At 37.4% G+C, this 138,153-nt stretch overlaps 7 protein-coding genes and 1 long non-coding RNA gene across 9 annotated transcripts in view; all 8 read left to right on the forward strand.

The window, feature by feature from the left end:
* Nucleotides 1–3,529: 3,529 nt before the first annotated feature.
* Nucleotides 3,530–8,135, forward strand: LOC311286410 (uncharacterized protein). The gene is made up of 9 exons (XM_084402623.1): nt 3,530–3,639; nt 5,785–5,970; nt 6,048–6,161; nt 6,239–6,352; nt 6,430–6,543; nt 6,621–6,734; nt 6,812–6,928; nt 7,006–7,119; nt 7,197–8,135. Exons 2-9 carry the CDS (start codon nt 5,786–5,788, stop codon nt 7,312–7,314), a joined length of 990 nt encoding a protein of 329 aa, XP_084258749.1. The 5' UTR covers nt 3,530–3,639; nt 5,785; the 3' UTR covers nt 7,315–8,135.
* A 2,479-nt stretch (nt 8,136–10,614) lies between these two features.
* Nucleotides 10,615–16,806, forward strand: LOC311286338 (protein NLRC3-like). Its single transcript, XM_084402508.1, has 5 exons — nt 10,615–12,491; nt 12,601–12,774; nt 12,858–13,031; nt 16,020–16,066; nt 16,206–16,806. Exons 1-5 carry the CDS (start codon nt 10,630–10,632, stop codon nt 16,733–16,735), a joined length of 2,787 nt encoding a protein of 928 aa, XP_084258634.1. The 5' UTR covers nt 10,615–10,629; the 3' UTR covers nt 16,736–16,806.
* Nucleotides 16,807–23,646: 6,840 nt separating this feature from the next.
* On the forward strand, nt 23,647–96,933 carry LOC311279859 (uncharacterized protein). Its single transcript, XM_084391634.1, has 16 exons — nt 23,647–23,703; nt 23,811–23,996; nt 30,857–32,701; nt 32,875–33,045; nt 33,151–33,324; nt 34,015–34,061; nt 34,155–34,670; nt 43,095–43,131; nt 45,678–45,965; nt 46,601–46,711; nt 66,355–68,172; nt 68,360–68,533; nt 71,456–71,629; nt 93,769–93,942; nt 95,660–95,706; nt 95,797–96,933. The coding sequence occupies exons 2-16, from the start codon at nt 23,857–23,859 to the stop codon at nt 96,342–96,344; spliced, it is 6,264 nt and encodes a 2,087-aa protein (XP_084247760.1). The 5' UTR covers nt 23,647–23,703; nt 23,811–23,856; the 3' UTR covers nt 96,345–96,933.
* On the forward strand, nt 46,762–50,396 carry LOC311286337 (NLR family CARD domain-containing protein 3-like). The gene is made up of 5 exons (XM_084402507.1): nt 46,762–48,436; nt 48,625–48,798; nt 48,906–49,079; nt 49,733–49,779; nt 49,864–50,396. Exons 1-5 carry the CDS (start codon nt 46,839–46,841, stop codon nt 50,385–50,387), a joined length of 2,517 nt encoding a protein of 838 aa, XP_084258633.1. The 5' UTR covers nt 46,762–46,838; the 3' UTR covers nt 50,388–50,396.
* Nucleotides 78,157–88,788, forward strand: LOC311286342 (NLR family CARD domain-containing protein 3-like). Its single transcript, XM_084402512.1, has 6 exons — nt 78,157–78,288; nt 81,253–81,348; nt 86,015–86,152; nt 86,260–86,367; nt 86,471–86,581; nt 86,686–88,788. Exons 3-6 carry the CDS (start codon nt 86,067–86,069, stop codon nt 88,628–88,630), a joined length of 2,250 nt encoding a protein of 749 aa, XP_084258638.1. The 5' UTR covers nt 78,157–78,288; nt 81,253–81,348; nt 86,015–86,066; the 3' UTR covers nt 88,631–88,788.
* Nucleotides 96,934–99,461: 2,528 nt separating the features above from the next.
* On the forward strand, nt 99,462–108,123 carry LOC311286322 (protein NLRC3-like). Its single transcript, XM_084402480.1, has 8 exons — nt 99,462–99,530; nt 100,378–100,557; nt 102,855–103,034; nt 103,491–105,359; nt 105,506–105,679; nt 106,196–106,369; nt 106,933–106,979; nt 107,061–108,123. The coding sequence occupies exons 2-8, from the start codon at nt 100,421–100,423 to the stop codon at nt 107,594–107,596; spliced, it is 3,117 nt and encodes a 1,038-aa protein (XP_084258606.1). The 5' UTR covers nt 99,462–99,530; nt 100,378–100,420; the 3' UTR covers nt 107,597–108,123.
* A 1,840-nt stretch (nt 108,124–109,963) lies between these two features.
* LOC311286457 lies at nt 109,964–112,909 on the forward strand. Its single transcript, XR_014626557.1, has 2 exons — nt 109,964–110,246; nt 111,865–112,909. It is a non-coding gene; the product is annotated as an uncharacterized lncRNA (long non-coding RNA).
* A 10,644-nt stretch (nt 112,910–123,553) lies between these two features.
* LOC311286307 (adhesion G protein-coupled receptor L1) overlaps nt 123,554–138,153 on the forward strand; it is a 53,831-nt gene continuing 39,231 nt past the window's right edge. For both annotated transcript variants that reach the window (XM_084402446.1, XM_084402447.1), the window contains exon 1: nt 123,554–124,887. The gene's annotated coding sequence lies outside the window, so the exon portion shown is untranslated. The remainder of the gene's footprint in view (nt 124,888–138,153) is intronic.

The raw sequence follows: 138,153 nt of genomic DNA on the forward strand, positions 1-138,153 counted from the left end.
CTTGTAGGCGTAACGTTTAGTTTAGACGACAGTAATTATAATTCTGTTTATACAAAAACAATAGCCGTCTTCACTGGCTGATTAGACATGTAGTGTGTGTGTTTTAGAGACTGATTGAAACTAAACAGAAATCACAATAAGATGCAGATATGCAGAATAACCTGAGAACATGTGCTGTTACTGTGTGGAAGCTTTTGTTCTTCAGCAAAAAGATGCGCTAAACTTGAAAACGCCATAGAGAACATAAACCAGCAATACTTGTCAATTGGAGATCTTAAAGATTATTTTAGACAAACACATTTTAGCACTCAACATTACAATAAAATAGATCCTCTATTCATTTAAATTTCTTTTTAAACATGTACAGCCAAGCAACCCAGCTAATATTTCATGGTGAGGCGAATGTGGGCATGATAGAGGCTGTATATATGTAGGGTTAGGTATCGTTTGGGTTTTTATTATACCGGTGCCAAATGGATACTTTTAAAACCTAAAAGTAAACGGAGCCTGATCCGATACTTTAACAAAAGAAGAGCCACAAACCGATGGTTGATGACATTAAAGAATTTAAAAAATCTTTAAATTGAACAATATATTAAAAGTTCAAAGTATATATATATAACACTTAATAACAGTTACAGTACTAATACTTGTTAGCTATGTCATCAACTACGTGATATTCTGATTCTCAAATATGTGGATGTGAATGTGTTTTGTCGTTTAAAAAGCTTTATAATGATCATATTAGCTGATCTATAAGCGCGATGGGCCGCCGCCATGTTAGTTTGCGCTGCAGTTCAGAGAATCGGATCTGTCGGATTTACAACACGTCAGTTCATCCACTTCTCCCAAACTACATGAAAGTAAGTGGCAGGCGAAGTGTGAGAAGAATAGAGTAAACTTTACAACTACCTACACAATGTGTATCTGAAATGAATAAATATTGTTATTGCCGCTTTCATAGACATCAGTGTGTATTTTACAAACTAAAAATGTATTGTTTTGCTATTATGTGTGTTTAAATGTCTGAACTTGAACTTCTAATCACACCGATATGATTGTACGAGTTAAATGGCAGCGAAATGATGCACCAAATTTGCGTTCTGATTCAGTCCGGTACATATCGGTCATTATATAGGTGCCATATTGGCACTGGGTTTCGGTACCCAACCCTACAGTATATGGGCCCTACCATGGGTTTAGATAGGACCAACATAAGACCCATATCTCAAGCCCATATCCTGCATACATAAACAGAATCTCAGGGGAAAACTACAAACATTGAAACCCAAATAAACAGCAGCCAGAAAATGACTGCACACTTGATTACTCACCTAAACCTTAATATAGCCTAACAATGAATCCTGTGTGCATATTTATGTGTTTATAAATGGTTTGGGGGAATTGCAGCCCTAATTTATCATGGCACTAAAATGTACTGAAATACAAGTTAAAAAGATGAGTGTTGAACTGTGTGTCTGATCTGGTGTTTAAAGAGTTTCGTCATCTGCAAACAGAAGTCCAGAGTCTGACTGTGGGGTTGTGTGAGTTTGTGTGTGTGATCACATGGGCAGGACACGGTCAAATTATCTAACCAATCATCACCTCATCCCAACCATCTGTCAACAATCAGTAATCAACATGTGTACCCATTCAGCAAAATGAGTGGAGGCCTATATATATATATATATATATATATATATATATATATATACACACAGTCGACTCACTGATGTTCCTCAACAGTTTTCAGCATCCCTCCACCACCCCGTCTCCTCACACTCGCCTGTTTTCTTTCCTAACCAGAAATATGAGGGAGTACTCTGGGTTCGGGCCAAAATACAGAGCTTTGAGCCCTCTCCTCAGACAGCACGTCAAGTACGCTTACTTCTTCACTCTATCTGATTATTTGTAAGTGTGAACTCGTGAATGCATTTTTGGCGCTCTTTAATGTGGCATGACCATAGACTTTAAAAAAAGATGGACGACGCACATTCACTCTCTTCCATTGTAGAAAAGTGAATCCGCCAATGTCCCAATATGGCTCTGACATCTTGGAGCCCGAGTCTGCGCAGTAGTGAGCGTGAAGTGGATCCGCAGTATCAAGACCCTGCCATAACTCCCGCAGAAACGGTTAGGACAGTTTACTGGAGAACAAATTAGATGTCAGTGTGAAATAAAAAGTTATGGAAACCTAGAAATTAAAGTTAAAGCTCCATTATCCTCCCGAAAAATGTCCGATAGTCTCTCAGTGACTACTTCGCTCAGAAAAGCTGTCAATCTCAGCTGTCAATCATGATGTCATACCCCTGTTTTAATAGCATCAAAAAACTCTATAAAAACAAACTTATTTTAAAAACAAACACTTGAACTTGCATCAGCGTAATATAAACTACCTAAAATGACAGAAACCATCTTTGGAAAAAATGTATTGTTTAGTTCGTCTCACGTCCCATTTGATTACATGGAGAGGGAGGGGTTTATGAGCTTTTTGTTTTTGTGAACGTTTTTGTGAAGCACGTTTTGTGAAGCAATTTTAAAATATAATATAATATACCAAAATCATGCCTCATGTGTCAAATATGGAAAGACGTCACAGCTTGTAAACAACATGTCACGTAACGTTACATTTACCTAAGAAAAGCTGAAAAATGTACACTAGTATTTTGTATAAGCACTACGTTACATATTAATAATAATAATTGCATTTTACAATTGCATACTAATCACTCAGTTGTTAATTTTAAGCATAGTTTTTATTTTAATAATAATGTAGGCTACCAGCTGACAGGGTTCCCTGTATATACATCCCTGTTTACAGTATTAGTTGAGAGATTTTTTTTTTTCTTGAGAAAAATGTAAGGGATGGTTCAGAGTAAAATCAACCTAGGGCCCTTTGCACCATGACCTCGAGCCAAACACCCCCCCCAGAAGGCTTTTTCCCTTGGTCGAACATTATTAAAGTTAGAGCTTATTTCGAGATATCAGCCGTACGGCTTAGTGCAGGCGCTAATGGATCCAATCTCGTAATTTACCCCACTAATAATGCCCAGAATGGTACCAAACTACTACAGTTGTACAAATAGGTTCTGTACTCATAAAACAAGGCATTGGAAAGTTTATAAGTACATCAGGAGTTTATTTAAATAACACTTGCCTGACGGCTCATGCTACTGTGTGAACCACCTGAACCATCCCCATACACTGTTTACTTTAGCAATCTTTGTTTCATTGCAATGCCAATTGTGACCGTTGAAAAATGGGAAAAAAAAACCAACAACAAAAAAACACTTCTTGTCTTTTTGCCCCAAGTTGCCAGTAACCAAGGAGTCTTGTATCATCCATAAGTAATGTAATCAAACACATACAGTGCTATTTGGTTGCTATTAATCAAACTAATTCTGAATAGCTTGTGATTTGCTCCAAGCCACATTGTTGTTTCTGTGCAGGGTTATGGCATGCAGTTTTCTTTCTTTTTTTAAACAAACAAACTACTTCATGAAACTCCTCCTTGAATTGTGAATAAAGCAGGTCTAACAAGTAGAACAGCTAAAGCTGAAAAGAAAACCATACTGGAGCTTTTCATCGGCAAGGAAACAGGATGAAATATCTACATTGACTAGCAGGATCGTTTTCATGGTAAGTATATGTTTAAACTACACCACTTAGACAGTTTAAAACAAAAAATATGTAACCACCTGAAGTCATTTGTGTAGACTTCACTTGCGCACCTTCTCACAGCCGATGATGAGATTTGAGGTGAAGTGGGTGCGGCATCTGATGGAAGACTGTTTTGAAAGATTTTGTCATACAGAGACCGTGACTTTATTTAACCAGAGCAATCTATTTGATGTAAGAAGCCTTTGTGTACTAATAAGTTTGATTACTTTCACAGAGTATTTCCCTCTCTTGAACAGATGTTAAATTAATTCATGTTTAAAATTCTTTTTTGTATGTAAAGTTTTTTTTTTTTTTTTGCACTGTAAACCAGTTTTCTGGTTGTTATGGTTTTTAGAGTGAAGTCACATGATCTGATCTGAGAGTTTTACATTCAGTTCAGTTTTACATAAATTATTATTTTGTTTTTTTGTAATTGTTCAAAAATTCAAAGTAAAAAAAGAAAGTAAAATGTAAAATTGATGGTGTGATGTATGGACTATGTATGTGGCCTTTAATTAATTTGGGTGCAATTTATCACAAATGAACACAAAAATGTGTTATTAATTATTCACAACCCTAGTCTAAACTTATTAATAATGAACATTAGGGGTGTAACAATACCCTCATGTCGCGATTTGATACATATCACGATACTGAACTCACAATGCAATATTATTGCGATACTCCAAAAGTATTTTGGGTGAATGATACACAAACAGATTGTCACTATCAACGATTCATATTGTTGCATTTTTGTATTGGGATATATTGTGACGCGATATATTGTTACAACCCTAATGACACATAGGGCCCTATCTTGCACCCAGCGCAATTGACTTTGTACACCGACGCATGTTTCATTCCTATTTTGCACCCGCGCAAAGCGCGCTTTTCCCTCCACAGAAGCACGTCGCTAAACTAGGGAATGAACTTGCGCTCCCTGGGCGGTTCAGCGCAAAAAAGGAGGCGTGTTCCGGCGCAAACAATCCCTGGTGCTATTTTACTGTTCCATAAAACAATTGCGCCACTGGCCAGAAAAAACCTAGTCTAAAGTCAGTGGCGCGTTGCGCGTTGTTCATTAGGCTATTTTAAGGGCGCATGCTTGACCATAATGTATAGCGTGCACAACGCGCATACACTTTCTCTAATCTACACAGAAGCAGCCGTTTTCATTTTTGCAAATCATATTATTACAAACGATAGATAGATAGATAGATAGATAGATAGATAGATAGATAGATAGATAGATAGATAGATAGATAGATAATTTATTATAAAATCATACATCTAGCTTACACATTTACCCACATTATTATATACCTGTTTAACCGAAGCTAATTTGGCTGTGTTTCTCGATCCCCAATGTCACTGGGGATATTCTGGGGATATTTAATTTGATTTTATCAATCAATAAATTCCACTAGAAACAAACCTTGTTGTATTATTTTAATTTAATACTGTGAAGCTTCTTTGATACAATCTGTATTGTGAAAAGCGCTATACAAATATACTTGACTTGACTTCTCTCTCTTTTACGGCCGTGACGAGAGCGTTGCTCTCCTCGGCTGTGAACCGCTCCTGGCGCGCGCCTGGCAAATCCGCCGTTATAATAGCAATACGCCAAGGAAAAAGCGCGTCTGCTCTTAAAGGGAATGTGAGATGATGCTCTGATTGGGTTATTTCACGTTACGCCCAAACCACACCTATGAATAATGAAGCTACTTCAGACCAACCCCTTTTAGATTTGCGCCAGGCGCAAGAGTCATTTATCCCGCCGGGAAAATAGCAACAGCGCCGAGACCCGCCCACAAAGTTACTTGCGCTTTGCGCTTTGACACTTGCGTTTCAGATCGTTAAAATAGGGCCCATAAAGTGGGAGAGAGGCCGCACTATGCTTAAATATATTTGTATTTTTATTTGCACAGACGCGTTTCGGCGCGTGCCTTCTTCAGTGTGCAACAAAGTACAACCCTAATGAATAATCGTTTAAAGCAGCTTTTATTGGCCAAAATAAACTAAAAGAGTTTTAGTGACCTTAGATTAATGATTCCCCAATTATTTCATGTTTATTGTGTTCTTTATGGAAAATGTGAATTCCATAAATTGTGTTGCCTATTTTATTAGAATGAATGAAGAGCAGCAAAACACTGTGGAAGATGAGGACACTGCCTCTAAAATGAGTCTGAATGAGAAGATTGAGGCGAGGGCCACTGCAGCCTCTCCAGAATCCAGCTGTGTGTCTATGAAGAGTAACACCTCAATAGTTATGCCTCCAAATATTACAGATGAAGCAGTGACCTCTGACCCCAGGTAAGACAAACTCTGACATTGAATAGACCTCATGAAATACATAAATGGAGATTGACTGAGTCCTTTTAACTCATAAGGCTAAAGAATCACAAATCAGCCTCTCCAGAATCCAGCTGTGTGTCTATGAAGAGTAACACCTCAATAGTTATGCCTCCAAATATCACAGATGAAGCAGTGACCTCTGACCCCAGGTAAGACAAACACTGATATTTAATAAACCTCATAAAATACATGAATGGAGATTGACTGAGTCCTTTGATCTCATAAGGCTAAAGAATCAGAAGTCAGCCTCTCCAGAATCCAGCTGTGTGTCTATGAAGAGTAACACCTCAATAGTTATGCCTCCAAATATCACAGATGAAGCAGTGACCTCTGACCCCAGGTAAGACAAACACTGATATTTAATAAACCTCATGAAATACATGAATGGAGATTGACTGAGTCCTTTGATCTCATAAGGCTAAAGAATCACGAATCAGCCTCTCCAGAATCCAGCTGTGTGTCTATGAAGAGTAACACCTCAATAGTTATGCCTCCAAATATCACAGATGAAGCAGTGACCTCTGACCCCAGGTAAGATAAACTCTGACATTGAATAGACCTCATGAAATACATAAATGGAGATTGACTGAGTCCTTTGATCTCATAAGGCTAAAGAATCACAAGTCAGCCTCTCCAGAATCCAGCTGTGTGTCTATGAAGAGTAACACCTCAATAGTTATGCCTCCAAATATCACAGATGAAGCAGTGACCTCTGACCCCAGGTAAGACAAACTCTGATATTTAATAAACCTCATGAAATACATAAATGGAGATTGACTGAGTCCTTTGATCTCATAAGGCTAAAGAATCACAAATCAGCCTCTCCAGAACCCAGCTGTGTGTCTATGAAGAGTAACACATCTATAATAATTATGCCTCCAAATATCACAGATGAAGCAGTGACCTCTGACCCCAGGTAAGACAAACTCTGATATTGAATAGACCTTGTGAAATACATAAATGGAGATTGACTGAGTCCTTTGATCTCATAAGGCTAAAGAATAACAAATCAGCCTCTCCAGAATCCAGCTGTGTGTCTATGAAGATTAACACATCTATAGTTATGCCTCCAAATATCACAGATGAAGCAGTGACCTCTGACCCCAGGTAAGACAAACTCTGATATTGAATAGACCTTGTGAAATACATAAATGGAGATTGACTGAGTCCTTTGATCTCATAAGGCTAAAGAATAACAAATCAGCCTCTCCAGAATCCAGCTGTGTGTCTATGAAGAGTAACACATCTATAGTTATGCCTCCAAATATCACAGATGAAGCAGTGACCTCTGACCCCAGGTAAGACAAACTCTGATATTGAATAGACGTCATGAAATACTTAAATGGAGATTGAAACATAATTGGAGATTGAGTACTTTGATTGAATGATGCTGAAGATTTACAAAGCAGCATCTCCAGAATGCTTTATTCTTACTTTATTCTTAAATTATTTGTGGTGAGTTTGCAATAAACCAGGTAGACCAAACCATGTTTTCCTTAAGTTTTACTGTTGCAAGAATGCCATTCACATATAGACATCAGGGTTTTTTACAGCGAAGGACAACCTTGCCTAGTGTGGGATGTTTTTATATACGCCTATACCATATTAGGAATGGAATAGTACTTACAATGTTCAAAGTTTCACATCTGTTCCAACAGTAGACGTCATGTCTATCTTCTGGAAAAGATAGTTTTAAGGATGTGCAGCTGTGTTAACCCTCTGGGGTCTGAGGTGTTTTTGGGGTCCTTGAGATGTTCTGACATGCCCTGACATTTGTGCTTTTTTCAGTTGCTTATAAACATAGTAATGGCAAAAAAAAAAATTACACACTATTTAGCACAAACAGGGCTACCATAATATGTGAGCAACAAGAATGTACATGTCTGCATTTTTGAGAGAATAATGTTTATGCGTGGTTATTGAAAAAACTAAAAACTAAAGTTTCTGAAATAAGACCACAAAACACACACTAAATATGTGCCAATAAGACTTTTGTCTAATGGATGTCATCGCCTAGTGTTTTTTCTTCAAAATTATGTGAAAATCACCCTGCCTAATCCTTCACATAACACAATACATTGATTTGAATTTTGCAAAGCACTTTCTGTTTGGAAAGGCAATATTCGAGTGGGCGACGACGATCATACATATGTAGTGGTTCACACCTGAGGACCGCATACTTAATGAGCCATTCATTCAGGTGAGTCACTGAGCCACAAGAATGCAAGAGCAACAGTTGGAAGCATCTCAATTCTTTTTTATTTTTCCACATATTGTGCTTGCAATTTGGCCTATAATAGCCAAGGAAAACATGTAATTGTGCAGTTAATTCTCATACTGTATTTTCAGTTTTGGAATATTTATCCTCTCCCCAAATTTGTCACTAATAAAACACAATAAAAATTATTTAAAGAAAAGGCTTATATTTACCTTTTAATAGTTTGTTTACATCTACCTTGTAAATATTTAAATAAACAACAATTCAAGTGTAATCTTTCTTTGTACAAACTAAAGTATACATTTTATCATACATATTTCAAAGTTAAGGATTTGATTGATTATTTGATTATTTTTGACAAAAAAATTGGCAAATAAAAGCTTATTTGAGGTGGCAGATATTTTACAGTAAAAATGTATAATCTATCCAAAACTAATCAACGAAATGTTGTCTTTCATATGTCTGTAACATAGGTCTTTCATTTTTATTATAAGGAATATAAATGCTAATTTGCAGTTTAATACGTTGCTTATACAAATATATATATGTGCATACACACACACATATATATGTGTATATATTTATACACAAAAATAAATTTTATTTATATTTTTTATATACATTTTTTTTCCACAAATTGTGCTTGTAAATTGTATAATATCCAAGGTAAACATGTCTAGTAATTGTGCAGTAAATTCTCATACTGTATTTTCAGTTTTGGAATATTTATCCTCTCCCCAAATTTGTTACTAATAAAACACAATAAAAATTATTTAAAGAAAAAAAAATTATATTTACCTTTTAATAGTTTGTTTACATCTACCTTTTGAGGGACATTTTCCATTATTATTATTATTCCTCACAGCGCTGCGAGACGGTGTAAACAAGTAATGATCTGAATAAACTTGTGTTTTCTCGAGCTGATATGGGGCTCGAGAAAACACAGCCCCTCACAGGTTTGCGCCGTGGATTCCCGCGAGTCAGACGCGGATACTGTGTTTGTTTTAGGCTCGCGCAGTCTTCACTCGGACGCGCGCTTCAATCCGTTGTGGAGACACTCTTTTCGTTCCAGTGAAATTACAAAACAAAATACACACACACGTGTCTCTGCCTGATATACAACCACTGATAAACATAATCTGATTTGACAAAAAAAAAAAAAACTATATGAGTGCGGATTCGAACTCAGAACCTCTGACACGCTAGGCAAATGTTCTACCACTAGACCACTTGAGTTCACATATTTACTCACGTGAAAACTCGGTGTTTACTCGGCGTGATCAATTCGCTCTTGAACATGCTGCCGTTCGTCTGAGTTACAATCTTCCTCTGAGGAAAAGCCAAGGTGAGTTATTCCTCGCTGTCCAGGATCATCTGAAGGGCGTCTTTAAACGTCATCCTCTCTAAACGCGATGAACTATCAGTGAATCTGATCTGATGAAAGTTCGTGTTTTCAAGGCATTGATCGGGGGGCGGGTGCGAAGCATAGATCACCTAAACTATTTACCATGTCAATAGCGCCGGGGGCGGGGCGGCCTCAGTTCATTATAGAGATAATTAGGCAGAAGGAAAAAACGGTACCTCTCCTTGCTTTCAAACGGATTACATGAGTTGAAAACATTTGTTTTTTTTATTAATTACTTCATTTAAAAGAAGAGATTTCAAGCTTCATAAAGACATATATCACGTGCCTGTGTGAGAAGTATTCGCTGAGTTATGATTCATTTTCGGACGCGTTTCAGAATGGACTACACGGACAGAGAGAAGGCAGAACTCGCTCCGTGATTATTTTTCTTAATTTGGCGAAAAGCACAACACTTTGTTTTTATTGTGAGTATACAGAAAAATAATACACATTTAACAGAATCGATTGATGTATGAAACTCCTATGGAAAATCAAAGTCAACAGAGTATTTATGAGTTTCTTTTACACTGATAAAAAAAAAGCGAGCTGGTATCGCCGGCGATACCGCCGACCTCAGGGGGTTAACAGTTGTTGTAACTTTCTACTTCTCAGAGTAGAAATATTTTCATTTATATTCAAAACTTTTTTTTAATGAATAGTCATAGTAGTCGTAATTGATAATGCAAAGCTCGGCCGGTCCTAACAAAATTGTCTGGTGTAAATAATTCTTCTATTGTCCTCTTTGTGTTTATTTATTGTGATTCAAAACTGATATTTTCTTTCACTCAGCAGTGATGATCTAATACAGGTTCAGTCCAGGTGTGGAGTTTGTGAGCATGCTCTCAAAGATCCTGTCTCTATCACCTGTGGACACACTTTCTGCAGACAGTGCATCAGTTTCTACTGGGATCAGTCCAGACCATCAGAAGATTTTGACTGTCCTCAGTGCAGAAAGAGATGCAGAACACGTCCTGTTCTACAGACACACAGAATCATGAGAGGATCCAGTTCTGCTGGTTCTGCTCACTGTTACACACAAACAGTCCTGCAGGAGGAGACTGGAGACCTGCAGAAACCAGTGGATAATGAACTACAGAGAGTCAAAGACCAACACAAAACCAGCATGAAGGTCAAGTATGAGAGATTATTTGAGGGAAACAAATTCCATGGGAAGGAAACCCTCCTAAACAGGATCTACACACAGCTCTACATCATAGAGGGAGAGAGTGAAGGAGTGAATGAAGAACATGAGGTTTTACATATGGAGAAAACAGCCAGAACACAACACTCACAAGACACTCCAATCTACTGCAATGACATCTTTAAAGCCTCTCCTGAACCAGGATGTGAGGAGAAAGTCCAAATCAAGATTGTTCTCACTAAAGGCATTGCTGGAATCGGGAAAACTGTCTCTGTGCAGAAGTTCATTCTGGACTGGGCAGAGGGAAAAGCCAATCACAATGTAGATTTCATATTTGTGCTTCCATTTCGAGAGCTGAACTTGATACGAGATCATCAGTACAGTCTTCACAGACTTCTGCTGGACTTTCATCCTGAACTTCAAGATCTGGACTCAAAGATTTATGAGGAGTGTAAAGTTGTGTTCATCTTTGATGGTCTGGATGAAAGCAGAATGACACTGATGTTTTCAGAGGCTCAGAAAGTTTCTGTGACTGAGACTTCATCAGTGGGTGTGTTGATGTCAAATCTCATTAAAGGAGATCTGCTTCCCTCGGCTCTCATCTGGATCACCTCCAGACCAGCAGCAGCCAATCAGATCCCCTCCATATACATCAACCGTCTGACAGAGATTCAGGGATTCAATGAGTCTCAAAAAGAGGAATATTTCAGCAAGAGAATCAGTGATGAGCATCAATCCAGCAGAATCATCTCACACATCAGAAGAGCAAGAAGCCTCAACATCATGTGCCACATACCCGTCTTCTGCTGGATCTCATCCACTGTACTTCAGAAGCTCCTGGAAGAAGATCTGAGTACAGAAATCCCTCAAACTCTGACTGAAATGTACATCCACTTCCTGCTGATTCAGATCAACATGAGGAATCAGAAGTATGAAGAGAGAGATCCAGAGAAACTCCTGCAGTCCAGCAGAGAAGTGATTGTGAAACTTGCTGAAGTGGCTTTCAAACAGCTGATGAAGGGCAATGTGATGTTCTATGAGGAGGACCTGATTGAGAGCGGCATAGACGTCACTGACGCATCACTGTATTCTGGGATTTGCACTGAGATCTTTAAGGAGGAATCAGTGATTCATCAGAGGAAAGTCTACAGCTTCATTCATCTGAGCGTCCAGGAGTTTCTCGCTGCTTTCTATGTGTTTTACCATTATGTAATGAAAAATGTCGACACATTGCAGTTTATTGATGTAGTGCATAATCTGCTTAAAGGTGCAGTAGATAAAGCTCTTGAGACTGAGAATGGACAGCTGGATCTGTTCCTGCGGTTCCTGCTGGGCGTCTCACTGGAGTCCAATCAGAGACTCTTACAGGATCTACTGACACACACAGAGAACAGCTCAGAGAGCATCAGGAGAACCACACAGTACATAAAAGAGAAGATCAAAGATGGACATGAACTCTCCACTGAAAGATCCATCAATCTGTTCCTCTGTCTGCTGGAAGTCAAAGATCAGACACTGTCCAGAGAGATTCAGGAGTTTGTGAAATCAGACAAACACTCAGAGAAGAAACTCTCTCCTGCTCACTGCTCAACAATCGCCTACATGCTTCAGATGTCAGAGGAGGCGCTGGATGAGCTGGACCTCAAGAAATACAACACATCAGATGAGGGTAGAAGAAGACTGATACCAGCTGTGATAAACTGCACCAAAGCCCTGTGAGTGTGTAATCTTGTTATAGTAAAGTTTTTAACCAAATGGAATTAAAAAAATTGCTTATACATCTTGAGTATATTTTGCCAATTCTCTTGTTCTGCTCTCTTTCAGTCTTGCTGGCTGTAATTTCACTGGTCAGTCATGTGAAATTGTGTCATCAGCTCTTCAATCCTCAAACTCTGTCCTGAGAGAGCTGGATCTGAGTAACAATGACCTGCAGGATTCAGGAGTGAAGCTGCTTTCTGATGGACTGAAGACTCCAAACTGTCAGCTGGAGATACTCAGGTGCTTAAGAATAATAGATAATGTCAGTCAGCTGGTCAAACTGTTTATGTGTGTCTGAAGATGATCTGACTGTGTGTCTGTAGGCTGTCAGGCTGTATGGTGACAGAGGAAGGCTGTGGTTATGTGTCTTCAGCTCTGAGTTCAAACCCCTCACACCTGAGAGAGCTGGATCTGAGCTACAATCACCCAGGAGAGTCAGGAGTCAAGCTGCTCTCTGACAAACTCAACCATCCAAACTGCTCACTGCAGATACTCAAGTATGTGTGGGTTTACTCAAGATCACTAAAAGTATTAATCTCAATTGAGTCAGTTAAGTCAGTGCTTCTCAAACCTGTTCTGTGGACCCCCACCACTGCACATTTTGGATGTCTCCCTCATAGGACAGACCCAATTCAAGTCTTTCAGTCTTTACTAATTAGCTGGTGAGTTGAATCAAGTGTTACATCCAAAATATGCAGTGGTGGGGCGTCTCCAGGATAGTTTTGAGAAGCTCTGAGCTAAGTTAGGTAAGTTAATATATACACACATAGAGTAAGGGTTGATTACTGTGCTGCTGCTGCATTTCATCCAATGCATTTTCCTTTCCTTCACCTCAGATAAGCATTTTTGTAACACCTCGCGGTACAGATTAATCTTATACAAATGAAATATCTGTATAGTAGTGTTGCACAATATACCCGTACTCAAAAGGTAGTGATACTCTGCTATTAATAATGGTACGATATGAAATTTTATTAGTACCACTACTTTAAAAGTGACAGCACTCTAAAGAATAAGAGCAGTATTTCTTTATTTGCGTCAATATGTGACAGTCGGAGTCAGGATGTGTGTGCAGAACTCTGCTTCCACTGTTCCACAGCAGAACAGTAAAATATATACGCGCAATGCTTGACAAAGAAACATGCATGCATGAGAAATAAAACGTGAGACATGCTCATGCTGCCAGACTCTGACCTGACGCGAGCGCAAATGCCTGTTAGACAGCATGCGATTGCAACTTCAGTTCCCTTTTGCAGATTATTAGGTTTGGATAGTCAAAATTCGATGTAAAAATGCACGTCCTGGTGAGTATTCACATAAACACAGTCGGGTATGTCTTTAATGAATGCAAACCATTTGTAAAAAGAAATTGTATGCGTTCCAATGTATTGGGTACTTGCAGGTCTTAAAGGGCCGGATCAGCAGCCTAATATTCTGTGTGATAAATGTTAATCCAACAACAAAATAAATTAGAGAATCACATCTATTTATTAAGAATCAGACTTTTAATTTATAGAGTGAAGACTTTTTCTCTATAGATTTTCAGCTACTGTAGGTCTATTAAACAGTAGCATTGAAAAAAGAAATTAAGCACTGTTTATTTTATTTGTCTCTTTTAGTATGTCATATTGTTTGTAATTTTCATTTTTGCTTATTTTTAATTTAAAAAAAATGTATTATCTATACTGTAATTATACAGTTACATTTAAAAAAATATTTAATGACTTGGTCATCCCAACCTGTTCAGAATTCTGAGTAGAATTATGAATTGATAGAAATGTCAATGTCAATTGGCATATAATTATTATTATTTTATTTAATAACCCTTTATTAAATAAAATAAGAATAATTACATGCCAATGTGTACGTCCTTACAGAGATGTTTTCAACATTGACATTACAATCAATTCAGAATTCTATTGGCCAAGGGAATGGCCAAAAAGCAGGGGAGGAACATGCTGGTCAAGTGAGTTTTAAGTTTTCTTTTAAATTCATTTATAAAACTCATTCTGTAAAAATAATTTATAAAATTGTACTGTTTTAGTTTTTTTCCCGTGGTATCGTTTCAGTATCGGTATCGAGGTATTTTAGTCTGGTATCGTATCGAAGCCATAATTTTGGTATCGTGACAACACTACTCTATAGTTGACTAGAGTTAAATAATAGGCAAACTGATGTTGGAATGTGTTGTTTTTCATGCTGAAATTCACCTAAACGTGTTCCTGCTCTTGATATAAATCACTGATTCACATCTTTGGTTGGAGAAGAAAAGAAAAACTATTTTCTTTGCACAGACAATGCTCCAGAATCAAGTTCTCTTTCACACTTGAATGGACAGTAACACACACATTTATGTTAAAATATCAGTTTTGTCGAGTATCCTTATAAGAGCAGTCTTAAATGAGTTAAAGTCTTAAATGAACGTGAAGAGTTGTGATTGAATGAGACACGTGTGAGATCCGCATTATGTGAAGCAGCGGCAGATCTTAAAGTGATAGCAGACACTAATTCTGTCTGTCAGTAAATTTGATCAAAGCACAAAGGGAACAGAGTACATTTTTCACTGCTCTTAACTAAGTATTAATCTATTTTTAATTTATAATTAATGCTGTCACAAACTGTTTTGAGACACGAAGGTTGAGGATCCAAATGCAATATTTATTGAACAGGGTAATCCAAAGACGTAATCCAAAGTACAGGCAAGGTTCATACAAACAAACACAACAAGGCAGGGAACACAGACAAAAGAGTAATCCACGGAACAGGCAAGAAATCTAAAAACCAAGAGACATGAAACCAGGGAGAATTCTCGGAATTACAGTGTAACTACACTGTAGTTACACTGTGTCCTAACTACACATGACACGACGCGCTAATATTCCTGCTGCTGTCTGTCATTAATGATAATCAAACAAATGACAAAGGAAAATCACTTGATCTTGACTGACTTAACTTAAGCAGCTTTAATAAGAATTAATATGTGTACAGTAAGACTATGCAATTTTATTTGCAGTGTTATTTTAAATTTGATTGTTCAATGTTTTGTTGTAGGCTTTTACTTATCTGAATACCGCCGTTAGTACATCTGAAAAATGTAAAACACTGCTTATTTTATTTGTATTTCAGTTCAGTTTACTGTTTTGTTTGTAGTTAGTTTATTTGTTCTTACTGTATTGCTGACTGTTTACTTGTCTTATGTAGTTATTTTGAGGACTTTTTTCTTACATTAGTTAACCTAGTATTAGTTTTTGCTGAAGTATCAATAATTATGAAATATCTCTGATACTTAATAAGACTTTCATCTTATCATATAGATCATTCTGTCTCTATGGCTGGGTATTAGACTTTCTAACAAGACTTCTGAATTTGGCTCTTGTTTTCACTTTTTAAGTGCCTCATTTTTATAAAAATATTTCAGCTGCTTCTTGCACATTTTTAATAAACGAACATTTGTATTATTTTGCTTTATATTTGTCTCTTTCTAGTTTGGATCATGGAGGACATTTTAGAATCACACCAGGACTAAGAAAATGTAGGTCTTTTCCACACACACACACACACACACACACACACACACACACACACACACACACACACACACACACACACACACACACACACAGCTCTGAAACTATGCTTAATGTACTTCTCATCTCTCTTCTTGTGTTCAGATGCCTATAATCTCACACTGGATCCAAACACAGTCAACAATCAACTGATGCTGTCTGAGGAGAACAGGAAGGTGACACATATGAAAGAGCAGCAGCCGTATCCTGATCATCCAGAGAGGTTTGATACGTATCCTCAGGTTCTGTGTGGAGAGAGTCTGACTGGACGCTGTTACTGGGAGGTTGAATGGAGCGGGAGAGTGACTGGTTTAGCAGTGACATATAAAGGAATCAGCAGAAAAGGAGTTAGTGACTGTGTGTTTGGATGGAATGACAAGTCCTGGAGTCTCTTCTGCTCTGATAACAGTTACATCGTTTGTCACAATAATGACAGAACTGACTTAAGTGCTCCTTCACCCCCCTCTAATACAGTAGGTGTCTATCTGGACAAGTCGGCTGGGATCCTGTCCTTCTACAGCGTCTCTGACACACACACACTCACACACTTACACACATTCAACACCACATTCACTGAACCCCTCTATGCTGGATTCAGGGTTTATGATGCCTCAGTGTCTTTGAAAAATATCTGACTGTCTTTTTAGACTAGCGCCATAGTTTATTCGCTCTGCTGTAACCCAGGCTTGACATTAACACTCGCCAACCTGCCAAATACGGGTGTATTTCAGCACTGGCATGTAATGCAGACATTCCTACTTTATATATAATATATACATTTTTCAATTGTAGTCTTTTAAAATGGCATAATAATAATGATAATAATAATAATAATAATAAACTAAGTGCACAATTATAAACTACATGTAATGTAAAATGGGCGAAAACTGATTTTTCAAACCCTGTAATGCCAACAATATTCATCCGGAGCAAATGAAAGCCATTGCTAGCCATTGATTTGAAAATGTGAACAGCTGTAGTTCCCTTTTTTTTGTGAAAATGTGAAACTTTTTAAATAAAAAACAAGTTTGAATTTTGAGTTTGAATTTATAAATATACTAAGTGAAGTGAACTTTAACAGATATACCTTGCTCAGAACTCTAAGTTGCATTCAATAACATTTATTTGATCACTTTTTTTGTTCCAATGTACAGTATCTTTACAGAGAATGACTCTATGTGCACACAATACACTGTAATATGAATAAACAAAGGAAGACGATATGAATGTTAACATTAGACATACAGTAGAGGTCACAAAAGTGTTTTAGCACACAAAAGCATTAGTTTGAACCTTATCAGACTGGAGGGTTCATGCTGGACTGTAATTTGAATATCTAGTTCCTCTCAACAGCAAAATCGGTCACCAATGCAGGACAAAATAAGTTGAACATGAGTTATTAATTCTACTAAAGATCATACGGTCTACTTCAGATTCATGTTGCTGCATCAGACACATCAGCTTTCTTTGTTTCACACAATTATGAACTCAGCAACAAATCATAAGAGCATATACTGAGACAGACACTGTAGTTGGACCACAGGCCATAAAGATAGGAATAAACAGTTGGTGCCACAATTTGTTGTTGGCACAATATGGATTTGAGGTATATATTGGCTATATACAGTGGTGGTCAGAATTAATGGCACCCCTGTGCCTGACGTGCCATAATTGTGGCTGACGTGTTTTGGAGAAAAACATTTATTTCATAATGTGATCTTCTCCCACTTTCAATTATTTTACTTCAATGAAAGGTTTGATTTTTGCGAATTTTTTTAAATGAAAGATCAAAAGGATAAACAATGCAGATTTATTTTTTACAGCCATTTTTGATCATATTTACCAGGGGAGCCATTAATTCTGACCACCACTGTATTGTATTATGTTATATTAAAACATACCATTCTAATGAGTTTCAGAAGCTTTAAATTATTTAGTGTAAGAGTGAGATCAAATCCACATTGTGTCCTGCTGTCTGATTTAATTCAGATTTAATTTCGTGCTTCATTTTTTCACTATTCCCATAGCCTACACTTCACACTGTAAGTTGCTGTTTTCACTGAGGCTAAAAACAGAAGTGGGCATGTACAGAATTCATTGCATTTAATCAGATAAAAGTTTGTTTAACAGAATATAAAATGTTTGTCTTTAGGAGATCATGGAAGTCATTTTTATCAGGGATGCATTTCGATTTATTGGTTAGCTTGCTGTTTATTTCCACTAAGTGCACATGTGCTGCACTGTTTGTGAATTGGGGTTTTATACACACTGTTAACCCTTGCTGTAAAAAAAGGTCAAATTCTGACAATATCATACCATTTTCCATTAAAACAGTAATATACCGTAGAAAACAAAAATAGCCTACAGGAATATACTGTGAATTAACAGCGCTCAAAATCGACACTCAGAGGCTGTTTTCCCAATCACACCCTATACCCTCATTCACTATTCCCTACATTAGTTCACTAATATAGTCCCCTTGACAGAGTGAATGAAAAGAAGTGAGTGAATTGAGACACTGATGAACACCTGATAAGCAGAATCACTGAAGGACAGAGAAACAAGACCAGAAAAAAGAGAAACACAAAAACTACAACTGACTTCCAGCGACACTGAGTGTGAAACCAGTTTACGATTATTTCTTTCATACATGTACAAAAGTTCTTGTTGAGAATTAACAGAGATTTAGGGTAACGCTTTAGATTACAGCCCGGAAAGTACTGCGTAATTAAAATGAAAGTACAGTGTAACTTTCGGTAATTACAGTGTACCTATAAAGTACTTACGTGTAAGTATAGGGGAACAATATGTAAAGTCTTGGGAATAAAGGTGTAACAACCAGGAAAATACTGCGTTATTAAAACGAAATTACAGTGTAACTTTCGGTAATTACAGTGTACCTATAAAGTGCGTACGTGTAAGTATAGGGGAATAATATGTAAAGTTTTGGGAATAAATGGGTAACAACCAGGAAAATAACAAATTATTTAGGCAAATTATTTAGACTGTAAGTATTCCATGTAGTAACAGGGTAAGTATGACATTGCGGGCTGTAAATTAAAGTGGTGCTTCTTACCTTCTTGTTTCGTGTAGTTACAGGGTAAGTATGACATTGCGGGCTGTAAATTAAAGTGGTGTTTCTTACCTTCTTGTTTCGTGTAGTTACAGGGTAAGTATGACATTGCGGGCTGTAAATTAAAGTGGTGCTTCTTACCTTCTTGTTTCGTGTAGTTACAGGGTAAGTATGACATTGCGGGCTGTAAATTAAAGTGGTGTTTCTTACCCTCTTGTTTCATGTAGTTACAGGGTAAGTATGACATTGCGGGCTGTAAATTAAAGTGGTGCTTCTTACCTTCTTGTTTCATGTAGTTACAGGGTAAGTATGACATTGCGGGCTGTAAATTAAAGTGGTGCTTCTTACCTTCTTGTTTCGTGTAGTTACAGGGTAAGTATGACATTGCGGGCTGTAAATTAAAGTGGTGTTTCTTACCTTCTTGTTTCGTGTAGTTACAGGGTAAGTATGACATTGCGGGCTGTAAATTAAAGTGGTGTTTCTTACCCTCTTGTTTCATGTAGTTACAGGGTAAGTATGACATTGCGGGCTGTAAATTAAAGTGGTGTTTCTTACCCTCTTGTTTCATGTAGTTACAGGGTAAGTATGACATTGCGGGCTGTAAATTAAAGTGGTGTTTCTTACCCTCTTGTTCCATGTAGTTACAGGGTAAGTATGACATTGCGGGCTGTAAATTAAAGTGGTGTTTCTTACCCTCTTGTTTCATGTAGTTACAGGGTAAGTATGACATTGCGGGCTGTAAATTAAAGTGGTGTTTCTTACCCTCTTGTTTCATGTAGTTACAGGGTAAGTATGACATTGCGGGCTGTAAATTAAAGTGGTGCTTCTTACCCTCTTGTTTCATGTAGTTACAGGGTAAGTACAATAAAAAACACATGTACACACACAATCTGACATCACTTGGAAAACCTTTATTTGAAAAACAACTTATTTCAAAACAGATTTACAACATATTACACTTCTTATTTATTTAATTTATTTAATTTATTATCATTTTTTTTAAATCAACTTTTCATTTCAAATTCTAAAGTCCTGACAGAAAGTAGCATGTTTTGTCCTTTTTTGTTTCTCTTGCATGGCTTCCTCCTCCTCTTGGTCCTCCTCTTTTTCTATCGTTCCACTGATTATTAGCCTAATCTTAAGGAGTCTTTTTCTATTCTGTATTATGTATTAAAAGAAAATACAGTACACCCAGAAATGTTCTCATAATTTACTCATCTTTTCGCTACCGACCAACTTTCACCAGCGAGTGCATGAGAGTCGGCTTCATAGGGGCGGCTTGAATGGCTTGGCGTTTGGTGAAGCTTTAAGCGTTCATTGCATTCTCGCGGGAGTTTGATGTGAAACGTGCACGAGAACTGGTGTCTCTGTTCTTCTGCATGGTTTGTTTTTCATTATTATTATCTGTTATTGTTTGTATTTTGTTGTGAGCAATAATAAAAACATTAAAAAAAATAATAATTCAACATTGGTTTTTCGGTGCGCTTACGTCACGCTTTAAGCCTCTGTTATACTCCAGTTTGGACGCGTACACGACAGCTGCGCACAGCTCGGACGCGGACAACTTGTATTTATACTTTCTCTCAACCCTCTCATGAACGCGCAGGTGACAGTTGGTCGGAAGCGATAGTCAACAGTTTAAAAATGTAAAATATTTGGTATTTTTCTTACAAACGCTTATCGTTTCACTTCAGAAGAAGAGGAACAAGAGGAGGAGGAAACCAAGCAAGAGAAACAAAGTGCTGTAAATCCGTTTTGAAATAAGTTGTTTTTCAAATAAAGTTTTCCGAGTGATATCAGATTGTGTGTGTACATGTGTTTTTATTGTACTTACCCTGTAACTACATGAAACAAGAGGGTAAGAAGCCCCACTTTAATTTACAGCCCGCAATGTCATACTTACCCTGTAACTACACGGAACAAGAGGGTAAGAAACACCACTTTAATTTACAGCCCGCAATGTCATACTTACCCTGTAACTACATGAAACAAGAGGGTAAGAAACACCACTTTAATTTACAGCCCGCAATGTCATACTTACCCTGTAACTACACGGAACAAGAGTATATTTTCCCAGCATTTAAAAAAAAAAAAAAGTTGCAATAGTTTTACTTGCCTTGAAACTTAATCAGTGCACCTTTGCAATAATAACAAATTAGCCTACTTTATAAATGCACTGATATGTATCCCGTGATTTAAAAAAAGCCTTTATGTATTTTTGTACACTATTATTACAAAAAGGTGCAGTGTATGTACTCGCTAAATTGCTCCCAAAAGTAAGATTCTAAAATACTTAGTCTAAATAATTTGCCTAAATAATTTGTTATTTTCCTGGTTGTTACCCCTTTATTCCCAAAACTTTACATATTGTTCCCCTATACTTACACGTAAGTACTTTGTAGGTACACTGTAATTACCGAAAGTTACACTGTAATTTCGTTTTAATAACGCAGTATTTTCCTGGTTGTTACCCCTTTATTCCCAAGACTTTACATATTGTTCCCCTATACTTACACGTAAGTACTTTATAGGTACACTGTAATTACCGAAAGTTACACTGTACTTTCATTTTAATTACGCAGTACTTTCCGGGCTGTAATCTAAAGCGTTACCAGATTTAGTTAATAATAAAGTTTGTTGTCACCATGATGGAGATCAGTATTTGCTTTAGTTGGTCTCTTGTCCCTGGACTTCTTACCATTCATCTCTCTCTGCCTGCTGTAACAGTGAGTTTATAAAACAGATTTGTTATGGTAAGAAAGAGCCAAAAGGAAGATGATCAAGTGTTTTTGGCTTTTGTGATGATCTCACAATCATTCTGGACATGTCTGATTCTCTGATCTTTCCTGTATATATTCTTTGAATTTATGTGTATTTCATATTTGGAATATAAATGTAAATCTACAACATAAAATCAATATTTCTGTAATAAGGTCTTCTGAAGAATATCATAATCATATATTGCAATAAAACATTTTTAACTCCTGCTTGACTCAGACACACACAGACATCAACAATGGTGACAATCAAAAGTTTCATGTCGCAATGCATGCTGGGTTCCAGGATAATGTAAAACTCCCAGCATGCACTGCTGCATGAATAAAAAAATATATATATTGCCACCATTGTTGAGATTCATGTGCTAAATTGTGATATCTCTGTGTTTCTAATAGACAGTGTAGCTCTGTTTCTCTGGTTATGCATGATGTGTTAAAAAAATGAGTCATTGTAATTTATTGCTATGAAATTTATTTCACAGTGGTGCTAATGTAACACTTTTGATTGAGGATTAAACTCTGAATGAGTGAAAATGAATTCCTTAGTGAATGAACAGGCACTATGATGATTTTGTTATCACAACCGCAATCATTCATAAACTGTGTGTGTGCACAAGTGTGACTTGCAGAAACACAGCTCAAGCATCAAAGCAGAAACTAATGTTTTAGCATCAGCATCCCAACTAAAGCAAGCACTGATCTCTATAATGGTAACGTCAAACCAAACATTTTCAATTAAACATCTCAATAACAACTTCTGTAGATGTATGAAATAAAGTCATACTGGTAAATAATAAGTGTAATAATGTGTAATGGCTGGAAGTCAGTTGTAGGTCTTGTGTTTCTCTATTTTCTGTTCTAACAGCAGGTGTTCATCACTAATGCTCAACAATCACTTACATATTCCCTTAATTATCTCACTGCAACACTGTCTCAATGTTACTTTTTACTCTTTGTAGTGTGGATTTTCCTGTGGGGTTGAAAGGGTTAACAGTGTAAGATAAAAAAAAGTCACACCCACAAAATGTATTTTAACAGCAATAAACTGTAAGTTATAAAACAGGTATATACTGTAACACTGTTGCCAGTAGTTTACTGTAAAATCTCGTTTTTTGGGTCACCATTGTGCAGAAGAGTAGAGCCTGTGCTTCAGTCCAAGAGAAGATCTACAAACATTGATGATTTGCTGCATGTTGCTTTATTTAACAGGTGGTGACTGTGTAGTTGCTGGTCCAGTGGAAATCTCTTTATTTACCAAAGTTTTTCTGTGGTTTCAAAAGAAATAAGTTCACAGTAATACTTTGCTCACATTGTTAATGATTTATAAATTCTAGTTAATACATTTAAATGACAGTTGGTCAATTTAAGGCAGTCGGTTTCTGCAAGTGAAATTAGTTAACTCGAGTTTTAGTGCATTTTATAGTAACATACTGTAGATTACAGTAAATAACTGTACAATTAACAGTAAATTACTGGCAACCGTGTTGTTTTGCTTTAAACTACATTGCTTATGCTGTGAGAAGGGTTAAAACAAACAAACATGGTACATGTGAAGGTTATCAGCATTTTTCCTTGTTTATTGGGCACTAAAAACACTCTTCCGCAACTACTTCATGAAACTGCTCCTTGACCTCTGAGTAAAGCAGGTGTAACAACTAGAACAGCTAAAACTGAAAGCAGAAACATACAAGAGCTTCACATCGGAAAGGAAAGAGGCTGAAAAAGCAGCATAAACCAGCAGGATATTTTCATGGTAAGTACAAGTTTAAAGCAAATGGCTTTTCTGTATGTTGTGTCTTCTGTTTTTCTATGGATAAATGATGTGAATTTTCCTTATTTATAAAGTACATGTATTGGCAGGACTAATATCTTTCTGGATAGAAAGAAGAGCAAAGCTGCTTCTAAAATGAGTCTCAGTGAGAAAACAGAGGAGGGATGTTCTCAGTCCCGGAGATCTCCTGAACCCAGCCGTGTGTCTATGAAGAGTGACAGCTCCATGGATAATCCTTTTAACCTCAGTGCTAAACCAGTGACCACTGATCCTATGTGAGTAAAGTGTTAAAGTATTTTAACTGCTAATATATTAGTTCATGTGTAAACATTCATTACAAAATATACACAGAGGGATTACATTTTCTAACTGTACAATATCTATTCTGTATAAATATCAAATCTATGGAAGAGCCTCAATTATATCTAGTGAAACCAATATATGGCATTATGCATTGTGAGAATTAACAACAAATATTTGAGTCATTACCAGAGATGGAGACTTCTGAACATTTAATAGTCAACCATCAATGTCATGTAATTCTTTAAATGTGCAGGTTATTATATGCCTACAGTACATCATTAATCTATTAATCTACTATGTAGGCAGAGGTGGAAAGTATAACTATGCGTTGCTATTGAATTTCACTGTAACAGTACTGTTATTGGTATAAATACTATAAATCATAGTGCTCTATTAGGCTATGAAAACAAATATAGGGAATGCATCTGTATACATAATGTGGAAAAATTTATATACAGTTTTTTTTATTCGCTTTGGTACTATTTTCACAAGTAAGGTGTACATTTTCAAAACTCTTAGTACAAAAGTCCAAACTGATCACACTTGTAACACAGCTAGTCATTCTTTCAAAACCTGATCTCATGCTTTTCATTACAGTTATACACTTCTCAGTCCACATAATCATTGTTTCAAACGCAATATTATTGTAATATGTAATGAGAACATTTGGTTTAATCACAGAAACACAACAGTATGATCTTCTTTCAATTTAGTACTTTTAACAATCAGTTCATTCAACAGCAAACAATGCAAGATACATGTTTCAAATCACCATTGTTTCTGAAATAGTTACAGTAATACAGGCTACAGTTGCCACACTAGAAGTAATTGAATCCATAATGTTTGTAATAGTATCTATCCAGTGTGTTATCAAAAGGTGTGATGAAGCACAGCCATGAGGTTCTGTGATTACAAAAGTATTAAACTGAACAAGAAGAGATGCAAATCAAAAGTTTGATAGTAAGAGCTTTATGAAAGGCAGTGACTGTGAATGAAACATTTATGTAGACGAAACACTTATTTTGTGTTGTGAAAAGGATACTTTGTGATTTTGTGTATTGTGCTAACACAATTGAAAACATGATGAAATGTTTGGAAAAAAGTACACTTTTGATGATCTGTTGTGATATTAGCACTAAGAGTTTTGAAAATGTACACCTAACTTGTGAAAATAGTACCAAAGCGAATAAAAAACACTGTAAAATATAAACAGTACAATCTAAAACAAAAACTGATTGCTTACTATTTTAAAGACTGATATTTATTTTTTGTAAAAATAAAATATTCTTAAATACAGTCTCATTTCTCCTTAAGTAAAATCTGGCTCAGCTTACCCCAATATTGTCACTAGACATAGTTTGAAAGATTGTATCTTATCAAAAACTGATAATGGGTCAAAAATACTAAAAGAAGAAACAAGGGGGAAAATATCTGATCCTCTGGCCACAGATAAGCTTTAAAAACTATATGACCAAATCTTTGACCACAGCTGGAACTAGAGTTTTCTTTCTCTTCTTTCTCCTATTTTTGTACTGTATGTAATTTTACTACTATTATTTGTGTCCACTGTTCTTTTTATTCTATTGGCTATGGAAAATCATCAAAATATTTTTAAAACTAAAAAAAAGAAATAATAGAAAACCACTAAAATAAGAAAGAAATATGAATGTCTGTCTTACCGTGCTCCTAGTGACCATTTGATGAATAATGATATCATGGCCACACGCATCACTGCAAACCTACATGATTTAACTTCCTCTTTCCTTTGGATTGTGGCAACAACAAAAAAGAGAGAACCATTTGAAGAACTTATTTTAGACAAACACATATATAGACAGACGGATGGATGGATGGATGATGGATGGATGGATTGATAGATAGATAGATAGATAGATGATAGATAGATAGATAGATAGATAGATAGATAGATAGATAGATAGATAGATAGATGGATAGATGGATGGATGGATGATGGATGTATAGATAGATGGCTAGACGGATAAATAGATGGATGGATGGATGGATGGATGGATGGATAGATAGATAGATAGATAGATAGATAGATAGATAGATAGATAGATAGATAGATAGATAGATAGATAGATAGATAATGGATGGATGGATGGATGGATAGATGGCTAGACGGATAAATAGATGGATGGATGGATGGATGGATGGATGGATAGATAGATAGATAGATAGATAGATAGATAGATAGATAGATAGATAGATAGATAGATAGATAGATAGATAGATAGATAGATGGCTAGATAGATGGCTAGATAGATGGCTAGATAGTTCGAGTTTCCAGTTCATAATTTTTCCAGTTCTAGTAAAGACTGATTGGCCTTCATCTCATAAGCACAATATGATCTGGAAAGTAAACAGATGGAGCTGATAGAGCAAGTGTTTGTGTGTTTGCTGCCTTCACACAGTACAAAGGTCTATTTTAACACGCATATAAAAATAAACTGTATAATCAGCTGACTTCCATCTCATGCCATAAAAGCGTCATCCATAAGGAAGTCTTTCTGGAAAAACATGAGGCGTGTGCGTGTTTAAAGCAGAGGTTAAAATCTCAAAAATTAAACATGTAATTCACCTATACATACTACAATTACAATAATCAATTTACAGTTACTGTTCTCATAAAAATACAATTTCTTGTAAAACTGTACATTAATAATTTTAAATCTATATTAATGTCCAACAATTGCTTCATTCAAATGAATAAGTCATAATTATTGCACTTTCTATCTGTTGTGCTCAGCCTGTTTGATGCGCCTGTATCTGTGAAGTACACAATAATTTCTGTTTTGCATAAACACTTGCCCTGACAGCGAGTGAATCTCTGTTAATGCTTGTGATTCACTTGCTGTCAGGGAAAGTGTTTATGCGAAATAGAAATGCTTTTGTAACTTTCTATAATTTACAGATAAAGATACCTGTAAACTGCTAAAATATTTTTTGTTTTTTTTTACAGTGAAGGTGTTTGATCTTAATAATTCAGGAATGACCTGTAAAATAAATTTTCTGTTTATTTAAATGAGGATATTTTACTTTAATTTTATGGTTTTTTTTTTGTTTTTTTTTGCTGGAAGTCATTTTATCACTTAGGGATATTTCACCTAAAAATGTAAATTACCCCATGATTTACTCGCCCTCAAGCCATGCTAGGTGTATATGACTCTCTTCTTTCAGGCAAATACTATCATAGTTATATTAAAAAAATGTCCTGGCTTTTCCAAGCTTTATAATGGCAGTGAATGGTGATATTTTGAAGCCCATAAAAGTGCATCCATCCATGATAAAAGTAATCCATACGGCTCCAGGGGGTTAATAAAGGCCTTCTAAAGGAAGCGATGTGTTTGTGTAAGAAAAATATCCATATTTAAAACTTAATAAACTAAAATAACTAGCTTTCAACTGACGGCTTTTTTTACATCAATTTACAGCAAAAGCTTGGAAGAGCCAGGACATTTTTTAATATAACTCCAACTGTATTCGTCTGAAAGACGAATGTCATATACACCTAGGATGACTTGAGGGAGAGTAAATTATGGGGTAATTACAATTTTTGGGAGAATTAAACGTGTCTCTGTAGGCAGCCTAGGCTCTGAGATCTGCACACAAAAACAATTGGTTTCACCAACCACTCAAAACCAAAACAAATAGTGTTCCAACCAATCACCGACAGGGGGAGGGTGTTGTGAGGTTTTGAGCCAGCTTCTTCTTCAGCTCTGACTTCGCGTGCAGCCGTGCATGAGCACAAAACCTCACTACACCCTCCCCCTGTCGCGTTTTTTTGACGGCATGCTTATGGGGCGGGCAGCTAGCGGATCGTTAGGAAAGATTAGATGAATGTGATTTTTTTTTTTGGGCCTGAAATCACTGATACAACCTTTAATTGTCTTTTTTTACTGTTCAACTACAGATTATTTTTGTCATTTTATACATTGGTATGTAATTTAAGTAAACAAAAAAAAATACTGTATACAAAATACAGTAAATTTCTTGGCCCTGGAGGTGTTCTGACATGCCCTGACGTTTGTGCTTATTTCTGTTCATTATAACATCATGGCTAAAGTCGGATTGCACTGTATTCAGCACAAACTCTGCTACAATAATATGTGAGCAGCATGTATGTAAAACTTTGTAGTTATGAGAAAATTATGTTTTTGGGTAGTTTTTGAAATTTCTGTCAATGAAATAGGTCCATTAAACCCATACTGAATATTTGTATATATTTGTAGATATTTGTATCTTGTAACATTGCTTTAAAAAACAGCTAAATTCTGATAGTAACATATCATTTTCCATTAAAACAGTAATATACCATAGAAAACAATGCATTCTGGATAATATGTTGTCAGTTTCAAGAAAATAGACTACGGAAATATACTGTGAATTAACAGCCCTCAAAGTCGACACTCAGAGGTTATGTTTCAAATCACACCCTATACCCTCATTCACTATTCCCTACATTAGTTCACTAATATAGTCCACTTGTGAGAGTGAATGAAAAGTGAGTGAATTCAGACACTGATGAACACCTGATAAGCAGAATCACTGAAGTAAAGAGAAACAAGACCAGAAAAAAGAGAAACAAAAGTCCTCAACCAGATGAGAGACTCTCACTCGCGGTGCCATGCGATGGTACTGGACATCCTTTGGAGGACGGCTCGATCCTCCAGTTGAGGGAAGTCGGCAGTGAGTCACACGTTCCCTGCTCCTCCCCCATCATGGCGTACGGCAGCAGGCTCCGGCCCACAGCGAATGGGGGCGACTCCTCCTCGATCCAGGAGCATGGTAGCGAGTTCTCCATCCAACCTGCTGTTCAATCGCTCCAGCACCACCACCTCGAGCAGCCATTGGCGGTCTTCGCTCCTTTGCTGTTTGACCTCCTAGGCACCTCGATCCCCATCAGCAGCGAGAGCTCTCAGACAGCGTGTCCCTACTTCCTCCAGGGCTTTGGCACCAATGTAGCAAGGTTTGTTGTTATGGGAAGGAGGCGGGAACCGGAGACATTCACAAACTTTAATATATAAATAAACAAACAAACACAAAACGAAAGTAAAGGTGGTAGCTGCTACACATAAACAAAACATAATGTAAAAGTCGAGACCATAGACTGTAAAAAATATGGACAAAGCGTCTGTGACGTCACCCATAGACTTTCTGAAGAACGGTTTTGAAGCCGTTTATTGGGGGTATGGGCGGCGCCATCTTGGAAAATCTTGGGAAATCCTAACCCCGCCCACCTTCTGGCCAATCCATATATGGGTAAATGACGCAAGTCCGCTTATTCCAAGTACAGAATAGCGCACGTCACTCAGCTCGCTCTGCTACTCCGGTTATCTCTGTATGTATATTTTAGGCAACGAAATATGTTATATAACACCATACTAACTCTTTTCGTTTTCATTTAAAGAAATCTTAAACATTATAGCCACACAAATGTGGTTCAGGCAACGCGTATTGATTATATTTACTGCATATAACGTTTGCCTATTTATAACAAAACGAAAAATAAAACACAAACCTGCCTCTTTTCGTTTTAAATATAATATAAAAATATTAAACATTTTAATATGGTCCAGGCAATATGTGCATTTGTACTAACTGATGTTGCAGTAAACAACGTTACAGATCATCTTCGTTGTATTAAAATTTAAAATGACAAAACTCAACCTAGTCTCTTTTTGTTACGTCAGAACGACTAGCCGAGGAAAGGCTGTTCCAGGCGGGGTACATGAGAGCCGAGCGCCCGGTCATCACTGGATCTCACAACTGGATAAAATTTGAATAAATCTTTATAAATAAACCACAGATTTGAGCTTTAAACAACTACATTCTCGCCTGAAAAACTCTTAAAACTACATTTCATGGTACAGAAACAGTAGTATTATATTTCAACTGTGTTAAAAAATGGCACTTCTTATGTTGTCATAGGCGCAGCCTATGCTCGTTATCAGCTGTCAATCAAGCTGTCAATCAAAGTTAACCACGCCCTTATTTGTCATACATTTTATTTCTAAATACGACCTAAACTAACGAGTTAGAAAAAAATTCACCCCCCTCACAGTTGTCAGGCACTCGGAACCTATCGAAAAATACAATAAAAGTCCATGGGACCAACCTGTAAAAACATGAATTTATGCTGTGAAAACGGACATTTTAACATGGTGGTCTATAGACATTTGCTCCCTTTTGGGACTTCCCTCTAGCGGATTTTCGATGTATTGCAGTTTTTCGCACTTCCGGGTAGGCTTCATTTTTCAGATTAGAATGTTGCCGCTTGGTCGAGACCTGGTCCTCTCTCATCCTTCACTGTCGTTGCTCCTCTTTTAATGCTTAAGAAGCTCCTCTGTGAGAGATATGAGTCCGGTGCAGCCCGCAGGGGGTGCGCATCAGTAATCATGCCACCGGCCTCGTGCCGTTCTCTCACAGCCCTCTGCCTCGTTCTATGTAGTAGTTCTATGTCCGTTTAGTTTTATTTGTATCTTGGTTTTCATTGTTCCTGTTTTAGCTGTGTTACTAATAATTTTTAGTCTCCCTGGCAGTTAATTAGTCTCTGCACCTGTTCTGTTTTACCTTGATCACTCCCCTGTGAATTTAGCCCTCAGTTTCCTTTGTTTCATTGTCCGATATCGTTCATGGTTATGTGTTAGTTTGCTCCTGTGATCTCTTGTATGTTCCTTTGTGAAGTAATAAAGTGTTTGTTTGGATTCTCCTGCCTTGTGCGATTACTACAGCCACTAATCATGATAGGTGCATTCCAGTTATACAATATAACTACTACTCTAATCCCCTTTTGTTTGTTTTTTGTCAGTATCAGCAGGTGGACGAGACAGAGATCAGAGTCTGTAACGAGTAACAACTCTATGGAAAAACACATTAGATTCAGTGATGGACCAATGCAGACAGTCAAAGACCTGCTCAAAACCAACATAAAGATCAAGTATGAGAGATTATTTGAGGGAACCAAACTCCAAGAGAATCGAACCCTCCTGAACAGGATCTACACACAGCTCTACATCATAGAGGGAGAGAGAGAAGGAGTGAATGAAGAACATGAGGTTTTACAGATGGAGAAAACAGCCAGAACACGACACTCACAAGACACTCCAATCTACTGCAATGACATCTTTAAAGCCTCACCTGAAACAGGATGTGAGGAGAAAGACAAAATCAAGACTGTTCTCACTAAAGGCATCGCTGGAATCGGGAAAAGTGTCTCTGTGCAGAAGTTCATTCTGGACTGGGCCGAGGGAAAAGCCAATCAGGATGTAGATTTCATGTTTGTGCTTCCATTTCGAGAGCTGAACTTAATCCGAGATCATCAGTACAGTCTTCACAGACTTCTGCTGGACTTTAATCCTGAACTTCAAGATCTGGACTCAAAGATTTATAACGAGTGTAAAGTTGTGTTCATCTTGGATGGTCTAGATGAAAGCAGAATGACACTGATGTTTTCAGATACTCAGAAAGTTTCTGATGTGACTGAGACTTCATCAGTGGGTGAGTTGATGTCAAACCTCATGAAAGGAGAGCTGCTTCCCTCGGCTCTCATCTGGATCACCTCCAGACCAGCAGCAGCCAATCAGATCCCCTCCAAATACATCAACCGTCTGACAGAGATTCAGGGATTCAATGAGCCTCAGAAGGAGGAATATTTCAGGAAGAGAATCAGTGACGAGAATCAAGCCAGCAGAATAATCTCACACATCAGAAGAGCAAGAAGCCTCAACATCATGTGCCACATACCCGTCTTCTGCTGGATCTCAGCCACTGTGCTTCAGAAGCTCATGGAAGAAGATCTGAGTGCAGAAATCCCTCAAACTCTGACTGAAATGTACATCCACTTCCTGCTGATTCAGATCAACATGAGGAATCAGAAGTATGAAGAGAGAGATCCAGATAAACTCCTGCAGTCCAACAGAAAAGTGATTGTGAAACTTGCTGAAGTGGCTTTCAAACAGCTGATGAAGGGCAATGTGATGTTCTATGAGGAGGACCTGATTGAGAGCGGCATAGACGTCACTGACGCCTCAGTGTATTCTGGGATTTGCACTGAGATCTTTAAGGAGGAATCTGTGATTCATCAGAGGAAAGTCTACAGCTTCATTCATCTGAGCATTCAGGAGTTTCTAGCTGCTTTCCATGTGTTTTACTGCTATTTAGAAAGCACCGTGGAGACCCTTAAGGTTTTTGATTCAATGCTAAGAGGAGCAGTAGATAAAGCACTTGAGAGTGTAAATGGACATCTGGATCTGTTCCTGCGGTTCCTGCTGGGCATCTCACTGGAGTCTAATCAGAGACTCTTACAGGATCTACTGACACACTCAGAGAACAGCTCAGAGAGCATCAGGAGAACCACACAGTACATTAAAGAGAAGATCAAATATGGACATGGACTCTCCACTGAAAGATCCATCAATCTGTTCCTCTGTCTGCTGGAAGTCAAAGATCAGACTCTGTCCAGAGAGATTCAGGAGTTTGTGAAATCAGACAAACTCTCAGAGAAGAAACTCTCTCCTGCTCACTGCTCAACAATCGCCTACATGCTTCAGATGTCAGAGGAGGTGCTGGATGAGCTGGACCTCAAGAAATACAACACATCAGATGAGGGGAGAAGAAGACTGATACCAGCTGTGATCAACTGCAGGAAAACCATGTGAGTGTTTAATAATGTATTACACTGAAGAGTTTCTAAATATAATTGCAATTGTGATAACTTATACATCTTAAGTATGTTTTGATTATTTAAAGTATTTTTACATGATGCTGATATTATTGAAATCCTAATTGTAGAATGCAGTTAAAAAATATAAATCTCATATATTTCAGTCTTGCTGGCTGTAATCTCACTGCTCAGTGCTGTGAGAGTTTGTCATCAGATCTTCAATCCTCCTCTGTCCTGAGAGAGCTGGATCTGAGTAACAATGACCTGCAGGATTTAGGAGTGAAACTGCTCTCTGGTGGACTGAAGAGTTCAAGATGTCAGCTGGAGATACTCAGGTTTGACTTTTACATTGAACCATTCATGGTGGTTCCGTACTGGCTTTAAAACAACCCATTTACTGTTGATGTGTGTCTGTAGATGATTTGACTGTGTGTCTGTAGGTTGTCAGGCTGTATGGTGACAGAGGAAGGCTGTGGTTATGTGTCTTCAGCTCTGAGTTCAAACCCCTCACACCTGAGAGAGCTGGATCTGAGCTTCAATTACCCAGGAGAATCTGGAGACAAGCTACTCTCTGAGAAACTGAAGGATCCAAACTGCTCACTGCAGATACTCAAGTATGTGGGGTACAAGTTAAGAACTCAAATAATTGAAGTTGGAGCTTTTAACCAAACTTTACTTTGAAAGTAAAATCCTTACTTCTTCTTCAGGTTCTTCAGATCTCTGCATGTAACAATTAAATCCATATTTTAACTCGCAAAATGCATTTGTACCATTTTCTTTATTGCAGTTTTTACATATTTAGAGTAAAAGGGCCATATTTGCATAATATTTGCAATATTAATAAGTGCTTGCTGAAAATACAACTAAAATATTGAGTATGTTAATTAGAATATATAGATTGGGTTATTAAGAAGATGGTAGCGATACTCATGTACTGTTATTTATTGGTTACAGAGGTTATTGGTAACTAAATATTAAATTATTTGTTTTACAGTTATATGTATATATCAAATCCATTTTAGCTCCTTTGACTGTTCACTGGGAGCTCAAAAAGACTGCAGAATATTTCCCGTAAAGATGTTTACAGGGGTCTGAAGATATCAAGATATAAAAAATATAATAAATATATAATATAATAAAAAGACATTGAGACATACGGCTCTGTGAAGCTGCTTTGGAACATATTGAAAAATGTGCTATACAAATAAATATGACTTGACTCTTTATATTAACAGTCTGTATGTGAATATCTATTCAAACTACTTACAGTTTGTTTTGTCTGTATGTTTGTGTGTCTTTTTTAGTTTGGATCATGGAGGGCCCTTCAGGATAAAATCAGGACTACAAAAGTGTAGGTTCTTTTTCTAACACACTCTTGTACATAAAAAAAAAAAAAAAAAAAAAAAGAGATTAATAAACTTTTTATCTCTCTTCTTGTGTTCAGATGCCTGTGATCTTACAATGGATCCAAACACAGCAAACACTCAACTCATCCTGTCTGAAGAGAAGAGAAAGATAGAATATGTGAAAGAGCGGCAGCCGTATCCTGATCATCCAGAAAGATTTGCTGATATTCCTCAGGTTCTGTGTCGAGAGAGTCTGACTGGACGCTGTTACTGGGAGGTTGAACGGGGCTCCTGGGCTCGTGTAGCAGTGGCTTATAAAGGAATCAGCAGGAAAGAAGGGACTGTCTGTAAGTTTGGATACAATGACAAATCCTGGTGCCTGTTCTGCACTGGTAAAGGATTCACTGTCTGGCACAATAATGTGTGCAATAACATACCAATCCATGTACCACAATCTAAAAGAGTAGGAGTGTATCTGGACTGGCTGTCCGGCACTCTGTCCTTCTACAGCGTCTCTGACACACACACAGTCACACACTTACACACATTCAACACCACATTCACTGAACCACTCTATGCTGGATTTAAGGTTTTTGAGTCCGACCTGTCTCTGTGTCAGATTTAACAACAAACAAACGCTGTTCCACAATTCCAAAGTAGACTGAGTAATGGAGTACAGTTGTAACACTGAATGTTTCCTTTCTCATGCAAGTTTGCACACGGATGATTATTGTATATGAATGTTCACACTGGCATTGGGAACAGTTCCCAGAAAGTAATTTTGTTATGATAAAAGCATCTAATAAAAAAAAAAAAATCCCATGTTTATTTTGGCCAGCATTTGTGTAGAACAGCAAAAAAATAACAAAATAAAATACAACTGCACTCAGTATACTCTACTTAATTCTCTGTCAGTTCATTAGGTGCTGACATGTCATTGTATTTATTTATAACTTTTGATTGTAAAATGGCCTGGGGGGATGTTGTGAAAACCCAAGATTATGCTATTATAAATGGCCAGTTTTAATAAATGGTAACAAGTCACTAAACATATCCACTCCCTCCACCCTGAATTTAATTTATTAATTGTCTGCAAGAGTCATGTCACCACTTTGTAAAAACTATGTACAAATCATTGTGGATGTCCTTTTTATTTACATTCATGTTAACCCCCTGAGGTCGGCTGTCGCGCCGGCGCGATATGCTCGTTTTTTTCCTTATCAGTGCAACAGAGACGAAAAATACTCTGTTGATTTTGATCTTACATACTTGTGTTTTACATCACTCGATCCTGTTAACCCTCTGAGGTCTGAGCTGTTTTCTGGGCCCTGGAGGTGTTCTGACATGCTCTGACATTTGTGCTTATTTCTGTTACTTGTGACATTTTCATGGCTAAAGTACACTGTACTTTTACACTGTATTCAGCACAAACTCTGCTACAATAATATATCAACAGCATGTGTGTAAAAGTTTGTAGTTTTGAGATAATGACATTTATGCGTGGTTTGTGAAAATACAAAAAAAAATTCTCACTGAAATAAGGTCATGAAACCAATACTTATTATTTCTTCACAAGACTTTTGAAAATTGTATGACGTAGCCTAGAATATTTGCTCTAAAACTATGTGAAAATCACCCTGACTGCTCATTCAGAGAAGACAATATATTGATTTAAAATTTTTACGACGTGTTTTGTGCGAAAAAGCAATATGCGAAGGGGCGGATCATCTCATTAATATGCAAGCTTTCCACACCTGAGAAAGTGTTGAAGTCAGCAGGACTCAGTGGCATCTGGGCCCTGAAAAAAAAAAGAAAAAAAAAAGTGAACATACTGATATCAAGAGAAAGGCCGGCACGATTTTGGGAATACATTTGAGATTTTTCTGGTTAAAATTGCTTTTTAAAATTCACAGAATACACACACACACTCACACAAATGTTTCCAGCCTTATAGGTATAGGCTATGCGCAGTTCTGCATAAAATAATACCAATATAGCAGCCTATATACATTTTCAAAAAGATTTCAGTAACAACTAAGCTAGAGAAAAATATATTGATTATCATGTTACTTCAAATGTTTCCATTCGTTATGATGATATGAAATGAGATAATAGTAAAAACATGAAGCCGTTTGGAGCGTTTTGCTTTTCCAAAATATGATGCATTCAAACACGATCGCGATCAAAATATGATACATTCAAACGCAATCGCGATCAAATATCAGATAAACAGTTTATAATGTTGCCAATTTCTGCTCATATGAATTGAATTACGTATGATAAAATGTATACTTTAGTTTTTACAAAGAAAGATTACACTGGAAATATTGTTACAATTTTAATTGTTGTTGTAATTGTATAACCTTTTAAATAAAATAGCAAAAAAAAAAAATGTATATATAATGTGTATATACAGTATATATATATATACAGTGCAATGCATAAGTTAATACACCCATGCTAAAGTTGACTAAAAAGAGGAATAAAAAATCATATTTTGGAAATTGAACTTAATGCCTTAATTTAAAAAATTAGGAAAAATCCAACCTTTAAGGACACCAATTTTCTTTGTGAATGAATAATGTATCGTAAATAAATAAATGTTTTTCCTTAAAATACATGGTGCATAAGTGTGTACACCCCTATGTTAAATTCCCATAGAGGCAGGCAGATTTTTATTTTTAAGTATTTAAAAAAACAAAACAATTTAGGATACTATGCATCCTGATAAAGTTCCCTTGGCCTTTGGAATTAAAAAAGCCCCACATCATCACATAGCCTTCACCATACCTAGAGATTGGCATGGTTTTATTTCAGTTAGCCTAATAGCTAGTTTGATTTGCATTGAGAGATGATCTTATGGAAAGTACCCCATGCCAATCTCTAGGTATGGTGAATGCTATGTGATGATGTGGGGCTATTTTAATTCCAAAGGCCAAGGGAACTTTATCAGGATGCATAGTATCCTAAATTGTTTTGTTTTTAAATACTTAAAAATAAAAATCTGCCTGCCTCTATGGGAATTTAACATAGGGGTGTACACACTTATGCACCATGTATTTTAAGGAAGAACATTTATTTATTTACGATACATTATTCATTCACAAAAAAAATTGGTGTCCTTAAAGGTTGGATTTTTCCTAATTTTTTTAATTAAGGCATTAAGTTCAATTTCCAAAATATGATTTTTTATTCCTCTTTTTAGTCAACTTTAGCATGGGTGTATTAACTTATGCATTGCACTGTATATATATACATACAAGGATAGATGTAAAAAAAAATCTTAAAAGGTCAATATAAGCCTTCTCTTTAAATAATTTTATTATGCTTTATTAGTGACACATTTGGGTAGAGAATATATTCCAAATCTGAAAATACAGCATGAGAATTAACTACACAATTACTAGAAATGTTTACCTTGGATATTATACAATTTGCAAGCACAATTTGTGGAAAAAACAACAACTGTGAACCAATTATTTATATATATATTGTCCTTGCATTCTTTCTTGTGGCTCAGTCACACACCTGAATGAAAGGCTCATTACGTATGCAGCCTCACTATGCGGGGGCCCATTGTCTCTTCAGGTGTGAATCACGCCCACCCGCATATTGCCTTTCCAAACAAAAAGTGTCGTACAAAATTTAAATCAATGTATTGTTTTATGTGAATGATTAGGAAGGATGATTTTCACATAATTTTGAAGAAAAAACTCTAGGCGACAAAATGCATTATTCAGAATTCTTATTGACACATATTTAGTATGTGTTTTCTGGCCTTATTTCAGACATTTTCATTTTTTTTATTTTTTCAATAACCATGCATAAACATTATTTTCTCAAAAATACAAACATGTACATACATGTTGCTCACATATTATGGTAGCCCTGTTTGTGCTAAATAGAGTGTAATTACACCTTTGCCATTAATTTGTTTATAAGCAACTGAAAAAAGCACAAATGTAAGAGCATGTCAGAACATTTTTAGGACCCCAAAAACACCTTAGACCCCAGAGGGTTAATTCACTTAAATCTATTTCATGCATTTATTTAATATTACTTTTAATTGTTAATTAAATTAAAATAGAATAGAATCAGCAATTAAAACTCTGTGTGAAGAAACTCCAGCAGCTTTCATCTCTTGACTGTAGAGAGGAGACACACTATTTCATATGACACAAAAATACAGCACAGGACATACAGAGGATGTTTGGAAATCAGAGAGATATTCAGCAGCTCTTCATGCTTCACATGTCAGAGAGTGTATAAGCGTCACATGAGGCCGGTGAAACCATAATAAGAGCTGTGGTTTGAGCAATGCTTGAGCAAGTCACTGAAAGTCACTGAGATTCTCCTGTTTTCTCAGGATTGTGTGTGAGACAAAAGCACATTCCAAATGTACCGTTACGGCAATGTTTTTATTGCAAATATGCAGTGTTTTGTGTCCTGTATCCATCACACAGTTCAGTCTGACAAAACCCAGATCAAACTATATGTACTTTTAGTTTACTCATTAATTAATGAACTGTAAGAGGCATTCAATTCATTTTATCACTTTTGTTTCCATGCATCTTTACAGTGAATATGACTTTATGTGTACACAATATTCTATGAATAAAGAAAGGAAGACTATATGAATGTTAACATTAGACATAGAGATCACAACAGTGTTTTAGCAGCATTTATTTGAATTTGATCAGACTGGACTGTTCGTGCTGAATTGTACATGAACCTCTGATGATCATGTTGTCGACTTAATATGTTGTTTCAAAATTTACATGTTGAAGAATCAGACATTTGCTCTTCAACTGTTTGACCAGTAGATGACCATTAGAAGCTTCCGTAATGAACTGACCCCACTCAGCTACAGAGTGCTAGACTCATGCATTGTCAATATAAGATCTCGAACCAGAACCGATGCACATCTAGATGTAAATAACATCACAACATTTATTTCCATGCATCAATCTTTGGTCAAGATCTTGTATTGACAACGCAAGAGTCCAGCACTCTGTAAAATCTCCTCCAACACATCCCAAAGACTTTCAGTGAATTTAAGGCCTGGACTCAGAAGAGCCGATTCATGTGTGAAAATGATTATTCATGCTCCTCACAACCATTCTTGCACAATCTGAGCCTGATGAATCTTGACATTGTCATCCTGGAATATGGCCATGATGTGTCTTCCTACATGATTGTATAAGACATGAAAAGCTACACACTCCATCAATTAGGGTTAGAAGAACTGTTGCCACACATATAACATGTTAGAAACATAATAATCACTGCAATAATGATACAATCATAGACTCTTAAGCATTTGACTATTTAAATCCAAAAAGCGATTATATTTTTTGGCCGGGCAGTGAAAACAAAGTTCTAATCTGTGGCAACTCAGTCTGTCTTTTGTTTTACAAAAATATCCAAAAACCACTAAAACAATGTTATACATTTTGTTGACTTGTGTACTTACATTATCCCAAATGTTTCCATCAATCCGCAAAAATTAGCTATTTTAACCAGTGTAACGGCCTGTGTAATTGTGTCGCCTGTCAATGATGTCATATCACTAATTAATTACTAATCACAACATTAACGTGTCTGAGATGTGAGCAATTGTCTTTTTTTTCTTTTTCTTTCTTCTAAAAAAGCTAAACAGAACCAAGAGTAAAAATGGTCTGTGTTAGTTTAAACTAGCGCCATAGTTTATTCGCTCTGCTGTAACCCAGGCTTTTGGTATTAAAGCAACACTAAGGAACATTTTTTACCTTAAAATAATGTTTCCAAAATCGTATCAGTGGTTCATCAAGTCGTAACAGGGTGAAAGGCACTTCTGGATTCGCTTTGCAGCCCTATATCTGCTATAACCACACTATGCTAAACTAAGTGCAATGTAATATGGTCGAAAATAAATTTTTCGATATATATCGATACTGAAATATCTGAAACGCTGCCAATACTCATTTTCCGAAGAACACATACACAATATCAGCTTTCTTGCTCTCTCATATATCCGACAGTGAGTAACACATAAACCCGCCTCCACTCACTCACTCGTTTCATTTGCTTTGGGTGAATATTGTTGCCGTTACAAAGCTTGAATTTCAGTTTGGGGTTATGCGTACTGTGCATAATTTTACTGATTACCGCAGATTGTGTGCTCACACTCAAAGTGCGCACACATAAAGCCTCCTCTCAGTACTAAATTAGTTCTTTTTTCACTGCTTTCTGCACTTAAACAGTCAAATACACTTATTAGACTGTTCATATTTGAAAATGTGAACAGCTGTAGTATATTTTTTTGTGTGAAAATGTGACACTTTATTATTTTTTTAAATAAATTAAACAACTTTGAATTTTGAGGGGCTTACATTTCTCACAGTCACGCCCACAAGAAGAGAAACTCTCGAATATACCGGACCATCCAGTAGTAAAAACTACCCCAGGAACTGTAAGGCCTGTGGTTTTATTGAGTTTCATTAGTCACAGGTGCAGTTTACATTGGGTTTTTCACAGGTTTAAACTAAAGTGCGCAAGATGCAACAGTTACAATGCAAATATTATGATTACAGATTAAATAACATCAAAAGACACATTTAATATAACCAAATTATGTTTATTTTCAAATTAAACATCACAACAGAAACTTATCACTCAGTTTAGGGCTTTCAAATATCACAGTTTACTTAACAATTTACATTAAAATTACTATTACTAAATTACTAAAATTAAAATTACTTTACATTTACTTGAAGAAAATATTCATATTTAAGCATCATTACACATCATATAGCCTATTGAATGAACTGATAAATAAAATGATGTACAGAAGTCTATTATGACATCATATCTCAAACTCTAATATGAATATAATAAGTGAAGTGAACGTTAACAGATATACCTCAGCTCAGAACTCTAAGTGGGATTCAGTTCAATTTATTTGATCACTTATTTTGATCCAATGCATCTTTACAGAGAATATGACTCTGTGTACAGAACACACTGTAATATGAATAAACAAAGGAAGACGATATGAATGTTAACATTAGACATACAGTAGTGGTCACAAAAGTGTTTTAGCACACAAAAGCATTAGTTTGAGCTGTATCAGACTGGAGGGTTCATGCTGGATTGTAATTTTAATATCTAGTTCCTCTTCAACCGCTAATGATCATGTAGCGCCTCCTTCTGGACAGAGACGGTCAAATAAACAAATAGATTTGTGTAAGTAAGAGATAACAAGAGCTGATCTATTTATAATGAAAATTAAAGTGTAAAGTTAGACTCCAAAAACTGTTTGGACTTTGTTTCTTTTTATATGCGTATGGATCATCGATGAGGTTTATAACACCTGGTGTTCATTATTATCTCCATTGCCATTCATTTCAATAGTTGCTTGGCTGGAACGTGTCCTGCTCTCTGCCATCTTTGCTCATGGGTCTCTGAGGTGCTTCAGAAAAATGTGTTTTCTGTTGAAGCTGCAAAAAAAGAATTATGTTATAAAGTCAAATACTTTTTGCTGAAAGATTTGATACCTCACAGTGTAACAGCAAAATCGGTCACCTTTGCAGGACAAAATAAGCTGAACATGAGTTATTAATTCTACTAAAGATCATACGGTCTACTCCAGATTCACGTTGCTGCATCAGACACATCAGGTTTCTTTGTTTCACACAATTATGAACTCAGCAACAAATCATAAGAGCATATACTGAGTCAGACACTGTAGTTGGACCACAGGCCATAAAGATAGGAATAAAAACAAAAACTGATGTTCAGCACATGTTGACAGTCTGTGCCACAATTTGTTGTAGGCACAATATGGATTTGAGGTATATATTGGCTATAAGCTATATTTATATATTGGCTATATACAGTATATATTTGGGTATATATAAGCCCATATTGTGCCTATATTTGCGGCACCAAAAACAAACAAACCTAGAAACACTGAAACAACAGCAGCCAGAGCACGACTGCACACTTTGCACATTGTTAATAGAGTTTGATTACTCATCTAGACCTCAATATAACCTAACAATAACTCATACTGTGCACATATAGCATATAGCTCAGCTTTGTACTTTGTTTGTCTTGTGCCCCTGACACTGATTTAAAGTCCCTGTACAAATGTTTGTAGGATGTAAGACATTTTCAATGTGTCCACACATAGTTTATATAATATAATTTATATAATATTTCCTTTAGTAACGAACACAAATGTGGTCATCTGGAGTGTGACTTTTGAGAACTACAATCTTGTGAGAGGAGGACATAATATGCATCCAATGGTGATTAATTTACACTGAACAGAACCCAAACCTTACATTACGGACTATAATGACTGGATTCATTCATTCACTGGATAGAGAGTTTAATAGAGAGTTTTTTATTTTGTCATTACATGGTAACCGTATCAAACCAAACAGACACATTTTTTTCTTTTCTTTTTTTTTTTGCTATAAGTTTATATATAGTGCATTTTAACATGTTTACTGCTGAGTTCAGTGCATCTGCCGCATGGAAAAAATTAGGAATGAAGAAACATCATTTCTGTGGTTATGCGATTTTCTAGTAGGCTGTAATATTCTCCCATAGCAAATTGTCATATTTTGGTTAATTATCAATTACAACTAGTAGAGTGTTTGATCTTCAATACAATGATGACACAGGTTTAATCAAATTTATTCAATTTATTAACAGTAGATACGCAAGAGTAAATACCACAATGTTTAATAATGCTGATAATGATTATACACTGCTAAATGATTATAAACTAATAACCAAAAAGGAAAGTACTGAATTAAACAAATCGAATAAATGATGTGAACAAAGAATTGATCAATGCAATGCTGTTGAGCTGAATGTGGCAATGGAAGAGAATTGTATGGGAATGCTTAGGAAACCACCTAATGGCTCTGACAAAACGCTGATAAATGAAAGCTTATTTATCATTAAACAAATAATATACTTATTATTTGTAACAAGCTGACCCCAGGTAACTGTTATCTAAGCAAGTTGCTGCAAATTTGCTGCAGGTATAAACTACTGCCAAGGTCTCCAGAAACAGGTTTGGTAAGTTGTTATGTTCCACACAGTCGATGGTCAGTCCGGCAGTAGATGTCCTATACTGGTGATGTGGGATGCGTGAAGGGCGTAGAGTTGCGATCTTGTAGTCATTACCACGCTGGACTGAAGGATGCTGAACTTCAGTTGCACCAAGAGTGCCCTTAAAGAGTGTACCGAGCATCTGGGTTAGTTGAAACTTCACAGGGTCTTTTGCAGACTGGCTGTGTCACTGAGGAGCCGTGTGGGACAGGCAGTGTGTGCCGAAGCGGAGGTCCTTTCTGCACTGCTGGAGGGGTCGTAAGAGTTAGTCAACAATCTTGTCGTCTATTTCCTCTTCAGGTCAGAAACTCAGGACGTAGTGTCTCCTTCCCAGTCGAGTTGGAAACGTAGAACAAGGGTGTGTCTACCCGGGGGACATATTACCCTTTCTGATGAGGAGGAGATTGAAATCTGGTGCCTTTCCAATCCTGGAGTGTGATTGGACACTGGTGTCTGAAGTAGCCATAACGGTGTTGCCCAACCTAGTGTGGAACTCATTTGCATAGCTTAAAATACAGCGTTAAAACAGTGTCTTTAGGGTTTGCCCATGCATCATTTCTTTACCAAACCTTTTTCAAATTATTAAAGGCATTGTATGGAACAGATAAAGACCAAACACGATAAGAAGCGGTCAACTCATCGTCCATGCATTCATTTATCTGGTTTATCTGTTATTAGGTCTGACCCGTGAACGGTTATGTTAACAGTCAATAATAAGAAGAGGAGTCCTCTCCTTGCCCTGTAAGTTTTCTTATCATTTTATCTGATGTTGCCAAACAGTTGTTTATTTTTATTCACTGAGGATCTAATCAGTGTGGCACATTTTCTTCCACCCCAACAGTTAGAGAGGGACCCTGCATACCATCTTAACTTAATATGTTCACCACATTATATTATATTATATTATATTATATTATATTATATTATATTATATTATATTATATTATATTATATTATATTAAACAATACCATTCTAATGAGTTCCATAAGCTTTAAAATCCTTTAGTGTGAGAGTGAGATCAAATCAACATTGTGTCCTGCTGTCTGATTTAATTAAGATTTTATTTGGTGCTTCAATTTTTCACAATTCCCATAGCCTACTTCACACTGGAAGTGTAACGGACACCAGCTGGAGTGCCCTTGAGAGCCACCAGAGGGCACTCCACACCAGACTCTCATGTTCACTCACAGACTACATCTCCCATCATTCTCTGCCTGGACTCATCAGCACTCAGTATCACATTCACCTGTATCTCATCTTCTTGTTTAGTTCACCCCATATAAGCCTGGGTCACCCCATCACTCACTGCGAGTTTTGTATGTTGTTGCACTGCATTTCCGAGCGTTTTCCCTGGTTTAATGTCTCTTGGTTTTTGTTTTTTTTGCCTGTTCCCTGGATTACTCTTTTGCCTCTGACACCTGCCTGTTTTGATTGTTTGTTTGTTTGTTTGTTTGTTTGGACTGCCTTCCTGTGTTTGACCCCTGCTTGTGCTGATTACGATTCTGGATTACGCTTCAAATAAAGCTGCAATTGGATCTCAACCTTTGTGTCTCGGAGCAGTTTGTGACAGGAAGTTGCTGTTTTCACTGAGGCTAAATGCAGAAGTGAGCATGTACAGAATTAATTGCATTTAATCAGATAAAAGTTGGTTTAACAGAAAATAAAATGTTTGTCTTTAGGAGATCATGGAAGTCATTTTTATCAGGGATGCATTTCAACTTATTGGCTAGCTTACTGTTTTTTTCCACTAAGTGTACATCGCAGAGGTGGGTAGAGACTAAGTATCCAAAATCTGTACTCAAGTAAAAGTACAGTTGTTTTCATTAGAAATGTACTCGAGTTAAAGTAAAAGTATCCACATTTAAATTTACTCTTAAAAGTATTTTTTTTCCAAAAAAAAAAAAAATACTCAAGTAAATGTAACAAAGTAAATGTACTTCGTTACTACCCACCTCTGTGCACATATGCTGCACTTTTTGTGAATTGGGGTTATATGCAGTTTGTACAGGTGTTCAGAGCTACATTATCCTTTTCATTTTTGAATATTTGATTTAAATGGTGTTTGCAGTAACACATTAAATAAGTGCAATTTCTATGTCTTTAATCAAACTTATTCTGAATAGCTTGTGTTTTGCTTTGAACTACATTGCTTATGCTGTGAGAAGGGTTAAAACAACAAACATGGTAAATGTGAAGGTTACCAGCATTTTCCTTTTTCAAAACATGTTTTTATTGGACACTGTTCTGCTTTTGCACTGTTCCGTAACTACTTCATGAAACTCCTCCTTGAACTCTGAGTAAAACAGGTGTAACAACTAGAACAGCTAAAACTGAAAGCAGAAACATACAAGAGCTTCACATCGGAAAGGAAAGAGGCTGAAAAAGCAGCATAAACCAGCAGGATATTTTCATGGTAAGTACAAGTTTAAAGCAAATGGCTTTTCTGCTGTGTCTTGTGTCTTTCTATGGATAAATTGTGTGAATTTTCCTAATTTATAAAGTATATTGGCAGGATTAATGGCTTTCTGGATAGAAAGAAGAGCAAAGTTGCTTCTAAAATGAGTCTCAATGAGAAAACAGAGGAGGGATGTTCTCAGTCCCGGAGATCTCCTGAACCCAGCCGTGTGTCTATGAAGAGTGACGGATCCATGATTTATCCTCCTGACATCAGTGAGAAAACAGAGGAGGGATGTTCTCAGTCCCGGAGATCTCCTGAACCCAGCTGTGTGTCTATGAAGAGTGCCGCATCCATGGATTATACTCTTGACCTCAGTGATAAACCAGTGACCACTGATCCTATGTGAGTATAAACACGCTAGATCAAGTTAGTTATTTAACTGCTAATATATTAAAACATTCATTACAAAATATACACAGAGGGAATACATTTTCTAACTTAAATTTTCATTCTGTATAAATATCAAATCACTGGAATAGCCCCAATTATAAACTTAGTGAAACGAATATATGGCATTATGCATTGTGAGAATTAACAACAAATATTTGAGTCATTACCAGAGATGGAGACTTCTGAACATGAAATACTCAACCATCAATGTCATATAACTCTTTAAATGTGCAGGTTTATATATTCCTACAGAGTATCATTAATCTAGGAAGAGGTAGAAAGTATAACTATTTGTGACTGACTAATATTCTTACTGTAACGGTACACTTACTGTTTTCTTATTATAATGGTACTTTGGAAAGCGTCTGCTAAATGACTAAATGTAAACATACTGTAAGTGAGTACAAAAAAATTACATATTGTTTTTCCTGTATGTTCCTCTCTGGTTTTGGTTTTATTTGTTGTGTCTTTATTTATCAATTCAACAAGCTAAAAAACAAATCTAAAGTTCATTCCATTAAACTTATGCATCTCTGTAGTTAGTGGTGGATCCTCCTATCATACACTTATTTTTCTTCTTGTTTCAGCAGTGTGGAAACAGATGCTGAGACTGGAGACCATCAGAAGGATTCTTCTCAACCAATGGATGATATTATGAAGAGAGTCAAAGACCTGCACAAATCCAGCATGAAGATCAAGTATAAGAGATTATTTGAGGGAAACAAAATCCAAGAGAATGAAACCCTCCTGAACAGGATCTACACACAGATCTACATCATAGAGGGAGAGAGAGAAGGAGTGAATGAAGAACATGAGGTTTTACAGATGGAGAAAACAACCAGAACACAACACTCACAAGACACTCCAATCTACTGCAATGACATCTTTAAAGCCTCGCCTGAACCAGGACGTGAGGAGAAAGAGCAAATCAAGACTGTTCTTACTAAAGGCATCGCTGGAATCGGGAAAACCGTCTCTGTGCAGAAGTTCATTCTGGACTGGGCCGAGGGAAAAGCCAATAAGGATGTAGATTTCATGTTTGTGCTTCCATTTCGAGAGCTGAACCTGATCCGAGATCATCAGTACAGTCTTCACAAACTTCTGCTGGACTTTCACCCTGAACTTCAAGATCTGGACTCAAAGATATATGAGGAGTGTAAAGTTGTATTCATCTTTGATGGTCTGGATGAAAGCAGAATGACACTGTTGTTTTCAGACTCTCAGAAAGTTTCTGATGTGACTGAGACTTCATCAGTGGGTCTGTTGATGTCAAACCTCATAAAAGGAGATCTGCTTCCCTCTGCTCTCATCTGGATCACCTCCAGACCAGCAGCAGCCAATCAGATCCCCTCCAAATACATCCACCGTCTGACAGAGATTCAGGGTTTCAATGAGCCTCAGAAGGAGGAATATTTCAGGAAGAGAATCAGTGACGAGCATCAAGCCAGCAGAATCATCTCACACATCAGAAGAGCAAGAGGCCTCAACATCATGTGCCACATACCCGTCTTCTGCTGGATCTCATCCACTGTGCTTCTAAAGCTCCTGAAAGAAGATCTGAGTGCAGAAATCCCTCACACTCTGACTGAAATGTACATCCACTTTCTGCTAATTCAGATCAACATGAGGAATCAGAAGTATGAAGAGAGAGATCCAGAGAAACTCCTGCAGTCCAACAGAGAAGTGATTGTGAAACTTGCTGAAGTGGCTTTCAAACAGCTGACGAAGGGCAATGTGATGTTCTATGAGGAGGACCTGATTGAGAGCGGCATAGACGTCACTGACGCCTCAGTGTATTCTGGGATTTGCACAGAGATCTTTAAGGAGGAATCTTTGATTCATCAGAGGAAAGTCTACAGCTTTAATCATCTGAGCATTCAGGAGTTTCTTGCTGCTTTCTATGCATTTTACCATTATGTATTGAAACATATTGACACATTGCACCTTTGTGATGTGATGCATAATCTGCATAGGGATGCAATAGATAAAGCCCTTGAGAGTGAGAATGGACACCTGGATCTGTTCCTGCGGTTCCTGCTGGGCGTCTCACTGGAGTCCAATCAGAGACTCTTACAGGATCTACTGACACACACAGAGAACAGCTCAGAGAGCATCAGGAGAACCACACAGTACATTAAAGAGAAGATCAAAGATGGACATGGACTCTCCACTGAAAGATCCATCAATCTGTTCCTCTGTCTGTTGGAAGTCAAAGATCAGACTCTGTCCAGAGAGATTCTGGAGTTTGTGAAATCAGACAAAAACTCAGAGAAGAAACTCTCTCCTGCTCACTGCTCAACAATCGCCTACATGCTTCAGATGTCAGAGGAGGTGCTGGATGAGCTGGACCTCAAGAAATACAACACATCAGATGAGGGTAGAAGAAGACTGATACCAGCTGTGATCAACTGCACCAAAGCCCTGTGAGTGTGTAAAAATGTATTACATTGAAAAGTTTCTGAATATAATCACAATTGTTGTGATAACTTACACATCTTAAGTATATATATATATATATTTTTTTTTAAGTCTTTTTACAAAAATGATGTTGATATTATTGAAATCCTAATTGTAGAATGCAGATAAAAAATATAAATCTCATATCTTTCAGTCTTGCTGGCTGTAATCTCACTGCTCAGTGCTGTGAGAGTTTGTCATCAGCTCTTCAATCCTCAAACTGTGTCCTGAGAGAGCTGGATCTGAGTAACAATGACCTGCAGGATTCAGGAGTGAAACTGCTCTCTGATGGACTGAAGACTCAAAACTGTCAGCTGAAGATACTCAGGTTTGACTTTTACATTGAAACATTCACGGTGGTTCCATACTGGCTTTAAAACAACCCATTTACTGTTGATGTGTGTCTGTAGATGATCTGACTGTGTGTTTCTGTAGGTTGTCTGGCTGTATGGTGACAGAGGAAGGCTGTGGTTATGTGTCTTCAGCTCTGAGTTCAAACCCCTCACACCTGAGAGAGCTGGATCTGAGCTACAATCACCCAGGAGATTCAGGAGTCAAGCTACTCTCTGACAAACTGAATGATGCAAACTGCTCACTGCAGACACTTAAGTATGTGGGGTACAAGTTAAGAACTCAAATAATTGAAGTTGGAGCTTTTAACCAAACTTTGCTTCGATTCAAATTATTAATTCTTCTTCTGGTTCTTCCGATCTCTGCATGTAACAATTAAATCCATATTTTAACTCGCAAAATGTATTTGTACCATTTTCTTTATTGCAGTTTTTACATATTTACCGTAAATGGGCAATGTTTTCAGAAAGTGCTTGCAGAAAATACAACTAAAGCATTGAGTATGTTAGTTAGAATATATAGATTGGGTTATTAAGAATTTGAAGATGGTAGAGATACCCATGTACTGTTATTTATTGGTTACAGAGTTACTGAATGCAAATAATTTACAACTAAATATCAAATTATTTGTTTTACAGTTATATGCATATATCAAATCCATTTTAGCTCCTTCGGCTGTTCACTAGGAGCTCAAAAAGATCTGTTTAGAGGGGTTTGAAGACATCAAGATATAAAAAATCTCAAGACATTGAGACATACGGCTCTGTGAAGCTGCTTTGGAACAATTTGTATTGAGAAATGTGCTATACAAATAAATATGACTTGACTCTTTATATTAATAGTCTGTATGTGAATATCTATTCAAACTACTTACAATTTGTTTTGTCTGTATGTTTGTGTGTCTTTTTTAGTTTGGATCATGGAGGGCCCTTCAGGATAAAATCAGGACTACAAAAGTGTAGGTTTTTTTCTGACAAACTCTTGCACATTTTATGAAAACAAATGAGATTAATAAACTTTTTATATCTCTTCTTGTGTTCAGATGCCTGTGATCTCACACTGGATCCAAACACAGCAAACACTCAACTCATCCTGTCGGGGAACAGAAAGATCACATATGTGGAAGAGCATCAGCCGTATCCTGATCATCCAGAGAGATTTGCTGATATTCCTCAGGTTCTGTGTCGAGAGAGTCTGATTGGACGCTGTTACTGGGAGGTTGAACGGACTGGCTGGGCTCGTGTAGCAGTGGCTTATAAAGGTATCAGCAGGAAAGAAGGGACTGTCTGTAAGGTTGGATACAATGACAAATCATGGTCTCTTTTTTGCTCTGGTAATGGATTCACTGTCTCGCACAATAATGTGTGCAATAACATACAAACCCATGTACCACAATCTAAGAGAGTAGGAGTGTATCTGGACTGGCTGTCCGGCACTCTGTCCTTCTACAGCATTTCTGACACACACACACTCACACACTTACACACATTCAACACCACATTCACTGAACCCCTCTATGCTGGATTTAAGGTTTTTGAGTCCGAACTGTCTCTGTGTCAGATTTAACAACAAACAAACACTTAAATTCCAAAGTAGACTGAGTACAGATGTAAAGGAGTACAGTTGTAACACTGAATGTTTCCTTTCTCATGCAAGTTGCACACGGATGATTATTGTACACTCACCTAAAGGATTATTAGGAACACCTGTTCAATTTCTCATTAATGCAATTATCTAATCAACCAATCACATGGCAGTTGCTTCAATGCATTTAGGGGTGTGGTCCTGGTCAAGACAATCTCCTGAACTCCAAACTGAATGTCAGAATGGGAAAGAAAGGTGATTTAAGCAATTTTGAGCGTGGCATGGTTGTTGGTGCCAGACGGGCCGGTCTGAGTATTTCACAATCTGCTCAGTTACTGGGATTTTCACGCACAACCATTTCTAGGGTTTACAAAGAATGGTGTGAAAAGGGAAAAACATCCAGTATGCGGCAGTCCTGTGGGCGAAAATACCTTGTTGATGCTAGAGGTCAGAGGAGAATGGGTGATTCAAACTGATAGAAGAGCAACTTTGACTGAAATAACCACTCGTTACAACCGAGGTATGCAGCAAAGCATTTGTGAAGCCACAACACGCACAACCTTGAGGCTGATGGGCTACAACAGCAGAAGACCCCACCGGGTACCACTCATCTCCACTACAAATAGGAAAAAGAGGCTACAATTTGCACGAGCTCACCAAAATTGGACAGTTGAAGACTTGAAAAATGTTGCCTGGTCTGATGAGTCTCGATTTCTGTTGAGACATTCAGATGGTAGAGTCAGAATTTGGCGTAAACAGAATGAGACCATGGATCCATCATGCCTTGTTACCACTGTGCAGGCTGGTGGTGGTGGTGTAATGGTGTGGGGGATGTTTTCTTGGCACACTTTAGGCCCCTTAGTGCCAATTGGGCATTGTTTAAATGCCACGGCCTACCTGAGCATTGTTTCTGACCATGTCCATCCCTTTATGACCACCATGGCTACTTCCAGCAGGATAATGCACCATGTCACAAAGCTCGAATCATTTCAAATTGGTTTCTTGAACATGACAATGAGTTGACTGTACTAAAATGGCCCCCACAGTCACCAGATCTCAACCCAATAGAGCATATTTGGGATGTGGTGGAACGGGAGCTTCGTGCCCTGGATGTGCATCCCACAAATCTCCATCAACTGCAAGATGCTATCCTATCAATATAGGCCAACATTTCTAAAGAATGCTTTCAGCACCTTGTTGAATCAATGCCACGTAGAATTAAGGCAGTTCTGAAGGCGAAAGTGGGTCAAACACAGTATTAGTATGGTGTTCCTAATAATCCTTTAGGTGAATGTATATGCACTTTCACACTGGCATGGGGACAGTTCTCAGAAAGTAATTTTGTTATGATAAAAGCATCTAATTAAAAAAAATACAACTGTATTCAGTCTACTCTACTTAATTCTCTGTCAGTTCATTAGGTGCTGACATGTCAATATTGTGGAATGCTTTACCTTTGTGTATTCGCTCTGCATCATCTTTGTCTGTTTTTAAATCTAAGTTAAAAACACATTTTTTTTAATTGGCTTATATTCAGTGAGGAAGTTGTATTGTAAGTTTTTATTATAAGGTTTGTTATTTTTTTAATTTTGTATTATATTGTATTGTCTTATGTTTACTACAGTATGTGCAGCACATTGGACAACCTCGGTTGGGATTAATGGTGCTATATAAAAAAAATTGACATTGACATTGTATTTATTTATAACTTTTGATTGTAAAATGGCCTGGAAGGATGTTGTGAAAAACCAAGAATATACTATTATAAATGGCAGGTTTTAATATATGGTAACAAGTCCCTAAACATTTCCACTCCCTCCACCCTGAATTTTATTTATTAATTGTAGCGGATGGACAAACTCACGATGACTAAGATTCAGAAAAGCTTTTAACTGTTAACCCCATAAGTGTAAATCACAGCTTCACGCCTAAGAGTCTGAATCAAATTACCCTTTTTGACACATTTGTTGCCTAGTGAAGTTTAACAGAAACATCTCAAAACTCAAAGAGACAGCTTCAAAGACTTTCGTTATCAGTCGAAACCCCCTCTCTCTGCAAGAGAGAAATCCAGGTGGCCTCTCTGAGATGCCATTACTTACACACACACACACACACACACACACACACACACACACACACACACACACACACACACACACACACACACACACACACACACGAACTTTGAACATTAAACTTAGAATATAAGCCTGTCAAATGTATACAATATACTCCTGTGTGTTTCCCAGTTCATATTAGCATAGTTTATGATTTTCTAGTTGAAGGAGTGAACTATAAGTGCTCATATTCAGGCATACGAATATAACTTTGTATTTCCACCTTCTTTACCTGCCGTTCTTGGTATCCCGTGAACCGTCTCGGTCTGACTGAGCCATACATATATAGTAGATTACAGTAAAATGTATTATTCTATGTGTAAATGTGGATAGGAGCAGGCTTCACTCAATGTATATACTTGTAAACTTTAAGAGTGCTCCCGCTCGAAAATCTCTGAAGGTGATTGGTCACTCACGCAAAAGGAGGCGTGAACAAGGATTTCCTTAAGAGAACGGGACATTCAGTTTCAATTCACTTCAGTTACTCACTTCAGTTATTCATCTTCAGTTATTTCACCTCAGCTATCCTCTTCGGTTTTCTTTTTAGTTTTAGTTTTAGTCTTTTGTCTTTGTTTTTCATATTCTCCTTTGTTCATTTCCACCTACAAGTGAAATGAACTTAGCCTGAATTATTTCTTTGGTAACTTTACTTTCAATGGACTTTTAAATTACCCGCGACTCTGCTCGTCCTAGAAGAAACATGAGAGCACGCCCAGCTCCGAAAGACCGACACACGTGCCTTCTTTCCACAGCAACACAAAAGAACCATATGCAAGTATTAGCTTTATCGAGCTTTTAATGTGATTTGATTTCTTGTTGTCTCTCAAAAGTTCCCTTGTCTGTGATTTTACCATACTGTGATCTTTCCGTGATCTCTCCCTATTCCTCTCACTTTCTCATTCTCATTTTCTTTCATTGTTTACTGCCATTATTCTGTTGTATATATTTATATTCCGTGTTTAACTGTAGTCATATGTATTTGTAGTTTCATTTATTAAAACCCATTATATTCTTGATTGTCTCTGTCTGCTGCTCACATTACGAAGTCCCTTAAATGTTCGCTCTAAGCTACAAGCTTTACCTTTGTTGATACTTTAATTAGTATTTTTATAGAACAGAAAAGTAATTTTTCATGGCCATAAAAAATAGCTTTTTCGCGAGAGTCTATAAGAAAGGATAACTTTTCTTGAGAGTTGATAGAAGATCATGCGATCCGTTATTTAAAGTATATGCGACACGTGATCATATTCCTGATCAGTTATTAAAATATATTCCCTTTATTTGAGTTAGTGTCCTTACATAATTGTCTGCAAGAATCATGCCACCACTTTGTAAAAACTATGTACAAATCATTGTGGATGTCTTATTTATTTATATTCATGTTAATTCACTTTAATCTATTTCATTCATTTATTTAATATTACTTTTAATTGTTAATTAAATTAAAATAGAATAGGATCAGCAATTAAAAGTAATTACTCTTATTCTCTCTAATTTGGCCTGGAGCTGAGAGGATTTTAAAACATAGAAATACAAAAATGAACAGTGGTATTACTTTGCCTAATGCAAATTAAGGTTACAGCAATAGGTCGTTAGTGCTTTCAAAATTTGTTGATGAAATAATGTAACCACATAATTAGTAAATGAAAGATGTAGTACATGTAAAATGTAAAAATGTTGTAAAACATGAATGGTTAAAACTATATTAAATAGAACAAATGTGAATTAAAGATCATACATGTCTTTATTGAGTCAGCACTGTCATGTCATTTTAATTTACAATACAATTTTAGACATGCAGTTTGTTTCCTTTTATTAATTTCCACATTAATAAATGTAGCACCTTATATACTGTTGACCTGTTGTCAGCATAAAAAGTAATACTTATAAATGTTCTTTTAAATGAACTCGCTGCATGTTGTCTGTTTACAGTGAAACTGTTCTGCTAGAAAGATTTAAAGAGTAAGGGGGATCGTTTCAGGGTTATGAACACACTGACTCTGACTGGCACTGTGTGTATGACAGTCTTTACTCTTCTAGAGATACTCTGTGTGAAGAAACTCCAGCAGCTTTCATCTCTTGACTGTAGAGAGGAGACACACTATTTCATAAGACACAAAAATACAGCACAGGACATACAGAAGATGTTTGGAAATCAGAGAGATATTCAGCTCTTCATGCTTCAGATGTCAGAGAGTGTATAAGCGTCACATGAGGCCAGTGAAACCGTAATAAGTAATAAGAGCTGTGGTTTGAGCAATGCTTGAACAAGTCACTGAGATCCTCCCGTTTTCTCAGGATTGTGTGTGAGACAAAAGCACATTAACCGGCTCCTCCAAATGTGCCGTTACTGCAATGTTTTATTGCAATTATGCAGTGTTTTGTGTCCTGTATCCATCACACAGTTCAGTCTGACAAAACCCCAGATCAACCTAAATGTACTTTCAGTTTGCTCATTAATTAATGAACTGTAAGAGGCATTCAATTCATTTGATCACTTTTGTTCCCATGCATCTTTACAGTGAATATGACTTTATGTGTACACAATTTTATATGAATAAAGAAAGGAAGATGATATGAATGTTAACATTAGACATAGAGGTAACAACAGTGTTTTAGCAGCATTTATTTGAACTCTATCAGATTGGACTGGATTGTGCTTAGAATATCTTCGACTTCTGATGATCATGTTGTCGACTTAATATGTTGTTTCAAAATCTACATGTTGAAGAATCAGACGTTTGCTCTTCAACTGTTTGACCAGTAGATGACCATTAGAAGCTTCCGTAATGAACTGACCCCACTCAGTTACAGATGCTGGACTCTTGCATTGTTAATATAAGATCTCAAACAAAAACTGATGCACATCTTGATGGAAATAACATCACAACATTTATTTCCATCAAGAGGTGCATCAGTTTTGGTCAGGATCTTGTGTGGACAATGCAAGAGTCCAGTACTCTGTAAAGTCTCCTCCAGCACATCCCAAAGACTTTCAATGAATTTAAGGTCTGGACTCAGAGGAGCCGATTCATGTGTGAAAATGATTATTCATGCTCCTCACAACATTCTTTCACAATTTGAGCCTAATGAATCTTATCATTGTCATCCTGGAATATGGCCATGATGTGTCTTCCTACATGATTGTATAAGACATGAAAAGCTACACACTCCATCCATTAGGGTTAGAAGAACTGATGTCAAACATTTATTATAAGAAACAAACAAGTTATCATTTACTAACAAACAAGTATTCATTTCTTCAATTATTACATTGTTTAATTAGCTTAAGTGTGATTTAGTATATATACATTTCTGACATACGTAACTTAGACAGTTTCCTCTGATAACAGATCACTCTAAATTGTAATGTGGACTCATGCATTTTCTGTAAAGCTGCTTTGAAACGATGTGTATTGTGAAAAGCGCTATACAAATAAATGTGAATTTTATTTAATTTAATTTAACATGCTAGAAACATAATAATCACTGTGATAATGATTCAATCATAGACTCTTAAGCATTTGACTATTTAAATCCAAACAGCGATTATATTTTTTGGCCGGGCAGTGTGTGTATAAAACATAGTTCTAATCTGTGGCGACTCAGTCTGTCTTGTGTAGCCTCAAAACAGGTAGAATCAGAAATCATCAGGGGTTATTTTATGGAGAAGTGACAATACACTCAAGATTAAAGAAACTGAGATGTATTTAATTGGGTTCCCACTCATATAAACATTATGATCAATGAAAGAGCAGATAAACAAGCTAAACAAGCCTTAAGAAACAGAAAACATAGATACTGACATTAGTCTCTCAAGATCAGAAGGAAAGATCATTGAATGGAAAGGAATTGTTAAAGAGTGGCAGTAAAATACATGCATGTTATTTGCAAGAAAGAAAAAGGACATGAAAAAAAAAAGTAATAACAGGATGTGGAGTAAAGAACACACTGAATGCAGGAGGAGTGGACAAGGCAGAAGATAAATGAACTGCTTTCTTACAAATATATGAATAATGGAGAGTCTGTGACATGCTGCTTTGTATAGGTCTGAGTTAAATAACTCCAGAAGATGGCAGTAGTGCAACACTCAAGCTTCAATCTGCGTTAAAAACTCAAAGAAGAAGAAGAATATTCTGTTTGGTCTATCACAAAAATCCAGGTAACTGAAATCAGCGTGAAGCATGAACACACTAGTGTCTGTACACATTTATCCTCCATTAGCAACACAAACAGATGTTGTTCCTTGCCAAGATATAACTTAGATTCACACTTTGTTATTGACATCGCTGCCTTATGCCCCTGACACTAAACAAGTGTTATACAAGACAGCCTACATTTCCTTTAATAACAAACATTAAACAAATGGTTATCCAGAGGTTCCTAAAAAATTACTAACTTGATCGTCATGGTAAATAGTTTCTGACCATAACCAAATGATGGAGATATATACAAAATGATGATTAATTTACACTAAAATGAACTCAAAACCTCAAACTGTGGAATATAAACGTGTTTTCTGGGGTTTAGTCACTGAATAGCCTATATATATTTTACCATCACTGAGTGTTAATTGCATCAATTCCAACAGATGTCTTTTTATACAGCAGTGGGCGAGTACTTGACTCTTGTGTGCTGTTTCATACAAGCCTGTATTTCAAAGATCATGTGGTAAATCAATACAATAAGGTCTTAACATTAGTTAATGCATTAGCAATGCCAAACTAACCATGAACAATATATTATTACAGCATTTAATAACATTTGTTAATGTTAGTTAATAAAAATGTTACATTTCATTCAGTTCACAGTGCATTAAGGCCATCTAGTGGCAATAGACATGAAAATGCCATGTTATAATAGTTTTCCACAAGAGGTCGGCATTATTTTTAAATGAAATGTGCAAGTATTGTTATTTTGTTTTTAAAGACACCATAAGATTGTTTTATTAAAATATAAAAAAATGTTTTGTTGACTTGTGTAAAAATGAGCTATTTTAACCAGTGTAACGGCCCGTCTCATTGTGTCGCCTGTCAATGATGTCATATCCGCGTTGCCCTTGTAACCCTTTTACTTCTGTAGAAATCATGGAAACAACAAAGATGCTTTAAAAAATATGTATTTTATTAGACAGTTGAGCAACTTTTTGGTTACATTTTGCAACAGAAAACTAATCATTGTTATATATCTCAACACAGTTATTCTTCTTGTTTGAATCTATTGTTTTCTTGATTTACCACGAGTAACATGTTTGTACGATGCCTCAGAGACAACACTATTTTGTCAAGTGGAAAATAGCCTAATCAGAAAGAGCTTTATTAGTAGTAACAGTAATACAGCATTTTCTTCACCATACAATGTATTACAAAATGAATTGTATGCCCTTTATTCAAAAGTTATCCAGCTTTTATTAATATGATATTCTAATATCAATCTTGATTACTGCAATGTGCAGCAAGTGTCTCATAGCAGCCAGAGAGCGAACACACAGAGTAATGTAACTTTCATCACACTATTTTTAGTATGATTGTTTTGACTAGGGATGGGCATTTTTAAAAAATATTGCATTCAAATATTCGGGCTCATAAAAATCGAATATTCATTTATTTAAATGATGTTTAACGAAAAATACTTTTTTAAATTTTAAGTATGATACGTTATTTTAAGTTTAAGTGTTTTTTTTCTTTTTTTTTTTCTTACCATTTCTGAACAAGCTTACGATTAGGCAATATACACAAGCTTACAATATATGTTAAAGTTTTCTTTTAGTAGAAAACATTAAACATGTGTAAACAAAAAATACTGTATTAAGAACAAAAGCATTTAAAGGTGCTGTATGTAACTTTTTTTATAAAATGAATCCTTTTTTTATTGCCCGTCTGTGAAGGGGTTGTAATCACACATTACAATGATCCACTTTTCGCGTTTTGCTATTACCTCTGAAGGCCAGTATTCCTATTTTTTCGCGAAATCCACCGGATGTGACGTGCATGCGCGCTCCCGAGCCTCTCCGTTTTATATATACAGTCTATTGCGACGGCACTGCAGCTAACGACACGGAGTCTGATAACACCAAAAAACGACCTGCCTCCAGCACAACACAGACTCCAACACAAACTCCAAAAAAAAAAAAAATTTATCTGCTGAAGCTCGTCAGGCCAAACGTCAATCGGATCGACTCAGGACGAAAACACGGATCAACATTGGCAGAGCGTTTGAATTATGGAGAGACCTGGCTTTCATCCTTTTGGACAGGTAAGCTAACAATACTTCAAAGCATGTAAAATATATTGTGATTTTGTGCTTTAGTTGGCTCAAGTTAGACATCATTAGTTCGCCAGCTAACGCCGACCATTTGCTAACGTTATCTGATGTGAAAGACTAACTTACAGTTGTAACTTTATTGCTTTTCACAAGCACGAGCGCTGTTGTTGCAATCTGAAACATCACCGCTAGAGGCCGCTGGATCCTACATACAGCACCTTTAAGCTCAAGCAGCGCGAAAGGAAACAAGTAATAAAAACTCAGTGAGTGTTTTAGCGCAATTTTCTCACGTCATGGGATCACAACACTAAGAGATAGTAAATGAAAGAGAAAATAAGTTGCTCGAGAATATAACTTTCTCTTGAAATTCAAATGAACTTTCTGAAATCAAATCAGCAATGGATAATAAAAAAGGCACAATCACTTGACTAGTTGAACATCATTTTTTTATTAGCTCATTATTTTTTACATCTTGTGTTCACTCAATATCCTCGATTTTCTCTGTATCAGCTTCCTTTTCTGCTTTGTCCTCTTCAGATTCTTCCTTCTTTTCTGCTTGACTATTGGCTTGTGACTTTGTAAACTCTTCTTCTGCTTTCGAGATATTTGGCCAGGTGGTGTTTATATCAGAGGGGGCGGGACACTTTAGATTCTAGAGAGCGTTTGATTGGACAGAAGATGTGACGAGAAGCTGAAGTCCGCAGTGACGTCATAAAAATAGTGGAAGTGCGAGACTGTGAGTTTTGAATGCTTATATCTCCTAAATGCGAATTTTGTCATTGTTTTGGAACACACCAGCTTATTTATAACATTAAAGCTAAGAGCTAAATTTTGATTTCAGGGGGCCTTTAATCCTGTCTCCCTCAACGAAACTTAAAGGAAGTATATCTCTCAACCAATTTGCCATCAGATCAGCTTTCCTGCAGTTGTGAATGCAGTAATGTACAGCTGTCTGTTTGGATTTCATGGGATTTCTCATAGTGGTGATGATATTATAACTCAGATTCATTCATTAATTTGATCAAAAGTAATTCCATTTTGTAAGATCATTTAGTAAGATTTTTTTTAAATCATTTTCAAGTAATTCCAAACTTTGTGAGGCAGACGACAACATGTGATCAAATACAAACAACTTGTTAACACGCTCCACAGCGCCACCCAGTGCATTTAGTTCTAACTGCGAGTTAGTGCTTGGGATATCTATGCATTCACTGCATTTACGGCCAGCAAAGCAACGTAGTAAAATTCTAATAGTATTTTATTTTTATTCGAAAATTTGAATATTCGTGCACACCCCTAGTTTTGACCAAGTCAAACAGCGTTGCATTACACCACAATTTTTATTCGTTAAAATAGTTACCTTTATGAGTAGTAATCTAAGTGCTGAAACACTACTGTAACTGTAACGGGGGACATTAAAAAATGGATTAAAAATCATTAAAACATTACAAATCATAACTTTGTTTTGAATAAGCGAACTATTATTGAACCGAAAATTACTTAATCTGCCTTTAAGTTATTTTTTTTTAAGAATGTGCTTATTTTTATTTTTGAAAATCCATGATTGTTAAAATCTAGTAATTAAGATGTAAATAAAATAATAAATATAAAAAAAACTCCTAAAAATTGCATCTAAAAAATAGTCAAGTCAAGTCAAGTCAAGTATATTTGAAGTATATATATACTTATATATATAGTATATATATAGTATATCGCATCAAAGCAGCTTCACAGTATTAAATTAAAATAATACAACAAGGTTTGTTTCTAGTGGAATTTATTGATAAAATCAAATTAGATATCCCCAGAATATCCCCAACTGAGCAAGCCAAAAATAGATAGTTTTGTATGAGAATGAAACGATATAAGCTTTTAATGCTTTGGGTAATTTTGACCTGCAAGAGAGGGATGTGTAATTCACATATAGGGAGAATATTAAGGTCAACTAATGTTAACAGATAGATCTTTTAAAAATGTTTTAGTAAATGCTGAGATTAGCATTAGCTATGGTTAATAAATGCTGGATAAGTATTGTTTATTGTTAGTTCATGTTAACTTAATGTAGTTAACTAATGATAATAAATTAACCTTATTATTGCTGATTATGTTGATATATAAATATAGTGCTTTCAAACATGATGCATATTTGTGATGGTGCTTCTATAGAACTTAACCTTTTATTGTTTATTGCCACATTCCAAACCCAGAAATATGTTAATGTCACTAGTCATTTCTTCCCTATTGTGCTGTATATCCACGTGAAAGACTGGAACAAGACCACATGTGGGCGGGGCTTGATTGTGTCTGTGGGGAACTGATTGGATGGTTGTGGTTTGCTATTGGCTGATCTCATGTGAGTGACAGGTTGCCCCGCCCTCGTCATCAGAGAAGAGAAGAGATGCTGCAAGAGGAACTTAATCTGATTCAAGATTATTAACACAATAATGATGTGCACTGATACATTTTTTATAATAAACACTGCAACATTTAATAAAAAATAAAAAAAATCTATTTTGACATCTCATGATGACTGTAAGGTCTATAAGCGGAATGATACACTTCAGCTAGTCATTATTGCAAAATAAACATATAAACCAAATGAAACCTGCTATAAAGTTACATATCAATGCGGAGTGCGAAGTCTTTTATCACCACAATAGGGCTTTATTTTGCCATAATTCAAGGTCTCACTGATTTTGATTGTCATTCTATACACAAGTACATGAAGGAACGAAACTAAGTACTGAGGACCCGGTCAAAACAACAAGATAAAACATTAACCAATAAAAACCCTAAGCAGCGGCATCAAAAAATAGCATAATAAGAAATAAGAAATAAAAAATTCTTGAATAAGACTAAATAAATAAGTGCAAATAATAAGTATTAATAAATAATATAAATAGTCAAATGTTATTGCACCTAAAAATATCTGTACTGTAGACATTATAACTGGCTGACTATACATTAACCCATTTTTTAAAACCCAATTTTAAATTGTATTTAAATCCTGCTTCCAGTAACACATTCATTTACGCAATATTTAATTGCTAACCAAGTGCAATTTGTATTTAACCAAACATATTCTGAATAGCTTGTGTTTTACTTTGAACCACATTGATTATACTGTGAGTAGGGTTACAACAAACTAGGGAAATGTAGATGAAATATGCATTCTTCTTTATCAAAACATCTGTTTTTATTGGATTCTTTATGAAACTCCTCCTTGAATTCTGAGTAAAAGTGTAACAGGTTGAACAGCTACAAATTAAATTAGAAACACACTGCAGCTTTACGTCGGTGAGGAAAGAGGCTGAAAAAACAACATTTGTCATGGTAAGTCCATGTTTTTTTATTTTACTGGTTGGACAGTTAAACAAGCCATGTTGTTTACTACATGTTTCTGAAGCCATTTGTGTAGAATTGATCTGCTTGATTCACATATTTGTGATATACACAGACTATACACTCTCAGAAAAAAAGGTTCAAAAGCTGTCACTGGGACAGTACCCTTCAAAAGGGTTCTAATATGTACCATTTAGGTACTAATATGTACACGTTTGGTACCAATATGTACCTTTGAGGGACTTATATGCACTCTTTAGGTACAAAGGTGTACCTTTTGAAAAGGTACCGCCACAGTTTTGTACCTTCTTTTCTGAGAGTGTACCGTTAATGCTCTTTTGTGAGGCTGAAATGAGGTTTATTTTGTTTCTGGAGAAACTGTTGATTGGGTGCGGCGTTTGTGTGTTCCTGTTTAAAGAAATGATCTTGTGCAGTAAACCAGTTGTTCTAGTTATTATGTTTTTTAGAGAAACTCACATCTCTGCCCTAAAGACTGAAGAACTCCTTCAATCTCGCATTCAGAACATGTTTTCTATATTACATTCAGATTAAAATATTGTTTTAGTTTGTAATTGTTTAAAAGTTCAAAAATACCTTTAAAATGAAACTAATAGAACAGCTGTTTGTGATGTATGATACAGCATATGTATATAGATGTATGATGTCTAGTGGCCTTTAGGTGTGCTCTGTCTTTTGTCTTTGTATGGATGTGAATTTTCCTAATTTATAAACTATGTATTGGCAGGACTAATAGCTTTCTGGAGAGAAAGAAGAGTGACGCTGCTTCTAAAATGAGTCTCAATGAGAAAACAGAGGAGGGATGTTCTCAGTCCCGGAGATCTCCTGAACCCAGCTGTGTGTCTATGACGAGTGACGCATCCATGAATTTTCTTTATGAGCTCAGTGGTAAACCATTGACCACTGATCCTATGTGAGTATAAACACGCTAGATCAAGTTAGATGATGAGGAAGATACGATAAATCCAAACAGTCTTTAATAAATCCACTACTACAGCATCCAATACCAATGATAAAGATAGTCAATCAACGTGTAGACATTAACAATACCCGACGACCGAAAGAAAGACGAGCATGAACTTAAATATTCTTAGAAACTGATGATAATTAACGGCAAGTACCTGGACTGAATGACAATCTGTAATAATCAACATTATTATCTCCTGAACCCAGTGTGTCTACGAAGAGAAACAGATCCATGATTTATCCTCTTGAGTTCAGTGATAAACCAGTGACCTCTGATACTATGTGAGTATAAACATGCTGGATCAAGTTAGTTTTTTAACTACTAATATATTAGTTCATGTGTGAACTGTCATAGACCTGGTTGCATGTTGTTCAGATGACTTCATACATGTATTTTTTTCTGCATAAATATCAAATCTATGGAAGAGGCCAAATACAATATACTGTATGGTTCTATGCATTGTGAAAATTAACAACAAATATTTGAGCCATTACAAAAGATGGAGATGGACTTCCCCACATTAATTACTCAACCATCAATGTCATCTAATTCTTTATATGTGCAGGTTATTATTTTCTCACAGTATATTATTAATCTACAGTAGGTCTAGGTAGACAGAGGGGGAAAGTATAACTATTCGTTACAGTACTTGAGATCATTTTTCACCGCAATGGTACTGTTATTGGTATAAATAATAGTGCTATTAGGCTATGAAAAAAAATATAGTGAATGCATCTGTGAATGCTATGCTATACATTATGTGGGAAAGGGGTTTTAAAATATAAACATTCTTTTATAAAACAAAAACTTTTTGCTTATCATTTTAACACAAGTTAAAATCACTTAATTAAAAATGACATTCACATACTCTATTACAATAGTATATTTACCATTACTGTTCACATAAATAAGTTATAATTTTTTATATTTCTCTCTATTGCGCTCCATCTGTTTGGTGCGCCTGCATCTGTGAAGTTTAACAGAGACTCACTTGCTGTCTGGAAAAGTGCTTATGCAAATCAGAAATGCTCACGTAACTTTCTATAATTTATAGGTAAGCAATAAGGTAAGAGAGGCTGTGCTGTATCGTGAAGGAGGGATGTTAAAAGAGTTATGTTAATAGAGAGATGTTATATTTCTCTCTATTGCGCTCCATCTGTTTGGTGCGCCTGCATCTGTGAAGTTTAACAGAGACTCACTTGCTGTCTGGAAAAGTGTTTATGCAAATCAGAAATGCTCACGTAACTTTCTATAATTTATAGGTAAGCAATAAGGTAAGAGAGGCTGTGCTGTATCGTGAATAAGTCACCGCTGAAGGGCGCTGTATATAGATTTATGATGTCTAGTGGCTTTTCGGTGTGCTCTGTCTTGTGTCTTTGTATGGATGTGAATTTTCCTCATTTATAAACTATGTATTGGCAGGACTAATAGCTTTCTGAAGAGAAAAAGGAGTGATGCTGATTCTAAAATGAGTCTCAATGAGAAAATAGCGGGATGTTCTCAGTCCCGGAGATCTCCTGAACCCAGCTGTGTGTCTATGAAGAGTGACGCATCCATGGATTTTCTTAATGAGTTCAGTCATAAACCATTGACCACTGATCCTATGTGAGTATAAACACGCTAGATCAAGTTAGTTATTTAACTTAACATATTAGTTCATGTGTGAACATGACCTGGTTGCATGTTGTTCAGATGACTTCAATACAATAAATCCAAACAGTCTTTAATAAATCCACTACAGCATCCAATACCAATGATAAAGTTGGTCAACCAACGTGTAGACATTAACAATACCCGACGACCGAAAGGAAGACGAGCATGAACTTAAATATTCTTAGAAACTGATGATAATTAACGGCAAGTACCTGGACTGAATGACAATCTGTAATAATCGACATTAATTAAAACAAGAGAAACGAGCAAACTGAAAACAAAGTCCAAATGGTGTGTGTGTGACATAAATATTCATTACAAAATATACCTAAATTTACATGTACTTTTTCTGCATAAATATCAAATCTATAGAAGAGGCCATATTATATCAAGTAAATACAATATATGGTTCTATGCATTGTGACAATTACTAACAAATATTTGAGCCATTATAAAGGATGGAGATGGACTTCCCCACATTAATCGTGATAATCGTGAATAAGTCACGGCTGAAGCGGAGTGCAACCCCTTCAGCCGTGACTTATTCACAATATAACATTAGTCTTGAGTGCCTTATTGCTTATATAAAACGGTTACCACACATTACAAATATTAAAGCCAAAAAATATGTATCAATGCAACTTTCATTAAGTAAAAGCACTAAAAGCCTTCCTCCCACTTGAAAAATTAGTCCCTGACCGTAAACAGCTACGGAAGTTACATGATTACACCATTAAACGGCGGCAAAGACTGTAGAGAAGTAGAGAAGACATTTATATTGAAAGGACTGAAACTTCTTGTGAACATGGAGGAGCAAGATGCAGCTGACAAAAAATATATATTTTGAATAGCGCTGTCACTGTCAGGGCACGCAAAAACCCCTTAACTGGTAAAAAGACAAGATATCGAACTGGACATTTAAATAGATTTTTTTTTATTACGAACATAGGACTGACCTGAAGGAAAATGCTATATCTAAATGCAGGTACACTAGCACTTGATCTCTCTCTCTCTCTCTCTCTCTCTCTCTCTCTCTCTCTCTCTCTCTCTCTCTCAATACTCTACTCTACATAATACAGTAAGCTTCAATGAATAATACCAATGAGAACAAACACATGTTTACATTGCTAAGAGTGGTTGCTAAGGGTGTTGTGTAGTAGGAAGCGGTCATAGCAATGTTTTATCTTGAATAAAACACAGCTATTGACCAATCAGAATCAAGGACTGGAACTAACCGTTTTATAAATAACTATACAGCCATAAAATGTAAGTTATGGGCTATAGAAACATGTCACAAGGTCATTTAACAATACGTACATCTATAAAAGCAGATCATAATCAGTACTGATTACAAAAAATGACATATCATTAGCAGATAATTAGGCCAGCAAAAACAACATGACACATTCCACTCAAAATAAAATGATTAGCAGCTTTTCATCTCCATTCATTGTTCATGTGTACTCATGTCTGGTTTCGGTTTGATTCATTTAGCAAGTCAACAAGCACATCATTTCACATTACGCATCTCTGTAGTTAGTGGTGGATCCTCCTCTCCTGTACGCACTTATTTTTCTTCTTGTTTCAGCAATGTGGAAAAAGATGATCAGCAGAAGGATTCTCCTCAACCAATGTATGATGAACTACACACAATTAAAGACCAGCACAAATTCAGCATAAAGATCAAGTATGAGAGATTTTTTGAGGGAACAAAACTACAGGTGAATGAAACCCTCCTGAACAGGATCTACACACAGCTTTACATCATAGAGGGAGAGAGAGAAGGAGTGAATGAAGAACATGAGGTTTTACAGATGGAGAAAACAGCCAGAATACAACACTCACAAGACACTCCAATCTACTGCAATGATATCTTTAAAGCCTCTCCTGAACCAGGACGCGAGGAGAAAGACCAAATCAAGACTGTTCTTACTAAAGGCATCGCTGGAATCGGAAAAACCGTCTCTGTGCAGAAGTTCATTCTGGACTGGGCCGAGGGAAAAGCCAATCAGGATGTAGATTTCATGTTTGTGCTTCCATTTCGAGAGCTGAACTTGATCCGAGATCATCAGTACAGTTTTCACAGCCTTCTGCTGGACTTTCATCCTGAACTTCAAGATCTGGACTCAAAGATTTATGAGGAGTGTAAAGTTGTATTCATCTTGGATGGTCTGGATGAAAGCAGAATCACACTGATGTTTTCAGAGGCTCAGACAGTTTCTCATGTGACTGAGACTTCATCAGTGGGTGTGTTGATGTCAAACCTCATTAAAGGAGAGCTTCTTCCCTCGGCTCTCATCTGGATCACCTCCAGACCAGCAGCAGCCAATCAGATTCCCTCCAAATACATCAACCGTCTGACAGAGATTCAGGGATTCAATGAGTCTCAGAAGGAGGAATATTTCAGCAAGAGAATTAGTGACGAGCATCAAGCCAGCAGAATCATTTCACATATCAGAAGAGCAAGAAGCCTCCACATCATGTGCCACATACCCGTCTTCTGCTGGATCTCATCCACTGTGCTTCAGAAGCTCCTGGAAGAAGATCTGAGTGCAGAAATCCCTCAAACGCTGACTGAAATGTACATCCACTTCCTGCTGATTCAGATCAACATGAGTAATCAGAAGTATGAAGAGAGAGATCCAGAGAAACTCCTGCAGTCCAACAGAGAAGTGATTGTGAAACTTGCTGAAGTGGCTTTCAATCAGCTGATGAAGGGCAATGTGATGTTCTATGAGGAGGACCTGATTGAGAGCGGCATAGACGTCACTGGTGCCTCAGTGTATTCTGGGATTTGCACTGAGATCTTTAAGGAGGAATCTGTGATTCATCAGAGGAAAGTCTACAGCTTCATTCATCTGAGCGTCCAGGAGTTTCTTGCTGCTTTCTATGTGTTTTACCATTATGTAATGAAAAATACATTGCAGTTTTGTGATGTAGTGCATAATCTGCATAGGGATGCAACAGATAAATCCATTGAGAGTGAGAATGGACACCTGGATCTATTCCTGCGGTTCCTGTTGGGCGTCTCACTGGAGTCCAATCAAAGACTCTTACAGGATCTACTGACATCAACAGAGAACAGCTCGGAGAGCATCAGGAGAACCACACAGTACATTAAAGAGAAGATCAAAGATGGACATGGACTCTCCACTGAAAGATCCATCAATCTGTTCCTCTGTCTGTTGGAAGTGAAAGATCAGACTCTGTCCAGAGAGATTCAGGAGTTTGTGAAATCAGACAAACACTCAGAGAATAAACTCTCTCCTGCTCACTGCTCAACAATCGCCTACATGCTTCAGATGTCAGAGGAGGTGCTGGATAAGCTGGACCTCAAGAAATACAACACATCAGATGAGGGTAGAAGAAGACTGATACCAGCCGTGATCAACTGCACAGAAGCTCTGTGCGTGTTTAATTATGTCTTATAGTGACAAGTCCTTTCTAAAACCAAATAAAGTTTCTGTTGTTTTGCCAAGTATTGCATCTTGAGTATATTTTTCGAACATCTTTTGCATGAGTAAAACTGTTATTATTGAAATACCAGAATTAAAATTAGGAATTTAATTAGCATGTATTTTATTCTCTTTCAGTCTTGCTGGCTGTAATCTCACTGCTAAGTCTTGTGAAAGTTTGACATCAGCTCTACAATCCTCAAACTGTGTCCTGAGAGAGTTGGATCTGAGTAACAATGACCTGCGTGATTCAGGAGTGAAGCTGCTCTCGGATGGACTAAAGAGTCCAAACTGTCAGCTGGAGATACTGAGGTAAATAAGAGGGAATCATTTTTAGTAACAAAAGATTTCTATATTTGGTTTTTGATTTCTTGGATGCAAAGTACTTAATATAATAAAGTTAGAATGTTTAGTTTAGTACTAATATTGTAAAATTCTCAAAATAAACAGACTATAAGTCAGATCTATGTAATGTTTTTACTAGTGCTGTCAATCGAATAAAAAATGTAACTAATTAACTAATGCATTTTTTTTCTGTAATTAATCGGGATTAATCACCTAAAATACAGTAGCCTGTATTTTAAATATTTGTTTAATGGCAAAGTTTGTGTAAGAATCACCGATACAAATACTGCTACTGATGTCTAAAATTTAACAAGTTTTTGTACGTGAAGCCTCGCAAAATCCATATATATTATATAATGAAATATATGAAACATGAAACATGCTCTGATCGTTGTAAATAGCACATCATTATTTACAGCAGATTCACACGATGTGTGATTCCAAAGTGATTCCAAAATCCACAATCCATTGTGTCCAGTACGAGATATTCCTCACAGAGTCACAACACATAAAATCCATTGTCCCACATGTAGCAAATTAAAATCAAATATAGTTTTTCATTTTTGGTCTTTTATCAACAGTTTCTCAGCATTAGAATGTCCAAATGTAATGATTTTTCCCAAGAAAATGTTAAAACGTTTTCTATCCAACGATACCTACATTTTGACTCTCCTTGCTATAGTTTTGGAGTTATGAGTCTTTACTTTTTTGTGTATGTCACTCAAATGATTATGACATTTAGAAAATGTTTTGCATTGGTGCATGTTGATTTAGAGTTTGCATCATCTGAAGTCTTCGCAGTTGGCCGTCTCTTCATATGTGTTGGGCATCTGTAGTCTTCACAATAGGCTGGTCCAAACTGGAGCTGACATACTCTCTAGTTACCTCAGGATGGGCATCCCGTGATAAAACAGAGAAGCAAATAGAAAATGATTAGTGTAGCTGCTGTTCATAACATTAATCAAGGATAACCATGTGCATTTGATCTGATATAACTGAATAAGGGTAGGAGATGCATAATATGAATGCTTGGCTAAAGAGCTGTGTCTTTAATCTAGATTTAAACTGGGAGAGTGAGTCTGAGCCCCGGACATTATCAGGAAGGCTATTCCATAGTTTAGGAGCCTCCCTCATTAGTGGACTTTGATATCCTTGAAACTATCAGAAGGATCCATCCAATGATACTAAAATCAAAACCAAAGCTCAAAAGCTTCTCTACTAAAATGTGAGGTTGTTTCATATTAAAGGTGGATGAGAAATAAACAAATAAAAGTGTGACTGTAGAGGTTTTCAATAAAGTCAGCACCTTCTGTTGAATTAGAGACATTTGAAAAATATAATAAAAAATAGGTCCCAATTGCTCTGCACAGGAGATAAGCACCCGACCCGCAATATTATCAGGACCCTTTTCCTGGATTTTGAATACTTAAACAACTTATTTACATCCTGTTATGTAAATGGAATAGGATTATTACCAGTTAAATTATTCCTAAAACCATAAGTATCAAACCTTACATAAAATTAATGAAATGCTTGTCCAAGCTGAAAATCATCTTTATACCACTTTTAATCATCCAATACCACTTTAGAATCTCTTTTGTATTTTATACCAATGTTGGTTTTCATGCCATCCCAAGCAGAGCCCAAATTACTAGTTTTTAACTCCCATTCTATCCTTTCTTTATAACACAGCTTTGCCTTATTTATCTCCAATTTCACCTTTTTAATTTTTTTCCTTAGGGCTGTCCGATACAATGGGATAGGTTTATGGTCTCCCCCTCTTATTGCGTTTCCTGGGTATGCATGAATAATCACCAGTAGGTTTACTCTCTCAACACCATAGATCTGTCTAGCAGTTCATGCTGGGTAGAACTAGATCCAGTGGTTTGTCCTTGACCTGAGGGATATTCCACTGTAGTAGAAAGTTTCTACTATATCTGATGATCGATGGATTAGACAACAAACCCAGAGAGTCCGCACAATAAAACACCATCCACAAAAATAATAAAGCCATCAGCTCTATGCTTGTTTCTCAGAAACATAAAAAACATAATCTAAACCTCTGTTAATTCGCAATAAGAACTTTTGAATGAAAGAAATAATGACAAATTGGTATGTAATACTATATTTTTTATGGTAAAGTACTGGCACCCACAGCTGCCAGTTTTTACCGTTATTTCAATGCCATAAAACATGAAGTATTGAATAATTGTATTTTTAAGGTGTTACTTCAACCACAACTGTCAGTTTTTTGTATATAAAATTTCAATGACATTAAACCTAAAATATTGCTACAATATTTTATGGTAAAATACAGTAAATACTCCGGTAATTTTTTTTACAATGTACTTACAAAATCGATATATTTCATTGACTTTTACTGTAAAATGACATAAAATGTTAGATCTTCCCCGTGTGTAGTAAAGAAACATGACTTTAACCAATTAACATGTTTTTTTCATAGCATTATCATTCATCATCTTTTACCGTTAAATGACAAAAAAAATAAGTATTCAGATGATCTGCGCTTTAAGAAAAATGTTTTTAGTTTCAGTAAATGCAACTTAATTGAGTCAGGGGAAATTAGAACTCAAAAAGTTAAGTTGAATAAAGAAAAAAAACTTTAAAACAAAGTTTTTAGAGTGAACTTTGGTAGTGAAAACTTAAAGTTCACCTTACTTTCATAAAGTAATTCCTACTAAACTATAAATTCAAGTACCTATAAATTTGTCAAGTTAAAAAATACTTAAAATTCTATGTAAATACAATGTAAGAGTACATAAAGATAAGTACATCAATATTTTTTTTACAATGTGTCTGTTGATGTGTATCTGTAAATGATCTGTCTGTTGATGTGTGTCTGTAGATGATCTGATTGTGTGTCTGTAGGTTGTCTGGCTGTATGGTGACAGAGGAAGGCTGTGGTTATGTGTCTTCAGCTCTGAGTTCAAACCCCTCACACCTGAGAGAGCTGGATCTGAGCTACAATCACCCAGGACAATCAGGAGTCCAGCTTCTCTCTGAACAACGGGACCATGTGAACTACAAACTGCAATTACTCAAGTATGTGTAGCAGTTAAGACTCATATAAGGCATGTGCCTTCATTTTTTAAAATATGTAATGTAGTCCCAATAAATCTGTGCACACTTAACTTCTGTAAAAGTATATCTAACCAGAGGTCACGACCATTACCATAGAAATAAGCTGACTAACTTCTAATGGCAACTCTGTACAATCATCCCATGGTTTCCCACGTACACTTATTAGAATAATATTACAATAATCAGAGGTTGAGGCTCACCCTATTTAGATTGGCCAGCAGACACTATATGGTCAAAAAGCACTGTCCTTCGGATGAGACGTTAAACCGAGGTCCTGGCTCTCTGTGGTCGTTAAAAATTTGCCCAGTGGCCTCTGTCTACACATGGCCTTCTAATCATCCCCATATATACTCATTTGCTTCATCACTCTGTCTCCTCTCCACCAATAAGCTGGTGTGTGGTGGGAGTTCTGGCACAATATGGCATGATGAATTAGCATAATTTCAACAGAGTTAAATAGAATAATCAAATGTAGCTAAACTATTATACAAATGACCAATAATCAATTGGCCCTCTAACCTAAATTCGAGGTCATAATAAAATGGAGTCAGATGAAAGTTTAATTGGAATTAAATTACTTTGCCACGCTGAAAAGACCGAACGCACAGAAACCTTCAGCCACTCTATTGGAAATCGCCATTGGACCGGTAGGCGGGCCTTACACACTTATAGTACACTTAATCCAATACTTTTTATATACTATATTGGGCCAATTTAGTCTCAAGCAGTATTGAAATAGTACACTTACAAGTTTACTACTAGTACATAGACATTAGTATACTTACTACACAAAGTATACTTAAAATATACTTGACCAGTATACTTTATAAAATGAACTGTCTTGAAGTATACTTCTTGTAAGGGTATTTTCAGCAATAATCCAAAAGCCATTAGGAAAATGCTTTTAGCATTTTGTCGAGGGGTGATCTTCAACAGGATGATCCTAACTTCTCTAGGAGTTTCCTAGAAAAATTCATCATCCCTGCACGTCTATACATCCGTATTGTCCCTGTGCCTCTGATGATAAAGGATTTCTTGAAGTCCATATTTTTCAATACATCTGCATATGTCATTAATTACATTAAAACTTCAGTCTTCTGTCCGTCAGCTCCCTCTGTTGCTCTGGCTGAAAAGAGAGCAGTATAGTGAGACAAGAGACTACGCAAAGCTCCTCAGATTGCATAATTTACTGGAAAGTAATAGAAATGATCAGGGCTGTACACAAGTTTTGCTAATTACAGAGGTCACAAAATAGAGTTAGCTAAGGGGTTCCCATAAGAAAATTTTGATTTCCCTGGTCTACATGTGTGTGTTTAAGATGTTTGAAGATCATAAATTAGATAACAATAGCTTTAAACCATGTCAGTAGGATACTTTATTTGTCAAACACGTCACGATAACAGATACTTAAACATGAGAATCAGGTTAAATGTTGCAGTGAATGATCCACAATACCAACTGGATGTACAGAAGAGTCTATGTTTATTTGATTATGTATGTTTGTGTGTCTTTCTAGTTTTGATTATGGAGGGCCTTTGAGGATCAAACCAGGACTACGAAAATGTAGGTTCTTTCTCTGACACACTCTCGAACATTTAATGAAAACAAATTAGATTTATAAACAGATTTGATCTCTCTTCTTGTCTTCAGATGCCTGTGATCTCACACTGGATCCAAACACAGCAAACACTCAAGTCATCCTGTCGGGGAACAGAAAGATCACATATGTGGAAGAGCATCAGCCGTATCTTGATCATCCAGAGAGATTTGCTGATATTCCTCAGGTTCTGTGTCAAGAGAGTCTGACTGGACGCTGTTACTGGGAGGTTGAACGGGGGACTTGGGCTCGTATAGCAGTGGCCTATAAAGGAATCAGTAGGAAAGAAGGGACTGTCTGTAAGTTTGGATTCAATGACAAATCATGGTGTCTTTTCTGCACTGGTAATGTATATGCTGTCTGGCACAATAATGAGAGCAGAAACATACCAGCCCCTTCACCACTGTCTAATAGAGTAGGAGTGTATGTGGACGTGTCGGCCGGCATTCTATCCTTCTACAGCGTCTCTGACACACTCACACTCACACACTTCTACACAATCAACACCACGTTCACTGAACCCCTCTATGCTGGGATCGGGGTTTATGGCTCATCTGTGTCTCTGTGTCAAATTTAACAACAGAACAGGCTTTCTATATTTTCCATTTAGGAAAAAGTTTCATGACACTAATTCAACTACAGAAATAAATAAAAGCAAAATGTTGTACATGTAAACATTTAGAAAAACAGGTTGTGAAAAATGAACGTCTAAAAATATGTATAGTCAATAATAAAATAACAAATATGAATTAAAGGACAAACATGTCTTCTTCATCAAGTCATACTTTTGTAAATTTGCACCTCTAGTCATAGCAAATAATAAAAAATTAAAAAAAAATTGGTAATTTCAGGAGCATATCCCCTTCAGACCAGATTTTTTCTACACTGAGTAAAATATATATATATATATATATATATATATATATATATATATATATATATATATAGACATCCTATTGATATTTTCTCTTCTCAAATGTATAAATGAGAAAAATGAGACATTTTTTATTCGTTATTCGTTATCATGTCCACTATACAACAGTACTGAGAAACATAAAATTCATCATATTTCAAACATAATTATGAACAAGAGTTTGAACATTTACAGTATGTGAACTACTCTTGATGATTTTGAAAATAAGCCAAGTACTGTAACAATAAGCAGTGCTATAATAATGTAGAACAAATGTTGTCATGATCTGAAGTCTAAAAAATTAGCAGTGTAAAACTAGCAAGGCATCATCAGTGTGTGTGTGTGGTGGATTCATTATCAGCATAAACCTCTTCACTGTGTCTGTCTCTCACAAAAGCCAATGAAAAACTAAATTACTAAAACTAATGAGTTTATAGTCACTTTGAAGACAAATAAAATCATTTTAATAAGTAATACACATTAATGTTCATTAAACATTAAGATTAGAATTTGTAGCTCAGTATTTAAGCTTTTAATGCTTGCACAAATTTCACAACCTGGCACACTAAGTCATTAGGGTTCCTGCTATATCTTTCAAGACCTGATGCCCATTGCGATGGACATTAAAGGGTTAGTTCACCCAAAAATGAAAATTCTGTCAGTAATTACTCACCCTCATGTTGTTCCAACCATGTAAGTCTTTCGTTCATCTTCGGAACACAAATTAAGATATTTTTGATGAAATCTGACAGAATTTTGACTCCTCCATAGGCTTCCAGTGTGACCGAAACTCACCGGCCCAGAATAGTTATTAAAACATCGTTAAAATAGTCCAAGTAACTACAGTGGCACTACATTAAGTTTATCATGCGACGAGAATACTTTTTGTGCGCAAAAACAAACAAAAATAACGACTTTATTCCGCTTTTCATTTCCTTCTCTCTGGGCCTCGTAGTGTTTTTGCGCTGCGCGTCTGTGTTGCACGTCATCACGCAACACACACATGACCGGCGTCGGCCAATAGTGAGCCTACGTGGTGACGTGTAACACAGACGCGCTGCGCAAAAACACTACGCGAACCAACTAGAGGTCCAGAGAGAAGGAAATGAATAGTGGAATAAAGTCGTTATTTTTGTTTGTTTTTGCGCACAAAAAGTATTCTCGTCGCTTGATATACTTAAGATTGAGCCACTGGAGTCACTTGGACTATATTAACGATCTCTTTAATAACTTTTCTGGGCCAGCAAGTTTCGGTCACATAGAAGCCTATGGAGGAGTGAAACATGGCTCAGATTTCATCAAAAATAGCTTAATTTGTGTTCCGAAGATGAACGAAGGTCTTACGCGGTTGGAACAACATGAGGGTGAGTAATTACTGACAGAATTTTAATTTTTGGGTGAACTAACCCTTTAAACTGTGTTCTACAGAATGGAAAGATCTTCAAATTAACTTTGAACATTATCGTTTGAGACTATAAAGATTAAAACAGTTGCAATTTGATGATGCTATAAATAGCATATAAAAGTCATGGCTGTCTTATGTGATTAAGTTATGAGTCATATTTTCATTGTGATTAGTCAATCAGGGACTTATCAGTGACAAGGTATAGTATTCATATTATAAAAACATATATAATTTTGATTTAAAAAAACAGCAAATTATTCATTCACATTGATTTGTCATTTGCGCTCTTCTCAAGCTGGACTTTTGGCTGTTCCACACACACGTTTGTAGAGGACAGGGCTTTCTCGTCCTTTGCTCCTAGACTCTGAAACGCACTTCCTTCTCATATTAAAGATGCACTAAATCTAAGCATTTTTAAATCCAAACAAAGAATTAAAATACCTAATGGTTTTAATTATTTGTATTACAGTGTGTTCTTTAGTTTTTTGTACGCTTTGTATTTCTATCTGTGTATTTTTAATTTTTATTTAAATTTTATTTATTTTTCTCTTTGTATTTTTATTGTGTAAATTGCCTTGAGAAGCTGCTTTAAATGTGCTATGTAAAATAAAGTTTAATAATATTATTATTGCATTTAAGCTCTACATTATATCAGGTCATGCCTTCCCTGGAAACACAACACATTTTCCTAAACCGCTGGTCTAAAGAGAGGCCAGCGTATGGTGTGGAAAATTAACATTGAGAAAGTTTATTGAGGATAAATTGTTTTCCACACATCCAAATGACAGACACTTGGTCAAGGACCTAACTCTGAGCATAATCTGCAATACGGTAACACATTAATGTAAAATCAGTCGATGTAATTTCTAATAGGTTACAGTGCCTGATAAGTCCAGAATTGTTTCAAACAGAGAGTTATGTTCTACTGTTATCTGAATGATGTGGAAAAATAAAACTAAACATTTGAAATGCTCTGTTCTTAATTCTTAATAAAGTGTCAAATGTTGATTTTTAGATCAGTGATAAATCCAGGATAAATCTTCTCATCTGAACATCCCTGGAGTCTTCTGGCATAATCACACACCTTTCATGTTTCCAAACAAGCCTTTGCAAAGAACTTTCCTTTTTCTTACTCCAAGGGTGAATTTTATCAGGACCAACCTAAAACATTAGCTTTATTCAGGTGGAACAAAAACAAGAGGTTAGAACAAGCCTTTCACACAGACATTCAGAGCAGATCAAACTGATATAAACTTCTTAAAACAGTTGCAAATGCTAACAATGCATGTATTAATGACTGCATAACTTAACTTCATGACCATATAGCTTATGCTACTTAAAGTCCAGGGCAGAGGATATAGATGCATACTGTAGGTTACAGTCAGACAGTCTTGGGTGCTCAGATGCAGTACAAGCAGATTGTTAAAAAAGTAAAGGACGATGCAAACTTTAGCTACTGGCAAAACCAAGATATGGTATCGTTTGTTAAGTGACAGTACATTACAAACACATATCTGCCTATGAAACACCATTGTTGCAAAGAAAATACTTACATTTTTTACTTAAATGTGTTGACCAGTTTAATTATCAATTGAAACGAATGTCCCATGTTAACGTTGGCGTGGTTTGTGAGCACGACAGGAGAGCATGGTAAACTTTCTTTAAACAGCTTAAATTACGCAGGAACAGAAACAGCGAAATAAAAACTGTCTAATATTCATATCAATGTTTATACACAACAAGATATTTTTATGAATCTATACTGTGTGAAACATTAGTTCATTATGAAGTACATTATTTCAATGTGCTCCTACAATGACGTTCAGTGGTGGGCAATAACCAAGTATTTTATTCGAATATTTTCATTTGGAGAAACATTTGCTTTTACTCCAAAACATTATAACAACAAACAAAAACTTTCCTGAAAAGCCTGTAATTCCTTGTTACATGTAAGAATACATATTTAATAAAAATAAGTTTATTCTTTGATTGGCTGATCCTTTACCCCTCTCAGTAGTCCACATGCACTTTGACTTCAAATACATTAGTAGATTAATAAGTAAGTACTTCTCCTTTAGTTGATTAATATTAAATCAAGTTCTCTTTCTATTTGAAGTAGAAAATATGTGTAGTTTTTCCACCACTGATTATGCATATTATTATAAAACTGAATGTGACTAAAGTATAGAAGCATAAAGTATAGTATAGTATAACACAATAAAAGCATCTCTAACAGCACAATGAAATAGAAAAAAAAATTAAAACACAAGGTGAATCATACACTGAAAACAGTGAAACATAAGGGAAACCACATGGGGAGCAGATCGTAAGCACACTGACTAATCTCTTACAGAATAACACACCAACATTGGAGGGTGTTGTAGAGTGAGCTTTTGTATATCGACCTGTAGGGGGCAATCTAATGCCATTCGACCTGGCCTAAAAAGTAGCAAAGAAGAACCTGTTATGTGTGCATATGTAATCCACCTGTGATGTTATCAAGTGTCCTGTTTGCTGCTGAATCCCCTGAGTAAAATGAAACATTTTGTACAGATCTGTCTCTTTCAAGTTATTACATTTTGGTGAAGAGAATGAAAGCAAACAAAAGACGTTTTTGAAGAGGAATTAAGTTTTTGAAAGGTGAGGAAGCGGAATCTGTCGTTGAATCCAGAGTTGGAACTTTGGAAAAGAAGATGGGCAACATGGTAGGAACCATCACACCATTTGATAGTCAATCTCATTCTTGGGAAGAATATTGTTAAATTTTGCAACATTTCTTCAAGGCAAATGATATTACAGAAGCAGACAAGCAAAAAGCTTGTTGAGCACTGTAGGAAGTCAAACATTCAGTCGATATGTATTGAGCCCAGTTAAACCAGGAACAAAGACAATAATGAAATTGCTAAAAGAGCATTTCAACCCAAAACCCAGTGAAATTGTACAGCAGTTTAATTTCAATTCATGAGAATCAGGTGGAAACTGTACTTGAGTATGTGGCAGTATTTGAGAAAATTGGCTCATGATTGTAATTATTGAGAAAAATTGACAGAGATGCTTCGCTATAGACTGGAATGTGGCATAAATGATGACCGTATTCAATGTAGACTGTTGGCAGAAGCAGATTTAACATTTGAAAAGGCATTTAAAGCAATTGAAAGCATTTGAAACGGCCAATAAGGATGTGAAGAATTTGCAAACTCAACGCTCAGAAATATCCATTTCAATGAGAGTGCATAAAACATCAGTAAAGCAAGAAGATAGTAAAAGTAGAGCAGGTTACAGATGTGGAAGTGTGCAACATTTGGACAATGAGTGCAAAGTTGCTTCTGAGAAATGTCACAAATGTGGGAAACAAGGACACATGATTAAAGTATGCAGATCAAAAAGTTCCATCAGAGGGAGAAAGACGCAAGAGAGTTGTGGCCAGAGGAGGACAGAGATCGTGTTATGTGAGCATCTGATGAAGAGGGTATTTTTACAGATCACAGTTAGAAAGACACCGAGAGATTCCACAGGTGGCTCCACTGACTATCACATTGGCTATTAATGAGTCAAACGTATCTCTTGAAGTGGATACAGGCTGTGGTGTGACTGTAATGAATGGGTAAATGTTTTCCAAATTATGGGGAAACCATAAAACAACAAAAAAGTTAAAAACCTATACTGGCCAAGCTTTAACAGTGTTAGGTTCAGCTCAGGTGGAAGTCAGACACACAGGAACAGTGAAGGAGTTACCAGTAGTAGTAGTACCCGGAAAAGGACCCAATTTATCGGGCAGAGGGTGGATTAAGGAGTTGGGCGTGAAATGGAAGGCCATACATAAGATTCAAGGAGTGGAAAATTCAATCCAAAGTTCTTAGCCAACATGTAGAAGTGTTTAAAGAGGAATTGGGTGATTTAAAAGATCCACCAGCAAAGATTTATATGGACCAGGAGTCTGTCCCCAGATTTTTCAAAGCCAGACCAGTTCCTTATGCAACAAAGGCAAAGATGTACTGCAAGGTATTTTTCATGTGATGCTTGCCCTCAAGGCCTACGTGCAGTTCTTACGCATGATGTCTGACGGTTGTGAAAGACCCATTGGATTTATATCACAGACGTTAAATCAAGCTGAGTGGAATTATTCGCAGTTGGACAAGGAAGGGTTGGCCGTAATGTTCAGCTTACAACGCTTTCATAATTATTTGTATGGTTGGAAGTTTACCATCGTTACAGACCATAAACCCTTGTTAAAATCGAGTTAAAATCAGTTCCCCAAAATGTCATCTCCTAGGATCCAGCGATGGGCTGTCACTAAGAGCATATAAATACAACATCATCTACAAGCCTGGCAAGGACAGACAATGAGGATCCCTGCATGAATTAATTGGAGCAGAGTTTGAACCATTCACATCAATAAAAGATTAATTAAGTGTACAGGATGGTTGTGTGCTCTGGGGGCCCCCGAGTAATCATTCCCATTGTCGATAGATTGGAAAGCTTTGGCCTGAAGTTATGTGTGGTGGCCCAAGTTAGATCAGTATGTCGAAAGGTTGGTTAAAACCTGTTGTATGTGCCAAGAACATAGGAATGTGTCGGCTGTAGCCCCATTGTATCCATTGCAAACCATGGCAAAGATTGCATGTTGATTATGCAGGACCATTCATGGAAAAATGTTCTTTGTCTTGATTGATGCACATTCAAAATGGATGGATGTGTATCCAGTGAACTCAGCCACAGGACATTCAAAATTAGAATTTTCACATAGAATTAAATGATAAATCACTCTCATCCTTTCACACTACACTGCACTACATCATGCACACAACACACTTATATGTTGCAACTTACTGTTAAAATTGTGGGCTGCAACTTCGCTGGTTCATCTGGTGAAGCAAAGTGAATAAAGTGGGAGGAGTTGGATCTAGATCAAACCTCGCCCCCTGGATCTCGTGTTCTGCAGGGAGAACCATCTCGTTAAATTGAGTTTTCGTTTTTAGTGCATGTTCAGTTACTTCACGTTTCACTGAATGTGAGAAATATGTTCATGTACAGTAGAATCAGCAGCAACTCACCTGAGAATGTGATGATGACGTGCGACACTAGAGGGAGATGTTCACACTAAACATGATGTCAATGAATGAACACAATACTCAGTCATAGTTATTCTCGTATACGTCAAATAAACATATAAGAGATGTGTGATAAAAGCTGTACATTTATTCGTACATTTAGATTTCTCTCATTATAAAGAAAATAACATGATAACTAAGAGTTATCAGAAATACAGCTATATTAGTGGTTTGGTGTTTTTAGGGATGTATATCTCTAGTCATATGCTCAATATTCATTCATATATTACGGTTCTGATGACATTAAAACAAAACAAGCGAAGCACACATAATTCTACATCTGTAAATGGAAGGTCATTTATTAAATCAATTCATACTGAATAGTTTGTAAAATAATGCTTTATTTTACAAACATTAAACTCAATGTTTGTGAGTGCGAGAGTGTGTGTGTGTGTGTGTGTGTGTGTGTGAGAGAGAGAGAGAGAGAGAGTGTTTGTGTGTGTGTGTGTGTGTGTGATACTGTGAGTGAATGTGTGTGTTTGTGAGTGTGTGTGTGTGTAGTAAATAAAAGTGTGTTTCTGAAATGTTTGTGTGAGTTCTAAAGCCTTGATTCTAAAGCAGGTGGAACCGGAAGAACAGGTCAGACGAAAGCAAGCAACGCACACAGGTAGTTTGACAAGGAAGTTGGCTGTAACAGCGGGAGAATTCTTCCTTGTAAGTACATTTATATACAACAGCTAGAAATGTTTCGTTTAGATTATAAATTCTTGGTTATTGTTATTTATGGTTTTGCAGTTGTTTTTGAGAGTGTTTTTCGAATGACCCTGTCTTGGCAAACACAAAGGACGTTGTTGTTGTTGTTGTTGTTGTTGTTACGACACAGTGGAAAATAAAGCTGGATATATGCCGTCTGAAAAAAGAGACTGAAAAAAATCCCACAATAAAGGGCTTATAAACTGAGGACATGCGAGTGCACGCAAATAATTTTACCTGGCTTTCCAGCAGATGCGGCGACAGATTCGTCGAATGCTATTTTCCACGGAACACAAATGAACAAAAATGTTTTAAATCAGGGGGGGTGACGGGGGGGTGACCATTTGCCAGGAGATCACCTTTCTTTGTATGTCAGTAATCTTTAAACTCTTAAAAACCTTATTACCTTTTGTTTTACTTATTTAGAAATTAGACATTTGTACCAGTCGCACGTGAGACATTTTAAAGGTGCTCTAAGTGATGTCACGCGTTTTTTAGGCCAAAACATTTTTTGTCACATCCAGCAAACATCTCCTCACTATCCGCTAGCTGCCTGTCCCCTGAACTCACTGTAAAAAAACACGGCCTCTCTAGACACCACAAGCTCCACAAACGGCAAGAAAAACAAACTGGGCTCACCCGCACCACGAAACACAACAAACAGTGATCCAGCCATTAACCGACAAGAAGTATTTGAGGGTGGGGTTTGGGGGGTTAGTGCGCGTACACATGAAGGGGGGTGTGTGGAGGAGAGAGAGAGAAGCATGAAGAGGGAAGTTTGAATTATGGCCGACACACGACCAAAGAGACGACGTTCCGATGAACAAATTGCAAAGCAGAGGGACAAGGATAAGGAACGCGCAAAGTACCGAATTTACATCGGAAAAACCCTCGAAAGGTGGCGAGAACTCCGCCGGCAGAAGGGCTTCCAATCCGACATTCAGTTGCTCTGTTTTTGCAGAACAGGTAAATCCATTTTTCTTTCTAAATTGACGTGTTCGCCAAACCAACACAAGGATGTAATTAGCTAGAACTATGCAGTCAGCGTTAACTTTGGTGAATACAACATATATGTTTCTAGCAGCTAGCGATCAATCTCTGTTGTAAATGATCAAGCAAATTCACAGTAGGGCGACAATTTTTGTGAATGATTGTTTTCACCCACTGTTTGTTATGAATTTGAATGTTTATTTATAGGCTATTGACAACTTTGACTAAATTTGTTTACGACGCCGCTGTTGTTTATGCTCACTGGGAAACGCGAAGCTAACGTTATCTTGCTATTATTGCGTCCTTGTATGGGAGCTATAGTTATAACCTCAGGTGGCGAAACGATTTTAAGATAATGTTTCTCTTTTTCTGCATTCTGTTCTGCAATATATAAAAGCATTTATCTAACTTGGCGACATTACACATTGAATGAAGTATCAGTAAAACTTAACTTTGTTTGCTTTGACTTTCCTTTATGCCGGAAGGGAGGGGAGGAGGGAGGAGACGGGATGAGGGAGGGTCTAGCTAGCCTCCGTTTTGTTTGACAACAATTCGAATGTCAACAAGAAGTTACGACTCCCGGCATCGCTTAGAGCACCTTTAAATGATACCAAACATGAAAAATACTCTGTGATAATCATTCACATTTAACTATACATTTTCTTGGGTGATTTACATGTGGTCTCAGCATGTGAGAGGGGGAGTGAGGAAGAGGGGGAGAGATGTGTTCTGAGGTGAGACTTTGCCTCACAAATGGTGAGTTTAAATGCTAATTTCCAGAGAGGTCCTTTGTCCTCTCAGGGTCTGGTCGCTCTTCAAACAGACTGTCCGGCATTTCCTAATTTCTCAATTCTTACAGGAGATTCATCCTGTATTTATGTCTGATATGAAATCACCATTTGACACTTTTTTTTTTTTTTTTACGGATTGTTACAAGTAATTGGTTTTATTTCTCCACATCATTCAAACAAAACAAAAAAATCTGATCTGAGAAATAAATCATAATTGAGCACTAAGGCTTGAACGTGTACATGTCAACTTATTCTACTATCATGTAGGTGTAACGTTACTTACAGTCAACAGAATGGCTAAAGGCAACCATCAAAACAAAATGTAACTGTCACTGAGTGATGTTAGGCAGGGGTTAAAGTGGGCCGGAACGGTCCGGAACTGCGTTCCGGCACCTCAGATAAATTAATAAATAAATAGATTCAAATCAATTTATCATTCTCATCAAATTCAATGATTCTCATCATTCATCAAATCAAAACTGAATATCACCGCCTGGCCGCGCCTTCACAAACACGCTTCCCAACGTTACGTTCTCAGTCACGGTTCTCCTGTCTGATTTGAGTGCATCTGCACCGGTTCACGCCTCCCCTCCCCGCTGAACGCCAGCGACTACAGTGTGTGATTGCACTCACGGTGGTTGAGCGCAGTAAAGTAAGTTTTGGGTTCGATATTCGCCGGACATTTGTTTTCCCTTGTAATATATTTTATTATTTATTATTATATTATATATTATATAGGGCTGGGTACCGAGTTCGATACTTTTTAGGTACCGACCGAATTGCCTCGATACTATCGAGTATCGAAAAATGACTTGTTTTTCGGTACCAGATTTCGATACCTAAGGGGTTAACTCGTCAACGTCAGTGCTCAAACAAATACATATGAAATGCACAACGACACACCTAAAGTCGCTCACGCACATACACGCAAACAACTCTACACACACAAGACTCGCGGAACTCTCCGCGCACATACACGCAAACTCTACACACACGATTCGCACAGGACTCTCCACGCACATACTCATATGAGACGCGAGCACACACACAAACTCGCGCACATACTCAATTGAGACTCGAGCACACACACAAACTCTCCGCGCACATACTCATATGAGACGCGAACACACACACACACACACACAAAAAATACCCTAAAGATGTGGAAAAGTCGATCAAAAGTGTGGGTACATTTCTCCAGGCTCGATGCCAACAGCGCGATGCAGTATTTGCGGTAAATTAATTGCTGCAAAGACCGGTACCACGACAAATATGATGAAGACCTTGACAGTGCAAGGAGTAAACATAAGAGCAGAAAGTTGCTTCGCCTTCGACTGGTAAATGAAGAAATACCATACTGTTTATATTGCAATAATAACCTACTGAATGTCCACTGCTGTTCAAAAATGTGTTGGTTAGTCAGAATTTTTTTTGAGTATTGGATGCATTAAAGTGATCAAAAATGACCTTAAAACATGTTTAATGTTACAAAAGATTTCTGTTTCAAATAAATGCTGTTCTTTTGAAATTTTTATTCATCAAAGAATCATGAAAAAAATGTTATCATAGTTTCCAAAATATTAAGCAGCAAACTGTTTTCTGTTACTGTTTAAAAAAGTAATGATTTTGAAAATTCAGCTTTGACATCACAGGAATAAATTACATTTTGAAATATATTCAAATAATGTTACAAGTTTTACTGTATCAAACAAATTCATCTTTGGTGAGCATGAGCTCTTTATAAAAAGAAATGTGTTCCTTGTGCACTGGCTAAGGAGCATGAGTCAAACTGAAAAAATAAAACCAAAGTTTTTTTGAGGTGTTATGTAATCTTGTTCAAATGGATTTCATAAAATTGGTATCGAAAAAAGTATTGTTTGGAACCGGGATCGAAATCAAGGTATCGGTATTGGTATCGAAATTTTTTTGGACGATACCCAACCCTAATATTATATTTATACCTGAGAATGCTTTGACGCGTTTCCACAGCGCATGATACTTAGGGGAACGTCTTCCAATTCCACCAACTTCGTTATACGTAGACTATAATTTGTATTATTTAAAATTACTTTTAACATTTAAAAACAGACGTTTTCAAATTCCAAAGCTTGTAGAAGGTTCCTATTGGCAATACTGACTTAGGCTACAGCTTTCCTGGTAGCCTTGAGTAAATTAACTTGTCTCAGAAAATGATTCATAAAACATATAAACATCAGTTGAGCCTATGATTACTTTCTTCACTGACACAGACGAAAATGAAAAGACTATCAGTCAAAGTTCAGCTTTGGGAGGGGAAGAATTAGGGAAGAAGGAAACTGAGAGAAAAAGAAAGATGAAGATGAGGAGAGAGCAGGTATTGACAAATAATCTAATGACAAAGTTTTAAAGCTATTTCTTATCAAAAAAATTTTGGCCTTCAAAAGCCCTAAATTGCACATATGTTGGTCAGAGAAATCCATATTTTCTTGGGGGAGCGTGCCCCCGAACCCCCCTAACTACCGCACATTTCTGTCAGTTTTGGACTTCCCATTTTTATGTTTAAATTTACATTGTGAAAAACAAGGTTGTGTTCCATATTGTGGTCTTCAGCTATTTTTACATAGTATCGTCAGTGTAGATGTAGATGGACCAAAATAAAAACATTAAAATAAGTATTAAATAAGTATTGTGATACTTGGTGCCACAGTGACAATCTTGTCCCAAAAAGTATTGCTATACCACGATACTCAATATGTTGTCCCATGGCGAGTCATTTTTCCCTATTGCACCAACACAAAATTTGAGGGTTCCCCCACCTGCCAAATCCCACTTTAACCACTGATGTTAGGTCATAAATGTGTTTGCAGGAGTAATTTTACTTGCTTTAATGGAGGACAAGAAAAGCAGAACTGCCTCAAAATGAGTATCCATAAGGAAAGAGAGGAGAAGAGAACACAGGGAACAGAATCTGTAAAATCTGAATCTGTAGTGACCTCTGACTTAAGGTTAGTCACTTGATACAAGGAACTGACTTTAAATAACTTAACCAGAAACCAAGACAAAAGAAATAGTGTTATTTTGCTTTTCTGTATACGCTGATTATAACAAGGAGGAGTCTAAGAGGAGCATCTCCAGAACCCAGCTGTGTTTCTATGAAGAGTAGCCAATCTAAAACTCAGCCCCCTGCACTCAGTGATGGACCAGTGACCTCTGACTTAAGGTGAGTCACTTGATACAAGCAACTGACTTTAAATAACTTAACCAGAAACCAAGACAAAAAAAAATTGTTATTTTGCTTTTCTGTATACGCTGATTATAACCAGGAGGAGTCTAAGAGGAGCATCTCCAGAACCCAGCTGTGTTTCTATGAAGAGTAGCCAATCTAAAACTCAGCCCCCTGCAGTCAGTGATGGAGCAGTGACCTCTGACTTAAGGTGAGTCACTTGATACAAGCAACTGACTTTAAATAACTTAACCAGAAACCAAGACAAAAGAAATAGTGTGATTTTGTTTTTCTGTATATGCTGATTATAATCAGGAGTCTAAGAGGAGCATCACCAGAACCCAGATGTGTGTCTATGAAGAATGAGATATCCCTTACTCGACCCCCTAAATTTATTAATGGAGCAGTGACTTCTGAACCTAGGCAACACAATGCAGAAGCAGCCCTGCTGGAGAAGACTGCAAACTTACAGAAACCAGTGAGTGATAAACTACAGAGAGTCAAAGACCGGCTCAAAACCAGCATGAAAAACAAGTATGAGAGATTATTTGAGGGAAACAAACTCCAAGAGAATGAAACCCTCCTGAACAGGATCTACACACAGCTCTACATCATAGAGGGAGAGAGAGAAGGAGTGAATGAAGAACATGAGGTTTTACAGATGGAGAAAACAGCCAGAACACAACACTCACAAGACACTCAAATCTACTGCAATGACATCTTTAAAGCCTCACCTGAACCAGGATGTGAGGAGAAAGACCAAATCAAGACTGTTCTTACTAAAGGCATCGCTGGAATCGGGAAAACCGTCTCTGTGCAGAAGTTCATTCTGGACTGGGCCGAGGGAGAAGCCAATCAGGATGTAGATTTCATGTTTGTGCTTCCATTTCGAGAGCTGAACTTGATCCGAGATCATCAGTACAGTCTTCACAAACTTCTGCTGGACTTTCATCCTGAACTTCAAGATCTGGACTCAAAGATTTATGAGGAGTGTAAAGTTGTGTTTATCTTTGATGGTCTGGATGAAAGCAGAATCACACTGAGTTTTTCAGAGGCTCAAAAAGTTTCTGTGACTGAGACTTCATCAGTGGGTGTTTTGATGTCAAACCTCATGAAAGGAGATCTGCTTCCCTCTGCTCACATCTGGATCACCTCCAGACCAGCAGCAGCCAATCAGATCCCCTCCAAATACATCCACCGTCTGACAGAGATTCAGGGATTCAATGAGCCTCAGAAGGAGGAATATTTCAGGAAGAGAATCAGTGATGAGCGTCAAGCCAGCAGAATCATCTCTCACATCAGAAGAGCAAGAAGCCTCAACATCATGTGCCACATACCCGTCTTCTGCTGGATCTCATCCACTGTGCTTCAAAAGCTCCTGGAAGAAGATCTGAGTGCAGAAATCCCTCAAACTCTGACTGAAATGTACATCCACTTCCTGCTGATTCAGATCAACATGAGGAATCAGAAGTATGAAGAGAGAGATCCAGAGAAACTCCTGCAGTCCAACAGAGAAGTGATTGTGAAACTTGCTGAAGTGGCTTTCAAACAGCTGATGAAGGGCAATGTGATGTTCTATGAGGAGGACCTGATTGAGAGCGGCATAGACGTCACTGATGCCTCAATGTATTCTGGGATTTGCACTGAGATCTTCAAGGAGGAATCAGTGATTTATCAGAGGAAAGTCTACAGCTTCATTCATCTGAGCATTCAGGAGTTTCTCGCTGCTTTCCATGTGTTTTACTGCTATTTAATTAGCACTGTGGAGACCCTTAAGGTTTTTGAGTCAATGCATAATTTGCTTAGAGGAGCAGTAGATAAAGCTCTTGAGACTGAGAATGGACAGCTGGATCTGTTCCTGCGGTTCCTGCTGGGTGTCTCACTGGAGTCCAATCAGAGACTCTTACAGGATCTACTGACACACACAGAGAACAGCTCAGAGAGCATCAGGAGAACCACACAGTACATTAATGAGAAAATCAAAGATGGACATGGTCTCTCCACTGAAAGATCCATCAATCTGTTCCTCTGTCTGCTGGAAGTGAAAGATCAGACTCTGTCCAGAGAGATTCAGGAGTTTGTGAAATCAGACAAACACTCAGAGAAGAAACTCTCTCCTGCTCACTGCTCAACAATCGCCTACATGCTTCAGATGTCAGAGGAGGTGCTGGATAAGCTGGACCTCAAGACATACAACACATCAGATGAGGGTAGAAGAAGACTGATACCAGCTGTGATCAACTGCAGAAAAGCCCTGTGAGTTATTTGTACTTATTAACTTGTGTTTTTTTTTTTTTTACATTATGAACTTATTATCTTTTTACATTACTTGAATGATGTGTATTTTCACTGTTACAGATTTTGCACTCACAGTAAAATTGTTTTACTCTCTTTCAGTCTTGCCGGCTGTAACCTCACTGCTCAGTGCTGTGAAATTGTGTCATCATCTCTCAAATCCTCAAACTCTGTCCTGAGAGAGCTGGATCTGAGTAACAATGACCTGCAGGATTCAGGAGTGAAGCTACTCTCTGATGGACTGAAGAACCCAAACTGTCAGCTGGAGATACTCAGGTGTGTAGGAATTTTTGTCATCCTTTGGCTAGTGTTACATGATCCCGCTCTTATCTGTGCAAATGCTTTTAAACCATTCATGCACGACAAGACAAAAAAGAGCACGCTGCCTGTTAATGTCCTGACTGTGACACACAGAAAGACTTGCACTACTATTGTGCGTGTGCACAAGACAGCAGCACGCCAGAATACAGTTCTCTTTCGCGCTTGATCGGACAATAACACACACAATTATGCCAAAATGTCTTTTTGTTGAGTATCTTCATAACATAAGAGCAGTCTTATGATTAACGTAAAGAGTTGTGACTTGTGAGAGAGTGAGGCGCGTGTGAGATCCGCGTCTATAGCCGCGTTTCCATTACCCTTCAAATTGCACAAATTGAGATTGCGAATTGAAAATACGGCCAATGGAAACGCGTAAATTTTTTCAAAATCTCCCATTTATCGCAAAAAAGTTTTTACGCTCACATTTCATTTCATTTTTTCATTTTATTTTATTTGACAGGGACAATGGACAGTAAAAAAACGGTCCCAGAATTAGCCACAGGGCTAAATTTCATCTGCAGTCCATCTGCACATGAGATGGTTTTTCAGGCAATTCAAAAAAGAAATATTTTGCAAACCTGCAATGGAAACAGTTTTTGCGCATTTACAGGTCACCTGACGTAGATGACGCGGTATGTTTGGACGGAATACGAGACAGAGCTCTTTATTAAATTCATATAAGACAAAAGAATTACAGGAATAATGGATTCTAAACCTCAAATAAATGCCACAATCAAGACCTTGAAACAGATATGAGGGAGAAACACCCAGAAACACCTCATATGTGCCGCTCTCAAGTATAATAAGGGTCGTTCCTTACCATTAATGCTTGGAAAACACACATACATCTCCTTCGATTAATAATAATGGCTAGTGCAGTGGCTGGGATATAGTACATAAACCTACCAACGTCCATTGCCATGGTTTTTGGAATGATTTTACTTATCGCAAGAGAAAAAAATGAAGTTTTAGTCGCATAACATCAGTTAATGGAAACGCCGTAATTTCGAAATATTTTTTTGTGGACATTTAGAAAAAATCAGAAAAGTTTTGCACAAATCTATATTGGAAACGCGCCCTCCGTCAGTTACGGCTGGTCTTAAAGGGACAGTACACAGTAGCAGCTAATTATCTCTCTCGTCAAAGTTAACCCCCTGAGGTCGGCGGTATCGCCGGCGATACCAGCTCGCTTTTTTTTATCAGTGTAAAAGAAACTCAGAAATACTCTGTTGACTTTGATTTTCCATAGGAGTTTCATACATCAATCGATTCTGTTAAATGTGTATTATTTTTGTGTATACTCACAATAAAAACAAAGTGTGGTGCTTTTTGCCAAATAAAGAAAAATAAACACGAAGCTAGGTTCTGCCTTCTCTCTGTCCGTGTAGTCCATTCTGAAACGCGTCCGAAAATGAATCATAACTCAGCGAATACTTCTCACACAGGCATGTGAGTTATGTCTTTATGAAGCTTGAAATCTCTTCTTTTAAATGAAGTAATTTATATAAAACACAAATGTTTTCAACTCATGTAATCCGCTTGAAAGCAAGGAGAGGTACCGTTTTTCCTTCTCCCTTCATTATCTCTAAATGAGCTGCGGCCGCCCCGCCCCCGGCGCGATTCACATGTAAATAGTTTAGGTGATCTAGTATAAATCGCATACGCCCCCCGATCAATGCCATAAAAACACAGTTTCTTCATCAGACTCACTGATAGTTCATCGCGTTTTGAGTATGGCACGCTTCTCCGGTAATAAAGACGCCCTTCAGATGATTCTGGACAGCGAGGAAGGAAGAATGCACGATACCGGGTTGTTTCCTCAGAGGAAGATTGTAACAGACGACGAACGGCAGCATATTGAAGAGCGAATTCCGCCGAGGACACAATTTCGGAGTAAGTTTTACTTAAAAGTCTTTTGTCTTTTATTTTTCGTGTTCGCATTTATGAGGAAAAAAAACAATATTACGTGACAGTTCTCCATTATGGACGCGAGCGCTCTAAGCACTAAAATACTTTCAAACATTCACAGAGACCTCAAAACAGAAAGTACAAATCCTTTCTTTAAAACGAATTTCGTTTTGTATCAATTGTATCTTAATTTTAATAATTTTTTCATTAACAAATTTCCTGGATTTAAAGTAAATATAGGCTAGCAATCACAACATAAGGTCTGAACTGGAGATCATCATGAACCCGTAGCCTACTCGCCTCACATGTCTAAAATTTTTTTTATATATTTACAGAAAGCTGGTTCTAAACAAAACCATCCAAAACAAAAAAAACTATGTAGCCTAATAAATGTGCATTTCTCCGGTGCGTTCACTAGCCTACTGCGAAGATCGCGAGTCAGCCTATCATCAACTTCATCTTTGCCAGAAGTTAAATTTAAATCGCGTGTGTGAATGAATGATGTTGTTTTAGCAAACTGTATTGCTATACTGAGATGAGTAAAAATCGACTGAAATATGTTTAAATAAAATGTAGGCTATTTGTATAAGCAACGTATTAAACGGCAAATTAACAATATACACTAATATTTCATGAAAACAACGTTACAGTCAGGCGAAATATGAAAGACAACATTTTGTTGGGTAGATTTGGGTTAGATTTGGGTACAGTTTTTACTGTAGAATATACTGCCACATCAAATAAGCTTTTGTTTAGCAATTTCTATATATAAAATAGCCTACTATTTTTGTCAAAAATAAAGTCATCAACTAAGATGTTAGCTGTTCCAATGTTGGCTATATTCAAAGTAATGAATACATAGATAAAATGTAGGCCTATAATCTTTTTTTTTACAAAAAAAGAGTACACTTGAAATATTGTTGAAATTGTAATTATTGTTGTTGTAACCTTTTTAACTTTGAAATATGTATGATAAAATGTATACTTTAGTTTTTACAAAGAAAGATTACACTTGAATTGTTGTTGTAATTGTAACCTTTTTAATAAAAATATATATTTACAAGGTAGATGTAAACAAACTTTTAAAAGGTAAATATAAGCCTTTTCTTTAAATAATTTTTATTGTGTTTTATTAGTGACAAATTTGGGGAGAGGATAAATATTCCAAAACTGAAAATACAGTATGAGAATTAACTGCACAATTACTAGACATGTTTTCCTTGGATATTATAGGCCAAATTGCAAGCACAATATGTGGAAAAATAAAAAAGAATTGAGATGCTTCCAACTGTTGCTCTTGCATTCTTGTGGCTCAGTGACTCACCTGAATGAATGGCTAATTAAGTATGCAGGCCCCATTGTCTCCTAAGGTGTGAACCACTACATATGCATGATCTGTGACGCCCACTCCGCATATGGCCTTTCCAAACAGAAAGTGCTTTGCAAAATTCAAATCAATGTATTGTGTTATGTGAATGATTAGGCAGGGTGATTTTCACATCATTTTGAAGAAAAAACACTAGGCAATGACATCTATTAGACAAAAGTCTTATTGGCACATATTTAGTATGTGTTTTATGGCCTTATTTCAGAAACTTTAGTTTTTTCAATAACCACGCATAAACATTATTCTCTCAAAAATGCAGACATGTACATTATTGTTGCTCACATATTATGGTAGCCCTGTTTGTGCTAAATAGTGTGTAATTTTTTTTTGCCATTAATATGTTTATAAGCAACTGAAAAAAGCACAAATGTCAGGGCATGTCAGAACATCTCAAGGACCCCAAAAACACCTCAGACCCCAGAGGGTTAATCAAAGAACAAAGGGAACAGAGAAAAACATTTTTATCCAGACATCAATGGCTTATTGATCATTATAGGTGTTATCAATCATTTAGTTGTTATTGCTAGTTTGAGTTGAGAAATACACATTTCAGCATTATCACTAATCTGTGTGTGCATTTTCCTTGAGAACCAAGCAAGTTGACGATATTGCAATATTGCAATATTGACCTCAAAAATCGCAATATGACATTTTCCATAAATCGTGCAGCGCTAGTGTGTAGTGATAATACTTAGCCATGTGTAATCTCTGATAAGAGGCCATATACTCTGCTATGTATTATTTCAATTACCAGATTACATTAAATAGCTTTCGATAAGAGGAGCAGCTCACCTCACCTTTGCCCTAGTGGCATAGCTTTGATTCGGCCGCAGACAGGAGGCCACAGGTAAACACAGCCATATCGATTTAGATCTACCATTGATAGGAAAACAAATGTGCCACTGACTTCCCTTACTAATATGAAAAAGCCACTTTAGAGCTAACAGTGTTCTAACAACCTAACAATTTGATTGATTCATTTAATGTTCAAGTATGCGTGAAAATTCTGCCATTTGCTGAATTATAAAAACATTCAAAAAGTTTCCATCATTTTGACAGATAAAAAAAAAAAACAAGGTATCTGGTCTATTGTGTTTCTCTTAGTTACAAACATTCCCACTGTAAATGATAATAGGGAGAAGTAGGGAAGAAAAGGTGAGTGATGATTTAAAGAGAGAAATGAGAGACTCCAGGTATAGTCCACTGCAATAATTCATGAGATTCATTAAATCGGATCACATTTTCTGTTTTCCACATTAAAACAAATGTGGAAACATATGAGAAATACAGCATTTACACTAGTTACATTTACAAGTTACTATAACATTAAAGCATTTCCTTAAACATGAAAATTGTGTAATTTAAAAATGAGATTTACTTTATTTTGTGCAACACAAAAGGAGAGAATTTGCACAATGACAAAGTTGCTGTCAAGGACCAAAAATGACAAAAAACAAGAATAGATTTCAGATCCTCTCTCTCTGTAGGTTGTCTGGCTGTATGGTGACAGAGGAAGGCTGTGGTTATGTGTCTTCAGCTCTGAGTTCAAACCCCTCACACCTGAGAGAGCTGGATCTGAGCTACAATCACCCAGGAGATTCAGGAGTCAAGCTGCTCTCTGACAAACTGATGGATAACAACTGCTCACTGCAGATACTCAAGTAAGGACAAGTATCCCTTTGTACAATCACACCGACGTGACTAGAACTTTCAAGTACATCATGTGATCAAATGCTAAATTCAAATCTGCGTTCTCGCTTTGGCTGGCGCTGAGCTAGAATGGATGCCCTTATTTATCACAACTGTTTAATGTTTTCAATTTTTAAATTTATAAAACATACTGATGTCTGTGGAAGCAGCAATAATAACAATTTTCAAACATGATTTTATTCACATCGAGATAGACCAAGTTCACCAGCCACTTAATTTCATGTATTTTGTGAGAAGTGGATGCATTTACGTTTTGTAAACCCAACAGCTCTGAGCCCGGTTGCAAGAAACCTCTTAAGTATGGGTATCACTGAGGGGGAAAAATCCCTGAGGCAAGGGAATTCTGTAAGAATGTTCCAATAAACGTCTTAAGCATCACCCTTACCTAGGTGTTTAAAATAAGCATTTTGAGCTAGTTTCTGGCAAAACACTGCAATGGAAAAGCTGTTGCTATATTTACGAAATCTCCCACAATAAACAGAACATAACGGACCACTGATTTTAACCAAATTGAACATTTACTAAACTACACAACTGTACTACTACAATATTTGAGTTAAAATTCGAGCACATTGTTTTTAAAAGTCCAGCTATGACACTGGAGGGTGCTCAAAATCCTGCCGCACCACTCACATAATAATAGTTTTCCATTAAATTACAATATATATGTCCAACTCATTGTTATTGTATTATACTCACCCTTCAATGCCACTTTGCCTGTTTGGTGATTAGATTCACTGACTGACGCATTCGGTGTCTTAGACAGGTCCTATGCGCTAACCAGCCCTACACAGTACCAAGAACAAACAAAAAAATATTATTTTCAAAGATGGGGGAAAAACACCCAAACCTGCCGCTATAATCAGTCACTCTTGTGCACAAGACTAAAGCCTGGCATGAGATAAATAATCCACTGTGATAAAAAAAGAAGAAAAAAAAGAAAACTTACACACTACACCCTGTTTCATGTCATACTTTCAGGCTTATTTCGATCACTAAAAATTCACATTGGCACTTCCTCCTCCTCAATTAACATGAAATCATCCATCACATTTGAGTTCAGCAGATGACTTCATTTGGGACTTATTTTGAACCCTTGGACCCTGGATTTTGTTGCAACACACAACAGAACTAAATTAATTAAGGAAAAATACTTCATGACAGCCTTAAGGTTTCTTAAGTGGACCTCTAGGTTTTTTTCTTGCAACCCATGTTTCAATAAGAGTACCCTTAACCTTATAACTATAGTTTTCTTAACTTAAGGGCTTTCATGCAACCCGATTCTCAGTTTATTAAACCTTAATAAACCTTAATGTTTGAAATGTTTGATCGGCTACCGATCGCTATCGGCCGATAATCACTTAATCACATCGATTTGATCGCTGATCTCTCAGTTTGCCGTTCTCATTAACCGTTCGGTCATTCTGACGATGTGTAAAGATGCGCTTGTGCTGTGCGTGTGCTGTTGTGCAACAAAATATACTGGTATCGGCAGATACTGCTTTCTGTGATTGACAATCAGTGATCGGTTCTTACTAAGGCATTGATACACACATGTGAAGCTTCTTTAGAATGATAGGAAAAGCGCTATACACATAAATTTGACAACACTATATTTAAGTATTCAATGTACTAATGGTTCATTTTGTCTGTATGTTTGTGTTTTAGTTTGGATCACAAAGGGCCCTTCTGTATCAAACTAGGACTAAGCAAATGTAGGTTCTTCCTCTGACAAACTTTTGCACATTTAATAAAAACAAATGTGATTAACAAACTGTTTTTAATATCTGTCATCTTGTGTTCAGATGCCTGTGATCTCACACTGGATCCAAACACAGCAAACACTCAACTCATCCTGTCTGAAGAGAACAGAAAGATCTCATATGTGGAAGAGCATCAGCCGTATCCTGATCATCCAGAGAGATTTGCTGATATTCCTCAGGTTATGTGTCGAGAGAGTCTGACTGGACGCTGTTACTGGGAGGTTGAATGGGGCCTTGGGGACGATGAACGGGGTTCCTGGGCTCGTATAGCAGTGGCTTATAAAGGAATCAGCAGGAAAGAAGGGACAGTCTGTAAGTTTGGATACAATGACCAATCATGGTGTCTTTTCTGCAATCGTAAAGGATTTGCTGTCTGGCACAATAATGTGAGCAATAACATACCAGCCCATGTACCACAATCTAAGAGAGTAGGAGTGTATGTGGACATGTCGGCCGGCACTCTGTCCTTCTACAGCGTCTCTGACACACACACACTCACACACTTACACACATTCGACACCACATTCACTGAACCTCTTTATGCTGGATTTAAGGTTTTTGAGTCTAAACTGTGTCTGTGTCAGATTTAACAACAGAGACACCATTGACAACACTTCTACCTCCATTATAATCTTGGAAAATGGCTATAAGTGGAGAAGTTTGATGAAACTTGTGAAAATCACTATATACAGTATATTATGTAAATATACTATTTAACTACAAATTTACCAAATGTTACATTGAGAAAAACATGCTGTAAAACATGAATGTGTAAAAGCACTAAACCGTCAATCACATGAAAACAAATGTTACGTCTTTATTGAGATGCACTGAAAAAACTGAACTTTCATCATCAAGTAAGATTTCTTCAAGAGTGAGTGTTGCACATTTTTCCTATTTACAATAATTTTAGAATTTAGACTTTTGTTGATAGTGCATCTCCTTTTACTATTGTTGGTTTTTTTTTATTTTTTTTTATTTTTTTTTATTTTTTTTTTAAATGTGGCACTGTATACACTGTTGGTCTATTCTCAATAAAAAAAGTAATAAATCTCACTATATTTACTGTAAATTGCTCTGTAAGAAAGGCTTAAAGGGTGTGGAAATCGATTAGCGGTAACAAACACTGACTAGAACTGGAATTTTCTGTACATGACTAGCTTTCGTCTCTTGACTGTCAGAGAGGAGACAAACTACTTTATAAGACACAAAAATACTGCAACACAGATGAGACGAACGTCTTGAAGTGTCTAGAACAGTCACAGACAAACTAAATATTCTCAGGTATTTCATGATCTGCTGCAGCTTCTTAGTGTTGATCTCAATTTATGAAATCAGAAAAGTTCATAAAAGCATAACAGGAGGGCGGTGGAAGCCTATTATCATGAGAACTGGTTTGTGGAATGCGAATGTAAAAGCAATAAACCGGTTCCTCTAGATGCCGTTTGTTTACTGTAAAGATCCGACCTGTTTTTTACCTGAAATTTTCTTAGAAGAAGGTTGAGTGTTTACCTATTGAAATAATGAGTCTGAAACAACGCAGTCTTGTTTGTACTGTAAGTTTAATAATTGATTTAATAGCTGTAATTAGAATTCAGGTTTATTCATTTGTTTATCATATGCATAACTAACTGACAACACTATGAATGTTAACGTTAGAGAAAAGAGGTCATAACACTGTTATGGACACATAAACAGAAGCATCTTAACTTGATTGTGATTAGACGATCTGATGATCATTTAGCGCCACCTTCTGGACAGAGAACTATCAGACAAACACATGGATTTTAATAAGAGATTACAAGAGCTGATTAATCACTAAGAAAATGAAAATTTGAAATTATACTTCACAAACTGTTGGAACATTTAACATTGTTTCTTTTAATATGTATATCTTTATAAAACATATATTTACATATTTTAAGCTCAGGGTAGCCAAACCTTTGCAGTACAACAATTTGAATGATGAATTATAAATTATACTAAAGATCTTATAGGCTACTTCAGACACTTTGTTTTACAGAAGTATGAACCCACATGAAAATACTGAGACTGGACCACAGACCATAAAGAGAGGAACAAAATCAGCACATGATTATGCTATCAGGTTTGAAACTGGAACAGAAAAACTGATGCGCAATGACTATTCTATCTTTGTGCTTGTGCACATGCCATTCATTTCTTTTTAATGACACTCCTTATGTCTGCTTTTTGATGAAACAGGAAGAACAGAACAATAAACTGTAACTGATAGTAAAACACACAGAAGTAGGCTATCTTTCAAACAGTTACAGACACGGACAATCCTATGATCAATATATTCCAAGGTAAGTTTCAAGGTAATTGTTTTCCAGCTATAGTTATATGGATATGATTCAGACAAGGTTTCATCATAAGTTCATTTTACTGAATTTTAAAAATGCTATTAATATCTTAATTAAACATCTTCATATCCTGTATTATAACATGAAGGTAATACAAAGACGAAGATGTTTCCAGTTGATCACATGTGATGCCATACTTCATTGTTTCACTGTAATGTTTATTGCAATGAGGTTTTTAAAAAGTTATTTGAGGACATTTAAAGTGATATTTCTGAGTTCTGAATTCTAATGATACTATGATAAATTCAGCGCTGTAGTGTGTTTGAGTAAATGGACATTTACTATGTTTTCCATTTTTCATTGTTGATCTGGTTTAGTCCAGATGTTGACTGAGAGTATAGAGATTTGGTCTATGTAAATACCTGTTACAGTTTATACAGGGATCAGTCCAGACCATCTGAAGACTTTGACTGTCCTCAGTGCAGAAAGAGATCCAGAACACGTCCTGCTGGTTCTGCTCACTGTTACACACAAGGAGACTTGCAGAAACCAGTAGATGACGAACTACAGAGAGTCAAAGACCAGCACAAAACCAGCATGAAGAACAAGTACGAGAGATTATTTGAGGGGACCAAACTACAGGTGAATGAAACCCTCCTGAACAGGATCTACACACAGCTCTATGTCATAGAGGGAGAGAGAGAAGGAGTGAATGAAGAACATGAGGTTTTAAAGATGGAGAAAACAGCCAGAACACAACACTCACAAGACACTCCAATCTACTGCAATGACATCTTTAAAGCCTCACCTGAACCAGGACGCGAGGAGAAAGACCAAATCAAGACTGTTCTCACTAAAGGACTGGGAACTGAGAAAAACTCCAGACTACGACTTTATCTTTGAGGTAAGAGAATATGGCAGAGCGAAAGATTATGAACAAATTAAACTTCAGACGTCTTAGACTTTGTAGGTACTACAGCTGTGATTTACTATAAAAATAACGTTTTGTGGCATATTTATTAATTATTATTATTATTATTATTATTATTATTATTATTTATTTTTTGCAGTTTTATCAGGTGAAATTCTCAGCACAGTCACTAAGGAGATTTAGTTACCAGAATTCCTTAAAGATAATTCTGGTCGTTTTATAATATATCAGAAGCAGCATTCTAACTATTTAAAATGTAAAAAAAAAAGAAAACCCTTTTTGAACACTTTTTGTCACGAACTAAACACACATTTTTCTAAACCTTTCTGAACTTTTCTTGACAGGTGAGTGCATGTTTATCTGCTGCAGGGCTTTAACGGGTTTCAGGAAACAATGAAAGCAGCAGACGCTTTGTGTGGGCGGGGCTTAATACACCCTCTTCAAACTGAAAGGGGAAGTGGAATCCTCGACAGACAACGTTTTCAAGATTTTGTTAACCAGAACCTAAACAAAAACATTGTGTAAGTAATTTTTTTTTCTAAAGATAGACACTTAATACATTTATATCAAAATATAGACATAACATGACAAAATATTGTTATTTCCCGAATGTAAACTGCATACATATTTAATAAATCATTTTGAATAAAGTTCATTTTCTCTAGAAGAGAATTTCAATGTAATTTTGAAATTATATTGAAACACTTAATTTTATTTTGGAGCACCCATTCATATTTTGGTACATTGGTTTGGTTTTATATTGATCTCAGCTTTAGTTTACTTTAAAATCTCTCTCTCTCTCTCTCTCTCTCTCTCTCTCTCTCTCTCTCTCTCAATTTCAAATTTCATTTTAACTTTACATGTTTACAACAGCTGCAAATGACACAATGTGATGTTCAGTAGTACTAAGTAGGAAGTAAAATACAAAAATAAACAGCATAAAATGTAAAATAAGGTATCAGTGCGGAGTAAAATAAGAGAGCAAATAAATGTAAACAAAATAAATCATTTAAGTAATAGACTTTTAATTGCACAAGTAATTAAGAAAGATAAACTAAAGGTGAGTGTATAAGTTTAGTGATGGAGAGACAGATTACCCACTGTTCTCACATTGTTGCAGACAGACACTGTAGAGCTGCTAAAACACTGTGTTCTGCAAATAAGAAGAGAAGTCATTGACTCCAGTATGTCAGATGTCATATTCTGTTTAGTTTTGTAGAAAAAATTTGTGCACATTGTATAGTTTCTGCTAGAAAGTGAGGTTGATTCCATAGAGAACCTTGTGTTCATACAAAAATGTCATTTTCAATTTACAGATTTTTCCCCCAGTGTTTTAAAATCTTTTATGTATTTTGTTTCCTCAAACAGATCACTGATTCTGGAGAGGACGGAGGGAGACGCTGCCTCTAAAATGAGTCTCCATGAGGAGAGAGAGGATCAGACACAGACAGCAGCATCTGCAGTATCCAGCTGTGTGTCTTTGAAGAGCAATAACTCTATGAGGGAACCTCCTGTATTGAGTGATGGAACAGTGACCTCTGACCCCAAGTAAGATGCTACGTAACGTTAGAGTTTTTTCCACCTCACTTTTAAATTGCTTACGGTGTGTGTCCATTGGCAGTTAATTAGGAATTAGCTGAAAATGCTCACTCTGCTCCGCACCAGTGGACACGCACCGTCATGAATGCTCGTGCGGCCGTGCACATCCGAATTAGTGGCTATTCATTATTATTATGAACTAAATGATTTTTCTAACTATTAAAAAATCTAAACGAAGGTGGGGCGGTGCCGCGGTGGCCAAGTGATGTGTAGCTGAACACCGTGTAACACTGGTAACAGACTATCGCAGCATGTTATGTTTTCACTCTTGAGGCCAGTTTCGCAACCCGGATCATAGATCATATACAAACTGCAGTGAGCATGTTTCAAGTTTTTATGAGCATATTTCATATACTCTTGTGGTCTAAACATGAACCAGCATCGTATACGCGGACATATTTCACATATTTGTCTTCTTCAAATTAGATATATATGCAAAAAGGACATTTCTATGTCAGTGGACAGCAGTATGTCTGATCATGAACTCGATGACATGATGAATTATTCTGATACACAGAAGACAATGATGTAAACCAAAAATTCAAAGAAGAATGGACAATAAAGTAACTATGCCTTTATTCTTTCTGTGTTAAACTAATGTTTGCCATTTGTTCAGAGACTGTAGTGCTCATAAACGTAATGTAAATATTATTAGACCTTTTAAATGTTCCTCTGCGTTTCTGCCTCATTCTTGGGAGTTTGTTATCATATAGGATTATATTTTTTAAATACATCAAGGTGCCCTCAACTCTGTTTTTTTTTGTTTTTTATTAAAATGTGTCATATTTTAATATTCATTATTCTGTATAATAAGTGTGTTGTAGGTCTGTGTTTTATTGGTTGTTGTCTCCCCTCTTCCCCACCACTTTTCCACAGCTTTACACGCCCATTTCTTGATGTCTTGCTTTTCAGCTCTTAGGTGTGAAAGGCCAGGCTATGATACTTTAAAAGTCCTTTATTTGGCTTGTTAGATGTGTATAAAAGATACCTTCAAATACAGAAAATTTATCAAAGTGGTTCTGGCATAAAAGATTACAAATGAACAGAAAGACACAATATTATTTAGGTTAAGTACACAAACATTCTGCATCATCAAAATCTGGTAATGTGATTCACATTCGCAAGCCATGAATTCATTTTTTATCATCAAAAACAAATGAACAAGAAACTTAACAACACTTTACAAGATATAATCATCAGTAGGTGGAAAAATCGAATCGTTTTTTAAATTTAATTGCATTTGACTCAACTTAAGTTTTGTAATTACTGGATGAGGCATTTTATGTAGTGAATTTGACATGATAGGGTAGATTTTCATGTGTATATTATGTTCCAATCCTAAAAAAATCTGAAAGTTAAAAAATCAATTTGTACAGTTTTACTCCGAGGTGGAGTAGTGGGCTCGGGGGCCCAAGGCAGAGCCAGGGGATTAACACCAAGGCGGAGTTGGGGACCGGGAAGCCCAAGGCGTTGTAGCGTTGTTGGGCTGAGTTGGCAGAGGGGGAGGAGCTGAGGAGCCTAACGGGGCCAGCAGAGCTGACACTGACAACTGAACGGAAGAGGAGGGAGTGGGAAGCTTATCAGGACTATCAGTGACGAAGGAGACATGGGGCTGGTCATAAGGAGACATGGGGCTGGTCATGATGAGACATGGGGCTGGTCATAACCATTAGCGATGATGAAGACTTGAAGCTGGCCTGAACCAGTGGTGACAAAGAAGACTTGGAGCTGGGCGGGACCACCGGCAATAAAGAAGACTAGCGGTGACGAAGGAAAAGATGAAGACAACTTGGGGCTAGGCAGAACCAGTGAACACTAGGAGACTTGGATGCTGGATAGAACAAGTGTAGAAGGAAGGGCCTGGGCACAGGAAACCATCAGGAAATCTATCACTCCAGACTGAGAGACAGATAACTGGTGTCGTCGTAATTCATGAGATGGACGAGATCTAAAAACTTCTGTTTGCTCTTCGAGGAAGCAATCCGCCTGTGAGAGGAGGATGATTTGAACAGCTGCTAGATCCATATATTATCCTTTTCTCGGTTATGACATTCACCAGTAGGGGTTAAAATATCTGATATATTAAGCATGTAGAGTAATAAGCCAAGAGTTAGTAACTTTAAGGTAATTAAGTGAAATAATCATTAAAGACATTGGTCATCCAAAAATGTCATTTTTAGTTTACAGACTTTTTTCAGTGTGTTAAAATTCATTGTATGTTTTATGTATTTTGTTTCCTCAAACAGATCACTGATTCTGGAGAGGACGGAGAGAGACACTGCCTCTAAAATGAGTCTCCATGAGGAGAGAGAGGATCAGACACAGACAGCAGCATCTGCAGTATCCAGCTGTGTGTCTTTGAAGAGCAATAACTCTATGAGGGAACCTCCTGTATTGAGTGATGGTACAGTGACCTCTGACCCCAAGTAAGATGGTACATAGCAAAGACAGTAACATAGAGATGCAATGAAAATGTAATTAATTGCCATTTTTAGAATATTTATGGTAGATTTGTATATGCAATGTAGATTTGTATTTAAAAATCATAGCTTCAAAAATATTAAGACAATATATGTACAGATATTAGATACAGATATATCACATACAGTAACTCATACATAGATTTCACTGTCAGAGTGACTGGGTGTTCACAAATAAACCATACAGATTAAAGATTGAATTAAGAGATTAACATTTTACATTTGAGAACAAAATGCCAATGTTGCCAGGTTTGAATATCTGAAAGTGCATGATGCAATGAAAAATATTTTTGCAAAATATTTTCTTTACTGTTCTACAGAAGAAAATTACTTTGCACTTGAATGTTTTGAGGTTTTTATTGAAACATTTTTTTCTTTGTCTGTTTCTTAATTTCTCTGAAGAATGGAGAGAGATGGTCTGATCAGATCTGTTAACTCTTGTCAGACCCACATCACACAGCAAGAGGAGACTGGAGACCTACAGAAACCAGAAAATGATGAGCTACAGAGAGTCAAAGACCAGCACAAAACCAGCATGAAGAACAAGTATGAGAGATTTTTTGAGGGAAACAAATTACAAGGGAATCAAACCCTTCTGAACAGGATCTACACACAGCTCTACATCATAGAGGGAGAGAGAGAAGGAGTGAATGAAGAACATGAGGTTTTACATATGGAGAAATCAGCCAGAACACAACACTCACAAGACACTCCAATCTACTGCAATGACATTTTTAAAGCCTCTCCTGAACCAGGAAGTGAGGAGAAAGACCAAATCAAGACTGTTCTCACTAAAGGCATCGCTGGAATCGGAAAAACCGTCTCTGTGCAGAAGTTCATTCTGGACTGGGCCGAGGGAAAAGCCAATCAGGATGTAGATTTCATGTTCGTGCTTCCATTTCGAGAGCTGAACTTGATCCGAGATCATCAGTACAGTCTTCACAGACTTCTGCTGGACTTTCATCCTGAACTTCAAGATCTGGACTCAAAGATTTACGAGCAGTGTAAAGTTGTATTCATCTTTGATGGTCTGGATGAAAGCAGAATGACACTGATGTTTTCAGAGGCTCAGACAGTTTCTCATGTGACTGAGACTTCATCAGTGGGTGTGTTGATGTCAAACCTCATTAAAGGAGATCTGCTTCCCTCTGCTCTCATCTGGATCACCTCCAGACCAGCAGCAGCCAATCAGATCCCCTCCAAATACATCAACCGTCTGACAGAAATTCAGGGATTCAATGACCCTCAGAAGGAGGAATATTTCAGCAAGAGAATCAGTGATGAGCATCAAGCCAGCAGAATCATCTCACACATCAGAAGAGCAAGAAGCCTCCACATCATGTGCCACATACCCGTCTTCTGCTGGATCTCCTCCACTGTGCTTCAGAAGCTCCTGGAAGAAGATCTGAGTGCAGAAATCCCTCAAACTCTGACTGAAATGTACAGCCACTTCTTGCTGATTCAGATCAACATGAGGAATCAGAAGTATGAAGAGAGAGATCCAGAGAAACTCCTGCAGTCCAACAGAGAAGTGATTGTGAAACTTGCTGAAGTGGCTTTCAAACAGCTGATGAAGGGCAATGTGATGTTCTATGAGGAGGACCTGATTGAGAGCGGCATGGACATCACTGACGCCTCAGTGTATTCTGGGATTTGCACGGAGATCTTTAAGGAGGAATCTGTGATTCATCAGAGGAAAGTGTACAGCTTTATTCATCTGAGCGTTCAGGAGTTTCTTGCTGCTTTCTATGTGTATTACCATTATGTAATGAAAAATGTTGACACATTGCAGTTTATCGATGTGGTGCATAATTTGCTTAAAGGAGCAGTAGATAAAGCCCTTGAGAGTGAGAATGGACAGCTGGATCTATTCCTGCGGTTCCTGCTGGGCATCTCACTGGAGTCCAATCAGAGACTCTTACAGGATCTACTGACACACACAGAGAACAGCTCAGAGAGCATCAGGAGAACCACACAGTACATTAAAGAGAAAATCAAAGATGGACATGGTCTCTCCACTGAAAGATCCATCAATCTTTTCCTCTGTCTGTTGGAAGTGAAAGATCAGACTCTGTCCAGAGAGATTCAGGAGTTTGTGAAATCAGACAAACACTCAGAGAAGAAACTCTCTCCTGCTCACTGCTCAACAATCGCCTACATGCTTCAGATGTCAGAGGAGGCGCTGGATAAGCTGGACCTCAAGAAATACAACACATCAGATCAGGGTAGAAGAAGACTGATACCAGCTGTGATGAACTGCACAAAGGCTCTGTGAGTGTTACAATGAAGAAAATGTTTTAGCATAGCAGTATTATCATCTCTGTAAGAAATGATATTTTATGATGTTCACAAGAAATAAAATCATATTGAATTTTGAAATGTAATAATTTGAAAAGTAATGTTTTACTGTCTTTCAGTTTTGCTGGTTGTAATTTCACTGGCCAGTGCTGTGAAATTATATCATCAGCTCTACAATCCTCAAACTCTGTCCTGAGAGAGCTGGATCTGAGTAACAATGACCTGCAGGATTTAGGAGTGAAGCTGCTCTCTGATGGACTGAAGAGTCATAATTGTCAGCTGGAGATAATCAGGTTTGTGTACAAACTAAGTGGGCAGTGCTGGTTCGATTACTTACAAGTTGTAGTCATTTACTGGTACCAAATTACATGACAAAAAGTTAGTAACTTAATAAATTACATTACACATTTAAGGTAATATAATCTGACTACTTGTTGATTACTTTTAGATTACTTTTGGCCTAACTTGTTTATCACATTGATTTGAATATGATAATCTTGTATCATATATTGTTATAAAAATACAAAGAGAAAGAAAATATTTTCTGTTCTTTATCATCAACTACATGAAGTGCATTAAATATTAAATGTCATCATGGTTTCCCAGACTGGGGTTTGTGATGAAACTGCAGGGGTTTGTGAGTTTAATGAGAAGCTATTAATTAAATCATAAAAATGTAAAAAATAAAATAAATAATTAAAAAATATAAATATTTTATTTGTTTACCTGCATGTCATATCCATTAACTGACATCAGAGAACTGTGAACCAAATTTTTTTGTGTGTGTGTGTATGTATGTGTTTCTATAGGTTGTCGGGCTGTATGGTGACAGAGGAAGGCTGTGGCTATGTGTCTTCAGCTCTGAGTTCAAACCCCTCACACCTGAGAGAGCTGGATCTGAGCTACAATCACCCAGGAGATTCAGGAGTCAGGCTACTCAATGACAAACTAAAGGATCCAAACTGCTCACTGCAGATACTCAAGTATGTTTAGCTGTCTGATACATTTGTGTGTGTGTGTGTGTGTGTGTGTGTGTGTGTGTGTGTGTGTGTGTGTGTGTGTGTCTGTGTGCGTGCGTGCATACACACGCTTGTATATAGCAGGGATTGATTTTATTCTTAATTGTTAAGATAAACACTGCAATGTTGTCTTGTTAAACATACATATCAATCATTTTTGACCCACAAAGGATTGACTAGGGCTGAGCACTATGCCCAAAATTGTATATTAATGAATGAATGAATTTTTTCACATCGTATTACTCTTGAGTTTAAAACAAACGTTACTCAAACTCAAACAAAAAATTAGGTTATGATTTTCTTTTTGTATGCACTGTAAAACACACTTTACAATATAATTTACACTGAAAAGCAATTGTGAAAGGTGCTAAATATGGACATGACCAAATGCTAGCTATTAATAGTTTGGTTTTGTGGATAAGTTTGTCATTAGATCAACATGAAAGTCTGTGATTTGTTTGTGTTAGTATTAATGAGGTTTTACTATTCCCCTGAAATTTTTTAATTTTTGGTGTGCATTTGTCTAGTTTGAATCATGGAGGACATTTCAGGATCTCACCAGGACTGCTAAAATGTAGGTCTACAAAACCCACATGTATCAACATAGATTAAAAACTGTCCATGATACAGTTCTAATCTCTCTTCTTGTTTTCAGATGCCTGTGATCTCACACTGGATCCAAACACAGCAAATGCTAAACTCATTCTTTCTGATGACAACAGAAAGGCGACTCTTGTGGAAGAGCCGCAGCCGTATCCGGATCATCCAGAGAGGTTTGAGAACTATGAACAGGTTCTATCTCGAGAGAGTCTGACTGGACGCTGTTACTGGGAGGCTGAATGGAGCGGCTGGGTGGATATAGCAGTGACATATAAAGGAATCAGCAGGAAAGGAAGAAGTGATGACTGTGATTATGGACTCAATAAAAAGTCCTGGAGTGTGAGCTGCATTAAAGGCAGGTTCACTGTCTGGTATGATAAAATCAGCATTGATATTCCTGTACCTTTATCAGGATCTACTAGAGTAGGAGTGTATGTTGACGTGTCAGCCGGCACTCTGTCCTTCTACAGTGTCTCTGACACACACACACTCACACACTTACACACATTCAACACCACATTCACTGAACCCCTCTATGCTGGCATTGGGGTTTTTTATTCTAACTGCTCAGTGTATCTCTGTCAGATTTAACCATCTACAGCAGGGAAATAGCAAATAATGTTTCTCACACACCAAGTGAAATATATGTCTCATATGAATGAAGACTATTTATTTTTTAGCTCTGTACTGACAAGTTATTTAGTTTGTGTTTAGAAGTTTGTTGCGGTGTTCATACACTTTTAATACACTGGTGACACTTTACAAGAAGCTCTCATTCATTAACATTAGTTCATGTATTACAGTTTATCTCACTCGATTTGACACATTTCTCCAAATGAATGTAGATGCTCTCAAAACAATTAACACAGCAAATTAAGCACTATTATGTTGGCAAAACATTTCAGTATTCACTGCATAATGAAGCACTGCATTTTATTCTAGTAATGCATTTATCAAAAATAAAAAGTAACATCAAAACTACACGTGTGTTATAAGTTGATTTGATGATAAATTCAGCTGTAGATACACAAATACATGAATGAAAATTTTCGTGTTCTTTAATCGTGTTCTTCAAAGTACTTCAAGTGTGTGTGTGTGTGTGTGTGTGTGTGTGTGTGTGTGTGTGTGTGTGTGTGTGTGTGTGTGAAAAAGGTTACCTAAATAAAAAATTTTAACTGAACCCTTCAATCTGAATGTGTCAATTTTGTGTAACAGTGGTTTGAGCAATTTCCTGGGAAACTGAACTTCATTACATATATATATATATTTTTTTTTTTATTGACAAGTTTTGACTTGTCTGGCGCCCGAACAATTTAAATTAAATTTACATTTATTAAATAATCAAATTTGATTTGGGGCAGCCACCGTTACATGTTTATTAATGCAATTAAAACTTAAACTTACAGTAGCTGTTCAGTGGAACGTCGCCTCGTGGTGCCATCATCCCAAAGAGGCCCAAAATCACTTTCACAGACCTGCACCTGTACTGTTCCCTGCTGGAGGAATGACCTGCCTAACTCAACCCGAGCGACTGAGTCCGTAGCCATTGTCAAGAAACGACTGAAAACACATCTTTTGTGGCAACACTTGATCCATAAATACTAACTCTTTGTTTTCTTTTCTATTCTATGTTTTTTTATAATTTTTTTATTACGCATACTGCGTTAAACTGAATTGGGAAGGGTTACAGCACTTGCATATTGTCGCCCTATTGTTAGTTTAATTGCTTCTGCTCTCCTGATTTGTAAGTCGAAATTATTAAATGTAAATGTCATTATATAAAACCACAAGTCAACTGCAGACAAACCTGACAGAGAAAGTTTAGGATGTCTCCATCTAGAGGTGGATTTCTGTCATTACATCAGTGAGAAACACCTGTAGCAGCAGAAGAGAGATGGCAGAGTAATGGACTTATTTATTTGACTTCAATTTAGGCCTAAAAACTATGGAATTACTTTTGTGGCAATAATAATGAACGTAACTTTTCAAGAAACTAATGAAAATATAAACTGAAACTGAATAAAATATCTTTGAAACTGAAAAAGAATAAATCGCAGGGAAATTTTTTTACTTCGTTTTTAATACACTGCATGTTTTGCTAACTATTTCTCATATTTCTTTCGCTGATCTAAACTTACAAATGCGCTACCAGAGTTTTCATTTACGCTTCTGAAGTTTTCGTTTACGCTTCTGAAGTTTTCCTTCGCCATTCTGATGCATAGCTCTCGTGGGGGCGGGGCAGTGTGTTCTCATTGGCTACTGAGTTTTTGATTGACAGCTTCTTCACCTGGAAGTGAAGACGTCAGTGTTGTGTTCCAGGAAAGACATTCTTCTTGATGTTTTACAGTTAACGAGTGGATTGCAAAAGGCGGGATTAAAATGTTCCTTCTTATGGGTTCCAGCCCACATAGGGGTGGAGGGGAATGAGCTGGCTGATATGCCAAGAAAGCAGTAGGTAAAGACAACATTGATGTTGACATAAAATACAGCAAAGCAGAGGTTAAGAGCATTATTAAAACAAGAACTTATGAAAAATGGCAGTTCTTTTGGGATAATGAATCCTTTTGGAGACATCTTTTTAGTATACAGTCTAAAGTAAATAAGATTGCAGATTCAGTCAGAGCTAGACATGAGGAAGTGGTGTTGTCCAGGCTGAGGATTGGGCACACCAGACTTAATAGTACCTTATTTCTAATGAAAAAGCATGTTGATGGTAACTGTGAGCATTGTCTCAGGCGTAGCCCAGAAACAGTAGAGCATGTATTGATTCATTGTCAGAAATATCATCAAGATAGGCAGAGGCTTATTGCTCAAGTAGAGGCCAATGAAATTATCTTTGAATATAGAAATATTTTACAAAGAAGTGCTGGTAAGATTTTTCATTTTTCTTTTTCTTTTTTAAAGAATACAGGGCTTTTAAAAAGAATTTAATTTTATAGAGAAAATGTAACTCCTGTTCTACACTCCAGTCCAGCGATGGCAGTAATGCAACAAATAGTTTTCAAATAGTTGTTAAAAATAGAAGAAGAAGAAGTCAATGGTGTGTTTATGTGTGGATGTGAGCGTCTGTAAGCGCAGCTTTCTATTTCATTTTAGTGATATTAAGTTTATATGTGTGTTTATTTGCTGCTACACTATATTGTTAAGATGATTTCTTATAGAAGGAATAGTACAGACGAGACGAATGATATCATTATCATTAGTCATCGTCGCTATCAGGATACTGGATACCCTACTCGTGGTAAGTCTGAATTTTTTTTTAATTAATACTAATACTATTTATAATACAATACTTGCTTTTTTCAGGTGGAGAGGCATTTTAGAGCTCAGTGAGAGAGCCTATAACATTATACAGTTGTGTTGTCTTGATTTAACTGTAAAGCCTTTTTTTTAGCATGCCGATAAAGCTATTTAAACCTGAATTTCTCAGTTGCTGATTAATTTGCGATGCAGAGTTTCTGAAAGAGGAGAGACACGACTTGACCACAGAACACGTCTCTGTTCATAATTATGTAAACACTCAATTATTTTGAAGTATGGCCCTGGTCGCAATATTTATTTTGATTACTTTTGTGTGATAAAGATGCCTAATAAAGCTATTATAGCTAGTATGAGTAACAAAATGCTTTTTCTGTGTCCATATTTGACTAATAATAATGCAAAAAAATTGCACTTCAAATGAACATTTATGAGAAAAAAGTTTAATCTTTAATAGTCTTTAATAATAAATATATGTCCAAATTAAAAACTTAATACATGCAAGTAATTATGACTGAAAACATCCAGCCAAACATTAAGGGCCCTATTTTAACGATCTGAAACGCAAGTGTCAAAGCGCAAGTAACTTTGTGGGCGGGTCTTGGCGCTGTTGCTATTTTCCCGGCGGGATAAATGACTCTTTCGCCTGGCGCAAATCTAAAAGGGGTTGGTCTGAAGTAGCTTCATTATTCATAGGTGTGGTTTGGGCGTAACGTGAAATAAACCAATCAGAGCGACATCTCACATTCCCTTTAAGAGCAGGCGCGCTTGTTCTAAAGCGGATTCCTATTATAACGGCGGATTTGCCAGGCGCACGACAGGAGCGGTTCAAGGCCGAGGAGACCGACGTTCTCGTCAGGGACGTTGGGGATGGAGAAACACACCCAAATTAACTTCGGTTAAACAGGCGTATGATAATTTGGGTAAATGTGTAAGCTAGATGTATGCTTTTATAATAAAATGTCTATCTATCTATCTATCTATCTATCGTAATAATGTATGATTTGCAAAAATAACTGCTGCGTCTGTGTGTAGATGAGAGAATCAAAGTGTATGCGCGTTGTGCACACGCTACATTGATTAAGGCCAAGCATGCGCCCTTAAAATAGCATATGAATAACATGCCACTGACTTTAAACTGTTTTTTTTCGGTCAGTGGCGCAATTGTTTTCTAAACCTGTAAAATAGCATGAGGGAACGTTTGCGCCGGAACACGCCTCCTCTTTGCGCTGAACCGCCCCGGGGAGCGCAAGTGTATTTCTTAGTTAACCGACGTGCATCTGTGGAGGGAAAAGTCCGCTTTGCGCGGGTGCAAAATAGGAATGATACATGCGTCGGTGTACAAAGTCAATTGCGCTGGGTGCAAGATAGGGCCCAATGCCATGGATATATGTTTATATATAGGGCTATACAGCCATCTACTGGTTACACAACAGTATTACAGGTGATAAATGCTGCATGGTAAATATTTAAAATCCCTTAAACATTTATATAATTTGTTTGAAATAAATATTTTTAAGTCTGCAACTTGTTACTGTATGTGGGAGTTCAAATCAGTTTGTATTGTTAGATTATAATACATTTCCTCTCTCATTTTCCAGGGAGTGAAGCAACTTTTCCATAAACAAAATTCTGATGCTGACACAGAGGATGGAGTGATAGTACCAGAGATCCACTGTCCCTATCAGACAATAATCTTACTTTGTTCAGACACATCACCTTTGAATGACTGGGATCTTGATCTTCAGACACCTGATTTATTTTATTTTAATATAAAGTAGCAAACATTTTAATTTCCTCTAGATTAAAACAAACACAGCTCACAAGTACACAAGAGGTTGCACTTTATTCTTATTAGTCTGTGCTGATCTTGGATTAGCATACCAACACCATATGAATGTTAAGGGCATAGTTCACCCAAAAATAAAATTCTCACTTATTTTACTCACCCTCATGCTGTCCCAGATGCATTTTACTTTCTTTCTACAGATAAACACGAATTAAGATTGTAAGGAAAGTAATCCATCTCTGAGAGTCCTGAAGACGCTTTAAAAACACACACAGTGACCGTGACGGTAATCCATGCGACCTCAGTGGAATCAATGCCTTCTGAAGTAAAACAATAAGCTAGATAAGAAAAATACTAATAATGTAAACTGTTTTAACTATTAAAAATAACTTCCGACCAACTGTCGCCTACATGCGTTACAATCCACTTGTATTATATGGACTCACAGAGATGGATTATTTCCTTAAAAATCTTTGTTTATGTTTATGTTTATGTTGTTTGTGAAGAAGAAATTCATATACATCTGGGATGGCGTGAAGGTGAGTAAATGATGAGAGAATTCAAATTTTTTGGGTGGACTATCCTTGTACTGCTTGTGTCCAGTCACTGCTTTGTTATTGTACTGCAACAGGAACTGCTCAAAGAATCATTGCAACATTTAAAATGTATATGAATTTTAAATATGTATTTGTAATTGTGCATTTTGTATAGTAATGTATATCATGATAATACTGTGCATTACATGTATAGTATACAGTCAATGTTTTGTGGATTCTGGTCTTTCCTCTCACAACATATTTGCATCCAAGACTTTCACTTTGATACTTCTGTGTATATGCTTTAGTGACAATAAAGAATGTAAATTTATTTGAATTCATATTTTCAATTACATTCATTTAACTGATTGTATAAGTCACAATTGAAACTGTTGATGATTGTTAAAATATATTTACAATTTTATATGTTAAAAGATAATATTAACTAAATGAAATAACTAAATAAAATTATCAGCATGATAAAAAAAATGGCAACAAGAACATTCTTTGTGTGACATATGTAATGAAATGCCCTTTGAGGTCTGTATCATCTGACAGCAGGCCACGATTGTAAATTTCATATTGTTTAAATTCCTCTTATTTAAGTGATCATTAATTTTGATGGTGTAAATGCATATGCTAGCAATGAGTGTGATGGCCATGGTTGCCAACCTTGATTACCTGGTTGAAGTGATTCGGTTCTGATTAATTCGGTTCGGGAGTATAGATAAAAGCCCGCCCGCACTGACAATTGATTGGTTGGGTCCTTACATGCGCTTCGTGAGGAACACACGCACACTAGCACACACACGCAAGGTCTCTCGCTCCCTCTCTCTCGCTCTAGATTCCGGGAAATTTTAACTAATTTGCGGGCATCAGGGAGCCGCGATCAACATGCGGGAGACTTTTGGAACTTCCGGGAGACTTGGGATGTCTGACACATAAACACACCACTGACGTCTTCACTTCCAGGTGAAGAAGCTGTCAATAAAAAACTCAGTAGCCAATGAGAACACACTGCTACTAGCCCTGCCCCCACGAGAGCTATGCGTCAGAACGGTGAATGAAAACTCAGGGAGTGTAAACGAAAACTTCAGAAGCGTAAATGAAAACTCTGGAAGTGCATTTGTAAGTTCAGATCAGCGATAGAACGATGAGAAAACAGTTAGCAAATCTACTCGGTTACTATCATGAACTCAGTTCCCTGAGAGTAGGGAACGAGTATTGCATAGCTATACGCAGTGGGGAAACTCCTTTTCCTCGATTTACTGAAGCCTAAAATGTAAAACACATTTGCAGCTGCACAGCTAGCACAGTGAGTGTCTGGCTCACTCATTGGCTGTGCTGCAACTGCACATCCAATGGCGCGGGCGCCTCTGCCTCAGCGCACCATTACACGTCAGAACCCGCCAAGTGGGTGTGGCCTTAGCCTATATTGGTCCCAGAAAACGCCATTTTAGCAGGTTTAAACGACTGAAGCGACAACTTGCCAGGTTACCATAGTGCGGCCGGCAACGCAATACTCGTTCCCTACTCTCAGGCAACCGAGGTTACGACAGTAACCGAGTAGCGTAGCTACTGCGTATTGGGTAGCTATACGCAGTGGGGACGCCATGTAAAACGTCGCACTATAAGTAACTGGTTGTCTACTGCAACTCAGGACCCCTGAGCTCACAGAAACAAGCCAGAACCCAAGTATATATACTGAACAGACCGGACACCGTCGGGTCTAGTAATATATATATATATGTCAGTATCTCAACCAACATAATGTACCAATAAGGCCGGACATCGTCGGGTCTATTAGTTTGGGGAAATAGAACCGGCCAAAGGTGGGTTTTATAATAAAATGGATATGTGTTTGTGCACAGTGACATAACTCGTAGACAAGACCAGACACCATCGGGCCTTAATCATACCGAAAAATACCTTCGCCTGTAGGGAAGGTACCTCCATGTTATAGAACTTCATAAATGTGTAAGGCGAGGACCAGCCGGCCACGCACAAATATCCTGAATAGGAAACCCAGAGGACCAAGCCCAAGACGAAGCCATGCCTCTCGTTGAATGAGCTCTAATACCTAGAGGGCAAACATGACCCACTGAGGTATATGCCATAGATATGGCATCCACTATCCATCTAGACAGTCTTTGCTTCGTGACTGGATATCCGTTAGATCGGCCACCAAAGCAGACAAAGAGCTGTTCTGATTGTCTAAAAGACGCAGAACGCTCCAGATAGATTCCCAGTGCTCTGACAGGGCAGAGTAGATTAGCCTCCCCATCCTCAGCAGAAGGGGGAAGAGCTAATAATGTGATAACCTGTGCTCTAAACGGCGTTGAGAGCACTTGGGTACATAGCCATGTCTGGGTTTGATGATGACCCTGGAGTCATCCAATCCAATCTCCAAACAGGAAGGGCTCACAGAGAGGGCCTGCAGATCCCCCACTCGCTTGATAGATGCCAATGCCAGCAGGAGAGCAGTCTTTAGCGAGAGAGGTTTAACCCTCTGGGGACCAAAAACGCGCCCGCGCGTTTTGCTCGTTTTTTTTTTTAGCAATGAAAAATAAACACAAAATGCTCTGTTAATTTTGATCTTTAATTTTCGTGTTATACATCAATCGATCCTGTTCAGTTTCTATTTTTTTTCTGTATACTCACAATAAAAATAAAGTGACAAATAAAGAAACTTTAACATGATGCGATTTCTGCCTTCTCTCTGTCAGTAAACTCCCATTTGAAACGCGTTCGAAAATGATCTATAACTCCGCGAAAATTCAGTCAAACAGGCAAACAGACCCACGGGCATAAAGCTTGAGATCGCAGCTTTTAAATGAAGTAATTTATATAAAAAACAAATATTATCAGCTTCTGTAATCTGTATAAAAAGAGAGCGATTCCAGTCGAGCTCATTACGAGCTCATTGACTTTAATTCGTTCACGCCTACTCACGGAGCGCGCTATTCACAAGATAATGTGTTAAGCCATCTATGCAAAACAGGTAAACGCCCCCAAGCAAAGGCATTAAACGCTTCAAGTTTCATCATTCAGTCACCTGCGCGTTGGGAAGATGACACGGTACACAGGTGCGGAAGCCCTTCAGCTCGTCCTGGATACTAGCGACGAAGAGTCCAGATTTTCATCAGAAGAGGAGCGCGACTACTCTGATGACGACCGTTTGTATTTTGAGGAGCGAACTGATCCAGCCGTGGATAGAATTTCGGATGAGTAAGTATTTATTCTTACTTGCATTAGTTGACAAGCTATTCAAAACATGAGCTTACATATTATACTGGGTGGACTTGCCATCCAGAGTATTGACATTTATCTACCTATATTCAACACGATCTAATGAAAGTGCATATCTATACCATGAATTTAATATCTCGTACCATTTCAACATCAAAAATGTTTTGTTTTGTTTTTTTGTGTGTACATATGCTACACCCCTTGGTTAAGAAAATTTGTATTTGAATGTGTAGCCTAGCAGTAAATGATATGTTTAGATCATTATGTATGAAAGATAGAATTTAGAAATTATTTTAGAAAGTAGGCCTAGTAGGTGTTTAGATTATATTTTGACTATATAAATGCTGCCTCATTATCATTAACGATGCATGCTCGCAAATATCAGTTGTAAATGTGTGTAAATGTGCTGAAATGTGTAAATATACCCAGTTAATGAAGTGCACAAATGTGTTAGGCTAATGTTTGCGGTGTGCCTCTCCGGTAATGGCCCATTGACACGCATATAGGCTTATTGCACGCGTCTAAAATTATTTACATCAGTTATTCATTATAGACTAATGCTACTATAGTTATATTTATGTAATAATATTCTTCAACTTTTTTAAAAGGAATGTAGCTTCATCACTACCTCCGCCTGCAACTCGGAGTGCGCTTAGCAACACAGTCAGAAATCAGAAAGAGTAAGTACATATTTACCAACTGCCTTTACTTTTGTTTATTTTCCTCACATTTGATTTGCTTAGAGCCCGCATTAACGGGGCATAAGCATTTACTGTGAGATACCTGCCTTTACTTTTGTTTTTACAAAATTACAATAAAACAGATTGAAAAACAAAACATTTGAATCTCCTCATTCTTTGTTAAGGCTGCCTCACTTGATGGCCCATTAGCACTTGGGGGAGCGTCTATGTCACACCCCTGGTCTGAATCTCATTAAAATTGATGACCCATTACCACTCCCACGCATAAACCTCTTCTGACAAAAAAACTGTTTTACAATGTTTAAATCAATTTCACGAGTTCACACTTACATATAATTGAAGGGGTAAAGTTTAATGCGTATTTGGCGTGCTGTCCGGAGGGAGGGCTCCGAGCTCGGAGTTCGGCCCGAACCCAGAGTACTCCCCCCGTATGTAAGTGTTTAGGACTAGAAGCGTGGAGAAGGGGTGGTGGAGGGATGCTGCAAAAACTGTCAATGAAATGAGGTGAGACTGCGGAGTATATATGCACCTCTTACCATTGATTGCTGAGTGCTCTCCACTTGTGTTAATTATCTGAACGTTCTCCTCCCGAACCTTGTTAATAAAACATCATGTAGTGTTTTATGTGAAAAATTAGGCAGGATGATTTTCACATAATTTTGAAGCTAGAATTCAAAGGGACAACATCCATTAGTCAAAAGTCTTGTGGACACATATTTAATATGTGTTTTGTGTTCTTAAATCAGCAACTTTCATTTAAATTTTTTCCTATAACCATGCATAAACATTATTCTCTTAAAAATACAAACATCTACATACACGTTGCTCGCATATTATGGTAGCCCTGTTTGTGCTATATAGAGTGAATTTACACCTTTGCCATTAACATGTTTATAAATAACTGAAAAAAGCACAAATGTCAGAGCATGTCAGAACATCTCAACGACCCCAAAAACAGCTTGGTCCCCAGAGGGTTAAGATCAACCGACTGGAGTGGTTCAAAAGGTGGTCTCTTTAGGGCCCCAATGACCGTGGAGAGGTCCCAAGACGGCACAGACGGAGGTCTGGAGGGGTTCATCCTCCTGGCTCCTTTTAGAAACCGTACCAGCAGGTCGTTTCTTCCCAATGATTGGCCAGCCACCGGAGCATGATGAGCTGCAATGGCTGCCACATAAACTTTGAGCGTGAACGGGGAACGGCCCACATCCAACAACTCTTGTAGGAAGAAGAGTACCACAGATACCTCGAATGACCCTGGTTCAAAGAGTTTTTCCGAGCACCAGCTGGAGAACACTGACCACTTCAGAGCATAAAGGCTCCTGGTAGATGGGTCCTAGCCTCAGTGATTGTGTTCAAGACCTTCTCAGGAAGGTCCCTGGGTACCCGTTGAGGGGCCAAACATGGAGGGCCCATAAGTCGGGTCGCAGATGCCATATTGTCCCGTTGGCCTGTGTGAGGAGGTCTTTCCTCAGCGGAACAGGCCAGGGGACTTTGTCCGTCAACTGAACCTGCTCTGGAAACCACGGCCTGGATATCTAGGGGGGGGCCACTAGGAGGACTGGGTATCCGCTCTCCCTGACCCATTTGATGACCTGGGGGATCATTGAAATAGGGGAAACGCATAAAGGGGGCGGCTGGGCCAGAGATGGGCTAGCGCATCCCTGTTCTTTGAGAAGAACACTGCGCAGTGGTTGTTGGTTCTCGAGACCTCGACTTCGGCCTCGCCGAACACACTCCATATCAGACTGACCGTCTGTGAGTTCAGGGAACACTCGCCTAGGGGAGTGTTGCCCCGTGAGAGCATATCTGCACCCAGATTCTGAATGCCATGGATATGTGCTGCCCTCAGAGAGCTCAAATTGGTCTGTACCAACAAGAGGAGGTCTCTCACCATGGCGTACAGGTTGCCCCGACCTGACGCAGCCCTGGCGATTTATGTAGGCCACCACCGACGTGTTGTCCGTGCGGACTAAGACGTGGTGTCCTTTGAGGTTTGACAGAAACGCTTTGAGGGCCAAACAAACTGCTTTCATTTCCAGACAGTTGATATGTAAGCTCTGCTCCGTGCTCGACCAGAGGCCGGAGGCAGGCTTGCCCTCGTGCAGCGCTCCCCAACCTAGGTTGGATGCGTCTGTAAAAAACACTTTCCTCCTGGAAATCACCTGGTTAGTACATGGCGTTTGAGCCAGTGCTGCAGTGGACTGCAGTGTACTGACGATGCCGCTGCCATGAGACCGAGAAGTTTCTGAAACTTCTTTAGAGATGTGCGCTCGCCTGCCTTGAATGAGGCTGCTAGCTTTTGTACAGAGAATGCGCGCTCTTGTGTAAGCCACGCTGTCATCGTTATAGAGTCGATAACTGTGCCCAGAAAGATCACACTCTGGCTGGGGTTCAGTTTGCTCTTGGTTACATTGATTTTGAGACCCAGACATTTCAAATGGCCGAGAATCCAATCCCTGTGTTTCAGCAGTTCGGTTCTCGACTGTGCTAACAGATTCCCTTTTGGTAACAGATTCTGTATTTCAGAGCGAAACACGTGACACAAGCTGCTTCTCACTGAAGTCTCAATAACCACCTGAAACTTTGGGGGTCTGCGAGCGAATTGGAGCGAGTAGCCTCGCTTTATTGTGTTTATAACCCAACTCAACACACCGGAGATGGCTTGCCAGGCCAACGCCCGTGTGGCTACGGTTTGACACATATTTTGGGACGGGCCGCCTAACACAGGGGGACCTGATACCCTTACATTGTGATTTGTGCACATACTGAGTGTTGGACTGACTGTACAGGCTTTTGCCTGGGGGAAAGTCAGTGTAACAACTGGGAGGGGGTTATCTGTGGTGGCGCACGCTTCGTAGTGGGCGCACTGACTGCAGTGATAGTGTGCGGTATGAGTGGCGCGCGCTTGTAACGGGCCTAATGACTGATTTGAGAACGTTCCTAGCAACCTGTGAGCGGGGGCTGTGGGGGAACATTTATTTCTCACTGTTTGAGCTGCTCTGAGAACAGCAATAGTTTGCGGTTTACAGCGGGAACCTTGACTGCAGCTATAGCTCTGTTAGAATCGTTATTTAACATGACTAGCTGGCCATGCTTCGTCCAATTGCACTCATGCTGGGTTTAGATAGGGGGCGGGGTCAAACGTTGAGCTCGTTCGCTTTGGTGGAAAGATTCAGCGCAGCCGAGATTCGTACTCGGGTCTCTGGAGCGCAAGTCTTAGAATCCACCACTGAGCCACAGGGAGGAACTGACAGAGCTCTTATAGTACTTAGAATGGCGGCTTATTCTCACAGTGAGAGAGAACAGTTTCAGCGTGGTTGATTCCAGGCATGAAAACCGCGCTGTTGTGTCTGAATCACAGAGAAGGTTCTGCGTGATGAACAGAACATAAGGGAGCGGTAGCACTCTTGTGTCGTAAAGAGAGATAGCCGCATGCACATCTGACCGCGCTTCTTCCGTCGCTGCTCAATGAGGGAAGGAAGCGGGCAAGCGCATGAGAGAGATCATTTTCAGAGAAAACGCGCTTCTGTGTGACGTGCAAAACGGAGCTCTCTTGTGTCGTAAAGAGAGCTAGCCACGCGAACATCTACCCGCGCGCTTCTTCAGTCGAGAGGCGGTTTGCCGTCCCAAAGGAGAGCTAGCCGCGAGCGCAGGATGTACATAAGCCAATCCGCCGAGTGAGACGAGACCCGCCGTTCCCAGGCATGTGACGCACTTCGTGTGCCCGTAGGCCTCGTGCAGATGGCATCCGTACGTGGCGCATGTAGAGCGAGGCATTTGTAACAACGCTCGCGCTCCTTAAGCTGTGTGAACGCGGCGGCGAACACACAGTAGCAATTAGCAAAAAATAATGCAAAGGATATAGCGTTGGTCGCCAGATAGCGACAGCAGAGCGGCGACAGGGAAAGACGACTTTGGTTGGTGAAGGCTTAGTCCGCTGTAGAACTCTATAGAACTCTGTAGAACACGCTCTAACCGTGTGATGCTTGATTCGACGGCGAAGGCTTTGCAGAGAATTCAGAGACATGAAGTTGTCGCTGAAGGAATAAAATCTGCTAAAATGCGTTTTCGGGGATTAATATAGGCTAAGGCCACGCCCCCTTGGCGGGCTCTGGCACCCACGCCATTGGATGTGCAGTTTCCCCAGCACAGCCAATGAGTGAGCCAGACACTCACTGTGCTAGCTGTGCAGCTGCAAATGCATTTTAGGCTTCAGTAAATCAAGGAAAAGGAGTTTCCCCACTGCGTATAGCAATACGAAGTGACCGTTCTCGAAAGGGAACATGCAGTGTATTAAAATCGAAGTAAAAAAATTTGCCTGTTATTTATTCTTTTTCAGTTTCAATTTATATTTTCATAAGTTTCTTGAAAAGTTACATACATTATTATTGGCACAAAAGTAATTCCATTAAAAGCCATTAGAAAAATCAATCATCAATCATTTCGGCCAGCGTGTGATTTTTCTAAACCTGTTTCACTTCATCTCAGTCACTGGGCATATTAATTTAAAGGTCAAATAATATGCAGTGTTATAAATGTTGACTGTTGAAAGATCATATAATCTAATCTCTCAACTAAATTGATGTATGTTTTATCATAATATCTTGGTCAAATATTTAATAGCATGGTTTTTAGTTAGCCAGGTCTACACCAAGCCAACAGGAAATGTAACAGTGTGTCTTGGACATATAAGTTTTAGTTAAGTCACCAACAAGGCTTTTATACAAAAGTAAACTTTCATGCAGTAAGGTATAACTCGACAGACGCTTTAGGAGAGACAAGGATTTCGGACATTGCCATCTTTGTGGGGACATTTTGTCTCTTGAACCACACACACGTATAAGCTGTAAATCTGGGAAAGATTCAAGTAATTTTTTGGTCCCCATGAGGAAAACTGTTTATAAATCATACTGTTTTTTTTTTTTTTTTAATGTAGAAAGTTTTGTGTGTTGGTTCAGAGGTTGGGTTAGCCTTAGTCGTGTGTGTGTGTGTGTGTGTGTGTGTGTGTGTGTGTGTGTGTATGTGTGTGTGAGGTTATGTGTGTTTGTGTAGGTTTAGGGATCGGGTTAGTGTAAGGGGAGAGAATATACAGTTTGTACAGTATAAAAACCATTACGTCTATGGACCCTATAAAGATAGTGAACCAGCCATGTGTGTGTTTGTGTGTGTGTAATTATAAAGTGAATAAGTGAAACTAGTCACTATCAATTATTAATGTGTATAGACAGTTGTTACATGCGGTCTACTTAAAGTTTTTATTTTCCTGGACTTTTACTTAGTATCTATTTGTTTCTCTTTTGTTTCCATGGTTACTTATTGTTTGATTGATTTGCCGCACCTGTCTGTTGTTTCCTTCCTTTTAACCAGTGTATTCATAGCCCTCAGTTTGTGTTCTCAGTTCTCCATTCTCGTCTGTGTATAGAGATTGTTCTTTTCCTGCGTATTATCTTGTATCTCCTGTGTGTTACTTATTTTGATTTATTGTTATTTATAGTATATACTGCTGCATTTAGATCCAGCCTCAATTCTCTCATTGCTGCAGCCACCGTGTCAGCAGCACAATGTGGGTAGCTTCTGTTTGATTTTATTATGTTTATTTATGTATTTTTGTTTTTTAATTGTTTCTTGTGTTTTGTGTAAAACTTGGAAGACCCTGTAGTGGTAATTGTCATTTCTCTTGTGGATAATTTAAGTGAGGTAAGCCCCCCCCCCCCCCCCCTCCCCCCTCTCTCCTGCTCTTTGGTTGATCTATATGGATACACATATTCTATTTAAGTGGACTAGGCATAAGCAAATGTTTGTCAACATGCAAAAATAAAATCATCCAGTCGACCACTGAGGCACCAGAGGAATTTAGAGAGATTTGCATGAAAGCAATGCAACCCACCCCATGCAAATGATAAATGATGACACTGGGATTATGGCAGTGAAATTAGTAATCCTTGCCTTGACTACCTATAGACTGATAGATTTAGGCACCATTTTTCTTTATCTTCTTCTTCTTTTCACACAAGGTTTTTTCATTTCAGTTTATTTTTGCTCTTTTTTGTTTCTTCAAATTACTGTTAGGTATATTTGATTGATTTTATAGATTTTATTGTTTTTATCCTTGATCCGTAAACAGACTTTCAATCTTAGACAAATCCACAAAATATTTTAATTATTACATGTTTAAAATATGATGAAGAGAAACAGTTAATTTATTGTGTGTAATTATTTTAAAAAATGTGACTTTCCCACAGTTGTGGCACCATTCCACCCCTAGCGATTTGCCCCTATTAAATTTGTTCATCAAGGAGACAGCAGTGTCAATGAAGAGCTAAAAATGAAACAAGAGACATGATGATGCGTCAAAACCTCAAGAGGCAAATATCAGAATATGCAGAATATTTTTTATTTTGCACCAAATTATCAAACTGCAAAAAGTATGAAAATATTACTTATTGTAGTGCAATGTTATGCATATTTTGATAACACAAAATACTACACAAGTAGACAAAGAAGTAATTCTGAATGGTGTCAAACACAATATATTTATCAACACAACACATTTACTTGTAGCGTTTTACACAATACTTATACACATCGTTTCAAAGCAGCTTTACAGAAAATGCATGAGTCCACATTACATTTTAGAGTGATCTGTTATCAGAGGTAATTAACTGTGTCTAAGTTATGCATTTCAGAAATGTACATAAAATCACAGTTAGCTAAAAATGTATTAATTTAAACAATTTAATAATTTAAGGCTGAAACAATGAGCTCATTGAAGTAATACTTGTTTGTTAACAAATGATTATGACATTTAGAAAAATGTAGCATACATGTAACGGGTTTTAGACAAGTTTATGATTGTCTTGCATTACAGAACTCATGTCAGAATTCATTCATGTTCATGTCCACTGTCATGAACTATCTATTTATATACTATGCTACAGAGAACCGAGAGAGAGAGAGAGAGAGAGCGCGCGAGGGAATGATGCAGGGCGTTCGCGTTCTCTCTGGCAAAGCGTTCGCGTTATGTTCGCCTGGTCACGCCTGCCGCATCCAGCACAAACGGGAATAGCATTTCTCTCCCGTCAGGAACCGACACGCTTCCACATTAGAGTCAATCGTTAGGGTTCGGTTAGCTATTTGATCGAAACACCGAGGCCTGTGCTTTTCTCTCCGTGTGTCTCTATTGTATGCAGAAGAATCCATGACAGCCGCATCTTCCATTGATCTGTTGATATCTGGGATCTTCACTGCTGTCCTTTACTACGAGCACAACATCTGGACGCGAGCACAGGCTCTTCTCTTTTATATTACACTGAGTAGTATCCTGTTTTGATGAAGACATTTTTTTAACACGGTGAATGTAGATGTGAACGCAGCCTTTTTATCCATAAGCTAAACAGTGTTTTTTTTTTAGTCGTCGTGTTTTCGTGATTTAGATTCAGCCATCGTTCCGCGCAGGCCGTGGTTTTAGTCACGGATCTACACGATTGGTTTCTGCGCTAAATGTCGCGGATGTTGTTGATTATCGGTGTTATTTATTGCGGATTTAAACCGTTTTTTAAATCCGCGTGGACGGGGAGCGGCGCCAGGCGGGAATTTGCGTCCGCAGCAAACGACGCGTTTATTTTTGCCTGAACTCAATTTCTCCTTTTTATTATTATGATTATTTTTGTTTTTCGATGAAAATCGCCTGTCTACCAGACAAGGATCACCTTCTGTTCGGTCGTGGACGGGGAGCGGCGCCAGGCGGGATTTTACGACGTATACCTACAATATATTTTTTACCTCAGCTCGATTCCTCATCGTTAATATTGTTTTGTTTTTTTAAGTGTTTAATTTAAACTTGATGAAAATCACCTGTCCACCAGAAGAGGATCACCCTCAGCTCATCGTCTCATTGCAATACCCTTGACGATCAACAGTTCATCGCGTAAAAGCGACATGCCTCGAAATACGCGCGATTAGCGAGCGTTTCGACGTCGAATCGAAGAATTTCTGCTGTGCTCATAATGAGTAACAAACCAAAACGTTTCTCATCTTCACTCATGGATGCTTTTGATGCTATATGGTAATTTGTCTTATCGACAGCGTCAGGAGACTGTCTGTATTCATATTGGATTATATCATTCCCCGTGTGTATTATTATTCCTCCTGCGTGTTTATGACTGAAGACTCTCTGTAAGGTGGATTTAAAATATCATGTTTTTGGTCCATTATCGTCTGGAAGATGGCAGCTGATTAAATTTTAATCTTGATGCATTCTGGCGACACGGGAGGAGAAGAGGAGAAGCGAGTGAATCGGGGAGGAGAGGAGAGAGGAGAGGATGTAGGGTGGATACGGAACACCAGAAGGTACGAATGAATGAATGAACGAAAGAACGACTGTCAGTGTGTGTGTGTGTGTGTTCAGTTAAATCCCAAACACACACATTTCCATACACACATCATTGTCTATATTCCACATCTCACGTCACTTCATTCATACACATTTATGTTCATGAGGATATATATCATAATTCTAGATTTTTTTCTATTACATTTTAGAATTTGTATGTGTGTGTGTGTGTTCGTATATATTCCACATCTACACATCACTTAACATATCATAATTCTAGTGTTTTTTTCTTTTGCATTTTAGTATTTGTATGCACACACACACACACATATATATACATATAATTTCATGTATGACTCACATACATATACAACTAGAAACTGAATGCCCCCCCTCCCCCTCCCCCATACAAATGTTATTAACAAAATTACATTTATATTTAACATCTGAGGACAAACCCATCCCTAAAGTGTAGTATACACACACACGTATAAAAACACATCATTGCATACACATATCACTATATGCACACACATAAGCACACATTCTCCATGCACAGACCTATATATCATACACACACACACACGCACGCACACGTTGTGGTAATTTTTCATTGGATGTAAATTGAGTTACAGGCCAAAGGCGCGCTGAACGCTGCGGATCGTGAGTGGTGTGTAAATGTGCTGGCGCCAGTGTCTGCTGGTGCATTCTGACAGACCTCCATCTCTCCCCACCCAACATCTCCTCCATCTCACACACACACATACACACACACACACACACACACACACACACACACACACACACACACACACACACACACACACACACACACACACACACACATGCTGCATCTGAGCAATGCATATGCAATGAATATGATTGCTATAAGTGAGCTAAATCTGAAAAAACTCCCCCTCTTCAATTGGTAAAATGGTTAAAAAATAAGGTAAATATTGTTTCATAAATATGTATTCTAGAAATGTAAAATGTTTTCTTTCAGGGTTTGCGTTAGTCATATAAGGTCTATGGTACTGTATGGCCACTTTAGATAGGCAGGCCTACAATCAAAGCAAAAATTATTCAGACACCAGATATAATTTTTTGGTTGCTTTTTTTTCCCCACTAGTGTGTGCAGGACACTATAGTTCATGTGTGTAAGTGAGGAGACCAAAATAAAGTAAACTGTGACATATTATACCCAAAAATTCTTCATACAGAGACTACCAGTAAATTTATACAAATTTGGGACCAAAAATGATTCGGACACTTGGAGCTGATCATGTTTTGCTGAAGTGTTTTTTCTTTAATTGCTAATGCTCTTTTTACACACAGACTGAACAAAATGAAGCATTGCTTGGTGACTGGTTGAGCTAAACTGGTATTATCTAATTGTGTAGTTAAATTTAACAGCTAAAAAAAAAAATTCTAAAATATATAGCGAATAAACTGTGAGAATGTGAGAAATGTTGAAGGTGTCTGAATTCATTTTAGTTTGACTGTATAAGTGTGTGTGTTCGGGGTTACTTGCCTACATTTTGAGGATAAATGTGTCTACACGAGTGAGCTAAATCTGATGAAACTGGGACACCAGGGAGCGAAAATATTATGCTAATGCTACAAAATGAGACGTTTGAGGTTGGTTTTAGTCCTCATTTGTCCTTGGTTGTGTAAGTAAACGTGTTTGTGTTTAAGAGACAGAGAAGAGAGAGTGTGTTTATAAAGACACACTTAATGATCTTGTGAAGATCCACGGATGGTTGAGCGAGCAAAGACTCGAAACACAAACACATGCAAACACACTGGCTACTAGTCAAAGCAAGCGGATGAAGAGCAGAAAATGACACTTCTCTTGTTTGTTTATTGGTAAAAGATTGATAAAAAAATTGTGAAACTCGGTATATCTGTGGATTCTGCACGAGATAAAGAAACACTGTGTGAAATGAACTCATCATAACTCATAAATAGATAAATGCATTGACATTGACCCCTGAGCTTCGTTTATCCTCTAATGTTTGTGGTCATATTCATAGCGCTGAATAAATAGGTATTATTTATGTATCCTTCTCGTTTTGCTTTGTCAGCGGTTTTGTTGTTCTTGCTGGTGAAAATGCTTCTTTTCCCAGTGTATCAGGTCATTTCTAAGCTGATTTCCTTTAATGCTTTCTAAACATCAGCCTCTGGGAAACCTGTTTGAGAACAGTCAGTACTGGTGACCCTGGACCACATAACCAGTCATAAGGGTCCATTTTTTGAAATTTTAATGTATGCATCATCTGAAAGCTGAATAAATAAGCTTTCCATTGATGTGTGGTTTGTTAGGATAGGGCAATATTTGGTCGAGATACAACTATTGATAATCTGGAATCTGAGGGTGCAAAAAAATCTAAACATTGAGAAAATCTCCTTTAAAGTTGTGCATTTATGTTGGCGATTGTGCAGCATTCACTCACAGAAATACATGTTTTATATATTTACGGTAGGAAATTTACAAAATATCTTAATAGACCATGATCTTTACTTAATATCCTAATGATTTTTGGCATAAAAGAAAAATCGATAATCTTGACCCATACAATGTATTGTTGGCTATTGCCACAGATATACCCGTGCGACATGTGACTGGTTTAGTGATCCAGGGTCACACATTTACATTTTGCGGTTTGGTGTTGCACTATTGGCTTAAATGTGTGTGTTTGATCTCTCAATCTGTCTTCTTGGACTAAGACTGTCTGCCTGATGTCTTTAATGTAACGCAGTCGGTCATTTATTCCTGCATTATGCAACCGAATTTAAAACAGTGAAGAGTTGAGATGGGAGACTCATCAAAAGCGTCAGAATAACACAGTTTATGTTTTTCTGCAGATCTGCTGTTCAAGAGTTTCAGCGAAAGCCTTTAGATCAAAATAATTTACAATTATGAGAAACATATTCAGTCGAGTGTGTCCGAAATGGTGCATATATGTGATACGATACAAATTCGTGATGGCAGACATAAATATAATATTTAAGAATACACAAATAATATTTAATTATTTTTGAAAAGATTAATTATGTATTTGCATGCTTTTATGTTAATGAGTATCCTGCCAATGCTGGAAATCGATATAAATATCTCATCTTACCACAACTGTCTGTAACGCTGTTTGTCATCTTCAGTAGCAGAACGCAGTGTGTGAATAGACTGCCAGTAGAGTGTGTGTGTGTGTGTAAGAAGAGGTTTGTTTTGTGATGTTTCATCTAAATGTTTTAACTTGACGTCATCAATCTCTCGTTTTTCTCACCAATCAATCGATTCCTGAAACTTAAATCCTGATTCACTCTGAAATACGTCACGTTTCGGAAGTAAAATTGGTGGTGAGTGCAGTGGTATGTCTGTTTCCCCCAGTCATGTGTGTGTGTGTGTGTGTGTGTGTTGTGCGCGCTGATGAGAGTGGTGTGTTTGTTTATGTCTCTAACACAGAGGGTGAATTCAGAACAGAGGAGTTTTCTCAGCATGAGGGTGAATTATAGCAATTACTCTACCCTGATTATTACACACACACACACACACACACACACGCACGCGCGCGCTCTCTCTGATGCTCGGGAATCTCTCCAGATGAAGCTTTCTGGTGTGTTTGATTCTCAGCGCTCCAGCAGCGAGCGCTTGACACACTCAGGTTTTGATCACAACGCTTCAGACACACACACACACACACACACACACACACACACACACACACACACACACAACACACACACACACACACACACAGATGAGTCCACGGTTCTCTCACAACATGCTTTCAGTGTGTGTGTGTGTGTGAGAGAGTGTGTGTTTTGATCACAACGCTTCAGACACACACACACACACACACACACACACACACACACACACACACACACACACAGTGTTTCCTCGGTTCTCTCTGTGTAAAGCGTGTCTTTATGCATGAAAGTGCAGCACAGCCGGACTTTAATTAGAGTTTGACATTTAATTACACCTGAAGGCAAATTCATCTTTAATAATCACACAATAACATCTTATGTGTTTAAAGAATGTGTTCATACACAATCATTTTAAATTTTACTGATATTGATTTAAACCGTAATTGAATTAAACCTTATTAAAATACATTGTGCTGGCGGATAAACCCTGAACACAGAAGATGTGATTGTCATGTTTATTTATGATTTGGAATAATTCATTCAAATTAATTTCTGACACCAAAAATGCATGTATACAATTTTAATTAGTGACCGATTCAAATTCCCCAGTATATGATTTATATGATTTATCTGGTTAATGCATGATACACTTAATGCACATCTCATTAGCGATCATTAAAGTGTGTAATTTATGTCACATTATAGTGGCTGCTGTTTAACGACCCAATTCAGTGACCACTCATTTCAGTAATAATTGTTTGTAATAATTGATAATGTGTTCTTCTCTTTTGTGTGTGTGTGTGTGTGTATGTGTGTGAGGGTGTGCCAGTCTCTCGTGTTTTGTCACTGCTAAAGTAGAAGGTGTTATTTGCGTAAGTCATTGAGCCATTAGGGATCATGTGTGTGTGTGTGTGTGTGTGTGCAAGAGTGTGTGTGTGTATGTGTGTGTGTGAGAGAGAGAGTGTGTGAGAGACAGAGAGAGTGTGTGTGTGTGTGTGTGTGAGAGAGAGAGAGTGTGTGAGAGAGAGAGTGTGTGAGAGAGTGTGTGTGAGAGAGAGAGAGAGTGTGTGTGTGTGTGTGTGTATGTGTGTGTGAGAGAGAGAGAGAGAGAGAGAGAGAGTGAGTGAGTGTGTGAGAGAGAGAGAGAGTGTGTGTGTGTGTGTGTGTATGTGTGTGTGTGAGAGAGAGTGTGAGAGCGAGAGAGAGAGAGAGAGAGAGTGTGTGAGAGAGAGAGTGTGTGTGTATGTGTGTGTGTGTGTGTGTGTGAGAGAGAGAGAGAGAGAGTGTGTGAGAGAGAGAGAGTGTGTGAGAGAGAGAGAGAGAGTGAGTGAGTGTGTTTTATGCTAAATTTGATGCAATGCATAAAAACACTGGATGGAAACTCAAAGATGCGCATAAAATCTTAAATTATTTCTTACAAATGTTATGCACGTGTTGTTTCTCAGATGAGGAAACATGCAGACACTACGATGGAAAAACACAGAATAAATTCCTGGATGTATTATTGCTGTCCTCAACAGATCATGTGATTAATAACTGGAATAGACAGCGTCTGTCACACACTTCCTTCCCAGTTCCAGTATATTACTGAACCATGTTTCTGAGGCATCAGTGTGTGTGTAGTCGCTTGCTCACACTCATGTTGTGTAGAGTATGAGGATTAAAGTTGAGAGTGTAAGTGCAGCGTTCCTCAGATCATGTGTGTTATTGAGGAGTGATTTTTGAATGATTTGTCTCAAAAGAATGATTCAAAAAGCTGTGATTGGATGATGACAGGTGTCATTCTCAGCACTGCTGCTGCTGCTGGTGTATCAGGCAGTGGTTAGACCAGGCTAGTCAAAGAACGGGACAAATAAATTAGGCCCAAAATACGTCCCGGCTAATACAGGACAGTTGGCAACCCTAACAGTGTGTGTGGCCTGAGAGTGAACTACCTCTCACGAGGCGCTGTGGCTGCAGTGTGGACCATAGACTGTAAAAAAATATGGACGTAGTGTCCGTGACGTCACCCGCGGGTTTCTGAAGAGCATTTTTGAAGCCTAAAGTGGGCGGAGCCGGCCGTCGCCATCTTGGCCTTGCGTCACTCCCGGATAACAGAAAATGGGCAAAGAGGCGGGGCGTGAGTGGAGCTGAGGAGCCCCAGTAGCTCGACGTGATCGAGTTAGCTCAGGCTAGGGAGGTAATGCTATAACGTTATGCTACTGACAGTACCAAGTCTGCGACTGCACAGGGCCTCGCGCTAAAGTGACAGTTGATGATGTAAAGCCAATTAAAAGTTCCTATTTTTGCCCTTCGAAATATTATAATAGTTAAAAGACATGGCTACAAGTGAGACTGTGTATCGTGATTCTGTACTATTCTGCTAGTTGAAAATGTATTATGCAGTAACTTAATATTACTCTGAGAGAGTGTGTGTGACAGTGATTTATGAGCATACATGTCAGTCACTCTTTCTTTATAGTCGGTCCGTCAGCGCGGCATCGCTCGTCAAGTTCGTAGAGAGCTTATTCAGTCCATTTTAAATGCTGATTTTGGCCGCCTCTCAAATGGGTTAAACCATAGATATATTACATATGAAGTTCAAGTAAATGCGATAGAAATCCGCGCTCATTCAAGGATGTGCATTTATTGCATGACGGAGAAAGCGCCGACGCCTGCAGGATTTCACCTGACGGTACATAAGCATATTATAATCTATCTGTTCCGTGAGAGCAGAACGAACGAGCCTTTATTGACGTTTTTAAATCTGAAAACTCCAAAAACCAACGAAATTGTCAGACATCCATTAGTGCATGTTCACAGAGGAAAACAACTGAAATACAGCGCTGGTTGTTCTCTCGAACGATACTCGACGACAACGACGGAATCCAAAGCCGTGGGCGAAGTAATGGGTGTATTAAATTGTATGAAATAATCCCGAAAAAAAGCACAAAACACTGCAGAGATGGCAAGTTCAGCAGCTAACACTTGCTGAGGTGAAGTGACGGCTAGTAACAGCAGACAAACGGCTAGCATTGACATCAGCGGCAATCCACCTGTCACTCAAGTGGCCACACCCTTAATTATGCAGAACTTTAAGGATTAATCAACTAAACGGATGAGTTATAAAAAAATTCACCCCCCTCACAGTTGTCATGAAGGGCACAATTAGCTGTATAGACCAAAGCCACATAGAGATCCAGGCTGTAAACATGCTTTTTTCTGCTGTAAAGTTGGTAATTTTAACATGGGGGAGATACAGATTTGACTCACTTGTGCAGCCAGCCTCAAGCGGCCAGTCGATGAATTGCAGTTTAACTCACTTCCGTGTTGGTTTCAAGAGAGAGACGGGGAGGTTGCCGCTTGGTGTGGACATGTGCTCCTGTCAGGGGGATCTATCTGTTCCCGGGGGCGGGGTTTATTCTGTGTGTGAGTGTGTGTGTGGTTTGTATGTAGCCAACTTCGTTCAGTCAGTATCCTGTGTCTGATTTCCATAAGGCTGTGGATCTAAATGTGTGTCTTCCTTCATTTGTTTAAAATCAGTCAATGTGAACCTCAGTGACAATCTGTGTGTGTGTGTGTGTGTGTGTAAGCAGTCTCACTCGAACTGGCGTCTCCGGCGTGGAAGGTTTACACACACAGCTCTTACTGGCCTTCGTACGTTACATTACTTTCTTATCCATATTTTAGTAATTTGTACACAAAAGTGTGTTAAATGTGTCAAAACGTCTATGAATGTGACCAACCATAGTTCCCCGAGACGGGATCGAGACGCCGCGTGGAGAATCAGACGCTCCGCGGGAGTGAATCCAGAATTGTGTTTGTAATTCAGAAAACTTGTATTATTAGTAAAGTGACTTCTTTGAGCAGATGAACAGATCGAGATGGTCATCGATCACGAGCCTCTCATTATACGCCACTTACTGGATGAACAACTGCACATGTAATATTGATCTGAGTCTCAATGATTTTATTATGTGAGAAGAAAGAGCATGTGGAGCGAGACGAGAGTCGCGAACGGTCAAGTGTAGTATGATGTACAACTACATACGATCGAGCACTACAGCATTTATAACGTTTGTGATGCTAGCATGAACCCTGGTGAGAAACACATATGCTAAGTATACTTGCAGCCAGACTAATTTAGTATATTTCAAGTGTGTTAATGATTAGTTAACTTGAAGCGTGCTATTTAGGAACAACTCATTTTGTACTAAGTATATTTTAGTTGTAATTAAATTGTTGTAAAGCACATCTTTAAGTGTGTTTAGTGTACTTTTGTGTGTTAAATTGGAACGACTTCAAGTATACTTTAAGTAAATGCCTGTGTAGGGACTAATTACATGCTTATAGTGATGTTAAAGTGTACTTTATTTGTGTTACAAGTACACTGCAAATTCATCACAAGTGTCTTCGAAACATACATGCAATATACCATAAGTCAGTGTATTATATTTTAGTATGCTCTGTAATACCTTTGGCTTATTCCAAATACTACTATTATTGTATACTATTTTGAAAGTATACTTTCAATGCATTGTTACACTGATCATTTCCAGCACACAGTTAAAATTACCTAAAATATTTTTTTTAAGTTAGGAAATTATTTTAATGTAATTATTATTATTTATTTATTTTTGCAAATTATGCACTTTTAAAAAATAAACAGAATTTTCACTTCAAGTATATTTTTCTAAAATATATATTTTTGGAAAATATACTAAAGGACAATGATTTTAAAGTGCGTTTAACGTGAAAATAGGTACGAGCGTGAGGCTTATATACTTTTACTATATTTAAAGATAGTAAACTTTTTTTTTTTTGTATATTTGCAAAGAAATATTGAAAAAGGGAATATATTTCAAATACAATTAAGTAAATTGTTTGTCACTAGGGAATGATGGGCGTGTAATGGCGTTCTTCTTGTAGGCCGAGATGAAGCCTGAGGCTTGAGTTTAGCTGTTGTCCAGGCGTGAGCTGCTGTTCCTGGGGGAAACGCTCCTGATAAATCGTCTGATATCCCGTATGGAGACGGAGCCCGCAGGGGTTTCACAGCACTGGTTACTGCGAAAAAAAAATTGAGACATAGATCATAGCAGGGGAAAAAAGACGGACAGAGAGAGAGAGAAACACAATGAGAGAAACGGCACAGCCCTTATTGCAGCGTTGCCATGGCGACAGCAATACAGCCACACAGACCGATCGATCGATGTGTGTGTGTGTGTGTGTCTGTCTGAAGAGATCTTGCATTACTGATCCTAAAAATGTGTTTTTCCAGTCGTAATGATCGCAGTCACACTGTACCGAAACACTGAATCAGATTTCAGGCCTGTCATTCACATTTTAGCTCAGCTTTAGTTGTTACTTTAGACTAGGAACATATCATTTCCTCAGTCTCTTCTCGACTTTATGCAAACTTAAGTGTAAAATGAGGTTTAGTGTCGTCTGTCTTGAGCTTCTAAAAATATTCAGGTTTAAGCTGGATTTAGTGCGTAAATCATGTCGTTTACGCTTTTTATACTTAATATTGCATTTTGGATGCTTTCATTTTGTGATCATACTGGCTGGGTTTGCAAAAGTTTATAAAATTAACGGCATTTCTTTACGTATTGATGATACAAAGCTCTCCTCTTTCTGTAATGTAATGTATTGCATGTATCTGTGATGATTATACAACAGAGATTAAACACACTCGCTTCAGACACACCCCACACTTTATTACATATCAAAAGGAACAATTAAAGCACAAAGCTTATTGCAATTTATTGGACGGGTGGCGCGAGTCTCAGAGCATCAGACGAAACACAGTAAACGCTGTCGTGTTCTCTGGCGTTCGGATGCTGGTGTTCGGGAACACACTCGTGTGTGTGAGACGCTTCTGAGGGAATTAAACCAAATCATTCTGATCACACACTTTGACTCCGGCGTTTCAGAAACACCAAACCAACATTTGAGATGCTGCGATGCCATTGGTCCACTGGTTACTCCAGTTACCCAATCACAGCTGACGCTGAGCCAAAGTCACATGAGGTTTATGAAGGATTTATTCAATAAATGTGTTTCCATCGTAGTTTATGCGCATGTCTTCTTATCAGATAAAAAATGATCCGACTCAATTGAGCTCATGTTCTTTATGCACATTAGGCTAATTAATGCACATATTTCCATTTCCATTTAGTATTTTCATGCAATATCCCAAAATGTGCATACAAATAGGTGGATGGAAACACAGCTTTCTGTTCATTCATCAACTGAAAACAGACCAAAAGATATATTCTTGGGATTTAAAGGAACCGTATGTAAGATTGTGGCCAAAACTGGTACTGCAATCACTTTCAAATTACTGTAGAGCGGTGTATCCCCTCCCCCTCCCCCCTCACTCGAGGTTGCCAGATAGGCTGCAGGATCCAGCAGGAACATAGGCTGCTATAAGGAAACCACTGCTGTGGTAACTAGAGCAGAGCTGGCAACCCGGATGCCGAAACACTACTGACTTCGTGATTGGTAGATAGGTGGAGGGTGGAGCATCAGGCCAAAACACAACATGACAACATCAACATCAGTTGAGGGCTGCAACTTCACTTTTTAAATGACAATATCCTGGCCGGACTACTGTTGTCAGTGATATAAGTATTTGAAATGAACATGATTTCTTAATGTCTAGTGACATATCAGGGCCATTTTATGATTATGATTTATAATCTTACATACGGTTCCTTTAAGAATGGATTCAAATAGAGAAATCATTATTATTTTAACCAGCTCTAGTTGTTCATATTTGCCTGTTCAAAGGTTGTGTTTTAGGGGCCTGCGGGGGGGGGGAAACAAACAAACGTTCCTCTGCTTCATGTAAAAACACCTGCTTTGTCCCGCGTCCTACAAGACATGTCCCGCATTTCACTTAGGCTATGTCTGTATTGCTTTTTTCGTCCCTGAAAGCGGGGAAAATAGTCAAGTCACTTTTATTTTTTATTTCCAACAGTACAAGTTCAGGATGCACTGAATCCGGTAAAACTCATATAATGTTTGCAAGGTCTAATAAAGGAAAATAAACTTCACAGCAAAATCCCCGGTGTTAAATCAACACTGCTCAGATCACATATGGTCCCACTCTACAGAGTGTTAAAGTAACACTGAAGCAGAGTTAGTTAATGAGATAATTAAGTGATTAATTGAGTGATGATTGAGCATTAGTGATGAACACCTGCTGTTAACAAGCAGAATCACTGAAGGAAAGAGAAACACAAGAACTACAACCTGACTTTTAGTCACAGTCTGAGATGAAATCAACTGAAGAGAAAAGAAGACATTAAATCTGTGAAGATCTCAGCAGAGGAGGATTAAACAACTCCACAAACAGCATTACCAGCTTCACTTATTACTAACCAGACTGACTTTATTTCTGTGTCATATGTCTATGAACAGAGGTTAAGATGTCACTGTTTTAAAATGTTTGGTCACCATTATGGTGTTTGCTAAATGACAGTGATTCGGCTCTGTCTATTAAACCTGTGATAAAATCACAGTTAACATTCAGATCTGTGTTCTGATCCAGAGAGAGCCGTTGTCATGTTTAGATATTAAACTCAAACAGCCTTTTCTACCACACAGTATCATTATTTCTGTCTTACAATCATTCATTTTACCACAGAAGTATTGGCATAAACGTTTATAGGTCGGATATGAACACTGGTGTCATCTGTAGTGATCAAAATAGAGCAAATCACCTCATGAAATGAACTTGACACTTCAAATATTTGTATCGATTACATTATTACACCAGTAGGTGGCGACAAGTGACTGTTAACATTTTTATTTGTCAGGAATTCATTCAAGAGATTCGTTTAAAAAACGCTGATCTAGTAATGAGTGAGTCATTGAATCATTCATTCAACCATTTTTTAAAAATAATTTATTTAGATTCAGAATATATTAAATAATTCATTTATTTTAAATAGACTGCAGCAATTTACATTTTGTCAGAACCTCTAGTAAATCACGTTATTTTGTAACACGTTAGTTGTCTGTTCAGAATCGTGTAGCTATGATGGTGATAATAGATAATGACAGAATTTTTACGAACCATGGACAATGTGAAAGTCTGTCTATATAGCGCAATATATATATATATATATATATATATCTGTACAGTAGAGGGTAAAAGTGATGTACGGCATACTTTAAACTGTAAATATTATGATTTTTTTTGTTGAAATTTTTTTGTAAGCATATTGCGTAGTTGTGCTTGGAGTCGATTGTTTTATTTGTGATAATATGAATTGTGCGACATCATTTTTGTCCAGACTATCATAAAAAGAAAAAAAATAACATGCAAAAACAAGAGACATCCAATGAAATATTAATAACTTATAATGCTGTAGTAAATGTTTGCTTTTTCTTGTGAGCTTTTTTTTTTTTCTACGATTTGTTTTTTGCATTGTAAAATAAAACCTGTAGCTGTAGTTTGCCCTCTAATGCCAAATAATTTGGTCAGATAAACACCTTAACCAAGTTTAAATATTTTGAATATGAGGGAAGAACAAAACAGTAAAGAATATAACATATTTTCCTTATATTTTGATGGTTTAATCAAACTTGTAGGGTCATTAAAAACATAAAAAACTCCCCTCGGGACACACTTTTGGTCTCTACTGTGTTTGTACATGACCTCTAAAGCTCTTGTATAAACCAGGGAATGTTTAAATGAGGAATGAGCTGTATATGACAGTGTGGAGGTGTTTTCTTATTCCTGAGGCTGCAGGTCTGCGTTCAGGCCTCTGGCGTGATCAGCCTGTGGCGTGACGTGAATGTAATATTGAGCCGCTCGCTCAACTGCTGTTTCCTCTGATGTTATGATCATCTCTGCAGAAAACACCCACTGCTATGACAGTATTGGAGCCTGATGATCAATACATGCGTCGATAAACACAGCCATCATAATGAGCCCTGACCTCCCTCACAGCACTCTAAAAACACTGGGTTTTTTTCAACCCAGGGGCTGGGTAAATATAGGACAGGACAAATGTTGGGTTAATTTTAGCCAGCAAATTGGGTTGTTTATTTAACCCAGCATAGTTGATTCATTTTTCCTATAGTACTTTTTTTTTTTTTTTTTTTTTTACTTTATACATTAATTCATGTCTACGGATTCATTTAAATCCTCTAAAAAAAATAAAAATAAAAAATGTATTCATTGACTGGCTTGCATGATAATTCCTTTATTTTCAATCGTATTTCACAGTATAGTATTTTTAATATATATATTTTTATATATATTGCCAACATTTAAGAGCATTTAACAAATATTAGAAGTAAAAATGTAAACATTTAGAAGTAATTCAAGTGTAATTGACCATGTTCAGCGGGGGAACTTCTAACACCCGCCCTGCGTTTCACTCATAGAAGAAATATGCGGAAGAAATAGAAGATAGAAGAAATAAACTTTCTAAGTATTTATTTTCTGTATCTTTTTGAATAAAATCATAAAATTTTATGCAAGGCATCCAGCATTTCCATCATGCGGAAAGATCGACGGCGCAACACTTGTTTAAGCGACTCACATCGCGCACATGTATGTTGCTTTGCATAAAATCAAGCGATATACAGAACAATAACGTGTTTAGATCAAATAAAATTTACACAAATCTATATTT

Source organism: Rutilus rutilus, assembly GCF_951802725.1.
Source record: "Rutilus rutilus genome assembly, chromosome: 2".
Lineage (NCBI taxonomy): Eukaryota > Metazoa > Chordata > Actinopteri > Cypriniformes > Leuciscidae > Rutilus > Rutilus rutilus.

Excerpts from the sequence above, each read along its gene's own strand:
- LOC311286410 (XM_084402623.1), top strand. The coding sequence starts at position 5,786 with ATGAATGAAGAGCAGCAAAACACTGTGGAAGATGAGGACACTGCCTCT. Across the intron at positions 6,353-6,429 it reads GCAGTGACCTCTGACCCCAG|GCTAAAGAATCACGAATCAG; the intron begins GTAAGACAAACA and ends TGATCTCATAAG. Across the intron at positions 6,929-7,005 it reads GCAGTGACCTCTGACCCCAG|GCTAAAGAATAACAAATCAG; the intron begins GTAAGACAAACT and ends TGATCTCATAAG.
- LOC311286338 (XM_084402508.1), top strand. The coding sequence starts at position 10,630 with ATGAGAGGATCCAGTTCTGCTGGTTCTGCTCACTGTTACACACAAACA. Across the intron at positions 12,775-12,857 it reads TGTCAGCTGGAGATACTCAG|GCTGTCAGGCTGTATGGTGA; the intron begins GTGCTTAAGAAT and ends GTGTGTCTGTAG. Across the intron at positions 13,032-16,019 it reads TGCTCACTGCAGATACTCAA|TTTGGATCATGGAGGACATT; the intron begins GTATGTGTGGGT and ends GTCTCTTTCTAG.
- LOC311279859 (XM_084391634.1), top strand. The coding sequence starts at position 23,857 with ATGAGTCTCAGTGAGAAAACAGAGGAGGGATGTTCTCAGTCCCGGAGA. Across the intron at positions 32,702-32,874 it reads ATCAACTGCAGGAAAACCAT|TCTTGCTGGCTGTAATCTCA; the intron begins GTGAGTGTTTAA and ends CATATATTTCAG. Across the intron at positions 34,671-43,094 it reads TGAGTCCGACCTGTCTCTGT|GTATAAACTACTGCCAAGGT; the intron begins GTCAGATTTAAC and ends AATTTGCTGCAG.
- LOC311286337 (XM_084402507.1), top strand. The coding sequence starts at position 46,839 with ATGGAGAAAACAACCAGAACACAACACTCACAAGACACTCCAATCTAC. Across the intron at positions 48,437-48,624 it reads ATCAACTGCACCAAAGCCCT|TCTTGCTGGCTGTAATCTCA; the intron begins GTGAGTGTGTAA and ends CATATCTTTCAG. Across the intron at positions 49,080-49,732 it reads TGCTCACTGCAGACACTTAA|TTTGGATCATGGAGGGCCCT; the intron begins GTATGTGGGGTA and ends TGTCTTTTTTAG.
- LOC311286342 (XM_084402512.1), top strand. The coding sequence starts at position 86,067 with ATGAGTATCCATAAGGAAAGAGAGGAGAAGAGAACACAGGGAACAGAA. Across the intron at positions 86,368-86,470 it reads CCAGTGACCTCTGACTTAAG|GAGGAGTCTAAGAGGAGCAT; the intron begins GTGAGTCACTTG and ends GATTATAACCAG. Across the intron at positions 86,582-86,685 it reads GCAGTGACCTCTGACTTAAG|GAGTCTAAGAGGAGCATCAC; the intron begins GTGAGTCACTTG and ends GATTATAATCAG.
- LOC311286322 (XM_084402480.1), top strand. The coding sequence starts at position 100,421 with ATGAGTCTCCATGAGGAGAGAGAGGATCAGACACAGACAGCAGCATCT. Across the intron at positions 103,035-103,490 it reads ACAGTGACCTCTGACCCCAA|AATGGAGAGAGATGGTCTGA; the intron begins GTAAGATGGTAC and ends ATTTCTCTGAAG. Across the intron at positions 106,980-107,060 it reads CTCACCAGGACTGCTAAAAT|ATGCCTGTGATCTCACACTG; the intron begins GTAGGTCTACAA and ends TCTTGTTTTCAG.